The sequence below is a fragment of the Megalobrama amblycephala genome, linkage group LG23 (genome assembly GCF_018812025.1).
Source record: "Megalobrama amblycephala isolate DHTTF-2021 linkage group LG23, ASM1881202v1, whole genome shotgun sequence".
NCBI classification, from domain to species: Eukaryota; Metazoa; Chordata; class Actinopteri; order Cypriniformes; family Xenocyprididae; genus Megalobrama; species Megalobrama amblycephala.
The window spans coordinates 17,753,426-17,875,321 of NC_063066.1; the positions used below are offsets into that span (position 1 = coordinate 17,753,426).

General features: G+C 36.6%; 15 protein-coding genes and 2 long non-coding RNA genes across 22 annotated transcripts in view; 8 read left to right on the forward strand and 9 right to left on the reverse strand.

The window, feature by feature from the left end:
- The window catches only part of naa15a (N-alpha-acetyltransferase 15, NatA auxiliary subunit a), an 18,773-nt gene extending 16,586 nt beyond the window's left edge, over positions 1 to 2,187 (forward strand). The window contains exons 19-20 of the mRNA XM_048175908.1: positions 812 to 909; positions 1,005 to 2,187. Coding sequence (XP_048031865.1) covers positions 812 to 909; positions 1,005 to 1,211 — 305 coding nt within the window. The 3' untranslated portion in view covers positions 1,212 to 2,187. The remainder of the gene's footprint in view (positions 1 to 811; positions 910 to 1,004) is intronic.
- Positions 2,188 to 3,138: 951 nt separating this feature from the next.
- Positions 3,139 to 11,169, reverse strand: mlsl (malate synthase-like). Its single transcript, XM_048175596.1, has 15 exons — positions 10,890 to 11,169; positions 10,543 to 10,671; positions 10,133 to 10,351; positions 9,826 to 9,916; positions 9,644 to 9,720; positions 8,737 to 8,847; positions 8,587 to 8,646; positions 8,336 to 8,492; positions 8,056 to 8,254; positions 5,538 to 5,616; positions 5,329 to 5,421; positions 4,965 to 5,037; positions 4,800 to 4,867; positions 4,593 to 4,723; positions 3,139 to 4,248 (listed from the first exon to the last, which is right to left on the reverse strand). The coding sequence occupies exons 1-15, from the start codon at positions 10,893 to 10,895 to the stop codon at positions 4,080 to 4,082; spliced, it is 1,662 nt and encodes a 553-aa protein (XP_048031553.1). The 5' UTR covers positions 10,896 to 11,169; the 3' UTR covers positions 3,139 to 4,079.
- A 176-nt stretch (positions 11,170 to 11,345) lies between these two features.
- rab33ba (RAB33B, member RAS oncogene family a) lies at positions 11,346 to 15,133 on the forward strand. The gene is made up of 2 exons (XM_048175599.1): positions 11,346 to 11,789; positions 12,551 to 15,133. The coding sequence occupies exons 1-2, from the start codon at positions 11,562 to 11,564 to the stop codon at positions 13,040 to 13,042; spliced, it is 720 nt and encodes a 239-aa protein (XP_048031556.1). The 5' UTR covers positions 11,346 to 11,561; the 3' UTR covers positions 13,043 to 15,133.
- A 244-nt stretch (positions 15,134 to 15,377) lies between these two features.
- Positions 15,378 to 17,844, reverse strand: zgc:113425 (uncharacterized protein LOC541425 homolog). Its single transcript, XM_048175600.1, has 7 exons — positions 17,717 to 17,844; positions 17,242 to 17,413; positions 16,591 to 16,650; positions 16,357 to 16,488; positions 16,119 to 16,265; positions 15,948 to 16,008; positions 15,378 to 15,790 (listed from the first exon to the last, which is right to left on the reverse strand). Exons 2-7 carry the CDS (start codon positions 17,404 to 17,406, stop codon positions 15,684 to 15,686), a joined length of 672 nt encoding a protein of 223 aa, XP_048031557.1. The 5' UTR covers positions 17,407 to 17,413; positions 17,717 to 17,844; the 3' UTR covers positions 15,378 to 15,683.
- Positions 17,845 to 17,974: 130 nt separating this feature from the next.
- Positions 17,975 to 23,436, reverse strand: setd7 (SET domain containing 7, histone lysine methyltransferase). 2 transcript variants are annotated; one of them, XM_048175598.1, is made up of 8 exons: positions 23,257 to 23,433; positions 22,408 to 22,537; positions 20,423 to 20,624; positions 20,098 to 20,287; positions 19,815 to 19,896; positions 19,482 to 19,599; positions 19,199 to 19,356; positions 17,975 to 19,048 (listed from the first exon to the last, which is right to left on the reverse strand). In XM_048175598.1, exons 1-8 carry the CDS (start codon positions 23,294 to 23,296, stop codon positions 18,847 to 18,849), a joined length of 1,122 nt encoding a protein of 373 aa, XP_048031555.1. In that variant the 5' UTR covers positions 23,297 to 23,433; the 3' UTR covers positions 17,975 to 18,846. The 2 variants fall into 2 exon arrangements, 1 of the variants encoding a protein (XP_048031555.1); XR_007182660.1 differs by lacking the exon at positions 17,975 to 19,048 and having other exon boundaries at positions 19,215 to 19,356; positions 19,790 to 19,896; positions 23,257 to 23,436.
- Positions 23,437 to 23,905: 469 nt separating this feature from the next.
- Positions 23,906 to 26,069, forward strand: mgst2 (microsomal glutathione S-transferase 2). Its single transcript, XM_048175601.1, has 5 exons — positions 23,906 to 24,163; positions 24,855 to 24,954; positions 25,148 to 25,218; positions 25,333 to 25,414; positions 25,537 to 26,069. Exons 1-5 carry the CDS (start codon positions 24,103 to 24,105, stop codon positions 25,646 to 25,648), a joined length of 426 nt encoding a protein of 141 aa, XP_048031558.1. The 5' UTR covers positions 23,906 to 24,102; the 3' UTR covers positions 25,649 to 26,069.
- Positions 26,070 to 26,324: 255 nt separating this feature from the next.
- LOC125258658 lies at positions 26,325 to 28,227 on the reverse strand. Its single transcript, XR_007182661.1, has 3 exons — positions 28,074 to 28,227; positions 27,066 to 27,221; positions 26,325 to 26,912 (listed from the first exon to the last, which is right to left on the reverse strand). It is a non-coding gene; the product is annotated as an uncharacterized LOC125258658 (long non-coding RNA).
- Positions 28,228 to 33,524: 5,297 nt separating this feature from the next.
- si:ch211-113d11.6 lies at positions 33,525 to 37,393 on the reverse strand. 2 transcript variants are annotated; one of them, XM_048177018.1, is made up of 3 exons: positions 37,239 to 37,393; positions 34,233 to 34,385; positions 33,525 to 34,094 (listed from the first exon to the last, which is right to left on the reverse strand). In XM_048177018.1, exons 2-3 carry the CDS (start codon positions 34,374 to 34,376, stop codon positions 33,657 to 33,659), a joined length of 582 nt encoding a protein of 193 aa, XP_048032975.1. In that variant the 5' UTR covers positions 34,377 to 34,385; positions 37,239 to 37,393; the 3' UTR covers positions 33,525 to 33,656. The 2 variants fall into 2 exon arrangements, with proteins under 2 accessions (XP_048032975.1, XP_048032976.1); XM_048177019.1 differs by lacking the exon at positions 37,239 to 37,393 and adding an exon at positions 35,647 to 36,096.
- A 9,797-nt stretch (positions 37,394 to 47,190) lies between these two features.
- On the forward strand, positions 47,191 to 63,499 carry cabp2b (calcium binding protein 2b). Its single transcript, XM_048176041.1, has 7 exons — positions 47,191 to 47,377; positions 50,260 to 50,502; positions 61,376 to 61,406; positions 61,502 to 61,633; positions 62,709 to 62,818; positions 62,951 to 63,098; positions 63,204 to 63,499. Exons 1-7 carry the CDS (start codon positions 47,291 to 47,293, stop codon positions 63,227 to 63,229), a joined length of 777 nt encoding a protein of 258 aa, XP_048031998.1. The 5' UTR covers positions 47,191 to 47,290; the 3' UTR covers positions 63,230 to 63,499.
- Positions 63,500 to 64,530: 1,031 nt separating this feature from the next.
- On the forward strand, positions 64,531 to 68,576 carry LOC125258869. Its single transcript, XR_007182697.1, has 4 exons — positions 64,531 to 64,613; positions 64,855 to 65,029; positions 66,928 to 66,996; positions 68,441 to 68,576. It is a non-coding gene; the product is annotated as an uncharacterized LOC125258869 (long non-coding RNA).
- Positions 66,288 to 70,678, reverse strand: crybb1l1 (crystallin, beta B1, like 1). Of its 2 annotated transcripts, none has more exons than XM_048176045.1 (7): positions 70,541 to 70,678; positions 69,554 to 69,660; positions 69,099 to 69,196; positions 68,887 to 69,005; positions 68,663 to 68,795; positions 68,432 to 68,574; positions 66,288 to 66,973 (listed from the first exon to the last, which is right to left on the reverse strand). In XM_048176045.1, the coding sequence occupies exons 3-7, from the start codon at positions 69,189 to 69,191 to the stop codon at positions 66,802 to 66,804; spliced, it is 660 nt and encodes a 219-aa protein (XP_048032002.1). In that variant the 5' UTR covers positions 69,192 to 69,196; positions 69,554 to 69,660; positions 70,541 to 70,678; the 3' UTR covers positions 66,288 to 66,801. The 2 variants fall into 2 exon arrangements, with proteins under 2 accessions (XP_048032002.1, XP_048032001.1); XM_048176044.1 differs by having other exon boundaries at positions 69,554 to 69,646; positions 70,541 to 70,672.
- On the forward strand, positions 68,693 to 73,269 carry cryba1l1 (crystallin, beta A1, like 1). 2 transcript variants are annotated; one of them, XM_048176047.1, is made up of 6 exons: positions 68,693 to 68,816; positions 71,188 to 71,275; positions 71,499 to 71,617; positions 71,707 to 71,848; positions 72,542 to 72,684; positions 72,769 to 73,269. In XM_048176047.1, exons 2-6 carry the CDS (start codon positions 71,201 to 71,203, stop codon positions 72,914 to 72,916), a joined length of 627 nt encoding a protein of 208 aa, XP_048032004.1. In that variant the 5' UTR covers positions 68,693 to 68,816; positions 71,188 to 71,200; the 3' UTR covers positions 72,917 to 73,269. The 2 variants fall into 2 exon arrangements, with proteins under 2 accessions (XP_048032004.1, XP_048032003.1); XM_048176046.1 differs by lacking the exon at positions 68,693 to 68,816 and adding an exon at positions 70,727 to 70,845.
- A 445-nt stretch (positions 73,270 to 73,714) lies between these two features.
- On the reverse strand, positions 73,715 to 80,884 carry LOC125258863. 2 transcript variants are annotated; one of them, XM_048176040.1, is made up of 5 exons: positions 80,536 to 80,884; positions 80,126 to 80,213; positions 79,500 to 80,032; positions 75,090 to 76,569; positions 73,715 to 74,396 (listed from the first exon to the last, which is right to left on the reverse strand). In XM_048176040.1, the coding sequence occupies exons 2-5, from the start codon at positions 80,211 to 80,213 to the stop codon at positions 74,026 to 74,028; spliced, it is 2,472 nt and encodes an 823-aa protein (XP_048031997.1). In that variant the 5' UTR covers positions 80,536 to 80,884; the 3' UTR covers positions 73,715 to 74,025. The 2 variants fall into 2 exon arrangements, with proteins under 2 accessions (XP_048031997.1, XP_048031996.1); XM_048176039.1 differs by having other exon boundaries at positions 78,879 to 80,032; positions 80,536 to 80,866.
- Positions 80,885 to 81,166: 282 nt separating this feature from the next.
- Positions 81,167 to 91,317, forward strand: tmem33 (transmembrane protein 33). The gene is made up of 8 exons (XM_048176042.1): positions 81,167 to 81,324; positions 82,004 to 82,083; positions 82,190 to 82,284; positions 87,899 to 88,086; positions 88,199 to 88,266; positions 88,362 to 88,495; positions 90,029 to 90,112; positions 90,358 to 91,317. Exons 2-8 carry the CDS (start codon positions 82,030 to 82,032, stop codon positions 90,485 to 90,487), a joined length of 753 nt encoding a protein of 250 aa, XP_048031999.1. The 5' UTR covers positions 81,167 to 81,324; positions 82,004 to 82,029; the 3' UTR covers positions 90,488 to 91,317.
- Positions 91,318 to 94,951: 3,634 nt separating this feature from the next.
- On the reverse strand, positions 94,952 to 98,857 carry ccna2 (cyclin A2). Its single transcript, XM_048176372.1, has 9 exons — positions 98,644 to 98,857; positions 98,295 to 98,537; positions 96,864 to 97,104; positions 96,636 to 96,742; positions 96,298 to 96,521; positions 95,997 to 96,201; positions 95,795 to 95,908; positions 95,450 to 95,583; positions 94,952 to 95,347 (listed from the first exon to the last, which is right to left on the reverse strand). The coding sequence occupies exons 2-9, from the start codon at positions 98,505 to 98,507 to the stop codon at positions 95,296 to 95,298; spliced, it is 1,290 nt and encodes a 429-aa protein (XP_048032329.1). The 5' UTR covers positions 98,508 to 98,537; positions 98,644 to 98,857; the 3' UTR covers positions 94,952 to 95,295.
- A 673-nt stretch (positions 98,858 to 99,530) lies between these two features.
- On the reverse strand, positions 99,531 to 109,141 carry bbs7 (Bardet-Biedl syndrome 7). The gene is made up of 19 exons (XM_048176371.1): positions 108,592 to 109,141; positions 107,943 to 108,008; positions 107,483 to 107,545; positions 106,770 to 106,945; positions 106,475 to 106,661; positions 105,873 to 105,945; positions 105,663 to 105,779; positions 105,328 to 105,458; positions 105,164 to 105,248; positions 104,223 to 104,325; positions 103,911 to 104,103; positions 102,302 to 102,376; positions 102,145 to 102,210; positions 101,886 to 102,025; positions 101,641 to 101,805; positions 100,685 to 100,794; positions 100,299 to 100,402; positions 100,072 to 100,195; positions 99,531 to 99,902 (listed from the first exon to the last, which is right to left on the reverse strand). The coding sequence occupies exons 1-19, from the start codon at positions 108,625 to 108,627 to the stop codon at positions 99,769 to 99,771; spliced, it is 2,148 nt and encodes a 715-aa protein (XP_048032328.1). The 5' UTR covers positions 108,628 to 109,141; the 3' UTR covers positions 99,531 to 99,768.
- A 4,247-nt stretch (positions 109,142 to 113,388) lies between these two features.
- anxa5a (annexin A5a) lies at positions 113,389 to 121,682 on the forward strand. The gene is made up of 13 exons (XM_048177126.1): positions 113,389 to 113,867; positions 114,062 to 114,096; positions 116,515 to 116,599; positions 116,861 to 116,955; positions 117,348 to 117,461; positions 117,595 to 117,685; positions 118,098 to 118,177; positions 118,774 to 118,824; positions 119,720 to 119,813; positions 119,906 to 120,001; positions 120,643 to 120,701; positions 120,905 to 121,027; positions 121,357 to 121,682. Exons 2-13 carry the CDS (start codon positions 114,094 to 114,096, stop codon positions 121,414 to 121,416), a joined length of 951 nt encoding a protein of 316 aa, XP_048033083.1. The 5' UTR covers positions 113,389 to 113,867; positions 114,062 to 114,093; the 3' UTR covers positions 121,417 to 121,682.
- Positions 121,683 to 121,896: the final 214 nt, after the last annotated feature.

The following is a 121,896-nucleotide window of genomic DNA, read 5'->3' on the forward strand; positions in this document are numbered from 1 at the left end:
GTACAATTGTAAGTATGAACTATCGTTCTAAAGTTTGGGGTCTGTTTTAATTTTCAGTCTTTTGAAAGAAATTCATAGTATTCAGTAAGAATGCATTAAAATGATCAAAAGTGACCGTAAAGGCATTTAAAATGTTTCAAAAGATTACTATTTTGAATAAATACTGCTCTTTTGAACTTTCTATTCATCAAATAATCTTTAAAAAAATAATATAAAGCAGCACAACAGTTTTCAACATTGATTTTTCAGCACTTAATCAGTATTTTAGAATGATTCTGAAGGATCATTTGCCATTGAAGACTGGAGAAATGCTGAAAATTCAGCTTTGCCATCATGGAAATTACATATTAAAAAATAGAAACCAGTTACAGTAGTCAACATTTGAAGTGGATCAAAAAACTTCATCAAAGTTGTCCTAGGAAGAAGGTTTTAGCACAACTTTGAAAGGTTTTGATCCACTTCAAATGTTGACTGCTGTATTTTAAATTGTAATAATGTTTCAGAATATTACGTTTTTACTTTTTATCAAACAAATTGCAGTCTTGAAGAGGCTGCTTTCAAATCATACCAAACCCAGACTATTGAACGGTATTGCACGTCATTAAATGTATGCTTGATTTGAGTAAAATAATAAAAATGAAATAATAGAGTGATGAAACGAAACGCATACAATCACATTACTGTCCGTTTGCATAACCTTTTTGCTCATGAATGACTACTTTATTGCTTTGTTGCTGTGAAACTTCTTAGCATTAGCATGCCACTAAATTCTTTTAGCTGTGCATTTAGAATCTGCCTATTTTGTGTGCAGCTGCTAAGATGATGGTCTTTCTGGACCCCTCCTCTGAGGCCATGGCTGCTGAGCTGGCTACTTCTTTGAATGAGTCCCTAACAGGCAGAACCATTCAGGTACAACAGCTATACACAGAACATTATAAATATGGTGATATTTCACAAGAAACGAATGAGGCTACATCTCTCATGTTTGTATGTGTGACTATTAGACATGCACCGATGTGCTCCAGGCCTTGAGGGATGGCAGTCTGGGCTCACAGCAGGAGAAAATTGTGGAATCGTACCGGGTGGCTTGCCATGGTATCTATCCTTACGCCGTAGCCTTCATGCCCCCCGGTTACCAGGACAACTCTGCGGTGACCACCAACGGAGACCTGTCCCCCTGTGACCATGAGGACATGCCTAATGAGATGTGAGCATTTCAGGAAGTGAGCAAGGTGGCCGTTTTATGGCCGTCAGCATTTGAGACCAGACGCCCCACAGAGGTTGAGACTCCACTGCACTAATGAGACCACAGTTACCTTCTGCCTTTGCATCTACTCACGGGAGCGAGCAAGCAATAGGGGAAAAACCCGTTTTACTCCTTTTTTTTCCTTTCTTTCTATCTTGTTTTTTTAATATGGCCAATGGCGTCTCTTATGCTAGAACAGAATAAACGGTATTACAGAGAAATATTGATCAAGACGGTCACAGTGAACTCATTGGACCTAATTCCTGTTTATCAGACACATGCATCTTGCTTCTCATGTTTTTAAGAGTAATTTATATGAAATAATATTAAAGAGAACCGAATAATATGAGGAGGAACAATACTTTTGGTCCTGGTTTGACTTGCGTGGTCGTGTGCCAAACCTGTGGGGCGGACCTTTAGATGCAGATGACGGCACCTGGGGAGGGGGGTGGGGGTCGGGGGAGTGTGTGTCAGTGAATTAATGTGGCATTGTTGCTGGGCACAAAGCAGTTCCAGGATCAGCCACCAGGGGGAGCCAGCGGTCGAAGCCTACCATGTCAATTGGGAGGAGACTTATGATGTTTGGCCAATAGGTTGATAACAGAGTCGATTTGAAGGTCACCCGGAGTGCCGAGGAGAGGCAGACGTGCATCTCTTTATTTTTTTCTCTTTCATCCTCTGCTGCGTTTCGGTTATTCAGTGAACGTCTTAGAGGCGGCAGTGGCTTCTGTTGGACCTTTTACTGTGACTGTGTTTCTTTTGGGTTTGTTTGGCTTATTTTATTTTTCTCCCACTCATTGTTTGGGTTCTCTTATGCTGGTTTCAACCTTTGTTTATGGTTTTTTTCCCCCCTCTCTATCAAACATACCACTGTCTGAATTTGGAGAAAATGTCCCGTCATTTGACACTCACACAGTTACAAATAAAACAAAATAACATTACTGTGATGCACTTCTGTTTTTGTTTTTAATTTCCACATTTGGTTGTACACTTTAAGATGTAACAGTTTCAAATCTTAGAAAATACAGACCACAAGAATTTGAAGGGGCTGCTAAAGTTAAATTTGTGCTTTCAAGTATGTTTTTACTTTACTCGTTTAGGCATTACTTTTACTTGATATTTGGAAATAAGATGACCTTTTTGAATATATTAAAATGAATTATAGCCTTGATTTATGTTCTATAGCAATTGTTCTCAGCCATTTTGACTCCAGGCCCCGTTATCCACCACAATACTCAAAGACCCCATGGTTTTTCCCATTGTTTGATTTATCTATAAAAATCATCATTTTTATCCAGTAAAAAGTTTTAATTTTTATAAATATTTTGCAGTCATTTTACCTGTAAAATAGAACTTGGCCTAACTAGAAAAATCTAAATGTTCACCATAGTTTTATGACTTTATTAAAGGTGCTACAGAGGATGTTTTGTTTTATACATTTTTGCAATATTAATTGAAACTGTCTTTACTAACTGATAAAAGACTATTTATTAGGTGCACTGAAAGGAATAATATTAATATACATCATCTGTGTATGAGGTAGGGCCTTAAAAACATCAGCCAATCGCGTAAACGATTGGCCCTCTGGCTTGTCAATCACTGCCATTACGTTCCTTGTGAAAGACGTGCGCGGATTGGCCCTCTGGCTTGTCAATCACTGCCATGACGATCCATGTGAGAGACGAGCGCGGCTGCGCTCTCCAGTAACTTTCCACACTCCACAGGCGCTGCATGCAATGTTTTTGTCAGGAGACAGGAGTAACAACAGCAGATTGAGTTACCTGCGGTGAGTCCGACATAATGAATCCACTAACATGACACAGCGAATGCCGGTGGTAAACACTCGTGTACCGAGTTTTGGGAGGCGTTCCCTCGAAATGAGCTGTGAAGGAGGGGGGGTTGTTCTTACGTATGCGCTCATTTCAAAAACTCACTAACAGTCTTTGGTTTCTCAGTCGACGAAAAGATCCTCTGTAGCACCTTTAACTTCCATGGTCTAAAATTCACACTTTTAAAATTAGGCTTCGTCATATATTCCAGTAGTTGTTGATGGGCTGAATTACAATTAGACACATCTTGATTTTTAATTGATTTGTTTTGTTTTATATAATTAAAGGTGCAATGTGTAAAATTTGGGAGGATCTATTGACAGAAATGCAATATAATATACATAACTAAGTTTTCAGTGGTGTATAAAGACCTTACATAATGAACCATTATGTTTTTATTACCATAGAATGAGCCATTTCTATCTACATACACTGCTGGTCCCCATACATGTTAAGTCGCCATTTTGCGCTGACGTGTTTCTACAGCAGCTCTAAACAGACAAACACTCTATAGAGCGCGTTTAGTCACTATGTTGTTCTTCTAAATCGTTTGTGTTTTAGAGGCAGCTTGCACCGTCACTATGTTGAATACGCACGTAGTAGTAGTAGTATTTGTCTGGTTTATTAGAACAGAGACTGTTTTTTGTTTCACACCTCATTGCTTCACACAAGCTACTCTCTGCTGTCTCAGACGATGACATCTTCGTCTTGGCCACCGTAACTTCTGGGTGAGGTGAGTGTCGTTGGTTGCAGTTCACAACCTCACCGCTAGATACTGCTAAAATTTACACATTGCACCACAAAAACTGGTTGAGAACTACTGTGCTATTGGTATATGAAAATAATTTGTTCACACCCTTTTTTTTTTTAACACACCATTTTGACCCATCTAAATAAATGTCTAAAAATTCTTGGTATGAAGAGTTAGTGGTTTACAAATGTTACAACAGCATATTCATGGATGTATTATTATGCTTGTGATATGGAAGTAATCTTAGACTCGTTTAGAGTCTGGCTTTGGGCACCGCGTCTGTCGGTCCATTCTCATGTTGGCTCTGAGAGCTGAGGAAAGTGTGGTCCAGGTTAAGGTATGTAGTGATGAACTCTGGGAAATCATTCTTCTGCACTATCTCTAGAAACATGGACACAGCAGTCATCAACCTCTCTTGGTCTCTAAAGAGGGTGGAAAGAGAAAAGGTCAGTATTTCTCAATATGAGCTCTTGGGCAATCAGGTGGCATAGCTCTTTAACAGATTTATAATGTTAATTTAGACAAACTCTAAATCTTTAATCTTCCCATGGGGGAGATTAAATAAAATCCAATATACCACTCCTTTTTTATAAACCAAAAACAGTCAGTTTATTGAAGTGTTTTTTTTTTTTTTTTTCATATTGTCCCCAAGAACATCCTGTAACCATGATAAAATCACTGCAACACATTGTCTCTTGTTGCTTTAATCCCACTTCATTTTGTGTACATTCCAACAAATGTATTTCATCTGTACAGCATTCTCTACCTGTTTGTTTGGCAATGTATGGCTGCCTTCAGATCTCCAATCAGTTCTTCAGCCAAGCTGCTGACTAGACCTCGTGTCACTACCATCCCATCATCCTCTAGTCTCACCTGGTGCCGGATCCACTGCCAAACCTGATAAAAGCAGCCTCTTAGAATAAGATATGGTGTTAAATTGTACCATGTGAGCTGAGCAGTGTTGTAAACTGACCTGAGATCTGGATATTTCTGCAGTTGCTGAATCCTCAACCTTCCCCAGATAGAAGAAATGACCTCTGCCTGTCATTCAATGTTAATATCCATAAAAACTTTTTTTTTTTTTTTCTGAGCACAGAGTATGTATTGTTTAAAAAACAGTTAAAATCAAGTTTTGTACCTGAAAGCCAGGCTTCAATGAAGAGGACACCTACAGCGATGTTATACCTCAGTCCATACAATGTTACTCCTCCCTATAGAAATGTAAAGCACTTGAAAGTTACATATTATAAATCAATACAATGACAACCGCATTTTAAACTATAATAAAACTTTGGGTAGCACTTTATTTTACAGTCCTATTCTGCATGTAAATACTATGTACTTATTATAGCAATTACAATAACTGGGTTATACCAGTACTTTCATGGGTAAGTACACATACTGTAAAATAAAGCAACTTTGCAAGACCTCACCACACCAAAGACCTTGAAAGGGACTTTGGCCACCCATTTATTAATAAGTTGACATGTAATTCAACTAACTGCAGGCATGATGAGCAAGTCCTCAGGGGTCACACTGATGTCTTCACGCAGCTGCAGGAGTTGGTTCTGACCGTGAGAGTGAAGCTGGAACAGCTGTGTTTGAGAGAGAGTTTTATATTTTTTATATGTAAACATTTGTTATATGTATATATGCTGATGTTATAATGGGGAAGTCATGAACAACCTGTTATAGTATGTGGGACACTTACTTTTTGCATGGGCTCAATCAGGTCCATGTCATAAACCATGAACCCATCAACTCCTGCTTTGATCTCCAGTAACTTAAGTCTAAAGCAACACAAGAAAGACCATTTGTATGGAGAACAAATACAGAAGTAAAACTGCATGAGCTTTTTTGATAAGTCTTTTTTGATCAGCACACTCTACAGATTGATACATTATATTGTTATGTAAGCTTTAACATAACTTGGGGTAAATTTGCAAATTAATATGACTGATCAGGCATTTCAAATATGGATCACAGCACTCTAACGACATAAGTAGAGTCTCTGATGAATTTGAGTAGAGCACATCTGTCCAAAACAGGCCCTTGCAATGTTAGGGTATTGTGGGTGGTTTCCAGGGCATTCCTGTGTAATCGCTAAGGTATTCTGAATGACCGTATAGGACTGCTATGCAGTTGCCAAGGTTGTGATTTCATACAGTTCTAAAGAGTCTAAAGAGCCCACAGCCAAGTCTATATTATATTCTGGTCCTTAGAGGCTTCTGCTGCTCCTTCAATGTGAATAGGCCTATGTGTTTTTCCCCCCAGTTTTATCATCTGCAAGGCAACAATTGTCAGCCTGATCACATTGGTTAATTGGTTAATGACTCACTCTCATGTCATTCCAAACCTGTAAGACCTCCGTTCATCTTCGGAACACGGTTTAAGATATTTTAGATTTAGTCCGAGAGCTTTCTGTCCATCCATTGAAAATGTTTGTACGGTAGACTGTCCATGTCCAGAAAGGTAATAAAAACATCATCAAAGTAGTCCATGTGACATCAGTGGGTTAGTTAGAAGTTTTTGAAGCATCGGAAATACATTTTGGTCCAAAAATAACAAAAACTACGACTTTATTCAGCACTGTCTTCTCTTCCGGAATCCTTTTCATTGAATTGATTCCATTGAATCCTTTCATCTGTCGCCGTTGGTAATGCACTTTTACGTGGCTGTTTTTCGCGATTAGGACATCCGCGACATGCACACTTATGCACCATTTTAAAAAATATAGCAACACCAAAATACAAACAATGTAGAATAGCTTGAATACAGCGTGCGTCTCCCTCAGACTGTAAACGAAGCTCGGGCACACCAGATAACACGTCAGCAGCATCTTACATCAGCAGCGTCACTGCGGAGTCGTGAACCTGGATTGACAACAGACCCGGAAGAGAAGACAATGCTGAATAAAGTCGTAGTTTTTGTTATTTTTGGACCAAAATGTATTTTCGATGCTTCAAGAACTTCTAACTAACCCACTGATGTCACATGGACTACTTTGATGATGTTTTTATTACCTTTCTGGACAGTCTACCGTACATACATTTTCAATGAAGGGACAGAAAGCTCTCGGACTAAATCTAAAATATTTTAAACTGTGTTCCGAAGATGAACAAAAATCTTATGGGTTTGGAACGACATGAGGGTGAGTCATTAATTACTTAATTTTTGGGTGAACTAACCCTTTAATGTTGGTGCATGGCACTGATGTTATCTCGTCTACGTCAGTGCTGTTTCTAATGCCGAATCTGTCCAACTGTTTCTCCTTCTAATCTCTTTCATATCACTTTAAAATATAGCATTCTGAGTAGAATTCAAATGGGTCTGATACATTTTGTTGTGCACTATGTGCCATTCACCATATAGAGTAATTGTGTGAACAAGTGACAGATTTTAGACGCAGCTTTAGCGTCTATAGTGTAGGGGGCGGGACGCTTCAGATTCTAGGGAGCATTTGATTGGACAGAAAATCTGATGAGAAGCTGAAGTGCAGAGTGATGACGTCAAAATCGTTGATCCATATTGGCGGAAGTGAGAGACTCTAAAGATTTGAATGCTTATATCTTCTAAATGTGAATTTTGTCATTGTTTTGGAGCATACTAGCTTATAGATAACCTTAAGGCGAACATATTCATACTAAAAGCCAATAAACGTACATTTGGATTTAATGGGGACTTTAAGGTATATTGTGTGTCCATAGTAACTATGGTGCAGAATTACAGGCCAAACTTTAATACTCAAGGTGAGGTCACCTTTATCATTGATCAGCGCCATTTTGCAGTCGAAATCCAGTCATTCCAATAGGAATAGGAATTCACGCAATCAGGAGTTTCGGCGTGAGGGCGAAAAATTTCCCCAACACAGATTTAGTTCAAATTCAAGTTGGTCACGCAAATTCGCCACACGGACCAACAGAAAGCTGCTTATGAAACTGTGAGAGCAGTGCTTCATAAATCTCTGTGCTATTGACAATGGGCCTGTTTTTGTCTGCGAAATTTCGCTAATGTGACCTGAAATCGCTAATGTGATAGTTTAAATAGAACCCTGATCAATAGTAATAGAGCCGCCTTAATATAGCATAATGAAAATATGATATCTAAAATAACACAAAAAATTAAGGCTATTTCATGTTTCATGCCATATTAGGATTTATGTGCCACTGCACTTTATTGTGATTATGGATTGGATTCAAATCACCATAGAGCTGTTATTTGCATCTTGCCTGGTAACAGTAGTGAGTACAGTCTTGTAGAGGTCACTCTCTTTGTCTCTAGGCAACAGCAATGCTGCCATGCCACCTGTTGCTAGGGCACCCCTGCGGTGACACGTCTGCACTAGAAGGTCCATGTAGCTGTGCAGGAAACGCTTCTCCATATCTACATACTTACTGCGGTCAGGGAGGAGGAAATCAGCTCGATGACCTAGAAAGTTAACCATCGTCACTAACTAGAGATGTGATTGGGTTTAAACTAGTCAAACTTCCAGAATGCATATGAGCTGACCGAATTTGTTGACAAATGAAGCTGAGTAATCCCAGATGCCACAGTTGAGACCAGCAGAGTGCTCCTTGAGCTCGTACAAAATCTCCTCCATCTCGAACGATGCCAGGACACACTCAATCAGCACGGTAGCCTTTATACAGCCCGCTGGCAGGCCAAGCTACAAAATAATTCAATCAATATCAGAATATGTTAGGAAATAAACTGCATGGTAGTTAAAAGTGCAATGGAACATATGTAATCTCGATCTGCACCTTCTTCTCAGTCCAGAAAAAAATCTGACTCCACAATCTGGCCTCCATGTAGCTCTCAACCTATACAACAAAACATGTAGATTATCTAGGATATGTTTGATACTACACTGAAGTTCTGTCCTCGTAAACGAAGTAACATCTGACACTGACCTTGGACAAGTAGAAAAAAGGGCCACTCTGGTTTTGAAGAAGGAGTTTAGCATTATGAAACATCAGCAGACCAAAATCAAACAATGGACCAGGAACCTCTCGACCATTCACCTACAGAGAAACAGACGCTCATAGTCTTCTCACTACCAAGAAGGATATTTTATTATTCAGAGTCACCTCATTTACAGCTAAAGAGATTTCTCAGTTATTTTTCATTTTAGCATCAAAGTGCACTGTGTAAATTTTAGCGGAATCTAGTGGTGAGGTTGCGAATTGCAATATAGAGAAGCTACGGTGGCCAATTCAGAACAAAGATGTCGTTGTCTGAGACAGCAGAGAGTAGTCAGTCAAGCAAACAAGCTCTGTAGAGCAGTTTGTCCATTTAGGGCTACTGTAGAAACATGCCGGCACAAAATGGCGACTTCACATGTAGCGGACCCGCGGGGTATGTAGATAGAAATGGCTCATTCTAAGGTAATAAATACATAATGGTTCATTATGTAAGATCTTTATACACCACTGAAAACATAGTTATGTATATTATATTGCATTTTTGTCAATAGATCCTCCTAAAATGTACACATTGCACCTTTAAAACTTTCATTTTAATCTGAATCAGATGTTTCTCCAAAAACCCATTTGGAGCAATAAAAACACACAAATGAGCCATTTATTGACATAAAGTAAGAGCACAGAGCTATAATATGAATATGAAAAGTATTATGATGAAAGACTTTCATTGATTGTGGTAGTCTGTGGCCTCTAAAAGATTGAAAACCCCTGGTCTAGGAGATACTCTGAAATTTTAAATAGATCTCATTTGTGGTTGTAAAGTGGTTATAATTTGGACAGTCTATCACAGGTATCCTGATCTGTGCCATTACACCATCTCATTACAGATCCATACCATCATGTTGTGCTCCACCATGTTCCATGCTCGAGGACGGAGCATCAGCACTGGAGCCTGAGAAATGGGTGGTACATCTATTTAAAACAAATGTGACACATTGTTAACACATGTTTTCCAGACATTCGGATGGGATGAGAATGTTTCATAATAAATGTAGCAAGAGATGACATGAGACTCACCTTGAAACTGGTTGTGCACAGCCAGGTAAACATTATAAATGCCCTTTATTTGATTGCGATATGTTGGGCAGTTGCCATCATCAAAATCAATCTACAACAGAACAGAACAATAGTACAATTACAAATTAGATGGTGCCAAACCAATTATGAATGCAAATAAACTAAAATCACTGATACATACAAATTGTGCATACATACAAATAGTCAATACATCTTTTTTTGTATTCAGTGCACTGTAGAATACAATATATTTTTGCATCTTTAGTTTATTGTATGTCACCATCATATTGGCACAACCAAGTACTACCTGTAACCCTTGGGCAGTAGATTTGAGTCCCATAATAAGGCGTTGTGTATTACATGGTGAAAGGTCACCAATGTCCACATGTCTGCAGTGTAATCTGTCTGGAACTGGGTTAACTCTCCAGCTAGGATCTTTTCGAATGTGAGCTGTGTCCTGCAGAAAACCTGGTAACTCTCCAGTAAGATCCAATTGAACTTTCCTTTGGACTCTCAAGTTCAAAACCTTGTAAAAGTGTGAGAATATGTCTAATGATTAAAAATTTGTATTTTGGGTTTCCTCGCTTTTAGACTTTCTGTGCAGATGATCCACAACAAATCAAATAATTGCCCATTATACAGTATTTTGTTCGTTTAAAACAAGCTGTAAAAACTATTAGAAATGATTTATATGAGTAAATAGTGGGTAACCAATACCTTGTCAACCTCTGGTTGGAAGGTAGAAATGAGTTCAGACAGAAATTGCAGAGCATCAGAGTTAAATAAAGTGTGAAACTCTTTCTCCAGTCCTGAGGGAGGCGTTTCCAGCTCAACACCTTGATATACCTATTTATCAGCACATTAAATCTGCATGATCTCCAGACACTGACATCAAACAGCAGTTTCATCATATAGTGCTGCACATTACCATTCAGTGACACTCTTAAACATATAAATTCAAACAAATATACGAACATAATGAACACATTTTATCGAATACACTTTAAACATTTTATTGAGTGTTTTATTACTGTTTTAAATAGTAACAAATTGTAAAAACTTACCAACATTTTCTGCAGTGGTTCAGTAAATCTAGAGTTGGACTTTGGTAAGTGTCACTGTTTACTTGAAGCCACACATGACTATAGTATAGTGAGGTTCATTCGTGAACGAATCGGTGTTTTGAAGCTTTTAAGCGAATGAATCAGTGAACGAACTCAACTGAATCTTTTTAGTCCGTTCTCCTGCAATGTAACAAACAACAAGTCATCCCTGGAAAGAAGTAAAATCCCACCCCATTGTTTTAATATAATTTAAAACAAATATATGTCAATAATTCAATTTAATTACTTCTATATTTATTTAGTTTGTGGGTGTGTGTTTTGTGTGCTCCGTTTACAGTGGTCAGTTTTGTTGTTTTTTCTGTGTATTGTTTGGAAGTACCAAACAAACGCTCTCAGTATGTTCTCGCGAGATTACAGTTATGCCAACGTCGTACGTGGCTACAGACCCAAACAGTGTAAGAGGACTCCGCCAGGAATGCATCAGCAAAATGCGGAGGCAACCGGTCAACATGTAAAATACACTCACCGACGTTTGAATCTCTAAGTTTTGCACATGAAGCTTGAGGTGAAGGGCTGAAGGTTAAGCTAAGCCTGCGTTTGAATCGCTTATCTCACCCGTTAGTACATTAGCACTGTGTCCGTCTGTCACTTGTTTCTCTATAGGAAGACAGCATGGCAGATATCGAATCTTCTTTTGAATTTAGCTCATCTTTGACCAGCTCTTCGCTGCCTCCTCCACGGACTCGAATCTTTAAGATTATCGTGATCGGAGACTCTGGAGTTGGCAAGACTTGCCTCACCTATAGATTCTGTGCGGGCAAGTTTCCAGACAAGACTGAGGCCACTATAGGTGTGGATTTTCGGGAGAAGGTTATTGAAATAGACGGCGAGAAAATCAAGGTGAGGATGCTCATAATTTTAGAAGGTTATTGTGTTAAATTATTCCATTGTGTGTTGTTTTAGCCCAGTAAAGCATGACATGTGAAATAATAGTCAGACAAATAATTTTTAATGGAGCAGAACTGTATATATTTTTAAAAAAAGATCTTTTAAAAATGTTTGCACATGTGTTTTATGTTTTGTATCATATTCGATACACTTGGGGAGGAAAATTTACCTCAATTTTATTCAGAGGCCTTAAACTGAGCAAAAATATGCAATTTGGTGCAGATGATATTTATATGGCCAAAAAGTAAGATGAAATTCTGATAGCATTTATTGTAAATCAATTAAATTGTTGTAACAATATAGCAGAATACGTAAATAAAACGCATATAAATATCAGTTGTCACTCTATATATCCCAATAATTAGTAAGATATTAAGTAATTGTAAAATCTTAGTAAGATATTTAAATGTGTATTTTATTATAAAATTTAGATTTGCTGTATGGATAATTAAGTAAACCAATGTTGCTCCACGAAGTGTTCATTAAAAGTTACTCTTTGTTTACTTTATGAAATAATATTATATTATTCAAATTTATTAAGTGTAAATTTTGACAACCTCTCACGCTCAAGACTTTTTTCATGCACATTATACCTGCCTGTGTTGTTTATTTATGCATGAACACACCCTGAATTCTCCTGTTTAAAGAACAGATATGTATGGTATGAAGACATAATTTGACAGCTAATTGCTTTCCCTTTTTCCCTCTACCAGGTCCAGTTGTGGGACACCGCAGGTCAGGAACGCTTCCGTAAGAGTATGGTGCAGCACTACTACCGCAACGTCCACGCTGTGGTGTTTGTCTATGACGTCACCAATGCTGCTAGTTTCCGTAGCCTTCCGGCATGGATTGAGGAGTGCCGTCAGCATGCCCTGGGCCAGGAGGTGCCCAGAATCCTGGTCGGCAACAAATGCGACCTGCGCCACGCCGCACAAGTGAGCACTGACGTAGCACAGCAGTTTGCAGATGCACACTCAATGCCTCTGTTCGAGACCTCTGCCAAAAACCCCTACGGAAACGATGACGGCAGTCGGAATAATAGTGACCACGTAGAGGCCATTTTTATGACGGTGGCGCACAAGCTGAAATCTCAGAAACCGCTGGTGTTAAGCCAGCCACCGTGCGGATCAGGAGATACTGTCACTCTCAGGAGGCAGGACGAGGAGGACAGGGAAAGTTGGGGCTGTGGTTGTTGGAGGAGCTAATGAAGTACATGTTTAAGGGAGGTGGCACCTCTTCACAGGACAGAGATGACAAAGGTGAAGCACTTTTTAGAGAAGCAGATGTAGAGGTGCTTTTGTGTTATCTGTGAAGCAGAAGTCCAGGATTAAGGACACAGGAAGATTTATTCTCAAGTTATCTGACGTTCAGAATCTGGCCATTACTTAAAGGGGAAACTACCTTAGGAAAACGTTTATCCAGGCTTTGACAAGTTGCATGTAGGCCAACGTACCTTACATATACAAGTTTCATATGCAACTGTCAAACATTTTCAGTTTTGTCAGTTCTGCAGGGGAATTGAAGGGTGAAATTGTCATACACAAGATGTTGCCTTTTTAATCATATCTTTGAAACAATTTTCTCGCCAAAATTAGATGAAACTGTTCCGTTAAATCACTTCAGCCTCCCAAGTGAGATGCCGAGTCTGGTTTAGTCTGTGTTTGTTGTTTGTTCTCTCACCCACACACATGCAGGCGCTCCCTGTGAAAGTTGTGAGTTCTCTCAAAGGGAAAAGACAAACCAGCAAACAGTCACTAAACTCAGATTATTTATTAGAGCTGCTAATAGGTCTTAGAGAAGTGAGGGAAGAATTTGAAATAAAAAAAAAAGGAAAATAAAGTAAAGAAAGTATCCTTGCCTTTCCGAAAAAGTCTTAAAGCCAGTCCTTGTCCACTGCCAGTGTTGTATTTATTGCCAGTTTATTTTCTTCTAGCAGTCGTTCACCTAAATAAAATCTACTGTAACGAGCATGTTATCCAATCCTTTCTGTGAATCAGTTCGAAATTTAAATGTGGTTTAAAAAGGGACAAGAATTCACAGACGATATTTACATCAGTGTCTACAGTCATGTTTGAAATGTAGTACTGCTTTGTTAGGCAAAATGAAAATGATCTGTACTGTATAATCACAGATTAGTATGAGTAACTCATATTATTCATGGCTCTGCGCATGGCATTGATCTGAACAAAAGGTCTGATATCAATCTATATTTTAATGTGTAATCTGTTAGTACAAATATACAGACTTGCTAATGGCTAAATTATTGGCTAAATTGTCTTTCCCTTTGGCTATTTTATTTCCCACACTATTCCATATCCCATTACAGAATATTCATTTATGTCTTTAATGTAACAGCACAGCAGGTCCTGTGAAGTGCATGAAAGAAACTCAGGCATGATGGTTTATTTTTATTTTATTTTTTTTAATGGGGAATTGCCAAAAAGTGATTTTACATATGATTTCCAATTAGTTATTTGAAGTGGGCGTTAAGGGCCTGATTAGCTGATGCGTTTCATTGTTTGTTTGGGGTACAGTAGCGGAGCATGTGATTGGCTGAGGAATTGTGCATGGTTAATGATGGCCCTGAAATATTGAATGCATAGTAAAGATTTGTCTGTTTGTGCTTAACATTTTGACCCGGTGCCTACAGAAGGGTTATCTCATTTATCTGCCAGAAACCTCATGAGCGTTCATACGTCTTTTAGGTTCATGCTAAATTGATCTAGGTAAACGCTCTTGGTCTCGTTTGTTGTCTATACTGATTTGTACTATTTCAAGTGTCACTCAGACTTGAATTCTGTATTTTTTTATCTGTCTGCATTAACACATTAATAACAGATAACAATGTAAAATAGAAGCAGATCTCTAAAGTCCACAGAATGTTAAAAATTTGTGGAAAACTACAAATGCAGCAAATATATGAAAGATTATTTAAGCTTGTTACACTTTTATTGTTATATTTAATTGCTTATTCTTTCAGTGGAAGTTATGCATCTTTGCAACCAGTGTATGAGCCAATACATGATATCAGGGGTCAACAGTTGATAAAATAGCACCTTGCAATGCCAGAACACAAGCATGCACAACATATCTTTACTAGTCATTTGTCTGATACAATTCATGTCTTCAGTGTTGGTCATTGAGTTGAGTGAAAGTAATAGTTTTGAGGAAATCAACAATATAAACCATCAATCTACTATATTCAAAGGAGTGCAAAAGAAATTATGCTTGTTGAGGTTTTGATTTTAACAGTTAATGTTTTACTAAGAAATAAAGTACCACATCTTTGAACTTCAGAAGACTTGTTGTGCCTTATTTGTCTAAATAAAGTACATATTGGAAATCAGTTCTTGTCAGACTATAAACTTCTTTTAAAGTAACGAACTGAAACGCATCTCAAAAACTATACTGTTTTGCATTTGATATGGGTGCCACCATCAAGTGCATAGTCCAAATGAAATTTCTGGAACTGACTAGTTTTTAGTCTGAACATCCATTTAAAAGCAATAGGTTGACATTTTACATCCATAAAGAGCCAGATTTTTAAATTTGTAATAATTGTTTATTGTAAAATATATACAGGTTGATGTATACAAAAATATCAGTTTGTAAAATCATGTAAAATGTATAAAGCAAAGGCACATGCTTTTAGAAAAAAAAAAAAAAAACATAAAATTGACATGGCACTGATAATAACAAACATCAAGAAACACATTTAAGTAGAACTGAAACAAGCAAGCTTGATGAAATTTGGACATTTTACACATTCTGGGGCAAATTAATAAATTAAATCTCTCATTATTTGATATTTTGCCCAGTCAGATACATTTAAAAAAGCATTAATTACTAAGCAAGTCTGCTATACGGTGGAAGCGTGGCGAGGTCTTGCTGCTCCTGCTCAGGACAGTGTTCCATGAATGACACAGGGGAGTTAAAGATTCGCTCTTCTCCATCTGCATGAGAAAAAATAAAATCACATTACAGTCAGCCACATCCTCACTAACATCATCATAATTGCATATATTGTGGCTCATGTGGCAGATGACTCTTATAAAATATGATTTTGTTATCTCAGTGTAGAAACCCACTTCAGCAACATCTCTTGCATACCTTGCCAAGTGCATACGAGTTCAGTGGGAGTAACAGGATCATTCTGAGGAACTAGAAACTCCTGTAAAATACCCAACAATGCAGTGTTTAACAGCTCAATCTTGTGTACTGTGTATTAACATTTAGATATTGCAATTTTCTTATGAACTAAAAGACTCAGATTTCACCCACCATGCCATTTGCAGAATCATAGCAGCCACAAAGCGGCAGACTGCGACAGCCAACGTATGCAATCAGAGAAGAAAAGAGCAGAGACCCCATGCAGGCCACCAGAAGGGTGCCGTTTGCGCCTTTTACCATCCGGCTGAGGACAAATCTCTACACAGGAGACAGCTTTATCAACTATTTTTATATTTTAAGCTGAGGGTATAATAGATAGCAAATTATACATGATCTGGTGTGACTGTACCACTTCAGGGATAGGATGGGCATGGAAGATCTCATCATCCTCCTCTCCATAGCTGAGAGTGACGCAAGCATAAACAAAGACGATCACATCAGCAAAAAGCGACATCACAGAGGAGATGATCATGGTGTTTACCTTAAAGTAATAATGAGAGCATGTTAATATCAACAAATAGAGACAACTGTCAGGAAAAATGATTGTGGATTAGATGAATAAATTCACAAGAGACATTTTTACCAGAATTGGGTTTTTCTTCTGGGATGCAAAAAGGGCAAGTACACCCGGTGCAGCCATAATCTAAAAGAGGAGGAAAAAGTGAAATGAGCTTTACAGAATCACCATCTCTCAGTGTCAATAGGGTAAATGCGTTTCAAGTGGGATAGCCAAGCCTAATCTTCTTTATCATTATGTTCATAATCTTCCATTACTAAAAATCAGCATTAAATTCATTCAAGTTGATATGCAGTATAGGTGAACTGGAGATGCTAAATTGTCCATAGGTGTGAATGCGTGTGTGAGTCCCAAGCCATGTAATGGGGATGGTTAGGGAAAGACCTGAAAATCATTTATAGACAGTCTCTCATGTATGGCAAGAGACAGAGGTATAGAATCACCAAGAGTTGGATACTACAGTGGAATGGTTAATGAATGAATAAAACCACATTCAGCAGCAGTGAGAAAAAGAAAATCATGTTAAGGTTATAAAATAGTGAAATGTGATATATTTTGATAGGGATACAACAAAACTGTCATATTAATCTATTTTATGTGACCTTGACCCTGTCCCAGTTTTCCACTGGCAAACTGGGATGGTGCATTATTGGTTAACTGGGGAGGCCATTTAAGTCTTTTTAAAATAAACAAATTGTAAGTTTTAAGCTTTCTCACCAGTCCAGCCCAGAGTGGAGCTCTAGTTTCACTCAGAGTAGTGCTTTTGCGAAAGACTGCATCTATAAAACCGCAAACCACGCAAAGCCCCGCGCACGCCACCTGAAGGATGCCGAGGACCACCACACTCTTCTGATTGAAGATGAAATACCTGTAACGGTCCATCTCAGGCCTTCAGCGGGGAGAGAAGAATTAAACAGAAGGTAGCTATGTATTTTTATGATCATAAATATGATTTAAAAGAGAAAACTCTTTCACTATTATGTCTTTAACTGAGTTGGATCCTTTATCAAACGTATATTGGCTTGAAACAGCAAGTCACTATCGCTTTCCACGTTTGTGTGTTGATTCTGGAACTACAAAACCACTTTACTAACGTAATTTTACTACACGATATTCTGAAGCTGTGCTACACTCGATTTAATAAGTACAAAGTTATTTATGCCCTCTGAATTAGAACAAATTTCGTATTTACCTATGCCGTTTTCCCTTTATCACTTCCGGACCGCTTTTGTTTAGAAGAAAGCGTTGAAGCCCAGCGTGTCACTCATTTACCTGGCGCGCGCGCAGGTGCAGCACGATGACCACGCCCCCATCGTGTGGATATTTACAGCGACAGCGAGTGCTTTGGCATTAAATATTCCTGCATTATGCCGGAAACAACATCCAATTCATATTCTCTAAGTTTTATCCTTACATAACTGAGAACTTTGAAAAGATGAGTCAAATGAACTTGTGTTCTATGCTGGAGTTTTATTGATAAATCTTTGTTGATAGCTTTCGCCTATCAAAAGCTGAAGTACATTTCAGTAGAAAGATTTGTCTTAACCTTGTGCCTTAGTCTCAGATACACTCTCTGTTCAGTCTTTTTCCAACACATAAAGTACACTTTACATAAACCTTCTGTTTGCGGTGTAGATTTTTCATTGTACACTTGGTGTGTAAAAAAAAAAAACACACAAAAATATCACAAATAAATAAATAAATGACCTTGCCGGTATAATACTGTACTTCAAGACAACTAGAGACTATTTAAACTTAACTGTAGCTGGTCGTACAAGCTAATGAAGATACAACAAATCTGTTTACAAGAATAGTACATATGGTAATAACAACACATTTATATTTTCTTTGGGGGAAACATAAGCAGAGCAGCAAAAGACACTATACTAGTTTAATACTGCATGGTTAACAAGTTCTGGTAAAGAGGCTGAATATCTCAAGGAATAGATACAATAGTCTTTAAAACTTTCCAATTCCACTCCGCTTCATGGGTTTCAGTCAAAATGCCTTTTAAATCACTTACTCTTATTCAATCTTAGTATTCTTGTAACCAACCAACCCAGTCACAAACTGACACACATACTAGATCCTTCCACATTGTAGAACCATAGAATTTTGTAGCTTGCTCAGTGATCTGAGCAAGGATTTCACAGTTAAAATACTTGTAAATGGATGAGGATGCCAGAAATCAGTTCAGAAGTGTGATTATTTGTAATTGTTAGCTGCAAGATAGTCAAAGGACAGAGTTAGAGTTTCTGGTGGTAGTTAAAGGCTGGGATAGGAGATAATGTTTTTCTCAGCACAGCGATGGTGAGAAGGGTCTTAGAAGGTCTCGTCAGCCCCTTTTCCTGACACCCTCTGCTGAAACTCCAGCAATTGCTTTGTATACCATTCTGGTGCCTCTGGACCAGACTTCCCTGATGGCTCATGGTCATAACCATAAGCAACAGTGAGTTCTTCATCCTTCTCCACAGCACGGATTGTTCGGATGCATTTTATTTGTCCAAAACGAGGATGGACATACCTGGACAGGTAAAAACAGCTGTTAGTACAACAGTAACATTACTAACCCAATATTGTCCAATAATATGATTTATTTATTTTGAAATATCCAACAAAAAAAGTTAATATAGGAAACAAAAGCACAATTTCTAAAATATACATTCACACTCACGGGTCATATTTGCAATTTGGAGTGAAGGAGTGATTGGCCTTGTGGCCTAGAGATGCACAATAATTCTCAGTCAGATTGAAAGGTTCCGGAACATCAATCACAGTGTCTTCATCCAATGAAATAGTGTTCCCATTCAGGGACCAGTCACGACTGTCCACCTGTTAATTTAAACATTTACAGATTTTAAAATACTTTAATTCAGCAACACATTCATCTTAAAAAAAAGAAAGGAAAAGTATTACATTCTGCCACTGCCAATAATGTAAAATGGAAACAAACAAACCTCTGTATGTGTAATGCGGACACCATTATAAAAAGCCATCACTGTGTTAGCCTCAGCCCCCGTTTTTGCAAATAGCCCTTCTCCAGCTCCGGAAATAAGTGAATGTCCCACATACACACTGTTAAACCAAAAGAAAACCACCTTTCAGCTTGAATCAACAAGATGATGACATGAGAAATATTGTATTAAGACTAGGGAACCAACTGAATCTCCCCCATTGAAATGACAAGACCACCAGACAATCCATCACTGGAACAAATAAGTACATGTTTTCTGTTCAAAACAAAATTTGATAGATTGAGGTTTACATGGTTGATCACAGCTTGCACCAACCGTTGACTTTCGTAGGGGTCAGGCAACAGTTTATGACTGCCGATGCATGACGAGGTGGATTTATCGTAGCAGTAAACAGGACCTAAGAGAGTCGGAAAAGAAAGATTAACATACAACGCCTTTTTATACCAGGATTAACTTTACCAAGACTAACCAGATTTAGAACTTTTAATTTGCTTTATATGATTAAAATCTTGCATTTTAAATTGCTTGACAACCAATACAAAGTCAACCGGTAAACAGACATGTGACATATGAGAGTGTAAATAAAAGTACTACTAACTGTCTGGATCAACTGTGAAGTGTGGTCTGCCATTCTCTTGGGTGGTAAGAGTGGCAAGTCGGGCCTCAATCAGTTCTCCATCAACAAAGGAACCATACAGAGCTGTACGCCCATCAGGGTAAACATAAGACACTGCCTTTCCTGTCATCTCTCCGTCTTCATTCACTTCTCCCACCACGCAGGCGCCATCCTTTAGACAACAGAAAAGAAATGAAAACTTGTATACACATAAACCTGGAACTTTTCATGTCCCGAGTTCAATATGTTATGGCATAATAACAAATGATCAATACAGTTTAGTGCTTTATGTTAGAGCAAAACTAACCGGGTAGTAGACCCAGCACATGCCACAGCGAATGTTGTCCTTGTACTGGCCCCTAAAGACCGGTTGACCATCTTGATTGAACTCTTGAGCAGGTCCATTGAGCTCGCCGTCTACATAAGTCCCATGTAATGCTCCTCCATCCTCGTAAGTATAAATGCCCTGGCCATGCAAAGCATCGTCCACATAGAAACCCTCCAGCGTACTATAGAGGGGGGAAAAATGTAATATGCAGGTAAAAAATAATTACAGTTATCTGCTATAATTAAATTGATCCAAATAAGCTTTTTACTATGTAGGTTTACATAAATAGGACATCAAAGAGAAGCAACTAGAATGGGCAAAAGGAAATTCTGCATGTTAATTACATCTATGACTGCTGGTTATGATGCATATGCATTTGAATGATTCTGACTCAAAGTGATATGATTCTAAACTATATACATAATTCAACCATGAATCTCTTCAAGGAAGTTGACTGGTTCGCCCAAGCCAGCAGTGCAGCTAATCAATCGCTCTAGTCCTCCTCCATGCCAAGCACCATGTCTAGATTTGCAACAGCGGTTCTCTTCATAGTTTACAGGCAGCAGCAGCGTAGCAGATCTAGCAGACCAATCTTACTTACAATCCATTCCCAGGTGAAAAAAACAAACAAAATACACTTCCATAATGAACTTAAAATGCTCTATTTTCATAGACTGGGTAAACCCAGCCTGATCTGCCGGCGATTTGATTTCGCCCGGCAACTCAGTCTGGAAACCCATACATTCATTTCTGCTGCATCTGTTACACTTTTGCGGGAACCAATCACAGACTGGCTTATCCACCTTGCTCGCTATTGGCGGGTACAGAGCTCTTTCTATGGCTCTGGGCGGGTATAACACGATGACGTCTCTCGCACGACCGTCAATCCAATTCCTTTTAACCTCTCAATGATGCTAAATGACTTCTTTAGTTTAGCAAACAAATCGCTCAACTGGGTGTAAATACCTCTCACTTTCATGTTTTTTTGCACAACCTGCAAAAATCGCTCGATGCCACTGCTGCTTCTGCAAACCGCTGATCAATGCTACAAACCAATACAAACTAAACCTGTCTGGAGTTTTCGCATTGCTCTGCAAAAGTACATCACCCGGATCGTTGATCTGATTGGTTGAAGGACTATCCAATTGCGTGAATAATGCTTGTTGATCACGCCTCTTGTGCAGCAGAAAATACATAGCAAACTCCCCAGACCAATGTTCAGTTTTAAATTGAGCTTGGTCTGGTGATAGCCAGACAACTATTTTCACGCACTAATTTTACACTAAAAATCTTCTTTAGTACTTCTTAAGATAATTTTAAGAACATCTAATTGTACTCAACTGTGCTATTTTGAGACCCCATGAATATGAACTAAAATCTGCTTTTAACATACTACCTCTGTATTAAAAAAAATTTATTTAGTTACCACTTGTTGTACACTTTGTAAAAGATGGGTTCAAGTGTACTACAAGTGGTAACTAAATACATTTTTTTAATACAGAGATAGTATGTTAAAAATACATTTTAGTTCATATTCATGGGGTCTCAAAATAGTACAGTTGAGTACAATCTAGCATTGAGAAATGTGATTTTTGAATTGTTTGACAATTCTCTCATGAAATTTGGTACAAAGTGGTGAGCCATGACCCATCTTTGCTTGCAAAGAGTCTTTGGTGGATGCTCCTTTTATACCCAAACATGATACCCGTCACCTATTACCAATTCACCTGCTAATTGTGCTAAACAGTTTAACTTATTCTGAAATCTTTTTACTATTATTTTGCCCCTGTCCCAATTTTTTGGGAGTGTTGCAGCCATCAACTTTGTTTTATTATTATTTTATCATTGAAATAATTAAATCTGAGAGTCTTATCAACAGTGATTAATATTCCATTATTAAATCAAACAGTGAAAATCAATAATAAAATTAACAATGGTGCAAACATACACCACAAGCTTCAAACCTGCCATCAAAGAAGAAGAATTTTCCTTTTCCATTTTTCTCCCCATGAACAAAATGTCCCTCAAATCGGTCACTGGAGGAGTAGGTCACAGTACAGAAACCATGAGGCTGGTCATCCTCATCCAGTGGTCCTAAAGAGTCATGACATTGTAATCAGAGATAAGGCAAATAAAAGACTGATAAATAACTACTGCACTCCATACATAAAAAAACACACTCATTTTAATGGCCCAGGTTAATAACATCAGTTCAGCTCGATACTTGACATGGCAAAAATATCCTAAGTGATTGTACACTAATTGATGGAAGCCCTGGGTTTAATGATGACAGCAAAGAACTGACGCTGTACGCGACTCTGCATTTCTGGATCAAGCTGAACTTGCAACTATTGTGTCAAAACCTTACTTTCTTAACCACGTGGCTTCAACAACAATATTATGTCCATGCAATTATAAATCCAACCAATATATGCATTTACAGGCTACTTAAAAAGAATATATATTGTACAAAGTGTCAGAGAATGTAATAAAATGAAAGATATTTCAAAAGAAAAAAAATTAGTCTAACTACTTTTATACTTTGTGTTTATACTGTAGTATCTCAGTTCATGGGATTTAAGAAGGAATCTTTCTAAAGTCTAAAGCCGAAACAGGTCTCGCTGTCATCTGGGGTTTTTAAAAAGTCCAAAGCTTACGGGCCTCGTGTGTTTGGCAGCTTGAGTAAAGAGGAAAGCTGTCGGTAGGCTAATCTTCGGCGGAATGAGACTGCATAAAAGTTCAGCCTGACAGCCGGGAAGACGACATAAACAAACTTGCGCAAACCGCATCGTTTGTGAATACGCTTGCCGTACCTTCCACCACTTCTTCCATATTGTCATCATCGCTGTCCATGTTTGCGCTTCCTCTGTTGTTTATTAGAGGTATAACGGGCTGCTGTTATATATTCCTGTCGCGGAAGCTTCAGCAGCGCAGAGCTGACAGTTCCCGGCGCACAGTGTCTGACATCATCAGCGCCGAAAGGCCAGCACTGATTTCGTACGCAAGTGCGCCGTTCTGTTCTTAGCGTGGGGAAGTCGGAATCATTTGAGCGAATCGGTTCACTCGGACGATTCGGTTCAATTAACCGGTTAACCGTTCTAAAACCTACATTTGTCAGCCAATGCGGACGAAACCGTACTAAAATAGCCTACTCTGACATTGTCAACAGCTTTTGTGCTTTTTGTTGTGAAATAAATATTTTTTATTTATGACTTCAATATGTCACGGTCGGCCAAAATAAATACCGTTTTAGGCTTCTCTCAAATCCCAAGTTATTTGAAAGAATCATTTAAAAGCAGCTGGTCAATAGATTGGTACAGGATCTCTAAAAAATAAAACACAGTTTATTGTTTGGGCTTTGTAAATTTAGTCGAATCCAAGTGCTAAAGTCCAAGTTTAAAAGAATCGCCCACACGACATAATGCAATCCGTTCTTCTTATTCCCAACTCATACTGCTTTTTGACTGGAGAGGCGTGGTGCATAATCTGACTGACATGAATCATGATGCAACTCCCTTTGCAAACTTTAGACCGGTAGTTCCTGATCTTAAAAACAGGAGGTAATCTGCAGTAGGCGGACATACTGACATCATTTCACATATTTGTGGTGGCGAGACTTTATCAAAAAAGGAACTGTTTCGAACAATAACACCACAAATATGACTTCGGATCTGCCAGTTCTCCTCGCAGCAGTGTCAATACTGTCTGCTCTCCACATGGGTAAGCTGATCTTCTGCACCATCAAAAATACAAACGTGCACTGCAAGTGGACTATTGAATCATGATAGCAGGCCTATTAACACCCTTAAAACTCATAAAGGTTGTTCTTAGGTTCAGTAAAAGAGCCTCTTTTTATTCATACAATTTTTTCTGTATAATGTTTTGCAGTAAAATAGGTCTTTGGAGATTAAAAATCAATTCTTGATGTTAAAATTACAGGTTATTCCGATCAATTTCTAGGTTTCTTCAATACATTGATCCTTTTACTATTTGATGTATGTAGCAGAATTAAATAACTACTGTGGAACTTAAAAAGACTTATTTATAAGCATTATTTATAGGAGTTAACATCATGTGTTACACTTCAAATGGATTGATACATTTAAAGTTGTTGAAAAGGCCAAAAGTAAAAAAGAAAAAAAAGTTCTGTGGCTAAAACCAGACAAATGTGTGAATAAGATCAGGTAAAGGTTTACTTGCTAATTAAAATCATGTTTGATATTAGTGAGCTATTTCAAGATAACTCAGTTAATGATTCATCAATCAGATAGGTTCTGTTTGTATGATTATCAGGCTAATACTATATAGGCCCACTTTAAATCATATGTCAGATAAGTATCATTAATTTTTTTATTTGCAATAATTTCGTGGTAAAATAGTGTGGCTGAATAACAGTGGTTGAATTTCTTAGCATTTCAGGCAAGACGTGTGGGGTGGTCGAGGATGAAGCATAAAATTATGCCACCCATTGTTACTGGACCACCTGAGTTTGAAAGGACATTTCGTGCACAGTAAGATCAAAGATCTTTACAGCTAAACTGCTTCACTGATGCCTCTCATACTTCACACACATTTTGCACTCACATTTAATTTATTAACAATCATATATGAAATCTATTTTGATTGGCAAGTTTTTACAGGTAATCCAACATATACAAACAAGTCATAAAATGTTAAAAATATGTCTTTCCACCATCTCTTTAGCCAGAATAGTGTAGAGTTTTATTCCGTTTTCTTGGTGGTATTGTGGATCTCTGGCATCTTTTTCAATGAAGGTATGTTACATTATATATTTCTATACAACAATCTACAGTGAAATAGTTAAACAGAATTTATGGTGGATAAATGAAAATGAGAAAATGTTATAACTTAGTTTCCCCTTTTCACAGTGCTTGCTGCTCTTGGAGGAATTTTGTATATTGTGGGCAGAGAGATGTACTTTACTGGCTATATCAGTGAATCCAAAAAAAGGTGACAGTCAAAACATATATATTAATATAATATTATATACATATATATTAATGTTTATTTATATTCTTCAAAGTTGTTTCAAGTCGCAACATATCACAGCCCATTCTTGCTTTTGTTTCTAGGTTGCCAGGGTTTTTCATGGTGTTGTTTGTCCTGTTATTCCTATGTGTGACGGCTACCGTTGGAATCATTCAATCATTTTTGGACAAATATCTCAACACCAGACTTCTCTAAAGAATTGAATTCTGGAGTTTGGAAGTTTATAAACAGAAAACAGTTTGCATCAATTTATCAAACAAAATGCATGTAAAATGTGTGTTATGTTTCAGGTATACTTGATTTTTTGTGTCAGTTGTCCTTCTAAGATTTACATTACAGTATTAATTTAGAGGATCTAATAATAATAATAATAAACTTTATTTTAAATAGCGCCTTTAAAAGCTGCATCTCAAAGTGCTGCACAGAAACATATAGATAGAGCGACACAAGACAATAATCAGAACAATAATCCAATGACAAGACCAGAAACACTAGGAAGGGGAAACAGAAAGTTAGACAAGATTAGAAATCTAAGAAAACAATAAACTTCATTGATTTTATTGAAATGAGTGTTGTTGCTTGTACAATTTACTTAATTAAAATAAGTTGAAAACAATTGTGTTTGTACTTAGTTGTTGTTGTTGTTGTTGTTGTTTTTTCGCTTTGGTACTATTTTCACAAGGTGTACATTTTCAAAACTCCAAAACTGATCACGCTTGTAACACAGCTAGTGTTTGTTCTTTCAAAATCTGATCTCAGGCTTTCATTCTAGTTGTACTTATTTTCATTCTACATAATCATTGTTTCAAAACACAAGATCATTGGGATATATAATGAGAACATTTGGTTTAACCACCAAAACACAACAGTATGATCTTCTTTCAGTTTAGTACTTTAAACAATCAGTTCATTCAGTTACAAACAATGAAGATACATGTCTGCTATAAATTACAAAATATTGGCAAGCAATCACATTTTCATGTATTATACCATTACTCAAGCATTGACTTAATATTGACATCAAGTACTTTTACTGTACTAAATTATTGAACGTACATTTTTCATGTACATCTTATAATTATCATCAGTATTGACCTTTGAGATTGTTGTGTTGGAGCTACGGGAGAATTAAAGTCTCTGGATTGACACGTTTTACAACAACAGGACACTTTCCTGTGTTTCCTGCTTTGTCCACCACAGAAACATTCACATCTTCAAGACAGCAGATGCCAGAATAATGCAAAAAGACAGCTTTGTAGCCATCTTCATCTAGACCATCATATTGAGTAAAGTTGCTATAAGCCCCAGCTAAAACAGAATAAAGACTGGTGTAACTGATTCCTGAACCAGCTCCGTCTGTCATCATATAAGTCACTTCCATAATTGTATTTCCACATGATAAAAGACAGTCTGAAGTCTCATTTACCACACTGCACACTGGTGGAGTAAAATCAGTGACCTAAACAGAAATTAAATGTTATATCTTTCAGTTATATACCATAGTAACTGCTAACATGGAGCAGTATAATCAATTAGCAGGAAAATGGACTAGAAAAACTATATATTTGCAGAAGTTTACAATACACCTACAACAAACAGATGTTGTACTTACATTCAGTATAGCATCTTGTATTTCTCCCTTTACCCTGTCTGCATCTTTATTTGCTTCATTTTCATTGATGATATCACTGTGCGGAAAAGCCTGTGACCATCCAATCAGCATGCAGAGAAAGACCAGTGTCTTTGGAATCTGAACCATTCTGAACAACTGTGGTGTGCAAGAGAGAAGAGAGAGCAGAAAGAAGGTGTCATCTTCCTCAGGTACGCTGAACGGTCCCTTTGATTTTGTATTTTAAAGGAACAATATGTACATTTTCGCCGCTAGAGGTCGCTTATTCAAAACAAAGGCATAGCTTGATGACGCCTTGATTTCGCAGAATCATTGTAAGTGTTGTCTTCACGTCTACAGCTGGTGGAAAAGAATTGGGACAGTACTCGAAATCATGTTCATGGATGAGATTATTAACGTTACTGTAGCATGAAGCAGAGCAAGGCGGAGTGCTGCGATTGCTAATGAGAGACGAGCGCGACGCACGTCTAGAGAGCAGCGGACTTTTATTATGCCGCAGTCGCTGCTTCTGCTTCTTCTGGTCATGTGTATGTGGGGTAAAGCAGTGCTGTTTTATCATATTAGATATATTTGTGTCTTGAAAGTTGTTATAGTGCTACTCTGTGTTTGCTCTGCGGCTAGACACTTAATGCACACTGCAGATTGATATTAGGCATAAGCTAGATTGACATTCTGAATTACGTAGTCTGTATTGCGTATTTACTCGAATACTATTTCCAGCTTCACCATATTAGGAATAGGGTGTAAGGTAAATTACGTTCGTCTGCAATAACATATTTCTATTTAATTCATCACTTTAGGCCTTAATCTTAGTCAGGTTATCAAATACAAAAAACATTATTGCACACTATTCCAGTAATCTCTTAAAAAGACATCAGTGGGCCTATAATATGTTCATTAATATTTACATGCCATCCAGTTGCATTGTAGTAATTAAATAAATACTTAATGCAATCAACAAAGAGCACCTGGCTGTTATTTTTTACTTACTGTTATAAATAATGAAACCTAGCAGTGAAATCTCAGGTAGCAGATCCAAGTCCTTTCTGAATGATTTTGTTGAGATGTTTCAGTCTTGTTCGGACACACTCAAGCACTCTCACACAAATGTACAGTATTATATCTGGTCAGTGGAACATAACTTGCACAACACAGAAACTTCAGATCAATACTAAACTTGTTGTCAATGTTTAACCCTTTCAGATTCTGTGTTCATTCCAACAAATAACACTTTCTCTGGTGTTTTTGTCATTTAATGCCTCTCAGACTGCATGGTAGCCTAAGCCTATTATTAGAGTTGGTGGATACTGCTAAGTAAATGAGTTGCTCCTAGAAATAAATATTAAAGGTGCCCAAGAATGCTTTTTCACAAGATGTAATATAAGTCTAAGGTGTCTCCTGAATGTGTCTGTGAAGTTTCAGCTCAAAATACCCCACAGATTTTTTTAAATAAATTTTTTTAACTGCCTATTTTGGGGCATCATTAACAATGCACTGATTTACACTCGGCGCCGCCCCCTTAAATCGCGTGCTCCCTGCCACATGAGCTGTCGACTATATTACAGCGCATTTACAAAGTTCACACAGCTAATATAACCCTCAAATGGATCTTTACAAGATGTTCGTCATGCATGCTGTATGCATGCTTCGAATTATGTGAGTAAAGAATTTATTTGGATGTTAACGTTTTATTCTGAGTGAATTTGAGGCTGTCCTCCGTGGCTAACGGCTATTGCTACACTGTTGGAGAGATTTATAAAGAATGAAGTTGTGTTTATGCATTATACAGACTGCAAGTGTTTAAAAAATGAAAATAGCGACGGCTCTTGTCTCCGTGAATACAGTAAGAAACGATGGTAACTTTAACCTCATTTAACAGTACATTAGCAACATGCTAACGAAACATTTAGAAAGACAATTTACAAATATCAGTAAAAATATCATGCTATCATGGATTATGTCAGTTATTATTACTCCATCTGCCATTTTTTGTTATTGTTCTTGCTTGCTTACCTAGTCTGATGATTCGGCTGTGTGCAGCTCCAGACGTTAACTGGCTGCCTTTGTCTAATGCCTTTTATAATGTTGGGAACATGGGCTGGCATTATGCAAATATTGGGGCATACACCCCGACTGTTACGTAACAGTCGGTGTTATGTTGAGATTCGCCTGTTCTTCGGAGGTCGTTTAAACAAATGAGATTTATATAAGAAGGAGGAAACAATGGGGTTTGAGACTCACTGTATGTCTTTTCCATGTACTGAACTCTTGTTATTTAACTATGCCAAGGTAAATTCAATTTTTGAATCTAGGGCACCTTTAAAGAAATAATTAAAAGGTACACTATGTAATTTTTTTGTAAAAAAAAAAAAAATTAAATAATGTGTCATCATCATCTCGCCTGTGTGGGTTTTGTCACTTCCAGACAATGAGGTGTCACAACTTATTAACATACAGACCACAGCTGGTAAAACATGAGAAACTACATTTACATGAAGAGTGGTAAACTGTAAACAGGATAAAAGGCTTGAGATTTGGAAGTTCTGGGTTCATTCTGACTCCGATGAACCCAAGGTGCTACGTGTACTTTGTCACTGCTACACTGCAATAAACTTCTTCATCAAGATTTTCAACGTCCTCATCATTTTTCTTACACAGTCATGCAGAGCAGCACAACCAAAACAATGTTTTCCACAAAATGCATGCAGTTTGGTTTTTAACCGCTAGAGGGCCAAAAGTTACATAGCTAGTGTATCTTAAACATCAAAGTAAGTAATGCATTAGGACCTACATTTTTTTGTAAATCAACATATAGGTCAAACATTGTCCTAATCCTTATCACAAAAAAATCTTTAAATAAACTAAGTGACCATGCACTTGCTTAGATAAACCGTGCTAGGACCAGATAAATGCATAAATCATTAACAACCTTTTGGGATCAGGTCAAAGTTGCTAAATGAAATATGTATGACTCGATTCTGATATTTCAAAATAACTTAAGTTGCTTTTATTATTATTATTTTTTGAAAACTTGATTCATAATTAAATTTTAACTGGTCAATCAAACTGGTTCTTTGAAAGTTTTTGTTTATATGATTATGCAGGTAATGAAATCACTTACCAGATAGATAACTATTATCCATTATTTTTTTGATGTATGTGGAAAATGTGGCTGATTAAGAGTGGTTGAATTTTTTTAGTATTAGAATTTCCGTCGAGACTGGGTGGTCGAGGATGAAGCATAAAATTATAGCACGACCTGGTCCACCTGAGTTTTGTGCACAGTAAGATCCCATTATTTTAAAGCCAAACTGCTTCATTTATGTTTTTCATTTATTAGCAAATTTCATTTTGTTCTTGAATTTACTTTATTTATGTGAAACTCGTCAATCAATGTGAGGACACAGAAAAAAATAGCAGGGCTTGGCTAATTCGTGGCGCTATGACACAATAAAATTGATTGATTTGATTTGAAAGTGTCTCCAAAGTGCCATGATTGTCTACGAAGACAGTCATCTTGAAAAACATTATTAATTTATGTTTGGACAAATATCTCAACATCACTCTTAAAATGACAGAATTAAACTCTTAATCTGAAACAAACGTTTTTCTAGGTTAAGGGCTTTGTTGTAACCTATAGGCTACACACACACATAATCAAGTCATAACACTTTACAACCCAACCATGCTGTTGTTTTTAGGTTGCTGGGTTTTACTGTACTGTTTTTCCTAACTGTGATGGCTATCATTCAGTCATTTTGGACAAATATCTCTGACTTCCAATATCTCATTACACTTCAACATGCATCTAAGCAGAAAATGTCTCCTAGGGTGAAGGAAAAAAGACAAGGATATGCTGAACTGGAAGATAAATAGCCTAAATGCCTCTCTCACAATAAAATATTAAGAATAAGCTGGCCCTATGAAGCAATATAACATTTTATCATCTGTTAAGTAACTATGTATTCAATAGCATGAATCTATTGACTAATTTTTATTGTTAATTCATTAAAATAATTTTTATTCGTGAAATAACATTTACGTGGAAAAACTTAGCCAGGCTTGGCCACTTGGAGGCGCTATAACACATCAAATCATGAAACGAAAACACGAAAAGTTGTATGCAGTATTTTAATCCTAGGTGCCATCATTGTCTAATCTACAAGGACAGTCATTTATCTTAACATCATTCAGACTATGTTTGCACAAATATCTCAATATCAGACTTGGAATGATAACTGAATTCTTATTTTCTTAAGTTAAGAGCTTTGCTGCAACCAGACCTAGGCCTGCTCTATATAACGTAAAATATAGTTGTGGTTGTTTAGCACTTTATGAAATATATTACAATTTGGAATTAATAGAAATACATGCTACTTCCACAAGTTTGACTTTAGTTTGACAGTTAAATATTATTTAAATGACATGTGTACAAAAATAAAGTGAGTGTACGTAAATTGCACATCTATCTTAGAGCAGTGTAGATTTAAGTTTCCTGCCTTGTCCACCACAGAAACTTCCACATCAATATAGCAGCAGATGCCAAAATAATGCAAAAGGGTTACATTGTAGCCATCTTCATCTAGACCGTTATATTGAGTAATGTTAACCCGAACCAACAACTTGGACATGATCGATTCCTGAACTTGCTCCACCTGTCATGATATAAATCCTTTAAACTCCAGACACACCTAAGTTTAAAAAGCTGTTTTTTATGATTTAATGAGAAATCATAAAACCATGTGTAAAAATGGGTGTGTGATCCTGGTTTGAGAACTATAGGGCTCCTTATAAAGTCACTAAAGAATATTACACATTACAGCCTAACCTTGCTGTTGTTTCTAGGTTGCTATGGGTTTTACATAAAGGTCCTATTATTCCTAACTGTGATGATGGCTATCATTCAGTCACATGCCTCTCTCTCACACACAAGCTGGGATGGTCTTTTGAATAAATTCCCCACAGTCAGCACTGTAATATATGACTTTAATTGATTGAAATAAAGGACTGAATATGAGACCCTACTGAACATGTGCTTTAAAGCTGCAGTCTGTAATATTTGCCTCTTTGTCGCCATCTCTGTTTGAAACCTGAAATTGCAGTTATATGCGGAATTATTGGCTGCGTCCGAAAACCTAGGTAGCTGTCTTGCTGCCTCGCTATCTTATAAGAGAATGACTTGTACGGCAGCATTTGTGCATGAAGGTACCTCACGAAATTGATTTCGGACAGACTTCTGAGGCAGTGTAACAGTTTAATGATCTACAGCAATATAGCGCGAGCTTTGGGGAGAACTAAACAAATATTTAATTACTACAGTAGTAATTTCTCGATAGAAATGATATCAAAATTGAAATATGTTGGTCAAAATGGTCTTTATTTTTCTAGCTCAACTGTCACAGAATGGAAAGCACAGGATTGTGGGATATCAAAGGCAGCTAAGGATACATCTATGCTTCCTTCAAAAATCGATCTGAGGAAGGTATCTCATGAGAGAGGAAGTGAAGCTAACATTGGATTCGGACGTGCCTTGATGCCTTACTACCTTGAAATGTGTCCTCGGAAGGCAGCATTTTTCAGTTTTCGGACGCAGCCATTATCTTTACGTGGGTTGTGCATCGGCATGGCTCCTCAGTCACTGCACCGGTTTGGATAGCGTACTTCGGAATCACAGATTCTACATCTATGTGTGACCAAAGTATGACCAAAATAAGAATTTTTTTCAGAAAATGTCATCTGAACAAATAAGTAACATGTCTGCCACTTTTGTTCTGACCAACTGAGAAACAAAAGCATTACAATAAAGCGCGCTGCCAATGCTGATTAAATCACATCAAACCGTGCAAATTATTATTATTGTTATACTTTGTTCTCAAAATGTTAATGTTAACAACATCAGCATTGCATGACTGTGTATTCAGTGTGTATCGGCATTACCTGTAGATTTCAATTTCTGTAGCCACTCCGCAGTCTGAAGTCTTTTGCTTTTGACTACGAGTGAATCTCCAGTTGTCACTGATGATTGTCATTTGGACCTTTCTGGATTACAATCCACAATCAAAATGATACATTTAATTATTCCAGCTTTTGTGAGAAAACGCTATAAATTATCCGTCACAGCATCCTCCGCAAAGACGGATGGCTGCATGCTTGAATTTCCCGTGGAAACCCACCAGAGCCACTCTTATTAGAAAACATTTTTACAAGCTTACCGTTGTGAATCGAGCTAAGGTAAGGAGATAGTTTTGAACACTGGCTGGTTATGTACTTGCTCAAAAATTGATTTTTTTATCATTTTTTACCCAAAAAAGTTATGGACAGCAGCTTTAAGTAAAAAAAAAAATTATATATATATATATATATATATATATATATAGTTTATGTTATTTAGCATTTTATAAAGTAGAACAAAATTTTGAATAAATAGAAATACTGTACCACTACTTTCACAAGTTTGATTTTATGAAGTATACAGCGATATAAAGTGAGTGAACATGATTGCAGTAAAATTAGGAATAAATAAAAATTATTAAAAATCATTAAGTGCATATTTACATACAGTTAACATCCATGTTAAAACAGTATAGATTTCAGTGCCATCACTATAAAACTTGACAAAAGAGAGATGGTTGTGGTGGAGCTACTGGATGTGGGTTTGACAGTCATTGGGCTGATTGTGGTCACTACTGGTCGTTTTATATTAAAAGGGCACTTTGCCTTGTTTCCTGCCTTGTCTGTCACAGTAATCTCCACATCGTGGAAGCAGCAGGAACCAATATATTCCACAATGGTTGCATTGTAGCCATTTTCATCTACAGTTGTATCAATGGAGATGGAAAATGTATTGTTGAATTCAGTAGAGTCAGTGACAGAAAGAGAGGGGTGATCAATTCCTGAACCAGCACCATCTGACATGATGTAAGTCACTTCCCAGCTTGCATTTTCACATGACAAAGGACAGTCCAAACTCTCATTTACCACACGGCACACTGGTGGAGTAAAATCAGTGACCTGAAGGGAAAATACAGCTGCATGATATTTCTTTCAGTTAAATGCCACAGTAACTTTAAATGTGTTTAACTTAGCAAATACAACTAATCTAGAGTAGGGAATCAGCATACATCAGTACAGATAAAATGAGGCACTTACACTCTGCATAGCATCTTGTCTTTCTCTCTCTACCTCGAACATTTTTATTGCTTTATCCTCAGTGGTGACATCATGGTATGGAAAAGCCTGTGAGCATCCAATCAGCATGCAGAGAAAGACCAGTTTCTTTGCAATATGAACCATTTTGTTAATCTGTGAATAGATTTTAAGAATAGATTTAGATGAAAGTTTTCAGGTTTCACTCAAAATCGTATGGTCTAAAACTGTCAGCATATTTTGCTGCAGGACAGTGACTGTCATCTTTGCAGGAATGCAATATGAAGATTATACAAAGGAATATTTCTCTTTAGCAACATGCATATAGCAGGCACAACAATGATGCTATATCAATGACTAAACATGCATCGTCATTTTTGAATACCTCTGTTTTCACAGTCCACACTACAACGCAAAAACAAATTTATCCACTTGGGAGAGCATTTTCAAAAAGCTTTGTCTTCATTGACAAAAAAACAAAGAGAAAAAGATGCATTTTCAAAGAAAAACGTATTAGTGTGGACAAGGCCTTAATTTACTGTTTACATACACTACTCTGTTTTATTTCAGAGTGAAACAGCTTCTTAACAAGAAAAATTGTTGAGTAGGACTTGATTTTGTCAATCGAAAACTGATTGGATTGTTGTGATTTGCAATTGTTGTGATGTCATGTGAGTGACAGGTTGTCCCGCCCTCATGCCAGTGAACACGTCATCAGAGAAGAGATGTCACTGCAAGAGGGAGGGGAAGTTATTTTGACTGTGATTATGATAGTACTGATTAAGATTTTTATTGCAGCAGGTCATACTCTGAACAAGCTGTGCTCACATCGCCTGCACATTTGCCAGCAGTTATAGAGTTGGGAATCGAATTCCAATTCTGGAATCGCATACTTAATACTTAGAATCAGGAATTGGATACTTGTTAAAATTAAAATTTCTATTCCGCTGATCGATTCCTGTGTGTGCAATTAATGTGATTTTCAACTATTCATACGCAAGAAGATGCACTCGACTCCGAATGGACAAATGCACACAAAATTGTATAATATATCACTGATTTTGAGTGAATAACTTTAATAAGATTACTCTATATTTTATTTATAAAAAGACTATATGCGGTGTTATTTAACATATTATTATATTTGATTTCTTGCACTTTGTTTAGTTGCATTTATTTGTGCTACTGTAAATTTATTTTTCTTTCTTATTTTATAACTGTTTGAAATGTATATTAGTAAGTTAATGCTGATATTTTTTGTTTAATCCTAAAGTTCCTCATAGTGCTCTTGAGGCTGCTGATTTTTGTTCGTGGAATTCAGCTGTAGGAAAATGTTTTGCAAAAAGACACAGTAGCTAAAGATGTTTGATATATAAATGTTTGACTTTTTTTATTTAATTATTTGTTTATTTTTTACCTTATAGGAATCGAAACTGGGAATCGGAAATCAGAATTCGCCATAACGTGTGTTTGCTTAGGGCTCCCAAAATGGTAACCCCGCACCTGTTTGCAGCTTTACAACACTTGTAAAACAATCGCACAAATCCCACAGCAAGGGCAAGAACTTTGAGATATATTGCAGATGGATAGGCCTACTATTGAGAAATTTCATCATCCTGGATTTTCCATGGTCTTTCTGGTAATAAACGAATCACTTCCTGAAAGCACGCATCTTGTTTGGGTAATTTTGGGTATCACGTAATAACTACGTCTCACACGGAAGAATCGGTATGGCAAGCCGTTTTAGCATTAAATACCCCTGGCTGCACTATAGTCATAATTTAGTTTTGACTATTCAAAATTCCAATTCCGGATATCTATTCTGCAATTTTGACTCGTCGTAATTGGAATTAAGATGTTTTCAATGTTATTTTGACTAGTCATAATATACATTCGAGATATCTACAATGCTATTTTGACTGTCATATTTTTCCATTGGAAAATATTTTCTGATATCTACAAATGAGTTTTGATTAGTAGAAATTGTAATTAAAGGTATCTATAATTGATTTGTTACCATGCATAATTCTAATTAGAGATATCTCAAATTACAATTTTACTGGTGATAATTACATTAGATATATCTCTAACTGAATTATAACTAGTAAAAATTATAATTCGATATATATATATATATATATATATATATATATATATATATATATTGGCGTTTGACTATAATCAAATTTATTACTAGTCAAATTATAATTGTAGATATCTTGAATTAGATTTTTGACTAGGCAAAACCTATTAAGAGATATCTTAAATTGGAATTCTTCCTAGTCAAATCTCTTTTAAAGACATCTGCAATTATGGAAGACTTTTTCTTTGGAGATATCTACATTTAGCTTTGTGACTAGGAAGAATTTCATAGATATCTGGAAGTAAAGGGTTAATTCACCCAAAAATAATTTTTTTTGTCATCAATTACTCACGGTCATGACATTCCACACCCTTAAGACCTTCCTTCATCTTTGGAAAACAAATAACAGATATTTTTGATGAAATCCGAGAGGTTTCTGGCCCCCATAGAAAGCAATGAAATTACCGCATTCAAGGTCCAGAAAGACATAGTTAAAATAGTCCACGTGACCACAATGGTTCAACCCTAATGTTACAAAGCAACCAGAATACTTTTTTGTGGCAAAAACAAAACAAAAATAACGGCTTTATTCAATGCAGTTTGTGTTGTACGCAGTGCAGCGCTTCCGAGTTCTTCGTCAGAACGCCGACTCCGTATTGGCCGGCGTTCTGCAATAACAGATAGGCTAATAAATGACTGTGAAAAGAGATTTGTAACTTTATTATAGTTTATTAAATGTACTTTCTATTACCTGTTTTTTTTTATCAAGCGAGATTATCAGTTAAAATAAAATATGCCTATAAGTTTAAAAATAACATATTAAAAATATGCACATTAATATAGAAAATAATAGGCCTAATAACATACATGTTGGTCCAGCAATAAAAAGGCACCAGTACAATTTTGCTTAATATGGTAATACTTACCTTTATAAGCGACAAAATCTCAGTAATGATAAGTAGTGAAATCTCGGGTAAGATTCTGCACCTCAGTTCCGGTCCTTGTCTGCTCCAAATGATTTTGAAGACATGTATTAGTTAGATTTCCTACACTCTCAGACACACCCAGGCATGTCAACACCACCCATTCCAACGTCATCAGAGCTGGTCAGTGGAACATATTATGGGCTTGCACAATATGAAGTGAATGTTTAGCCTGCTGGGTCAAACTGTAAAGTAGGTACTCTTTAAGTGGATATTGCTAAATTTTAATTGAAGCAAGGCAGCCTGTGACAGGAAGTGTGGCATAACTAACCACATCAAAAAATGTTTACTTTATCACTTTCTTTTTCTTATGTCTGCTTTTTATTGCATTTGTAAAGTGGCCTAACTGAGTCATTGTACAACACATTGGTCAACGGATATTGTTTTTAATTGTGCTTCATAAATAAACTGAGATTGTTAAATCCCGTCATATGCGTCGTGGTGCTTACGTGTACAGCGTCAGCCAATACTGAACCGGCGTTCAGACGTAAACGGAAGCCTGCACTGCGTTCACTACGTCACAACAGTTCAAATTGTTAAATAAAGTTGTTGTTTTTATTTTGTTTTTTTGCGCACAAAAAGTATTTGTCGCTTCATAACATTAAGTTTGAACCACTGTAGTCACCTTTAACGATGTCTTTAATACCTTTCTGGACCTTGAAAGGTGACGTTGCTGCCTATATGTGTGCTTCAGAAACCCTCGGATTTCATCAAAAATATCTTAATTTGTGTTCCGAAGATGGACAAAGCTCTTACGGATCTTACAACGACATGAGGGTGAGTACTTAATGACAGAAATTTCATTTTTGGGTGAACTAATGCTTTAAACAAGGAAGGAATTCTCATGTGCAAACATATTTGCTTATGGTATTTTATTTTAAACATGTCAAATAACTGGACTTTCTGTGATTTCCTGATTTTCATGAAACTGTTGTTTGTTTGCATCACTGTTTCTCCACACTTTGTCACTGCCTCATCCAGTAAATGTTTCAAAATGTTTTATTCTTCGCTATTACATTTACTAATTAAGCAAGAGATACAGCCAACTTATCACACAATAAATTCAGACAAGGTGAATCAGGTCCCAGGTGTGATGTGGACTCATATATAGGTTTGATAATACAAGGACATTATGGACTCTAACTTTTTATTTGTTTTGTTAATAAAGGGAAGAATGAAAATATAGAGAAGGCTATTTGATTAAGTTAATGATCACAGAGGAATCAAGATTACAGTCAAAGCCTCTGCATGGCAACTTAACGAAAGACTTATCACATCTGTATAATAAAAGTACGCCTTGCATTTATTGCTTCCTTTGGCTTTTCTTCATATTATATAAAATCAAGGAAATTGCTCAATCCTCAGGAGAACTTCATCCCCCACGTGGACGGTCTTGGTATTGTAATCCGGGAGTGCATGTAACCAAATTAATTTGGTCCTCCAATAGGGGGAGATAAAAGACAAAAGAACACACATTGATCAGGTTTTGCTCAAACTTGTTGAGCTCAAGTGCTGCTTCCTATAAAACAAACTGATATTAAGAAATTCTAAAATTCATGTAAATTAATGTTTGCAACTCAAACAACTTTTTGGTTATTCTGATAAAACAACTTGTAATTAAACATTTTGTTTTAAATAAAAAATATAAGCATTTTTGTATTAGGCCTACGGTACTTTTATGCCATGCTTAGTTGGCCATCAATCTTTTGCATCTGAAAGACTAAAATATGACAGCCAAAGTCTCTGCATCAGAGATTCAGTCTCAGTGTGTCACATTTTAAACCCCCTTGCACAATATATTTTTGCTCTATTTACTGATGTCTAGCTGTGTTGAGTAAAATCTCTTTTTGTGTTTTAGTGCTATGTGTGGGATTATCTGAACTGAACAAAAGAGATTATTAATTCAAAAAACAAGAAAGCATCTGAGCACATTCACTGCTCTCATAGTGGTGAATCCGCAGGACAAGTGATCTTGAGAGAGTCAGACTGCCCTCTGCCCTCTGATGTTTAATTCATCTAAACGAGACAGTTCACCTGTCAAGCATGTCTGGGTCATGATATAATCTCTGGCCCTGAACATGACACACACAAAAATAATCCAATCAGTTGTTATTATTTTTTTTCCCCCCAATATCTTTAAGAAACTATGTATGGTGTTTTCCACAAATGGACCCCTAAGTCTTTTTTATTTTTGGTTACACTTTATTTTAAGGTGTCTTTGTTACACTGTATACATTTAAAGGTCCCGTTTTTCGTTGTTTTTTGAAGCTTTGATTGTGTTTATAGTGTGCAATATAACATGTGTTCATGTTTCGCGTGTAAAAAAACACAGTATTTTTCACATAATTTACTTATCTGTATACCGCTGTTTCCACTGTCATAAAAACGGGCTGATGACTTCCTTGTTCTATGAAGTCCCTCCTTCAGAAATACGTAACGAGTTCTGATTGTGCCAGCGGTTCCTGTGTTGTGATTCGACAGCAGCTTAGCGAACCTTGCCCGGAAAAGTCACGCCTTTTACCATAACGTGGAGATGCACGCGCTCAGTGTTATTGTAAACATGTCTTTAATTTTACCCTATCAATTTGAGCCGGAATCAGACCCGGTGATTGGACTGCGGGATGAAAATAACAGCGTTTCGACGACATGGCGACAAACACACTCTACAAACGCAACTCTTGTGTATTCCTGTGGGCGGAGGTTAGTCAAAAAACTGTTTTAGTGACGTCATTAAAGAATTAAGTAGAGGGATGTAGTCCAAACTGGCCGTTCGATGTAGGCGACTTCTGTTAAATAAAGTATCTCGCTTGGCATTGAACTTTGAGCTTTAAAATTTTACAGATTTTATTTATACTCTAACAACAACATTACACACTAACTAAAGTTTGAAACATGGGATCACGAAGAACGGGACCTTTAAGTACTGAGTAAAATTACATGTACAATAGGGTTAGGATTATGGTTTGGTTCGGTTTAAGGTTAGTTGCATGTAATTATACATAATTTATAGTTACATGTGCCATATGTAACAATGACACGTAACAAAAATAAAGTGTTACCTTTTTTTTTTTTTTTTTTTTTTTTTGGAGATGCTTAATCTTAGTATGTCAAACTGAATATTACCAGTATAAGCTTTATAAATTAAAGTATATTTAATTTACAGAAATAAAATTTAATCAAACATCAGATTAATCTTTTTCATTAAACACATATTTATAAATATAAAGAAATACATTTATATCACAATAAAAAATGCTAGGTTGTTTCAACCTATGTTTGGGTCAAATAATCTATATTTGCTTGTCCATATTTGACTCAAACATGGGTTGAAACAACCCAGCATCTTTAGAGTGAAAATAAAGAAATAAACTTTCCATAAACTATAGAAAAATATTTGTTTGAGTGTCTTAATGTCACGGTTTGGTTGTCTATATGAATCGCACGACGAAGGTGAATCAAATAAACAGTCTTTAATTACAAAAGGCTCAGGAGAACAGAGAGATACAACCAAACAAGAGAACAGACAGAGAATGGAGTTACATACATGAAACAAAAAAGGGAACTAATGAGATAATTAACGAGATGCCAGGTGAACATAATGACTAATCAATCAAACTGAGAAACAAGGAAGACAGAACCAAAAATACAATGCAACAAAGCCAAAACAGAACATAACATTAACTTACCAAAAAGTAACACTTAACTTATTTTTACTTTGTTTTTCTTTCTATGCAATCTATCAGACACTGCTGTAAATTATTTTTAGGAATTAAAATGAATTAATAATTAAAAAATGTTAATGATACAATATCATTGCTTCAGATTATTTTAAAGTTAAAATGAAGCCAAAAAACACAGATTTGAAATCTTTGTACACTATTTGTGAAAAGTGCACAGCTGTTTTCTAAAAGATAAATGGTAAGTGGAAAAGGAATTAGATGATGATACTTAATGGTGTATGTGATCTAAACCTGATCAAACAGGTATTATAGAAGGCTGAGATGGCTGTTCATGCGTTTATTACTTCTTGCTTAGATTACTGCAACTCTCTATACTGTGGTATTTCTAAATCTCAAATTGCTCGCCTCCAACTGGTCCAAAATGCTGCTACCAGATTTCTACAGAAAAGTTGTAAAAGCAATCGCATCATTACAATTCTGAGGGCTCTTATTGGCTGCCTATTCAATTCAGAATCGATTTTAAAATTCTCTTATTTATTCTTGCATAAACAAGCTCCCATAGTTGAACTGCTGCATCTTTATACCCCCTCTAGAAGTCTAGGATTAAAGGTGCCCTAGAATCAAAAATTGAATTTACCTTGGCATAGTTGAATAACAAGAGTACATGGAAATGACATGCAGTGAGTCTCAAACACCATTGTTTCCTCCTTCTTGTGTAAATCTCATTTGTTTAAAAGACCTCCGACGAACAGGCGAATCTCAACATAACACCGACTGTTACGTAACAGTCGGGATCATTAATATGTACGCCCCCAATATTTGCATATGCCAGCCCATGTTCAAAGCATTACACAAGGGCAGCCAGTATTAACGTCTGGATCTGTGCACAGCTGAATCATCAGACTAGGTAAGCAAGCAAGGACAATAGCGAAAAATGGCAGATGGAGCAATAATAACTGACATGATCCATGATTACATGATATTTTTAGTAATATTTGTAAATTGTCTTTCTAAATGTTTTGTTAGCATGTTGCTAATGCACTGTTAAATGTGGTTAAAGTTACCATCGTTTCTTACTGTTTTCATGGAGACAAGAGCCGTCGCTATTTTCATTTTTAAACAATTGCACTCTGTATAATGCATAAACACAACTTCATTCTTTATAAATCTCTCCAACAGTGTGTAATGTTAGCTTTAGCCACGGAGCACTATCAAACTCATTCAGAATCAAATGTAAACATCCAAATAAATACTATACTCACATGACCCGACGCATGCATGCAGTATGCATGACGAACATCTTGTAAAGATCCATTTGAGGGTTATATTAGCTGTGTGAACTTTATAAATGCACTGTATTATAGTCGAGAGCTCGCGGGGCAAGGAGAGCGCGATTTAAAGGGGCCGCAGCCTGAATCGGTGCATAATTAATGATGCCCCAAAATAGGCAGTTAAAAAAATGAATTTAAAAAAATCTATGGGGTATTTTGAGCTGAAACTTCACAGACACATTCAGGGGACACCTTAGACTTATATTGCATCTTGTAAAAACTGGTTCTAGAGCACTTTTAAGTGACCAGAACCTTCTTTTAGTCCCACACTCCAGACTGAAACATAGAGGGATCGAGCTTTCTCTGTGGTTGGGCCATGGCTATGGAATAACTTGCCTTTAGAGATTATTGGCATCTCCCCTGATGATTTTAAGTCTCTTTTAAAAACGTGTCTGTTCTCCCTGGCTTACTAATTTTTTATTTTTTTTTAAATGTTTATATTTGGATTTTTAATGTGATTTTTTTTGTACTGCACTTTGTTCAGTCTTGTGGCTGTTTTTAAATATGTTTTATAAATAAAATGAACTTGAACTTAATATTTACCAATTACACCACAATAAGACGTGCACATGGCATTTAATATATATGACTGATCAATAAGCAATAGATCCTTCTACTTTACAAGATCTAATTTCTCTCTTTTCTTATTTATACTCAATTGCCCCTTTCCTTACCCTTTCAGTCTCTCTTTGTCCCTTAACATCCCTACATCCCTCTCTCCTCCTACGTTTTCCCTAACATTTGATAGACTGTAATTAGATATCCTTGTAAAATCAGCAGAAAGAGTCGTTACTCAATCCTGCAGTTTACATTTCGGTTTTGTCGTCAGTCAATTGCATCCCCTCTTCTCCCCTCACCCTGAGTTCACTCTGTCTGACGCACAAATACTCCCCTATTTTATCTCCTCTTTCATTTTCCGTTACTGAGCTTTCTCTTCTTCTCCGGCTGAGTGTAGCTCTTTATCCATAAATTATACATCAGGTGAGAGAAGATTTCATGCTATAATCATTAAATCTGCTTAAATATGAAGGGTTAGATCAACTGAGCAGAGTAGAGGTGTTGGGAAATACATTTAAATGCACTGATCAAATCTGGAAAGATTGACAATGTTAAAATGAGGCAGGGACCACAAATGTGGGCATTTAAGCTGTCTTCAATGAGGTCACCATTGTTTAATTTAAAAAAGTGTGTGTGTGTGTGTGTGTGTGTGTGTGTGTGTGTGTGTGTGTGTGTGTGTATCTATTATTGACACAGCTCATAACATAACTTGACATAATCCCAAATAATCTGCATTTCAGGAAACAAATTTGCAGCGAACATCCCAACGCCATTCATGCTGCTGAGAGCAACGTTTAGATGAATATGTAATTCTGTGATTCACCAGCATTCAGTATCTGCTGTCAGAAGAAATTTTGTCTGGTGATATTTTAGTTTTATTCATTTTTTTCGGGTATTTTCAAAAACTGTTACACATTTTTGTAAAATGTCTCTCACCTCAGAAAAACACACTTTCTTGACCTGCCAGATGTTGTGCTGTTGATATTTAAAAACCATATTATCCATATGCTATATCCTTTGAGTTGGTGAAAATCATAAAGGAAATTTAAATTTTGTGACTTATGTTTTAATTACATATTTTAAATAGCAAATTCTGGTCATAAGAACATTAAAAGAATTATTATTCGATGGTAATGAAATTACAGACATATGACGTTGCAGTTATGTTGCCAATAAGTCATGAAATTACCAAAGCATTATGAATATTTTACTTAAATGGAAGGTTCTCTCTTGGTTATTTTATAACCAGACCGTACTGATGTTGTGAGCTGGTAATTTGATGAAATTACGGGCCCATGACATTGCAGTTACATTGGTAGTCATGAAATGACCAAAGTATTACAAATATAATAACTGGAATGTTCTTGGTTATCTTATAACCTTAGGAGACCGTACTGACAACATTGTGAGTTGAAGGTAATGAAATGATGGGCATGTGATGTCGTTGTTTCATTGTCAATTAGTAAGTCATTAAATTACCAAAAAGTATAGCAATAAATTACATAACTGGTATGTCGTGTGTTAGCTGGGATGTCGACAGATGAGGTAATTTAAGTTACACTTATGATAGTTTGATTATAAAGTATATTTGACACTATAATAGACAAGTTGGGAAGGTCTTGTTTTTATAGTTTCCTACAAGCTGTTCATACATTGACAATAAACAAAGCGATCAATACATGAAAATTCTTACATATAAAATTCACCGGCTAATAGATAAGAGCTATAGGGTGTTTTGTTTTTTGTTTTTTTTACAGCATTCAAAGTGAACATGATTAGTGTTGAATTCAACCAAGTAATTAGTGATTAAAGTGTCAAGTGTTTAAAATCATGTGACTTTGTGGAAGTGATGTCATAAATGTGGGTGGAAAAATTGTCAAACAAGAAGCAATCCATGTGAAGTCCTCTTAAAGGATAGTGACATAGGATTTAGACAAAATTAATGTTAAGGATATAAATGAATGACACAATGTTCTAAAATGTTTTTGATTTATGTTTGAGATGTATTTGTACAACAAATATTGCAAAAATATAGTGAAAATGTGTTAAATTATTTTCTATTTGAAGCTATTTTTGTCTCCCCACTTAAGAAAAGGTTGTTTTCGAAAGTGGGACAGCATGTTATACATGTATTTTTGCTAAACTTTTGGGCTTATAATGGAACATTATTATTTGTTTAAAGGGTTAGTTTACCCAAAAATGAAAATTCAGTCATTAATTACCATGTCGTTCCACACCCGTTCATCTTCAGAACACAAATCAAGATATTTTTGATAAAATCCGATGGCTCAGTGAGGCCTCGAGTGATAGCAAGTTAATTTCTACTTTCAATGCCTAGAATGGTACCAAAGACATGTTCATGTTTAAAACAGTTCATGTGACTACAGTGGTTCAACCTTAATGTTATGAAGCAACGAGAATACTTTTTTGTGCACCAAAAAAACAAAATAACGAATTTATTCAACTATATCTAGTGATGGGCAATTTTAGAACTCTGACTCATGAATCTTCAAAGCTTTACGAATCTTTTGTTTCGAATCAGTAGTTTGGAGCACCAAAGTCACATGATTTCAGTAAACGATTCTTTGTTCCGTCATAAGTGTTTCGAAATTTCAATGATACACGTGACTTTGGCAGTTTAATATGTGCTCAAAACCACTGATTTGAAACAAAAGATTCGTAAAGCTTCAAAGCTTCATGAAGCAGTGTTTTGAAATCACCCATCACTAGATATTGCTGTACTAAAATATTTTTTTAGTACCTTTCTAGGCATTGAAAAAGAAAATTAATTTGCTGTCAATGGAGGCTTCACTGAGCCATCGGATTTTATCAAAAATACCTTAATTTGTGTTCTGAAAATGAACAAAGGTATTAGGGGTGTGGAACGACATGAGGGTTAGTAATTAATGACAGAATTTTCATTTTTGGGTGAACTATCCCTGTAAGATCAGGATTCAAATATTCTCATGATTAGCCAATTAGCTTAGAATTAGAATTACTAGCTATTCAGCAGTATTATTGATTTCACTGCACTGACACTATTGGATGAGAAGTAAACTTAAACTGAATTGAGTTAAATAATGACCACCGTTTTCTACAGTGCTACTTTATAGCTGAACTGAATTTTAGAAAGTTATTGAATTGAACTGAATCAACACTGAACTGACTTCAGCTGAACAATGACACTTCTTTTTAGAGCTGCTTTACAGCAGAAATTGAATTCTGTTGTAAAAATATTTCACATTTCAGTCTCACCTAATGTAAGTCACATTTTCATCCACAATACTTGTCTGCTTAAACGTGTTCAATTTAGATTTCCTGGAAGCTTACTTAAAAGTCCTTTTCACATGACTCCAGTAACAGATCCAGTAAGAGAATAATAAGAAATAGAGGTTGATTGCTGTGGCATCAGATACGAACAGATCTAGGTTTAGATAACAGGACAGAGATCACTGCACAAAAGCTTGTGGTTTATTGTTGATGTTTGTTGTACAATAATAATATTTAATCATGTAAAATAAATTAAACAATTAATATTGTAATAAAATTGAGGCAGCAGAAAACAAAAAATTGCCTGAAAGTGCTGTAAAATACAGAAGCAAATTTCAAATAACTAAATAAAAAAACAAAAAGAACAAGCAGAAAATAGCTGACAAAACAGAATTAGCATTGAATTTAAATAAATAAATTAGATAGCATTGCCAATTTCAGTTTAAATTCTGCACCTTATTCCAAATCAGTTAAAGCCTTCATTTTCTGAAATAAATGATTTCTTGATATAAAAAAGTTGATCTTCCATTTCCATAGGGACAGCAAAAACGGTGTGTACAGGTTATGTGTGTGAGATTTCATATAAAAACTTTGTTGTTTTTTTAACTACTAACACAGAAACCCCTTATCTTACCAATCCAATGCACTTTAGAATACAGCCTAGACAGAAAAGGGCAAACGAAAGATAAGGAGAGAGAGGTATCGGATGGATAGAGTGTCACCTTCTGAATGTTAGAAGGGCAAAAAACAGACATGGTATCCTTCTGTCTTTCTTTGCCCTGCCGGATAAAACAGCCCATGGGCAGAGAGACGGATGACAAACTGTGGACTTCTACAGAGGAGCAGACGTCTGAGTCAGATGGGGAGAAACATATGCATCAATATAGAATGAAATATGTGGCAAAGCAGAAAGAGGTTTAAACTGATTTCTTTTGAATTTTGAAGAAACATTACCACATTTATCAGGTCTTCCTAATTCAGCTTGAGTTACTGAATACAGTTCTGAGAAATTCACAGGAGAGTAGCAATTGTAGTTGCACGGAGGAAACCTCTGACAGGCCCATACTGGGAGGGGTAAAACAGGTGTTGTCTTACTGCAAGAGAGAGAGAGAGAAAGAAGAGGAAGAGAAAGAGAGAGCGTGCCATTGTTGCAGGGATGTTCATGATTATTCGAGAGGGATCAGCAGGAGGGGCAGGTAGTACCGGCGGCATGAGCGCTCCACCGGAGAGAACAGCGAAACAGGTAGAGTCATGCATGTGTGTGCTTTTTTTTGGATTTCTAGACATTGATTTTTGTCTTTAAGTCCAGCTCTGAATATAATCTGCTTAAAGGTAAATTGGGATTTTTGCAATGTTAAAATGTTTCTTTTATCCCGACTTAGTATGCACAGACAACTACTATACGTAAACCATTGGTAGATTGATTTCCATAAAAAGCGTAAACTCTTTGGCACTATAAAAACATTGCTCTGTTTGTTTGATCACTCTGACCAGTCTGGCGTAGCAACATTGGCACAATCAATGACATAAGTTTTGGGGCGGGCATATCTTTTTGACCGACCAATGGGAGACGGAGGGATTGTTCTGTAAACCTGTTTAAAAATAATCTTTTTTTTTGGCCTATTCTGTTTACTGCAGATTTAGATTGAACTTACTTCACTGTTAACATTAAAGTTTAATATGTACACAGCCACTTTAATTATGCTGGATAAATAGTTAAAAAGTAAAATTATGTGTTTACATTAGATGTGTTCAACTTGAAGCGGCGCTGCACAGACCATCATTGTATGACATCCTTATGCTTTCGAAATTGCTTTCGTGGTACAATGATGTCATACACCAATCGGTCTGCACAGCACCACTTCAAGTCGAACACACCTATTGTCTACATTACAGTACAAACAGTATAGTCAACTTTGATTGGCTCATTTAAATTAGAAGCTATGAGTCAAATCTTGATGAGTTTTAGCTCCACCCACAATTACCAGCCAGTGATCTGATCACTCCCTTTACAAATCTTAGTAAGGGTAGCGCCATATTTAACTTTACACTGAAAATTGCGCTGTGTGGGATAGACTTACAGTCTTTACTTTGGCATGTGCTGTATAAGGTTCTAAATCACATTCATATTCAAAACTCACAAGTTTCAAAATGGTTTCATTGAGTTTTTGTCTGCTGAAAGTCTTCTGGAAAAATAGTTGGTAAACTACGGAAGAGGATTAGGGCCAAGCAATAATAAAAAAATAAAACCATCTCGACATTAAAGTTGTTCAATTTCGAGAAAAAACTCGTTAAATTTCGAGAAAAAAGTTGAGATAAAATGTTGAGAATAAAGTCATTAAATTACGAGAAAAAAATCATTAAATTTCAAGAAAAAAGTCGAGATAAAATGTTGAGAATAAACTTGTTAAATTACGAGAAAAAACTCGTTAAATTTCAAGAAAAAAGTCGAGATAAAATGTTGAGAATAAAGTCATTAAATTACGAGAAAAAAGTCATTACATTTCAAGAAAAAAGTCGAGATAAAATGTTGAGAATAAACTTGTTAAATTATGAGAAAAAACTCATTAAATTTCAAGAAAAAAGTCGAGATAAAATGTTGAGAATAAACTTGTTAAATTACGAGAAAAAACTCGTTAAATTTCAAGAAAAAAGTCGAGATAAAATGTTGAGAATAAACTCGTTAAATTACGAGAAAAAACTCGTTAAATTTCGAGAAAAAGGTCGAGATAAAATGTTGAGAATAAACTCGTTAAATTACGAGAAAAAAGTCATTAAATTTCAAGAAAATGTCGAGATAAAATGTTGAGAATAAACTCGTTAAATTACGAGAAAAAAGTCGAGATAAAATGTTGAGAATAAACTTGTTAAATTATGAGAAAAAACTCGTTAAATTTCAAGAAAAAAGTCGAGATAAAATGTTGAGAATAAAGTCATTAAATTACGAGAAAAAAGTCGTTAGATTATGAGAACAAATTTGTTAAATTATGAGAAAAAAAGTCGTTAAATTTCGAGAAAAAAAGTCGAGATAAAATGTTGAGAATAAACTCGTTAAATTACGAGAAAAAACTCGTTAAATTTCGAAAAAAAGGTCGAGATAAAATGTTGAGAATAAAGTCATTAAATTACGAGAAAAAAGTCATTAAATTTCAAGAAAAATGTCGAGATAAAATGTTGAGAATAAACTCGTTAAATTACGAGAAAAAAGTCATTAAATTTCAAGAAAAATGTCGAGATAAAATGTTGAGAATAAACTTGTTAAATTATGAGAAAAAACTCGTTAAATTTCAAGAAAAAAGTCGAGATAAAATGTTGAGAATAAAGTCATTAAATTACGAGAAAAAAGTCGTTAGATTATGAGAACAAATTTGTTAAATTATGAGAAAAAAAGTCGTTAAATTTCGAGAAAAAAAGTCGAGATAAAATGTTGAGAATAAAGTCATTAAATTACGAGAAAAAAGTCATTAAATTTCAAGAAAAAAGTCGAGATAAAATGTTGAGAATAAAGTCATTAAATTACGAGAAAAAAGTCATTAAATTTCAAGAAAAATGTCGAGATAAAATGTTGAGAATAAACTCGTTAAATTGCGAGAAAAAAGTCGAGATAAAATGTTGAGAATAAACTTGTTAAATTATGAGAAAAAACTCGTTAAATTTCAAGAAAAAAGTCGAGATAAAATGTTGAGAATAAAGTCATTAAATTACGAGAAAAAAGTCGTTAGATTATGAGAACAAATTTGTTAAATTATGAGAAAAAAAGTTGTTAAATTTCGAGAAAAAAAGTCGAGATAAAATGTTGAGAATAGTCATTAAATTATGAGAAAAAAGTTGTTAAATTATGAGAACAAATTCGTAATTTAACGAATTTGTTCTCGCAATTTAACGACTTTTTTGGCCCTAATCCTCTTCCGTAGTAAACAACATGATGATGTTGGTAAACAACACAAGTAGTGAAAACACTTCACAGCCTTGTTTTCATTCCTGTCAAAAATTAAATATGGCGCTACCCTGACTAAGGTCTATGTAACTTATAATTGCAATTATCATTATAATTAGTCACCAGTTGCTGATTAGCCTAATCATCAGCTTGGTTTAGGATGTCTAACCTTCTGTGCCTTCTTACAGGTTCAGGCCGCAATCAAGAAGAAGGTGGAGAAACAGAGGAAGCAAGGTGAAATGGGTGTGGTGGATGTCTTCAACGGTAATGTAAGACCTAAAATGGGACAGCGAAAGAATCAGCCCATCCATCCTCCCAGCAGAGATGAAGATGGCGCAGAGGAAATTGAAGAGGAGCCTCTTGAGACTGAGGAATCTAAGGAGAAGGTGGAACTCGACCTCGTACCTATCGTTGAGTCTGTTTTTGGCCAAGTAAGACTACACAAGAGCACCCCCTGCAGGTCACCATTCATATCTCATTCACACGTCGCCATTTCATACCTACAGCAGTCTTTTAGTGGTCTACTACCTTCAGTTCTGCAAAATAAATGAAAGTAAATTTTATATGTTTGATAGGACTAGAGTGACTAAAACTATGAGTGATCAAACTATTACAACACTGCACCAAAGACCCCATTACACTGTTAAAGGGCCCTAGCCGATCTTTAGTCTGATGGGTATTCCTTGACCTTGCTGTTATGTAACATTGTTGATACATGATACAGTAGGTGCCTTGCCGAGCTCTGCCAACTCATTTCTCTTCTATTCTAATTGACTCTTCCTGTAACATTAACAGTTGAACACAAACTTGAAAATCTTCAAATCTTGAAAGTTCAGACCCAACATTTAGTTTGATTAAATGGTATAATGGTATATATAGTGATTCATCCCCATAAGAAATAAAACATGTCAAAACATCAGTTTAATGGTAGTTAGTGGTTGGTACTAATGGTAGTAGCAGTGTTGGGGTAGTTACTCAAAAAATGTAATTAGTTACTAGTTACTAGTTACTTCTGTAAATTGTAATGAGATTACTTTACTAGTTACTGCATTTGAAAAGTAACTTCACTACTTATTACTTTACTTGACTTTTTCTTAATTTACCGTGTAGATACATGGACAAACATCATAGCCCTATCATCACTTAATCTTTCTGCATAGAGTTTATTGTATAAATATTGAACCATATGAAAGAACAATAACCCCGTCTGCACAAAGAAATATGCCTCACCGTAAACAACAGAAATAAAGAAGGCTATGGTGGGGTCATTTTAAAATGGTGTCAACACACAAGTTTCAAAACACAGGCTTTGAATCGCTAATTCAAAAGTGAAAGTATAATGCTCACGGCCGCACGGGCATTCATAACGGCACCGCGCCAGTGGACACGCACGGTTATGAACGACCGTGAATGCATTTTAATGATGGGTTCATTAATGATGAGTTTATTATTATTCTTAATTAAAAAAAACCCAACAACAAAACAATACAATCAATGACAAACTCGCTTAAATAGGCGCTCAGTCAAAGGTGAGGCGAAATGGGCAAAGTTAGGTGCGACTCTCGTTCAGCCCTCTTTGAATTGAGCAGACGCGTTCAGTTCTGTAACTGAATGGTCACATGCAAAATAAAGAAATAAAATATTAAGTTTTGTTAACCAAATTTAGATTTTTTTATTTGAATATTATTTAGTCTATTTAGTCTATTTTAGAACATTATTTACATTCATTCTGGCGACGCGTCATGCAGCCAAGTGACAGGTATCGCGTTTATTTTGTTTTTCCTTTTAAAAATATTCACACTTGTTAACTAGGCTATATCATGAATTATATGATATTTTCCGATTGTCATATATGTGGAAGTGAATGCGTTTTGTTTAAACACCTATAATGATCATGTTAGTTGATAAAACAGAGTATCTGTCGGTATCTGTATCTGTTTACATTACATAAATTCATCAATTTTTCCTGAAATAAACGTAAGTGGCTGGTGAACTGGGATGAGAGAGTAAACTTTGTTTCATACGCATTGTATCTGATATGAATAAACAACTTCGTCAAATTATAATTTAAAGGATTATCGCAGCTTCCATATGAGTGTATGGAATCTGCATTTAACAAACTATCAATGTCTTTTTTTATATATAGCTTAGTCCTCATTCAAACATCTGAAACCTCAAATAAACATGTGGTTGAAAACTTAGTTGTGAAATATGAAAAGCACAGAGCGCGTCAATCTCTGGCTCAGCGCCAGCAGCGGGAAAGCAGGTTTGAATTTAGCGTATTGAACGTTCTTATCACACCGGTGTTATCGTACACGTTAAAAAAGTTGAAATCGATCGGGTGAAAGGAGACAAATTGAAACTGAGGGGGCACAAATCAGATCTGAGGGGGCAATATGCCCCCTTTTGCCCCCTCGTGGCGCCGGGCCTGCTGAAACCCCCTGTCTCCATCTCCATTTCCAGCTCCAGCAGCTAAGTCAAATCGATCTCTATGGCAACGGCACACATACAGGCACACGCATGCACGCACCACTTAAACAGACAGAACTTTACACACAGGCAAACACGGCTTGGGTAACGAAGGAAAGCGCGTTCCTATAGTCTAGTAAAGTAGTGTAGTTACCAATATTATTAATGTAATGCGTTACTTTACTTCGTTACCCAAAAAAGTAATATCGTTACTGTAATCCGTTACTTTGTAACTCGTTACCCCCAACACTGGGTAGTAGTTATTTCAGCTTTTAATTTTAGTTCATGATAATGACCAGAGATGGGAGTAATGCATTACAATAACTTGAGTTATGTAATCAGATTACTTTTTCAAGTAACTAGTAAAGTAACATATTACTTTTTCAATTTACAAAATATCTAAAAGTTAGTCTTGAAAAGTTACTTTTTCAAATAAGTAACATACTTTTCACATTTATTGACTGAGAGCTCCCCTGACTCCATGTTGAGAGAAATAAAGTGCAGAGGTGTTGTGTGCGCTTGTGAACATGATGGTTATTGTAGTTCTAGACTAAATGTGAACATGCATTTACTCATCTCACTTGCATGAAAACATTCAAAATGAATAAAAACAGTGAAATGCAATCTCAGAATTTTATGCAAACCTGTAATATTTAACTATATTGAATTACACAAATACACTTTATGTATTTAATCTCACTTATTTAACCAGTGTCTTTGCAGCTGACCTTCAGTGATCTAATTCAACCATACTAATAAGCAAAAATGACTTTAGATTAGATTTAGAAATAAGAGTGTTGAACTTCCTTCTCCTGTATCCTATTCTTCTTTAATCCAGAATGGCAGCACAGCTGAAAGGTTTGTTTGAGCAGCGCCCTCTACTGTAAAGGCATAAATATGCATTTCCTTCAGCCTGAGGCTTATTCATTTCACTTTTGGTGTGAAAGGGCCATTACATTTGCCAAATATATATATATATATATATATATATATATATAATTTTTTTTTTTTTTTTTTTGTTAAAAACAAACAAGCAAGCCCAGCCCAGGTGAGAAAAAGTAACACAAAAGTATTGTAACACATTACTTTTCATAAAAAGTAACTAAGTATCGCAATTAGTTACTTTTTTAGGGAGTAATGCAATACTGTAATGCATTACTTTTAATAGTAACTTTCCCCAACACTGATAATAACCTGTTCAATCATAAACTGTATTTTTTTACTTGACTAAAACCAGTTAATTTAGATGCTACCACATGAAACATGTTGGCCCATTTTCAGATGTATGATGTTTATGTTCTGGGAAGGTACTTGTATCCCAAACTTCATTAGCAGATAGGTGGTTAGGTTGAACCAGGCACAAGACGACAGGTCAAGGAGCTGTCCTAACAAGCGCATCTGTCCCCTCATGGTTCATCTGCTCACGACCTGGTCTTAGCCTTGTGGTGTTGCATTCCCACACTAGGATAACCTTGCATCCAGTGGTAATCATTGGATATTGAGCTTGAATCACCAGTGGTGAGCATACTAGAAACCCAATCTTGCCCACTCACCTTTCTGGAAGAGGGATCGTTGTTTGTTATTCTCATAATTATTTAATTGACTTGGAGACATGGATAGCTACAAACTCATTTAGGATCATGCATTTACTGAGTCATTGCCTAAGCTGAATTTAATTAACATCTTTTCTTGCTTGTGCTTAGTCAAAAGTACTGAAAAAAGAATGAACTATTACAGGTTACGTTGGTATTTTTAGCTTACATTTGCACAGTAATTTTCATTAGAGCATTCACTGAAACTCTATCCATTAGTTTAAGTCACCTGAGAATGGGTATTGTTAGATAAAAGGGTTAACATAGTTTAGGTTGACTAATCTGACATCTGATTATCTTTAAGTCAATAAATAAAGCAGAGGATCTGAACTGGATACGTGAGTTACTCTCCACTTAAATGGGAGGGTAAGCAAAAGAGAGTGTTTTATTTCAAAATCGATTTAATAATCTCTGCTACACATATGGCATTCTTCAAAAACAAAGGGACTCAAACTACCGAGAGGTTGATAGCTAGGTTTTGTTTTCCAACTCAGCCTATTGAACCATTGCAACATATAAAAGCATTTTTATAACCATGGATTTTCACAAGCTTGCGATTCGATTCTGATTTCAATTCGATATTGATTATTTTGGATGTAGTATATCAGAAACCGTACATGGCAAATTTTCTAGAGGAAAAAATCTCTCAACTAATGCTGTAAACTACACATGGGAGTCAGTTGGTACTACATTACTATAATATTAAAGGAAAATAACTTATTTATATACAAACACTTAAATTACACTCAATTATGTTTTTTTTTATAATAAATAAAGATTAGAATTACATAATCATATTTCTACTCCAATTCGTTTTTTTTTAAATATAAACATTTAAATCGTCGCTGTCATAACTGATTTATTTAAACATGCATATTGAAGAATGTTAAAAATTATGAGTATGTAACATAATTAATTTTTCTAGCTGACTAATGAGTTTATGGTCACTGAATATGGAATTTTCACGTTCTGAAAACAGACTAATCGATTCTTGGGATTTAAGAATCGATATCGGTTCGTAAAAATGAGAGTCGATATTTTTTACCCAGCTCTATTCTATATAGCTATTAATGCAGTTTTAAAGATCGCATAGTTTAAAAAGGGGGCTTTCAAACCTTTTTGAGGCCAAGGACCCCCAAATAAGATGATTTTGAGGGACCCAGTTTCTAAAACATAAAAGTATCTTTAGATTTTCATGCACATGTAAAGATCCATTTGTAATAAGTGAGAAAAAAAGTGTTATTAGAAAGACAACAAACTTTTTTGCTAATATTTGTTACTGTATTGAAGCAAATTATTAAAATATTTATTTATTTGAATTAAGTTGACTGTCTTTTTCTACTTTTTATTAGATTTACACTACCGTTCAAAAGTTTGGGGTCAGTATAAGATTTTTTAATGTTTTAAAAGAAGAATCTTCTGCTCACCAAGGCTGCATTTATTTGATTAAAAATACAAACAAAAACAGTAATATTGTGAAATATTATTCCAATTTAAAGCAGCTGTTTTCTATGTCAATATACAGTAAAGTGTAATTTATTCCTGTGATCAAAGCTGAATTTTCAGCATCATTACTCCAGTCTTCAGTATCACATGATCCTTCAGAAATCAATCTAATGTGATGATTTGATGCTCAAGAAACATTTATGATTATTATCAATGTTGAAAACAGTTATTTACATTTTTATTTCATGATGCTATGATGAATAGAAAGTTCAAAAGAACAGCATTTGTCTGAAATCTAAATCTTTTGTGACATTAAACACTACCGTTCAAAAGTTTGGGGTCAGTAAGGATTTTAATTTTATTTTTGGGGGGATAGAAATAAAATGAATAAATACTTTTATTCATCAAGGATGAGTTAAACTGATCAAAAGTTACAGTAAAGTACAATTATAATGTTAGAAAATATTCTATTTTAAATAAATGCTGTTCTTTTGAACTTTCTATTCATCAAAGAATTTTGAAAAAAATTTGTACACAACTGTTTTCAACATTGATAATAATAATGAATGTTACTTGAGCATCAAATCATCATATTAGATTGATTTCTGAAGGATCATGTGACACTGAAGACTGAAGTAATGATGCTGAAAATTCAGCTTTGATCACAGGAATAAATTACACTTTACTGTATATTGACATAGAAAACAGCTGTTTTAAATTGGAATAATATTTCACAATATTACTGTTTTTGTTTGTATTTTTAATCAAATAAATGCAGCCTTGGTGAGCAGAAGATACTTCTTTTAAAACATTAAAAAATCTTACTGACCCCAGATGTAGAAAAACATTTTCAGTTTAATTCAGATTATTTAAAAACATTTTTTTACAATACATATTGTTCCAGAGTACTGTTTTTTTAATTATTGCATTAAACATATTTGATAATTATTTTAAGTTAACAGACCTCAAAAACATTTTGTAAAATCTTTCCTTTCTAATTTTTCGCAGACCTCCAGCCCCTCCTAGTGGCCACTTTAAGATCCTTGTTCTTGAACAACAATTTTTGTATATTATGTGCACATGTGTGTATTGCTTTTTGCCAACTCTGATAGCTAAGAAAAAAAACACTGATTATAGCAGCATAACCTGAATGGATTATTTTTCTTCTGTCCTCTCTGTCAATACACACGCAGAACTCTATATGATTGCTATTACACATGCAGCAGCTTGTGAACTCACATCTGGGACTCCACAGTCCCACAGTGCTCAGCTGCTCATAGAGTGACCTCATCTGACTCGACTGTAATCTTTTGGCCCAAACATGCAGACTCAAACAAATTCTTCCTCATACACACCACAAATGCATCACATTGTTATTATACACAATGTTATACAATAAAGAGAGTAGCATTTATCTATTTGCTGATGGTTTTTTTTTAAACAACAAACCCCAATGTTGGCACAGAAACACAGTTTAATACTCAAGCGTGCATGTGTGTGTGGATTAGAGTAGATTATCATTCTGGCAGGCTGGTAACACAGGGCAATGTCACAGGGTTTTACTAAAATATGAGTGCGGATTAAAGAGTGGTTCTCTGTTCGTCTGCCCAAAGGTGTGTTTTGATTAGTCTGGGATTATCACACACACACAACTTTCACCCCATGTTGAAAAGACAATCAGTCTCGCTTTTAACCTCCTGTATTCTTCATTTGTCTCTTAGTAACGTTACAAGCTAAGCACTTTTTTAGTGGTCTACTAGTATGTTTTGTTTTATATGGCTGATACTGATAGTATCCATTTGGCTGATGGCAGCTATAATGACCATGAAATGCAGCAATTTTTAATTAAAAATTATATTTTGAGTACAAAAAATGTTAGTGAATAGTTGAAGTAAAAAACATGAATTTCAGAATGTCTTAGTATTTGATTTGTCTTTTTTTTTCTTTTGCTTTTAATAACAGCTGCACTCGTGATGCATGAACTCTTATGCAAAACCGAATGATTATGTTTTCTAGCATGATTTGAAATTATCTAAACAGAATAGTCTGTACATGATCAATGCCACACATTTTGTCTAGAAATGGCACAGAATATAGTTGTTGTTTTTTTTCTTAATTTTATATAACGTTTCTTTGTCCTCAAACTTTGTTTTAATGAAATTTTGAATCTCAGATTTTCGAAGTGGTCTCAGACATCAAAGCATATTCAAAATAAAATGTTTACATTTAATCATTTAATGATAATTTAATGTTGAGCAATACGGATTTTGAGTGAATTAAATGCACACTTATTTTGCACAATAAGGAAACCTAGTCATTGGGAAAAAGCAAACTAGCTGAATATCGCCCGATTAATCGACCACTGCTCTTTCTTGCACTTAATATTTGTTTCTCCTCTGTTCCTCAAATCTCCATGTGCTCTCAGTCTGTACATCATCCCATGTCTCTCCGTCTTTAATCTGAAATGGGGGAGAGATTAAAAAAGCTTCTCGTTTTCTCGTCTAATTCTCACCCTCCCCATACCTCCCCTCCCGCTCCGCATCTCTCTCTTTCAGCTCGCAAATGAAATCATTTGCATGGGACCGCAATCTGTGAGGAAAGTGAGTGGATAGGGAAGAGAGGAAAGAAGCATGGAGATTTTTTTAAACGAGATGTGAAGATGGCAAGAATTGGGAGAAGTATGCTTGTTCTATGAAACATTAGTGTTGATTGAGTTTTGCTTTGATTGATAGTTAGGAGAGGGTCTGAGATTAGAAAGAATGCAAGGGTTAAAGAGACATTTGTTAGGTTGGGTTTTAGCTTTTAGTAACTAAACAACGTGGACTTTAAGTAGCTTAATATGGAAGCAGGTGAGTGTTGTATTGTCACCCACTCTATAAATTAATTATATAAAAAGGACGTAAGAGAGGAGGTGGGAAACATCTTCACTGAGGATTAAGGCATGGGAAACTGCACAAAACCTTCAATGAAAAACAAAATGAAGAAGGTAAGAGAAACCTATTTAAAGGTCAGGACCTGTGTGTCTGTGTTAACTGTGTTTCTGTGTTAAATATAATATTGAAATGAGACTTTAAAGGGTTAGTTCACTTAAAAATGAAATTTCTGTCATTAATTATTCACCCTCATGTCGTTCCACACCCGTAAGACCTTCATTCATCTTCGGAACACAAATTAAGATATTTTTGAGGAAATCCCAGAGGTTTTTTATCCCCCATAGAAAGCAATGTAATTACCACATTCAAGGTCCAGAAAAGTAGTAAAAACATTGTTAAAATAGTCAAAGTGACTACAGTGGTTCAACCTTAATGTTATGAAGTGACGAGAATCTTTTTGTGTGCAAAAACAAAACAAAAATAACTTTTATTCAACAATTTCTTCTCAACCCTGTCATTCTCTTATGCTGTTTACGTTCAGCGCTTCCATGTTCTACTTCAGAACGTCTAATCAGTATTGGCCGACGCTGATCACGTGAGCAGCACAATGCATGCATATGATGTTGACACAGGAGTCGGCCAATACTGATTCGGCATTCTGACATAAAAGTATTCTCATTGCTTCATAAAATTAATGTTGAACCACTAGTCACATAGGCTATTTTAACAATGTCTTTAACTTTCTGGACCTTCGATGTGGTACTTAAGTTGCTTTCTGTGGGGATAAAAAAAACTCTTGGATTTCATCAAAAATATCTTAATTTGTGTTTCAAAGATGAACGAAAGTCTTACAGGTGTGGAACGACATGAAGGTGAGTAATTAATGACAGAATTTTCATTTTTGGTGAATTAACCCTTTAAGATTTTAATAATCTAGATATTTTGAAAAGAAAGTAATCAGTATTTGAACACTATCATAATACTTGAGTAGTTTAAGGACGAATTGTCAAACAAATTGACTGAACTGTGCTTAATTAGATTATGTCTCAAGTAAAATTTGGCCCCACCCTAAGGGTGTGGCTGAGGGTAAAGTGGCTGGGCCAGTGGCGCCAGGGCCCCGCCCACCCGGAGAAGCAGACGGAGAAAATGAAGTAACTTCTGAGTTTAAGGAGCCTCTGAATGCACTCGTTCAAAACTGCACCATGCTACATAATATCGTCGGACCAGCATGCATCTTCCTAAGACAGGGCTTCGCAAAGTCACAGCTCGTATGTACTATGAAAAACTAAAACATCTACATTCTCCACTTGCATTAATAGAAAAGATCACATCATCTGAACCATTTCAGCAGTTTTCTCATCATTGTTGTGAATCATTTTACTACATTTGTTCACTCCCTCCACTGGTTTGTTGTTAAAGATCATGAAGAGAATCGAAAGATATTTCATCCTAAAGTGGGAAATAAAGTGATATTTGCAGGTTTGTTTCATTTTCCTGCTAAAGCTTATTTGTTCAGCAGACATCAAACGTTGTCCAAAACTACTGCTCAATTGTTTGGGATAGTTTTTGAAATAAAACTTTTATGCTTGCACTGTAAAACCTAACGGTGAAAATTGCTAAATGAATTAAGTTCATTTTACTTAAAAAGGGTAATTAATCTTATTAAGCAGAACTCATATGAATAATTTGCTATTTTAACTCGAATGATTTAAGTTACAGAAATTCATTTAATTTAAATCTATGGCTGTCCACAACATATTTAAAAGAAACTTATTCCATGGTTTAAAAAAATGTTTTCCGAGAAATTACGTTTGTATATAGCTCTATAGGTTGTTTTTATAGTTTTTATAATAATGAACTAAAAGCTAAATACATGAATCTATTTCATATAAGACTACATTAAACCTTTTTAAAGTAATTTCACTCATGGCAAAATATTATCCTGGTGTGTTTTATAAGAGGCAACAAAAACCATGTGCATTTTCCCTCTTGTCAGTCACGTCCGCCCATCCATCCACCGCACCATGCAAGGCTGCATTTATTTGATCATTTATTTTGATTCAGTAATACTGTGAAATATTATTACAATTTAAAATATCTGTTTCATTTGAATATATTTTAAAATATATGTGATGGAAAAGCTGTATCTTCAGCAGCCATTTTAGTCTTCAGTTTCAACAGTTGTGCTGAAACTGATACATTTTTTCAGGATTCTTTGATGAATAGAAAGTTCAAAAGAACAGCATTTATTAGAAATAGAATTCTTGTATTTACTGTCACGTTTGATCAGTTAATGCATGCTGAATGAAAGTATATATTGTTTGACTTTAAATTTAACAATGATTTAAAAAATATTGTCTCTGGTTAAGATGAATGACAATGGATTTTTAACAAAGCTTTTTCCTGGTCACTGTGAAGATATGATATAATCAGTTAAATGAGAAAGGATTCTGTACTGGATTTGTGGCATATGTAATCCACTAGTTTATGCGTACATGTGTGTACTATGGTAATGGGTATTATAGATGGAGCTGTAAATGGAAAAGAGAATCATCTATGGGATTTTCTCATATGGCACTCTGTCTAACCTCATCCACTCTCTATGTTTTGCGTGTTTCCCTGGGCCCTCCTCAAGTTAAACCCCCCCAAATCTCCTTATCTTTTAGCTGTTGCCAGGCAACTTTCACTGTGTAATCTAGTGACTACCCATGTCACTACATTATTACACATTGGAACCAGTTCTCAAACTCGCATTTTGCCCCATTTTCTCATTTCCACATACCTACCCATGTGTTTTGTCTAAGTCGTTTTGATGATTCAGAGAGAGAGAGAGAGAGAGAGAGAGAGAGAGCTCATGTCAAACAGAGACATGTCTTCAAGTGCATCAGTGTTTAACATCTTTCTTATGTCTCTTGATTTAACAGGACAGGAAACTGCGGCCAGAAGAGATAGAAGGTATTCACATCACAAAATACACACCTCACCCAAGAGTCAGACTGGAAAACATCCTGTTCATGCATTTCAACATCTCTTTCCTTGTGTTTATGCAGAACTAAGAGAAGCATTTAAAGAGTTTGATAGGAACAAAGGATACATCAACTGCAGGGACCTGGGCGAATGCATGCGGACGATGGGATACATGCCGACAGAGATGGAACTCATTGAACTGAGTCAACAAATAGGTGATATCACTGAGAGAGCGTTTATGATCTGTGGCAAAATGTGCATATTGCAGATATTATTGCACTGTATTCAAAAGTCTGAGACCATAATATGGGAACTGATACCATAAATCTTAAATTAAACTTTTCAATCTTCTGATTTAAGTTGTTTTGTTGATAAAAAAAATTATAAAATGTAATAGCCTAAAATTTAAACATTTTGTAATAATTTAGAGAAAAATAAAAAATAGAACAAAAAACTGGTGTTTAAAGGTCCCGTTCTTCATGATCCCATGTTTCAAACTTTAGTTAGTGTGTAATGTTGTTGTTAGAGTATAAATAAAATCTGTAAAATTTTAAAGCTCAAAGTTCAATGCCAAGCGAGATATTTTATGTAACAGAAGTCGCCTACATCGAACGGCCAGTTTGGACTACATCCCTCTACTTCCTTCTTTAATGACGTCACTAAAACAGTTCTTTGACTAACCTCCGCCCACAGGAATACACAAGAGTTGCGTTTGTAGAGTGTGTTTGTCGCCATGTCGTCGAAACGCTGTTATTTTCATCCCGCAGTCCAATCACCGGGTCTGATTCCGGCTCAAATTGACAGGGTAAAATTAAAGACATGTTTACAATAACACTGAGCGCGTGCATCTCCACGTTATGGTAAGAGGCGTGACCTTTCCGGGCAAGATGCGCTAAACTGCTGTCGAATCACAACACAGGAACCGCTGGCACAATCAGAACTCGTTACGTATTTCTGAAGGAGGGACTTCATAGAACAAGGAAGTCATCAGCCCGTTTTTATGACAGTGGAAACAGCGGTATACAGATAAGTAAATTATGTGAAAAATACTGTGTTTTTTTTACACGCGAAACATGAACACATGTTATATTGCACACTATAAACACAATCAAAGCTTCAAAAAACCACGAAAAACGGGACCTTTAAGAAACATACTCTGTATTTTTAAAGAAAAAATAATAAAATGTGTTTATAAAATTTTATCATTTTGTATTAATTTAGAGAATGATAAAAAATAGATTTTTAAAAAAACTGGCGTTAAAAGTCACATATACTCTGTATTTTTTTAAGGTGGGGGTAAAATTGACTTTGAGGACTTTGTAGAGCTCATGGGCCCCAAAATGCTGGCAGAGACAGCGGACATGATCGGAGTCAAGGAGCTGAGAGATGCCTTTAAAGAGGTACACACACTCACTTACACACACACACACACACACACACACACACACACACACACACACACACACACACACACACACCACTGTGTTGACTGCAGCCATCAGTGGCCTTATCAGCATTTTACCGGTGTGCAGTTCGACTCCAATGGTGATGGGCAAATCAGCGTCACAGAACTGAGAGAGGCCATGAAAAAGCTGATGGGAGAACAGTTGAATCCCAAGGATATTGACGATATACTTCGTGACGCTGACCTCAATGGGGACGGACTGGTTGATTTTGAAGGTGAGAGAATGATCGATTAATAAGGACAACTAATATTTGCATTTCAGTTTACCTTATATACTCTACTTCTGTTTTCTTTTTATTCTTCCTTACTCAACCTTCCAGAATTTGTGAGGATGATGTCACGTTGACGGAAGCCACATCATCATCATCACTACGAGGGACACATGCTGCAGCTATCTGAATGTTTTTGATAGGTTTTAAGAGATACAATTTGTAAAAATTATTTTTAATTTTAAGTAAGCATTATTACGCAGTGTCTCATTTCAATATAGTAATGTTGTAATTGTACTGTTTAATTGATATTTTCAAAGATATATTTGTCTGATTATGAGTGTATTGAATTTGTATAGTGTGCTTAATTTTTTTAATAAACTAATTTGATTACAGTGGTTTGATAATTACCTGTTAGTGTCTCTCTTTGTCTTAGCAGACTGTGATTTTTTTTTTTTTTTTTTTTTTAAAGATCCCCTGTGGTGAATAATATTGTTTATATGTCTATGTGGTGTTTTTAATATGCTAAGATAAACCATATTATCAGCAGGCTATAGCATAACATTAACTATACTGTGAAGCAGGGGAGTCTCACGAGAAGAGAATTTTCCTGTTGATATGAAAAATTGGGAACATTTAGCAATATCACGGGTGAATTATGTTATGTATATTACAATGCTATGGTGCCTGTGCCTTTCTCCGCTGATGTTAAGTTGTTCAAAGTGTTTCTAAGGATGCTGATTTTTAGAAGGTAGCTGTCTGACTCCGAGATGGCGAACAGTTACAACATTAGCAACACATTATTAGCTGTTTGATAATGTAAGCAAAAGGCTAATCATACGGTTATGTGGCAGACGTTGTAGAGAGCAATACATAAAATGTATTACCATTCTGATTGACTTGTAGATGAGCCAGTAATTCACTCTTCCACTTCTTCTGAATCAGTTTTTGGTCCAAACATATACAGCATGGCTTAATTAAACCAGTGCTGCTAAATGAAGCAAGGGTGTAGAGTTACATTCAAGCTTTTTTACGGCATGGATAATTTTTTTTCACAGGATTTAAAAAAAAAAAAAAATGTAATTTTGGTGATCCAAGATGAGTTTTAAGAGAGATAATTATTGACTACAGAGGGGCTATAACACATTCACCCAGAATGAACCACTAGAGGGCAGTATGTCCTTCCCCGAAACATTCCACTCCAAACACAGCAGTAGGCCTACTTCGGTCCCTTGATAGTACTATGATGAAATGTAATTTAAAGCTGCAGTCCGTGACTTTTTTTGGTTAAAAATTATCCGAAATCAATTTTTGAGCAAGTACATAACCATCCAGTGTTCAAAACTATCTCATTACCTTAGCCCGATTCACAACAGCAAGATTGTAATTATGTTTTATAATAAAATTGGGTATATGTCGAACGTCACATGACCAAACCGGAAAACTGGTCTCATTGCATCCGCTTGTCAGAGAAAGTGTTAAAAGCAGTATGAACTGACGGCATATCTATGGACTTTTACGGTAATTAGCAAAACTACCTAGTTCACATTGTTATAGGTGTTTTATTCTATTAAATATCTAAACGTTAATGTGAAGAATTAAAATGAAAAAGCTTTTAAATATCAATCAGCATATGCAGGGGACATCAGTTATGCTCATCTTTGCTCACTCCTTTTAAATTATCTTGAATAAAACAGCTTTTTTTTTTTTCATTAAGCACATACAAAAGACCTTAACCGGAAGGATCTGATCTGTTTTACAGAATATGGAAGTTAGATTGCGCATAACCCCTATGGGTACTGGTAGGTTTCCGCGGGAAATTCTTTGCGTCATTATGTCACGCCTGTAAACAGAAAGGAATGAGTCCCTGCTCAACCCCGTAGTCAAACGCAAAAGACTTCGGACTGTGGATTGGCTACAGAAATTGAAATCTACAGGTAATGCTAATACACACTAAATACACATAGTCACACAATGCTGATGTTGTTAACATTAACATTTTGAGAACAAAGTATAACAGTAATAATAATTTGCACGGTTTGACGTGATCCAAGCTAAGCGATCGTTAGATTTAATCACCATTGGAAGCGCGATTTATTGTAGGCATAATGCTTTTTCCACAGTTAGTCAGAACAAAAGTGGCAGACATGATAGGCTACTTACTTGTTCAGACGACATTTTTTGGTGAAAATTCCTATTTTGGTCATACTTCCAAGACGTAGAATCTGCGATTCTGAAGTACAGTATCCACAGCGATGTGGTGACTGACAGAAAACATTAGATTCATCTGCACTGAGGAGCCGTGCCGATACACAAGACACGTAAAGATAATAATTCCACATATAACTGCAATTGCAGGTTTCAAACAGAGATGGTGACAAAGAGGCAAAACATGGACAGCAGCTCTAACTATCCTCAAAGACAAAGGCCTTTTTTTCTTAACTTTTAGTCATTTGCATTTTCACTTTTCCAGTCATTCATGAATAAGGATTTGACTGCACGTCTACCCATAAGATCAGTTAAAACTGAGCAATATATGTGTAACTTCATATTTGACAAAATGTTTATGACTTCAGACTTTTCCATGATTTAGAAACATGGCTACTACCTACTCCCACACAGGTAGAGCAAAACAGTCTGGATTGTATTTTTTGTAGAAACAGAAGAGGTAATGTGATGTGTCCTTACGTCATTTGTATTGTCTGTCTGAGGCCTGAAGCCTGTTAAGGGAATTTTAATAGGCTATCAGAGAAAGGCTTTTCCTTGACTGGCCCCGTGGACGTTTGACGGTCTGGCGTCTTTCTTTACGGTAATGTGATGCGTACCGTTTGCGTCACAGGTAGGTCTATGTCCTCTGACTCGGACAGAACGGTAGATGACAGTATTGCACTTGCTCTTCTTAGTAGCCTACATCTCACTAAATCTTAATTTTGTAATATTTTATTCGTGTTTGTAGTTGAACCAAATCCTCCAAAGCGCAATGGACAGTGGACGATATCAGCCACTTAATTAAACTTAATTAAAAAATCAAGATGTAAGCCCACATGTAAACTGACATTACTTTTCACACTCCTGTGAAAATACACCACTGCTGTCCTTCCTACTAGTGCAAATTTCATTCTGGGCCTCATGATTATTATTAACAGCTATTTTATGATTATGCATGACATGAACAGATTGACAAAGACAAAAAAATTGTTATCAAGCTTTTAGGTTTTTATTGAAAAGGTGACCAGGATTCTGTACAGCAAGCAAAGAGAGATTTCTAGGGCACAAGAGCTTCACTCTCCTCATCCCTTCATCTCTCCCTCTCTCTTTCCATCCTCTTGGGGAAAGGGGGATGCGGGCAGGGGAAAGAACGGATGACAAAAAAATGTAAATAAATTATGGAAGGAAAGAAAAGAAGCCATGATGCAGGAGAGAAAGAGAGGAGAGGAACTAGGGAGGAAGAGGGAAGTGTGTTTATCGGTGCCTCCACCCTACACAGAGACACTAAGAGGCCTGGGAGAATCACTGCCCTGCTGGGCTTTAACAGCTCGACAGACACAGACTGCAATGTGAGTCAGGGAGTCTGTCACCTCGAAAACATCCGCCCCTCATAACAGCGACATGGGGAAGATGCAGCCTCTCAGACGTCTCTCCTCCTCTCCTTTCTCTTGCGCCCTTCTCCCTCTACTTCACCTCTCCTCTTCCTCTCCGGGTCTGGCCCTCACTTGCTGGCCATGGTGTAGCAGCCGTGCGGGTGCCACTGCATGTCACGGATACGCCTCACAGACTGAAACTGAGGGCAACGGGCGCCGTACTCGTTAAAGTGTCTGTATTCACCCTTCTCCAGCAGGTACTGGCTGCCACGGTATCCGGGGTACTGATAGCCCACCCAGCTGAGAAAAAAAAGAGTCTGCAGGTTAGTTTGTGCACCCTTGATATTGAACCAGCTTAAAGGGATAGTTCACCCAAAAATGAAAATTTTGTAATCATTTACTCACCGTCATGTTGTTCCAAACCTGTGAGTTTCTTTTTTATTGAATACAAAAGAAGATATTTTAAAAAAATGTTTTGTAATCAAACAGTTAACGGTAGCCATTGACTTCCATCAGCTACAAGTCAACTCTATGGTTACCAAAATTTTTTTAAATATCTTGTTTTGTGGGAAAAAGAAACTCATAAAAGTTTCGAACAACATGAGGAGGGTGAGTAAATGATGGGTGAACTGTCCCTTTAAACTCATTTATATATTTAAACCAGGGTTGTTATAGTTAACTAGGGCTGGGTAAAAAATATAGATTTCTTGATTTTAATCGATTCTCATTTTTACGAACCGATATGGATTCTTAAATCCCAAGAATCGATTAGTCTGTTTTCAGTTGATGAATGAACAGAACATGTAGTGCGCCTCTTACTAATAAATCGCAATAATCTTTGTGCTTTGTTACTTTTGATATGAAGCAAAGTCTCAAATTTCAAATGACATCCATCTTATTATGAGATTCAAAAAAATAAATACCGTTTTGGCGCTGTTTAATGTGGCGTGACATCACTGTAGCGCCTCAGTTAAAGAGAGGCGGCAGCACGGACCGCATGTGAACATCCTCTCCAATACCAGTTACAGCGCGAAATAAACATGAATAAACATCTGAAGGTATGTTAAAAGATACAGTACAATTTACCGAAATCTGTATCATGTCTCGTGTAATAGCTCAATCAGTGTTTCAACCGCAAAAAGACGTCAATAAAAGCTTGTAAACAATGTCACGTAACGTCACATTTACCTCAGAAAAACCATATTCAGTGGCCGTAAACTCGTTAGTCAGCTAGAAAAATTAACTCTAGAGAGCAGCATTCTAATAAATATATACACTGTTACATATTCATTATAATGTTTAATGTTCTTCAATATGCATGTTTGAATAAATCAGTTATGACAGCCACGATTTAAATGTTTATATTTCAAAAAAACGAATTGGAGTAGAAATATGATTATGTAATTCTAAACTTTATTTATTATAAAAAACAACATTGAGTGAAATTTAAGTGTTTTTAGTTAATTTTAACCTTCAAATATTATAGTAAAGTAGTAACAACTGACTCCCATGTGTAGTTTACAGCATTAGTTAAAAGTTTTTTTTTCCTCTAGAAAATTTGCCATGTACTGTATCTGATATATTACATACAAAATAATCGATATCTTATCGAATCCGGAATCGAATCGAATTGCAAGCATGTGAATAGAAATGGAATCGAATTGTGAAAATTGTGTCAATACCCAGCCCTATAGTTAACTAAAATTAAAACCATATCTTTTTTGGTTACTTGAATTAAAACAGGTACTTTGCACTTACGTTCCACAGCTGACCATGATGCTGCCAACTCTGTCGGTGAATCCGTATGAGAACATGCTGGGAACGTCATCATCCATGATCTCCATCTTGCGGCCCTTGTACTCACCAACCTCATACAGGCAGATCTTGTGCTTCTCAGGGTCCTGAAGGAGAAAAAGTGATCAGTGCATTTGGAATGCATTCAAATAACAGGCCTGAAGGTGTGAGAGCATTGTGTGCGCATCTACACACCATTCTGACAGGTCTGAAGGAAAGCAGGTAATCGTTCTTCTGACAGTTGCTCCAAGAATCCCAACGAGGATACTCGCCCTTCTCCAGGATGTACATCTCACCGCAGAAGTTCATCTGCTCAAAGCCCACAAAACTGCAGAGGCCACACAAAGAGGTGAGTGAGATATGTTATTCTTTCTAAAACGTGCGTTTTACATAGCTGCAGATTTTACGGTGATGCTTACGGTCCACACTCCACACGTAGTGAGCGAACTCTGTCCATGCCCATATCACAAACGTTCATGCACTCGGCGTTAATCTCAATCATGCGTCCCTGGAAGTTCTCCTGGTCAAACACATACATCTAATAGAGAGAGAGAAACCTGTTAGCGTAACGTTAAATCAACGACCTAGCGTAGGAGACATGCACATGTGAATGTTTATTTGAAAGATTTACCCTGTAGGACATCATGCCCATCTCGGACTTCTTGCTCTGGGCTGCCTTGCCGTCGGTCTGGGAGGCAGTCTTTTTTTCTCCACTGGAAGACATGATGCCTGAGGTAAAATTAAAAATTGTGAATTAATAAAAAGGAAATGTAATATAGCTCAGAATTGAGAAACTGAGAGAAAGGAATAAAGAAATGGGAGGGGCAACCTCTAGTGTACATAATATTTGATCTTATCTATGCTGGAAGAGAGGGATAAAGTGTTTTAGGAGATGAAAAAGTCAAAAATATATGTTTGGAATGGATGTAGTGGGTCTTTGAGGGAAACAAAGTGGTAGGGACAAAGGGGAAGTGTGGGGTGGTGGTGTTCATTATGGTGATGCAAATCAAAACCAACCCTCTTATACTCTCCAAGCTGTTAGGTTAAAGTTTTATGTGTATGTGAGTGGATATTCTGCTGTCTTACCTGTGTTCAGAGAGTGTGTGTCCGTACCCAGGGTTCACTCTGAGAGTGTTTGCGTCTGGCCGTGCCCACAGCTCTTATACCCTGGCGCTGAGTCTGTAAGGATTACACTGACACAATGAAACATGCCGTGTTCAGCAGACTCACAGAAAAGAAGCCCCACATCATCAGCACAGAGTGAGAAAGAGAGTATATGTGTGCAAGAGACATAGAGAATCAAATAGTCCTAACAAATCAATACACAATCTTCAACTTTTAAGCCTAAAACATATAAGCAATATCGGGGCAAAAGTTTATTTTTAGAGACTGAAATTGAATTTTGAAGATTTTTTCCTAATTCACCAATGATTTAATAGTGGTTTACACAATTTTGCATTTCAGTCACATATTCAGCATTGGGGGAATAAAATAAATAAGTAAATAAATAAAAGTAATGCTGTATATTCATGCACAAAACATGGCTGTTCTCCTACAAATAATTATATAAATAAATAAAAGTAAATAACAACATGTACAAATCTAAAATAAATAAATATCAACAATACACATGTATAAACACATTGTGTCACAGAAAATATTATTCAACATTCAACCGTTAATCAAATATGAATATTGGGTGGACATGCACGCCCACCTTAATGCTAGTTATGGATTGTCCTGATAAAGTAAAATCACTTTGCTACTAATCTTTTAACATTTGGAGCTTTCATGGTGTGTTTATATATACATTTCTTTATATAATGTCTTTATATATTGATCCAAACATGGATGTCCCAGGTGGAAAAAAAAACAAAAAAAACATTTTAACCAGACATTGTAACTTTTACATTTGGTCCCCCAAGTCTTTGAGTAAAAATGGTAACTTGCATGAAAATCAGCATCAACTTTCCTCAGCAGCTCAAATACATCATTTCAAACCCACACTCAGTTGGAGCAAGTTCACTTAGATAATCCCAGCATTTTGGGCTCATTGTAACCAGGAGTGCTGACCTGCGCGAACGTACTGGGGCCAAACCCTTTGTGTCTCCTGCTTTCACCCAAAACGCACTGCACTTGTCAGTGAATGGGCTCACAACACCCATATGGCACTTCTATAGTATGTGCTGAGCTGGCGACCCTGTCCCGCGAGCCCATCAGAAGGCATTCCACGCGCACCGCGCGCACAATGGCGGGTGCGCGCATAGGCGTGCGCGCACGCGGTGGTCGATATAAAACTGAAGCGCCAGGTTCTCTCAAAGCTCCACGCGAAACCGGCGTTAAGGCGCGTGCCACTCTCTAGCTCAGTGACTAAAACGGTAAGATCTCACGGAGCGAGCTCATGGCACAACTATAAACTTATTATGGTCTACTTTACAAACATCATCTCAGTATGGCCACATTATGTAAATGGTTTTGATTTAAATCTAACAGTTCTATTAACGCTTTATTAATACATTTTTATTATGAATAAAATGCGTATTTCATCTAATACATCGATTATTGGATGTTTTAAGTAACTCTTTTTATGTAATAATGACATAGAACACAGTTTACTTCTAATACTAACAATTATTTATTTGAGTTCATTTCACAATTTGTATCTAATTATTTTAATTGATATTTACTATGTTTTCTGTTTTTTTTTTCTCTGTTTTTAGATATAAAAAAAAGATGTATAGGTTCTCTAGATACGGCATGATGCAGCCCATGTTCAGCTCTGGCATGGGAATGGCTCCTTTCTTCAAGGTAAACTGTCATTAAACACACATATGTTCAATCTCTTTTGAAATTACCCATATTTATTCTAAAAAAATATTTGTTATGCATCTGGATCAATACAATATGCTGTCACTTTAATTTCACATGCCAAACAAACCCATTTAAGTCATTTATTTGAGTACCTTTTGCATATATATTATTAGAAAACAACATTTTCACACACTTTACATTTGTGCTTCTGCTGTCCCAGGTGACTGTGTTTGAGCAGGAACACTTCCAGGGAAAATGTCAGGAATTCACCTCAGAATGCTGCAACATCCAGGAGTGTGGCTTCGACAACATCCGTTCTATTCGTGTGGAGAGTGGCGCGTAAGTCATAGTGTTTGTTGAATGTACACTTAAGGACCTTTCAACCAATAGTATGTGCCTATGTATGACTGGATGTTCTTTTTCAATAGCTGGGTGGGTTATGAGCACCATGACTTCCAGGGACAGCAGTTCATCCTGGAGAGAGGAGAGTATCCTCACTGGGATGCCTACTGTGGAAACCTGTCCTACCACGTGGAGAGACTCATGTCTTTTAGACCTGTCTACTGCGCTGTGAGTTATTTCCTTTCTCAAACTAGAAATCTTAAAAGTACACACAGTATTTTGCGCTGGCCTATATTTAATAATTATTCATCAAGTGAAACTGTCCATACCAGGATTTATTTAAAGCCAGTAGCATTCGACTGGTCATGCTACCTCAACATGGCAGCTCCAATGAGGCGACCCACTCCATGTAAAAAAAAAAATCAAGAATCAAAAAGTCAAATCAAATTTATTTGTATAGCCCTTTTCAAAGTACAATGTTAATGTTTATACTATCATAATATCTTAAAGCCTTAATGATACAAGCAATCAGGCATTAGAGATTTGCTAAACGATCACACAGCCAAGATTTGCTATATAGTATATTGCTTTATGTGAGTGTACAGTATGCAAAATTGGATGTACTATATATCCAACTTTTAATATATCGTTGGCCGAAAATATAGTTTTCATTCTGTGACAATATAATCAATCAAGCAGTTGAGATTTGCTGTAAATATTTTTTTTTAATCATATTTATAGCTTTTATTTGACTACTGGAGTCTCTCATGTGATATTAAACATATTTATTCAAAACAACTACTTAATTCACTATTTATTATCTTTTTAACTTTAATAAGTTAAAAATATATTGTTATGTGATATATAATCACTTAAGTATGTGGATCTATGGATTCAAACTCTCTCTCGCTCTCCCCTCAGTCTCACCAGAGCAGTCGCATGATCATCTTCGAGAGGGAGAACTTCTTGGGCCGCAATGCGGAGCTGTGTGACGACTACCCCTCTCTGCAGGGCATGGGATGGTGTGGCCCTGAAGTGGGCTCCATGCATGTGCAGTGTGGCGCGTGAGTCTTCATTTTATTTTCTCTGTACTTATTTCATTTCAGCACAGAAATACCTGACCCTCATTTCTCCATCTATGTGTGTAGTTTTGTGTGTTACGAGTTCCCAGGATACAGGGGAAGGCAGTACATCATGGAGTGTGAGAGGCACAGCGGAGACTATCAGCACTGGAGAAACTGGGGTTCCCACAGCCAGACCCCTCAGATCCAGTCCATCCGCAGAATCCAGCACTAAGAGCTCAGACTCACCGGGGGACACTACACCAATCACCCTGCCGCCCGACAAACACGCTTTACACATACACACACTCACACTGTTTTTCCTAATGAGTGTCTTTTTATTGCTATTCCACACCGCACACATACCATCGTGTCTTACACGAGGGTGCCGATCACATTTATCGACAATGACTAATGTCAGGTGCTAAACAACACCTTCTCGAGGTGCTCAACACAACCAATGCAAACCAAGCTAAGTTAGGCCATATCCCTGGAGGGGGACTGGCTGAGAGCAGCTCAGGTGTAATGTGTAGGAACATCAAAAACATCACAAATAAATGCTTAACAAATAAACCTGTGTTCACTTCAGTGACTCAGTTCTGTGCAGTTATTGTGTGTGAGGATGTGAGTAACAAAGTATATTCATTTCATTATAATCAATCCATAATCCAGTTTATTAAACAATAAGTTTTCAAATGAACACTAATTAATGGTATTTAAACACAAAATTATTATGCTATTTGGAAGGTTTTGGGAATATATTACACATTCGATTCATAATGATAAATCACTGCTGATGCTTCTAATTAAAGCAGATTTGATGAGTTTCTCATATTTTCATATAAAAATCTTTGCACTTTTTGAGTGGTTGTGATAAGACAGTCAGTAATAATGGAGAAGTTGTGAATCTTGATTCATCACACATATGATGTAAACTCAGAAATCAGATTTGCTGGAAGTTTGTTAAGTATATACATGATTTAGTATTATAAAACATGCAGAAACTTGTATTTGAACACAAGAACAACTAAGGTCAGATCCATGTCTATTTATTCTGAACATTCTGACATGAAAACTGGACATTAATAGCAGTCTCATTATTTACAAGAAGGCACGATTGTCACACAAATAAACAACTTTAACATTCAGAACTTAAAACTATAAAATTTTCTGATGCCTGAAACTGAAGCCACCAAAGTCAAAATAGCAAATACTGCCAACTGTTAGATTTGTGTGAACTGTTGAATTATATACAGGGAAAAGGGTACCATGTTCCACAAATATGCATCGATACACATTTATTCAGAACTCTGATGCTAAACAGTAACAGAAATTTGTACATGTTTAATTAGATCCTGAACTTATCACATCAATTTCGTAGTCTTCGTCCTCCTCCTCCTCCTCTGTGCTGGGCACAATGTCCACAGTGACTGGCAGGACAGAGAAGGACTCGGACAAAGAACTAGAGACCTCCACGACATCGACTTCCTCGTCCTCTGAACCGTCTGTGGACTCTTGTGTGTTTCGGAAAATCTCAAGTGGCATCGTGGGGTCCAATGCATGTGAGGCAAAAGGCACGTCTGACCTGTTTTTAAGCATGATGCCTTCTGTGCTGCATCTTTGAAAAGGAGAATCATTGGGAGAGTCAGCAGTCTCAAGCGTTGCTTTGTTGTAGCTGTTCTCCATCAGTCTCTCTCCGTTTGATATGCTACAGTCTGTGAATAAATAATAATTACCAGAGAAAAGTTATAATAAAAAACTGACTAATAACCAATAAACAAATAATAATAGATTATCGTTCTAATAAATCTGAAAAAAAAAAAAAAAAAAAAACGTTTAAACTGCTACAAGTCTGGATTGTTGTTAAACTAAAACTATTAAAAATGTTTTTGCTAACTGGAATAAAGCTGAAATAAAATAAATATTAAATAAAAAACTTGAACAAAAATTAAAAATGCTGTATTGGCAACTAACAAAAATACAAAAATGACTAAAACCAAAATAAAAAATAAATCGAAGATAAATAGAAATTAAAAAACAAAAAAAATGATGAAAGGACAAAAAAAATTACTAAAAGTTAAAATTAAAAACTGAAAATATAAAAATAAAAGCCAATTAAAAATAAATTAATAAATAATAAAATAATATAAATAATAACACTGTGATACGTTCATTTAAGCATCAAAACAATATACAGCAAAAAAAAAAAAAAAAAAAAAAATCATTTTGAGATTTGCTACATACTACGTTTAATTAAATAAATTAATTTTAAGTGAGTACTATAGCAACAAAGTTAAAATAAATGTAAAATAGGGGAAATGACCATGACCCTAACACATCCAATATCGCCCAAATCATTACAAAAATCTTTAATATTGTCAAATAACTGAATTGTTTCGAGCAGTTACCTTTAACTGAAGGCAGCGTATTCTGAAGGCATATGGTCATCTGGTTACCAGCGTCCTTCAATCTCTCTTTTGTCTTGTCATCTTTTTGATTTATTCTGCTATTATTGTGCTCTTCGACCCTAATTCTACCATCTTTCTCTCTGATGTCAGTCATTTTTACCTCAGCTCCATGTACTTGTATGTTTGTCAGCTGCTCCTCTCCTTTCTGTTTCATCACAGTCCACACTGTGTGATCTTCTCCCTTTTGCTCTTCCTCTCTGTTCTGCTGATTTTCCAAGATCTTTTTCATTAATTCAAAAGCAGAAAGAGCTGGATGGGACACAGAGGTTTTATTATTTGTGATGGGCCATCTGGGTTGTGAAGTCTCTGTACTGCACTGCACCTTTAACGTACTTCCTTCTAGAAGAGTTTTGGTTGTGTTTCTTTTAGCATGACCCATTTGTTTCTTTATTATAAGACTGGACTCTTTGCGATCATGCAACTCTGAGGATTCTGACCCATCTAAAGTCTTCTGTGATGTTGTTTTTGTGGCACACTTCAGGTTGCGAGCATCGGCTGTGTTTATTACTCTCCTCAATGCGCTCTCAACACTGCAGCTTGAGCCAACTGTGCTGCTGGTGCCTTTTTGCTCACCGTGCCGCTTTCTATTACGTCCTTTTTTCTCCCTCGGTAGAGAAAAGTCCACCTTTGGCTTCTCTAGTCCTTCTTTTTTCCTTTCTCTCTTCCGTTTTGCTGGGAGCTCGTTTCTCCTAGGCAGTTCTTCGAAAATTTCCAGCTGCCTCTTCCTACTTTGGCTTCTGGTAATCCTGCCACTTTTAGGCTTTTCTTCACCCTGCTGTGCTAGTGATTTCTCCATTGTCACACCTGACACCTGCCAATACCCCAATGGTTTCTGCGAAACTTGGTTATGAACAGATGAGACTTGTGGTCTGTTCTTGGATAATGATGCTTTTGACCCCTGTGTTGTTGTGTTCATAGAAATGGAATGTGCATTTGATGTGTTTGTATGTCCACAGGTCTGGCTACCATCTATTATGTTGGGCAACATCCCATCTTGAACATCTGAATCGCTTATACCAACGTGTTGCTCAAACGTTCTCAGAAAACTATCAAGTATATCAGTGAGCTCACCTTCAGATTGCGGTTGGACTATACCAAGATCTGTGAGCTTAACCGAAGACTGCACTCTTGCATTATCCACACTGGAATCTACAGTGACAGTATCTGTTATTCCGTGCTGATTGTTGGGCATGAAAGGGAGCTGTGCAATGACGTCATCTATTAGCCAGTCTATTGGCTGAGCGAGGCCGGTCTGATTGGTTGCTGGGAGAGACGCGGTATGCATCAGGGATGGAGCTGGAAGGTTAATGATTTTCTGCTTAGGTGCTGATGTTCCACTGAAATTTTGGGAAACATTTTGTTGGGGCAAGGGACGTGTGCGGGGGCGACCTCTTCTTCTTCTTGGAGGTGGAGCGGTATCCTACAGAAAAAGTGACAAGTGTTTTATTTCAGAGAATATTAGAGTAACTGCTTTGTTGCACTTTGAAGTGGTCATATCATACATTTTTTTTTATATTTAATCTATTTTCGTTTTTTGAATATACACTACTGTTTAAAAGTTTGGGGTTGGAAAGATTTTTTTTTTTTTTTAAATGTTTCTTAAAGAAGTCTCTTATGCTCACCAAGGCTGTATTTATTTGATCAAACATACTGGAATATTATGAAATAATATTACAATGTAAAATAACTGTTTTCTATTGGAATATACTATAAAATGTAATTTATTCCTGTGATGGAAAAACTGAATTTTCAGCATCATTAGTCCAGTCTTCAGTGTCATATGATCCTTCAGAAATCATTCTAATATGCTTATTTGCTGCTTAAGAAACATTTCTTATTATTATCAATGTTGAAAACAGCTGCTGAATATCATATTTTTTCAGGATTCTTTGATGAATAAAAAGTTCAAATGAACAGCGTTTATCTGAATTAGAAACTTTTGTAACATTATAAGCTTTTGAAGAAATTTTTGTAAAATTATAAATGTCTTATTTAAAAAAAAAATGTTGACATGCAAGCATCATGTGTCAATATTTTCCAGATTGTGGAAATTCGGAACAAGACATTTTAGTCTTACCAGATCTGGGATATTGGAGACTTGCGTTCACACCATATCGTAACTACCACAATTACGTGATTTCAACAAGGTAAAAAGCGTTCATGTCCTCGTAGAGCTCAAAATTACACCTTGTAAGATGGGAATTTTCTGAGAGCTCCTACTTGTACCACGTGACTGCTGTACCATGCTGCAGATTCATTTAGGAGTTGATTGTGGTGCCACAGAAACGCATGATTCCCAGTCCGAGGACGTTACCAGCTCTGAATATAACGTCACGTGCTGTCATCTTGAGACGATGGTAATTATGACATGGTGTGAATGCAGCACATGTTTCCATGTATTCATTAAAGGGATAGTTGACCCAAAAATGAAAATTCTGTCATTATTTAGAAACCTGTATGAGTTTCTTTCTTCTGCTGAACACAAAAGAAGATATTTTAAAGAATGTTGGTAATGAAACAGTTGACGGTAGCCATTGACTTCCATAGTAGGAAAAAAAAAAAATACTGTCTGGTACAGTTGTCAAAAGTACCGACTTCGGTACCAAGTCGGTACTGAAATTTTAAAAATGTGACGCTTTGAGCGCTGTTGAGCGGATTCGTAAACACCTCTGATTGGCCGTTGTGTTCACATGCTCATCAGATATGTCTGAGATTAGCTTCAAAGATCAAGGCTTCAAAAACGTTGTAAATAGTCTTATACTACAGGGCTGTTGAATGCTCGAATCTGATTGGTTGACCAAAGGTCTAAGGTGTGCAATTATTTTCAGGGAAATGCACAGCTAAAGTAGTTCTAGCAGGTCTTGACTGCATTGCAGTTCCGTATCACTTTGCCAAATGTTTTCAGTTATTTCAATAGGTCCTTACAGCCTACAACCGCAAAAGAACCAAAACCTACAATGACACTAATAACTGTATCAACGGTATTACTCTGCTATCAAGGCTCAAGCTTCTGTTAATTGTTCTGAAATGACGTTTTGAAATTAGCAACGGAGGCTTGGGATGAGATGCGCTTCACGTCGTGGCCACATTACCGCCTCGAGTATGCATTATTTTCTAAGAATTCAATGGCCCGTCATCAATTATTCCTTACATCAATGACGCTCTTCACCGAGTGCTTACACGGATTCACATGGGAGCATTTGACAGCAGGCATCTTATCGCGGACCAGTCCGCTGATAAGACGCCTGCTTTCAAACGCTCCCACTTTCAAATTCAAACACTTCCGTGTGCTTTCAAGCGCTCCCGTGCGATGATCGTTGTAGCCAATCACAGACATATTGATGAGCGTGTGAACACAATGGTCAATCAGAGGTGTTTACGAATCCGCTCAACAGTGCTCAAAGCATCACATTTTTAAAATTTCAGTACTGACGTCGGTACTTTTGACAACACTACTGTCTGGTTAACATTCTTTAAAATATCTTGTTTTGTTATCTTCAGGTTTAAATTTTTGGGTAAACTATCTCTTTAAGCAGATGCTCTTATCCAAAGTAACACTTTTTAAGCTCTTTTTTTCTCAAACGATCAAGAAAATTGATTAATCATGATATGATTCATTTAAATCATTTATTCAAACCATTAAGTGAATAAAAATTGAGGATTTTTGTTATTTTTATGTCATACCACCTTATAATACCTCCTCATCTGAAGATGTCGTGAGACACCTACCTGACACACTGGTTCTACCAATCTGCTTCTGCTCCCTGTCTGTCTCTGTCTGGGTCTGGCCCTTGATGAAGATCTGCCTTTCTCTCCTTCCCCTTTCATCGCTCCTCTGCCTTGTCGTCTCCGTTTAAGCCTTTCTTGATTCTTGAACACTTGCCTTGTGTCTAGCACCCTGCCAACCCTACCCCCACCTTGCCCCATCCAGGCTGACCTCACCACCCTTCCGCACCTATTCATATTTTGCTCTCTTTTACAAATATTCAATACTTCTCCCTTTAGAGCAAATCCTTCACTTAACCCAACCCTTTGCCTCCTTCTTGCCCTTCCCACAGTTTTAATGTCCCCTCTCGTCCCTCTCTGGCTCTGCTCCCTTTGCCCCGTGCCCTGCGAGATGTTAGTGTCAAGGAAGTAGTTGATAAACCCTGGGATATTGTTCTCAAACTCTGCAAATGCTTCTAAAACACACTCCTCGCCCCCTAATCTTGCCTGGTCCTGATTAGCCAATGGCTCAACATATGTACTATGAGAAGGGAGAGGGAGAGTCGGCAGTGGGGTTGGAGGCTGCTGGTATGAAGCTGCAGGGGGACATACGTAGACTTGGGGCAAACAGGCAGGTCCACTCACTGTGGGAAACATAGCGGTTTTAGGGACCACATCCATGACTTGAAAGGAAGGCATGTTCCCTGGATTACCCTGGACGTTCTGAAGTGTTGCCAGGGTGATATCAGAGCCATCGGTGTACGTGCAGAGGCCCTGATCGCTCCTCCATGACGATGGGCCAATTACAGTTTCAACTGTTTCTTTGGGGTTTTGACATTCAGAGGGGAGTGTCTGAACACTCTCGGTTTGGCACTCTCTCTCCGCCACCTCTTTCGTACACTCCGTCTGTGTGTTTTGCTCAGTTGCCGACCTCTTTGCTTCTCGTTGAGGTATGCCGATCCCTAGTTTGCAGGCTGCTAATAGGACTTCCTCTTTGTCCTCATTGAACTGACCTGAGTACAGAAGACTGACCAGACTGAGCAACGTGCAGGCCTCCACAGCTTGGACTTCAATCAGTCGTCTCTGTCCATTCCTGGGCGATGGCATGGCTGACAGAGTTTCACAGAGCCAAGGGCTGAAGGCAGACAACACACAGCTGTGCACCGGCACTGAAACACCTGGACAGGGGTGGAGAGAGTACAGTAACCTTAATGGAAGATGGAAAAAGATCGACTAATGAACAGAGGATGGACTTCTATGAGATGCCAAACCTTGAGTCTGCAGCACAATGTCACAGAACTCTGCCCTGCTCTGCTGTTTTTGCAGCTCTTTCACGAGAAGCGCCTCGAACGTCAACATCTGTGACAAACGCAGAGATACACAAACACAAATGCAGAGCATTATAAATACGCAATGCCGTTTTTCTTGCATCTTTGCAGGAGTAAAGACACCTGTGTTAGGGTCGGAACTGTGCACGCTGATCACATGGGATGTCGCGAGATGTGCAAAAAGTTGTTAACATGATGTACTTTTCATGCACTCCAATGGAAATTACAAATAGGTAAATATTTAATTGTGTTTTATCGATGTATGCAATTAAATTAGTTCCATGCTTGATATAGAAACGAACCCAGTCGTCAACAGTAAAACAAATCTCAGCGAATAAAAACGAAATACTCACCTTCTGCCGTTATGACATGAGATACTGCAACAACGGCTGTCTTTTATCCAAATTTGTCTCTCCTGTGTGTGTCGAGGTCACTGGACTTTAAGAAAGGTCGCGCGTGCATCGCTACAAACTCGTGGAGCTCTGCAGGCTCGCGCTGAACTGACTCGCACATTTCCAGAGTGGGTCTGACTGTCTGAGGATGTGGCTTTCCAGTTAATCGCTTTTTTTGTTTTTAATGTTTTAATTGTATTTATTTATTTTTATTATAGCTGTAATAGTGATGACTGCATAAAGAAAGGCACATTTTATGCGTCCCCATCAGATTGAAAAAAAAAATATATATATTTTTTACGTTATCCGAAGAAAATGTTAATGGATAACATGCAGAACTGGACACGTTATTTTTAAGGACACGGTCATTTATAGTTGTTCATAGCAATTGGTCGTTTATATTATTTGTGGTCACGAACAGATATGTTATCATCATTATTATTACGTAAAATATTTAATATTTATGTATTATTTCATTATGGATTATATGTCAAATATTTTTAGGCAGATATTTGAAATAAAAAAGCAAACAAAACAAAAATGACAGCTGTTGATTGACAACGGGGGCGCGCCAATAAAATTTAGCAAATTATCGCAACATCGCGAGATTTCGGTAGTCTACAGAGGTCGCGAGGTCGTCTCAGCTGACCAACCTCTCGTGCATTACTCCAGAGTGAAGCGCGTGCGCCCCGAGCGGTGAAAATAAAGGCGACTTTCTCTCAAAAACTGATAATCAACGATATATCACAGGTATTAATACATTTTATCTATGGTATTTTTGGTAGTATATATAAAAATAAGCGCAAGTTGCGGGCTGTCAGTGGTTGAAGGCAGGGGCTGTGTGAAGAGTTAGCTTCTCGGCTACATGTTAGCTCCTTAGGGTAATGTGTTCTAGATTTTTCCAACATATTTCAGCTGAAATTAATTGGCTGCTTTATAACTACATAATAGACCATACTTCAAATGTATTTATGTATTTTAAAAATAGGCGATGTTTGACAGTGCACAGTAATATTCACAAATCTGTAATTTGTTAGTTATGACTGTCAGTTTCATTGACAGTGTAGTTCTGCTTTGGATCGACATTATGAAAGTATTTCTTATTGTTTTGTGGTAGTGCCTCGGTGTTAAACAATACAAGTTATTTTTTCAACAGTTTGTTCTTATAAAGTTTCATGTTTAAATAAGCAAAATTAATAAACATCGAGCTTGTAAGAGCTAATGTGCTTGTGTCTTTGCCCACCCCCACACCTGGCAAACTACACAAAGAGTAACTGCTTAAGAACTGTTTCAGGGTTTAGAAAGATTAACTTAAGTCATTTTGTCTCTTCATTCATTCCAAGAGTTAATAAGCAACCTGGGTGCGTGATTGTGTAAAGTGTATTATTTAAACTTTTGCATGCAAGCTTATTATGTTATTTCTCTCAAGAAATCAAACCTTCAGATATTTGAAAGATGGCAGACACAGAGCAAAGGAGTCCACCTCCTCCCCCTCAGGCTGGTCCTGTGGTAAGTTCTACCTTTTTTTTTTTTTTTTAAATGATTCAGTGCCTTTTTATTGCTTTATTTGAGAATTAAATTTATGATCTTGACTGATCACATTAATGTGTTACAGCAATTTCTCTTGAGTAATAAGCTGGAAACGGCTATGTGGCTGTCACGGCTGTTCACTGTCTACTGCTCCATCATGTTCATTCTGCCCTTGCTTGGGTGAGTCATGTTCTTTTACAAGGCAATTTCACAAGCTTCAAGGACTCACACAAAGCTGCTCAATTATGGCAAAAATCATAATCACGATTACTTTTGGTCAATATTGAAATTCCGATCATTTAACATGATTATTGGTAGGCGATAAGATCAAAGTCTTATTTCACAGTATGAGTAATTTTAAATATCTGTGAAATTTCACAATTATCGGTACTTCAGTAAAAACTAATACTAGGCTAACTAATGTAAGTCAATTACATAAAACAAGTAAACAGTCAGCATTACAATAAGAACAAAGAAACTAATTTCAAACAAAGTGGACAAATGGCTACAACAGAATGAAAATACATATTAAATAAACTGTGCTTTAAGTTTTTAAGGAAGATGTACTAACAGTGGTATTCAGATAAGTAATAGCCTACAACTGAAAATTGAATAATCGAATGTAAGATAACACTGCATATACCACTGCATAGTCTTACTATACACATTAAATGTAGATTAATTATTATTTAAGCTAAGTTATTCAGTCAAGATCAGTGAGTGATTTTCCTTTAGGGCTGCATGATTAATCGTAGGGCTGGGCGATATATTGCATGCGATTCTCACGCGCATTTCGTCAGTAAAGCCGGTTCCCTGATTACCGCTAAATCGCCATCACCTGCTTTAAAATGGAGCGCCTTTTAATAGACAGAGCCGTAGTTCACGGACAAGCCACGCAAAATCGCGTTCAGTATCGAAGATGAATCGACTTCGATAATGAACCCGATTTTGCGTGGCTTGTCCGTGAACTACGGCTCTGTCTATTAAATGCCGCTCCATTTTAAAGCAGGTGATGGCGATTTAGCGGTAATCAGGGAACTGGCTTTACTGACGAAATGCGCGTGAGAATCGCATGCGATATATCGCCCAGCCCTAATTAATCGCACGATAAGAAAAATAACATTGAAATCACGCTTAAACGCGATTCTTTGTGCGATTATGAAATCGCAAAGGCTGCCTTTTTTTTTTATTTTTTTTTTATTTATTTTTTATTTTTTTATGCGCAGCTTGTCAATGAAGTATGGCTCCAAATGCTGATCCATCTGAGAGCACTGTGAGATTGAGTCGCTTATAATGTACATTTGAAAAAGCAACACGCGCCCAACATCTTTCCAGACATGAGAAGCATTTATTAACATCTTGTCCAACAAAAGACAACATTTAATAACATGTTTTTAGTCCAAACTCACTTCATAACGACAGTTGAGCATCCTTCTGTGAGATGATGGCTTCTTAGACAGAATAAGGCAGTCGTGTGTTTATTAGTCATGTTTAATCAATCAAAGCATTTCAGTCTTCTGTATAGAGGGTATGCATGTGACGTCACAGTCTGAGTGGCATAAAGACTGAGTGGCAGCATTGGTTTTCAGCGTGAACGCCGCGAAAAACACACAAAACACATCCAAAATGGGAAAGAGCTTTGCGATTGACTGTACAAATAGCTTTGACACAAAATCTGAGGTATATATTTAAAGTCTGCCGAAAGCTACAGAAAAGAGAAGCAAACAGATCACTGCAATTCACAGAAACAACTGGACTCCAGGCAGAGAAATATGGATTTGCAGTTATCATTTTGTCAAAATGTTGGATTTTGAGGTAAAATTATACAGTATATTTTGTATTGTTTGTATTGACAACTCATCAATTAAATATTTACCATCTTATATTCTGCATAATTGGGTGTTTTTAAATAAACACTGACAAAAACTATTCAAGTTTTAGGGCTGGACGATATGACAATATACATAACATTGATATAAGTGATTACTCGGATTTAAACCTACCTATATTGTAATTATATAAAATTTTCTCTATGTATTTCCCCGACGTCGAAATCAGGCACATATAAATGTCAGGAAACACGATTCCTGGCTGCATGTCAGTATCCATAGTTTAGGTTTATTTGACAAGTTGCAAGGAACACTTTCGAGCCCAATCTTTAGTGTAATTGTTTGTTTTACTCGCGTTTTCGCAGTTTCCCCTATTAAATCCAGTCATGCAGCAGCTCTTTTGCCACTCAGTCCAGCTGAAGGAGCGCGTTCCGGTGGGAAGTGATGTGTATGCATACCCTCTATATTCTGCTACAGCAATGGTATGATGCCCATAGGGATTTCCTGGAATGACAGTGTTATCTACTTCTAAGCAATGTTCCCTCTAAGCTGCCCGCGTGCGCGGCCGCGCAGAGAACAGACATGAAAATGATGGTAGTAGTTTAAATGAGAAATAATTGCAGTGCTCTGGACAACCGCTATAGAGTTATTGTCGCTATAGAGTTGGAACCGGTGAATGCAGTTTACAGGTTCCATAGAAAGAGAACGACTGAGCGCGTGAGAGCTGGCTGGCCCTGAGCCAAATCAGTCGCGGAAAGAATACTGTAATGTTTGCGGACTAAATACATCAATACGAGAGGCAACGCGAAACGAAAAGAAATGTGAAATAAAACGTCATGTTTTAATGAAAAATGGCGGAAATAACGGATGATGGACACAGAATGCTAACAAAACTCTGAGACATTTACAATTACATTCCCACCACAGGTGTAGCTTGCAAACTCAAAATACATTAGTGATATACCTCAGTTTAAATAGATTTTTGTGTGTGGTGGTGTGGATTTCAGGGATGTTTAGATAACTATAAAAGAGTTAACGTTCACTTTTCTTAAAAATATTTAGTTATATATAATATATAATATAATATATAATATATTAAAACAAATGGAAGCATTTAAACTGATATAATACTGTATATCAGTTTAAATACTTAAATATTTTATTATATTATAATGTAAGCCTTATAAAAAATTTATCTCACAAGGGGATTGTTTAGGGCTCCTTGCCACGAAAAATCTTAACCTCCTGGCATATAAAATCTGGGGAATTCATAAGCAATAAACATGTAATTTTGATGGTTTAACACGGTCTGTTGCTAATAATTGACTGTACAAAAATACATTATGGTTGTTCCAAACCATCATTGTAACTGCTCATATTATATTATTATAAAGAATTGAACTGTCTGCAGGAGGACAGAAAGTATTTTTTAATAGAATTTCTTGGTAAAGACTGGTTCAGTTAATACAGCAATGTGAACAAATCTCAAGTAACCTAAAATGTGCTTAATTTAGTGACTGAACTGCTTAATTTCAAACATATTATTTAATAAATCACTAAGTTACATCAAGGGTCAAATAAAAGAGAAACGGCACATTAAAGTTAAATGTTACAGTTGCATGATAAAACCATTTTTTTGGATGTGTGTGTTACGTTCATTGTACAGGTTTAATATAAAGTATGTTTTTGCTCAGGTGGCCAAAATGTGCGCTCAACAGAGAAAAGTTTTGCTCAGCGAGGAAAAAAAATTAGAGGGAACATTGCTTCTAAGGCAGGGCATATTTGAAGTTTTTGCGCAAGAGCACCCTCTGGCTTTCAGATGGAGAAGCATTTGCTACTGATCACAGAGCCATACAGCTCTGACAAGCTGCGCATAAAATAATCGCAGCCTTTGTCAAAATGTGTGCGGTTTAAGTGCGATAAATCGTGCAGCCCTATTTTCCTTTGTCATTTGTGTTTACTTATTAATTAATGACACAGATGGCAGTAGGAATATATTAAGCTGCCGTCACTTTAAGAGCTACTGCTCGGATCCAATATACTGTTACACACGTGTTTTCTTTCTCAACTGTGTACGTTTACTTAAATACATAACCCACTGTCATTATGTGAATACTCTCCAAAATGACATTTTGAGATTTTTGTGTGTACACGTTTAGCTGCGTATCCGAAGCCCATTTGCTTATCCACGTTCGACTCCAATTCGGAGCGCGCACACAGAAAGCCGCCTGGGGAACAGAATGTTAAAGGATTAGTTCATTTCAGAATTAAAATTTCCTGATAATTTACTCACTCCCATGTCATCCAAGATGTTCATGTCTTTCTTTCTTCAGTCGAAAAGAAATTAAGGTTTTTGATGAAAACATTCCAGGACTTTTCTCTATATAGTGGACTTCAGTGGGGTTCAATGGGTTGAAGGTCCAAATTGCAGTTTCAGTGCAGCTTCAAAGAGCTCCACGATGTAGGCAGTAGGGTGAAAAACTCCATCTAATTTTCTCCTCCAACTTCAAAATCATCCAACATTGTTGTTTTACCTTTTTTTTGTAAAGGGTATTTGACTTAAAGGGTTAGTTCACCCAAAGATGAAAATTATGTCATTAATGACTCACCCTCATGTCGTTCCAAACCCGTAAGACCTCCGTTCATCTTCGGAACACAGTTTAAGATATTTTAGATTTAGTCCGAGAGCTTTCTGTCCCTCCATTGAAAGTGTTTGTACGTTATACTGTCCATGTCCAGAAAGGTAAAAAAACATCATCAAAGTAGTCCATGTGACATCAGTTTTTGAAGCATCGAAAATACATTTTGGTCCAAAAAGAACAAAAACTACGACTTTATTCAGCATTGTCTTCTCTTCCGGAATCCTTTCCATTGAATTGATTCCATTGAATTGATTCCATCAGCATTCCACAGCGTGCGTCTCCCTCAGACTGTAAACGAAGCTCGGCCCACCGGATAACACGTCAGCAGCGTCTTACGTCAGCAGCGTCACTGCGGAGTCGTGAACCCAGATTGACAACAGACCCGGAAGAGAATACAATGCTGAATAAAGTCGTAGTTTTTGTTCTTTTTGGACCAAAAAGTATTTTCGATGCTTCAAAAACTGATGTCACATGGACTACTTTGATGATGTTTTTTTACCTTTCTGGATATGAACAGTCTACCGTACATACATTTTCAATGGAGGGACAGAAAGCTCTCGGACTAAATCTAAAATATCTTAAACTGTGTTCCGAAGATCAACGGAGGTCTTACGGGTTTGGAACGACATGAGGGTGAGTCATTAATGACATCATTTTCATTTTTGGGTGAACTAACCCTTTAATCTTTGCACATTCGCTTTGTAGACACTGGATCTGTACATTAACCTGTCACGCATGACCTTTCCAATGTGATTACGTTGTGTTGCGTGGTGCATTGAAGAGCTAGTGCAAGACGAGCATTTGTAGTTTTTAGAAAATGACCGATCATTTTGCTAGACAAGACCTTTATCGCTTGTCTGGGATCGTGTAGAGCCCTTTTTGAAGCTGCACTGAAACTGCAATTTGTACCTTCAACCTGTTGAACCCCATTGAAGTCCACTATATGGAGAAAAATCCTGGAATGTTTTCATCAAAAACCTTATTTTCTTTTTGACTAAAGAAAGACATCTTGGATGACATGGGGGTGAGTAAATGATCAGGAAATTTCAATTCTGAAGTGAACTAATGCTTTAAGTTTTGGCCTTTTAGGAAGGAACGGAAGTTCGATGGAACGTGGCAATGGCACAATACCTCAATTATCTTGTTTTCATAATTGTTGGAAGCCAAAATCAAATTCGAAAATCAATTACGATTAATTGCGCAGCCCTAGAATCATATTATTATGATGAGGACTATTTAGGGTAATAAGGACACATCCACGCTCACTCATTTAAAAACAAAGTAAATGATTGGGAGAAGAATAATTGCTTTTTCTCTGTCTAGGCCCCAAGCAGCTGCTAACTTCTATCAGAGGGCATTGCTGGCAAACGCCTTGACCAGCGCTCTGCGTCTCCACCAGAGACTTCCTCACTTTCAGCTGAGCAGAGCCTTCCTGGCACAGGCCTTACAGGAGGACAGCTGCCACTATCTCCTCTACTCCCTCATCTTAGTCAACTCCTACCCTATCACAAGTATCCTTTCTCGAAGACCCCTTCCTCCAGAAATATTTTAAGGGAAAATATCTACTTTTCTTTGTGTTATGGCATCATTTTGACTTCATGCAGCCTTGACTTGTGTTGTCAGTGAGCATATTTCCTGTGTTCCTCTTCTCGCTTCTCCACGCCACCACCTACAGTAAAAAAGTCCTCGATGTAAGTTTCTGCCTTTCTCATTAGCGTAGCTGTCTGAGATGCATTTTTGTCATAGTTCCATCATGAATTTTATTTTGTCTGTCATCTGTCCTCAGTCTGTGGGTCCAAACAGCCTTATGTTTGTGAGGAACTTTCTGAACAAGCTCACAGCCAATCAGCAGAACATCCTAAAGTTTATCGCTTGCAATGAGATCTTCTTGATGCCAGCCACAGTCTTCATGCTCTTCAGGTGAGGATTCTTAACCATGTAAAGCCTGACATAAAACAATAGTCAGGAAATCTTATTTTTCTTTTAAATGGTAGTTTATTTTTTTGCGTAATTTTGTTGAGTATCACATTTGATACATCAGGCTTTTATGACTCAGACAGTATGATATACTGAGAATATAAAGCTCATACTAGAGATGGAGGGGGAAAAACGCCTGTTTTATTCTGAGGCCCAAACTGAGCAAAAATATGTAATCTGGTGCATTTATATGGACAAAAAGTAAGCTGAAATTCTGATAGCCTATACTGTAAACCAATGATATCTAAAACGGTATATAACAAGTCCGTGAAATGCATATAAATATCAGTTGTCACTCTTGTATCTCTCAATTATATGTCTTTGTAAGATGATATATAAATTAGTTTTATGATCAAAGCTCTGTAGTTTTTATTGTGGGGGCAAAACATGTAATGCAATGCAGTGCAATACAATAATGATGTTGATTTAAAGAATGTAAAATAAATGTTACTCAAAAGCCTGATAATCATATTTGATACTCACTTTTAAACATGATTTTTCTAAAATGTTGTATGTATAATCAAATAAACCTAAGTTGCTTCAGTCCAATAAGTGTTCATCTTGAAATGTTACTAACAATATAAGAGTTATTCTTATATTTACTTTATAAAAACCAGTAAAGATTTTAAGCCGTGTGTCCACCAAAGCGTTTTTAGCCAGCTGAAAACGCTAGGCGCTCTGCTTAAAACACCCATCTGAGAGCGCTTCTGCAGCGCAGCGTTCTTTTTCCGTTGAGACGCTTTGTTGCGGATGCGTCACTGTTACTTATAACTGATTTTGCAGGTAATTTGTTTCAGGCTAAAAATGTTGACACAATGTGGAATTACTTGCTATGTATGTTCGGAGACCAGCAAAATTTATTTCTCATTCATTTTGTTCCGTTCTCTGCTTGTTAATGTTGTTGTACAGCAAGAATGTTGTGACGGTTGGCCGGTGTAGTATTTGTCCCGCCCTTCCTCCAATCTGATTGGACGGCTGGCTAAAAAGTGACAGTGATGAGCGCATCGTTTTACTCAAAGTTGAACGTTCTTCAACTCGAGGCGACCAGTAAAAAAACGCCCAGCTCTCAGCGCTTGAGCGCGAAAAAGACGCTCAGCGCCTCGTTACGCTCCTGGCGTTTAAAAAACGCGGCGCTCCCATTGAAAACAATTGAAAAAGTACGCTAGTCGCTGGAAAAAATGCTTTGGTGGACACACGGCCTTACAGCAAAAAGTGTACCACAACCTCAAGGTCAGATTAGAATTATACTAAAAGGACATTTACCTGATTAAAAAAAACGGTATAAACTACAAATCAGACAACAGAAGGCATGTAGTAGATGCTATTAGTAGTATTTGTGTTTCAAATATGATACAGTAGGCTTTATTAGGTAACAAAAAAAAATTGTGGTTTGGTACAGGTAAAAAGCTTGATTAAATCCAAGCTCCGTTTCTTTATAAAAAGAATTTTGAATGATTTTTGGTTTGTTGTTCACAGTGGCCAGGGCAGTTTGCTTCAGCCCTTCATCTACTATCGGTTTCTCACTCTGCGCTATACCTCAAGGCGCAACCCGTACTGCCGGTAAGAATCTTGCATCTTATTTACACGCTGAAGTGTTACTTGTACAGATGCACACTATACCCAAAATAAGGGTTAATTAAATTGTTCTCATTTCCATGATAAATTTAATATGTAAAGCCAGTTAGAAGTTAATCTAAGCTATTTAATCAGATCAGTGATTTTTAAATGTATAATAAAATTTAAATATATTTTAAAAATTAAAATAAATACTGTATCAGTGTTTGATTTGTGTTTTGTCCTGTCAGGACTCTGTTCACCGAGCTGAGGATCTTACTGGAGCATTTTGTGATGAAGCCCAGCTGCCCTGCCTTCTTCAGGAGGATGTGCCTCAACAGCATTGCTTTCATTAGCCGCCTTGCTCCCACCGGTGTTTAACTGCTCTCTTTGAACATTCACTCACCACTACACACAGTTCACAGATTGGGACAGTTTTAAGATTGACTTACAAGCAAGATGGCCAAGTCTGATCGCTCAGAGATTGTCCTCCTTTGCACTGAGGCGTTTGCTATGTTTGGAGAGACTCTCAATCTGACAGACTGAATCCAAAAAAAACAAAAAACAAATCAGCCAGAAGATGCATCTCTGTGCACAGTTGTCTGTTAAGGGGGTACAACTGTTTTCAGTTCATTAGAGCTTTTATATTGATATTGATTTTGGGGGGGGTAGAGAGGAGCTATTGAGTCTTAAATGCTAGGGTACATAGATATAGCTCTTAATAGATAGTCTTTCTAATGAGTTCACACGACACTGGGAAATCGAATTTCAGCTGTTATTATCGTCTTTACTTCAGTTTGATTCCATTTTTATATGTTCTTGCTAAGATTTTTTTTTTTAATTGTAATGGATTACTTTGAAAATCTTAGTGTACCTTGCCCCCAAGCATTTCCCAAATGTTGACAATGATCTAAATGCCATTTTTAAGTTCCTTAACTTTCAGATGTTACTTCAGGATGCCTTTTTCATGTGAACAGGTGACTAAGGTGTCATCAGATGTCCTGTGTTTCTCATCTATCACATAGAGAGCCCTATACTTAACTGTTCTTTGCCTTCAATGCTATTTATTGTCAGGGCAAGTTGTAACTGCATTTGAGAATTTGTCGATTATTTGCTTGTTCAAGGCATGTTGTCTCTATATTTATTGCCTCTGTTTATAACTATGGTCTGTGCAGATAAATAAAATCTATGATCTAATATTAAATTGTAAATAACATTTATGATGGTTTAATTTCAGGCTTTAAAACAATTGTAAGCACAAGCTTGCTTGAGACTAGTGCTGTCACGATACCAAAATTTTGACTTCGATACAATACCCAACTTAAATATCACGATACTTAAACGATAATATGGCAAAAACCTAAAACAGCAGGAAACGTAAATAAATAACATATGACAGAACTTCTTTCTTCACCAGTGTGCAGGCTGATACTTCTGGATTTGAGCTTCATTGCCATGAAGTTAGATTTAATATAATTTTTAATGTTTATTATTTTCACGCTCAATAAAATTCTAAATTATTTGCTGTTATGCTTTTTTTTTATACATTTAAGTGTTTTTGACAGTAAGATTATTGTAAAAATTATATTACTGTAAATAAGGCAATATTAAAGCATAAATTGGTTTAAAATAACTGTATATACTCTTCACATATTTATGTATTTTTAAATTAATTTTATTTTTGCAACCACTTATTAAACTTAGACTCAATAATACACCTCTTTGCGGAGGTCTGCTTGCACTAGTAAAATAAATAACGCTCATTTAATGTTTGAGAGCATAAACATAATGCTGGTATCACACTAACCTGTCGCTCTTTAAATTCTTTGTACAAATCGGGATATTTGACGGCAAGATGCTTCGCTTGCGTTATTTTGTAACATCTTTTGCAGTCGGGCTTTGTGGTGTCCGTGGGCTTGCCCTGGCTGTCGGCAATGTAAGTAAAATAATATTTCGCTTCGTGCATCTGCTTTCTCAACAATTTGTGGACGGTCTGCAAGAGCACCTGTATTTGCAACCATACCTCTCGTTTCGTCACCATAAAAGCCGTTACGCAGTTGAGAGGAGTAAACGCACTCAATGTGCCTTAGAAGCAGCGTGCTGCACGCACACTGCCCCCTGCTGTCGCACTTTAGGAAATACAGCTGTCACTCAAAGTACCGGTACTAATAAAATGAAGAACCTGACCCTTGAAAGCAGGGTATCGCGATACCTTTCTAGTACCGGTATATCGTGCAACACTACTTGAGACTTAAGGTGATAATACACGGGGCAACTTTTTGAGCAATGTTGCTGAGTGATCATGCTTGGGCACTTTCCCATTTAGTATGGGCAACAAATTTATATCCGGATACTTTGGCTCGAAATCCGTTGCCTATTCTCAATGGGAAAGTGACCAGGCAACATTGCTCAAAAAGTTTTACCTGTGTATCATCAACTTTAGAGCTGATGTGTAACTAATCATTTAAAATACCAAGAGTAGTAGAAAAACCATTAGATCATTCAAGGATAATTGTTGGTGATTTCTGTTGTACCCTAATTTTGTTCAGACAATATGGTTACAATAATACTGAACATATTGCGATCTATATTTTAACATTAAGATTTAATGTAGTTCATAATTAGGATTACAAATGCTGGAAAGGTTTGTAGGTTGAAATGTTTCCTCAGGGATAAAGGATTTTAAGTAGGTCTGCAGAACTATTTGAGGTTTTTGCCTCATTCATGATATTCAAAAACTTAGTTCTGGTTTGGGATGCTGATAGCTGTTGTATTCCAAGATAAAGTTGAGTAATGTTCAAATTACAGCAACACACGGTCAAGGACTATACATTTGTGGAATTTTGCCATGTAACGAATTAAAGAAATTGAGTGGTAACTAAAGGCAACAAAACACTTAAGGTCATGCTGTAGCCTATTGAGGGACCAAAGCCTAATTTCTGCATTCCCATTCCCAGCAAAAAGGCATAACCATGACTTTTCAAAAGATATCAGAAGTGAGCTATGAAGGTCAGAACAAATGTCAAATTAGGCAATCGCAGATCATTCACCCATTTTTATAATGCATTACCAGGATGAAGTACCATTTTAATGTTTACATTTTAAACTGTCTATTGTAACTAACACTGAGCTTTAGTCATGACAATGCAGCACAACCTCTATGTAGTACTCTCAACATTCAGATCTCTTCAGCACTTTACAGTAAGGTTCTGTTAACATTAACTTTCTTTAATAGCATTTCATTCTATGCAATATTTAAGCTTAAGGCTAATTTCAATACTTAGTAATATTAGAATTAGTTGCATCTCTTCATATTTAAATGGACATGAGCTAACATTAACAAAGAGCTGTATTTTTACCTCATGTGAACAGATACTCCAATAAATGTATTAACCCATTTTAGCCCACCGGCAACTATAGTTGCCGCAGTGTATGGTTGTAATTTTTTTTTTGTAAGTATTTTTCTAGATGTTTTCCATGTTTAATGTCTCAATGACATGCAAGAAAACATCCAAATAAAGGATTTCAAGAACAAAAAAAAGGTATTCACTTCCTTCCTGTGACATGAGGCTGTCAATTTCCAACCCCTACTTCCAGGACGCATACCGAAGGCAAACCCTCCCAAAGAAAAGTAATTTTCATGTTAATATTAAGAATTCTTTGTTGACATATCTACGCAATCATGAGGGTCTCTAGAATCATCCAAACAAAACAAATCTTACAAGAGATCTATAGTTTTTTGTATACTTAGTCAAAAGTACGAGCGGCAACTATAGTTGCCGGTGGGCAAATTACTTGTAAGTACATATATCATTGGGAAATGGGGTACACTGTGTTTAATGGGTTAATAAATCAAGGTTAATGGTCTTGTTTAGTGCTTTTTGCTTTCATAATATTTTATATTGTTATATATTATTTAAATAAATAAAAAAAAAATAAATGAATTATTTTTAGTTTATGTGACCCTGGACTACAAAACCAGTCATAAGGGTCGATTTTTTAAAATTAAGATTTATACATCATCTGAAAGCAGAATATATATATATATATATATATATATAAGCTTTCCATTGATGTACGGTTTGTTAGGATAGGACATTTGGCCGAGATACAACTATTTGAAAATCTGGAATCTGAAGGTGCAAAAAAAAATTTAAATATTGAGAAAAGCACCTTAAATTTGACCAAATGAAGTCCTTAAATGTATATCCACTCACAAAAAGAATGTTATTTATGGTAGAAAGTTTACAAAATATCCTCATGGAACATGATCTTTACTTGATTTTTGGCATTAAAAAAAAATAAAATAATTTTGACCCAAACAACATGTTGGCTATAGCTACAAATATATCTGTGTGAATTATGACTGGGTTTGTGGTCCAGGGTCACATATAGATGTATTTTTTTCTAATGAACAATGTAATTTAACATTGATTCACAACACTCTGTTGGAGCAACTTAATGGCTGCACTTTGTTCTGCACCATGTTCCACCACTAAATGGATTTGTTATTCGTTTTCATATTCAAGAGATAAGCTAGATGCAACTTTGTGTTCGCATTGAATGTTCTTCAACTTTGATCTGTTGAAAGCAGCTAATTTGAGTTAGATACATAAATGTTATGCTCCTATTCAAATTTTACATTGAGAGGTTCATACAACATGTTTATCCACCGGCAACTATAGTTGCTGCACATTCACACGTTTAAGAAAAAAAAAAAAAAAAAACCTGGGGAAAATAAATGCAGAACGTGTTCACATAGGACACCATTAACAGGACTATATGCATGAAGCCATTCAGAAAAGTTTGGGCACAAATGGGTAAAGTGATTAACAAGACAAAGCATAAAGACCAGCAGCACTTTTATTAAGATGTAAAAGGGGAAGGTCACTTTAACAGTGTAAAAAGGATAAAGTGCACTGCTGGAGTCTTTCATAAAAATAGAATACAAACACTGAAATATTAGAAAAATGCTTGATTACCTAATGTACAAATAACTGGTCGTATCAAGCATAAAAAAGGCACAATCCTTAAGGACTGCTAATAAAAATGTACATATCACTAAAATCTCACCATTCCTCCAAAATTGAGGCTATGGCTTCAGTTATTGGAGATACGGAAATAAAGCATCAAAAGTGTGCACAATTCCCAAGGAGGTATGGAACCAATGAACAATATTGATGGGATGGTTAGTTCAGCATCAGCTTCTCTGGAGGGTCAATGAGAGAGACTTCATGGTACCTGAAGAAAGAGAGACAAGTTTTAATATATATATAAAAAAAGCAATCTTCCCAGACTTCATCTAACACACAGCCACTGGGCATGTAGGTCAAGTAAACTTACTTTGAGCCCTTGTATTTCTCCCTAACAGCTTGCTGTGAGTGCTGAGCAGCACCGAGGTAGGTCTGATGTAGATCCTGAATGCACGGCATAAGATCCTCCAAAGTGTAACCAGTCATCTCAACAAGTGCCCTCGACTGAAAGAGAAAGTTGAGGGAAGGCAGGAGAAATTATAATGCAGATTGGTCTAGTCTGACACCAAAAGACGGACTACACTTGGCTACCTACTAGCTGGTCATACTAGCTCTAAAAACAGTCTTAACATAATGGCTGTTTATACAACTGGCTCCAGCAGTCTAGTTTAAGAATATTCATACTTTATGAACATTCAGAAATGTGCAACCTTACCCATGATCCACCTGCAAGCGTGTGATTGGCCAAAATGAAAGCTGCAGCAGCCGTTTGAGATGGGAGGTACTTCAGGAAGGGGTCACAATCTATCAAACTCAGCTCACCGAGAAACTGGAGGAAAAAAAAAGAAAGGCGTTAAAACAATTTTAGGTGATAATTGGGAAACTCCACACAATGAAATTCCAGGAAGCGGTCTCACCATTGATAAGCTTTCCACTTTGCTGCTCACAGGCTGGTGCAAGAAATACTGGGTGAGGAACTGATTGATTGTTGGAGCAGCAAGATCAAACGAGAGAACGGTCAACACCAGATGCTCCATTCTCAACACTTGTTTCTTTGTGTAGGTGTCATCAGTGATGTAAACAAATTCTGCCACCTCTGGGGGGTAGATCTCCTCAAACTTCCTACAGTCAAACAGGGAGAAGTGAGCAAGGAGAAGGGTGTGTGTGTGTGTGTGTGTGTGTGTGTGGAGTCTGAGGCTTTAAGGCAAAGATACTTACGAAGCCAAAAGCATAGCAGCTGTGCCCACCAGCTGTAGTTTCCCTCTCAGGACAGACATGGAAGACAGAAAGCGATCAATGTAGTTTACAGCCAGGTAGAGGGTCTCGTTCTGCAGCTTGTACTCCTCTCCCACCTCCACCAACCAGTCCACTAGGATGGCACGCATGCTGTTTGTGATGTCAGGCTGTTTCTTCATGTAACCTGCTTTTGGTTTTGACTTGACCTACATGACAGGAAGCACAAGCAAACACTTTAATGATGCATATTCTCTAATGCATTGCCCAGAAGAGCTCAATTCAGAAAGTAATAGTCGCATTCAGTCTATTCATTTCCTCACCTCCATTTCCCGCAAATGCGTGTGTATTTCTGTGGCGTAATCAGAGACTTCATTGACATTTGTGGGCCTCTCCTCACCATCAATTACTGACATATCCATAGGGGAATCTTTATTAAATAAAAAAAAAAAAAAAAAAAAAAAAAAAAAAAAAAAGTTTTATTTTTATTACAGGTTTTATATAGAGCAATGAGACAAGATGGGCACTGAAAGAGAAATTGTATATCTTACCAAAACTGGCTTCCATTGGCAGATCGATAGTGGCGAGGGGCTGCCTTAGGCGGGTTACGGTGGGATTTAGTGTGAGTGGGGAGCAATCCATGGTTGCTCTTTGGGTAGACAGTTTGTTAGAGCACGCACCATCAGGCTCATCTACATGAATCTGAAAAGCAGGTGGCCTGGCGGACGGCTTCTCTCCAAAGCTCCTGCCATGTTCTTCAGATTTGCATGCAATTATTTGGGGCCCAGAGACCTGAAAAGAGAAAATTTTATTAGATTGCTGGTAAAAACAGTGTTATAAACTACGCAGGCAATTATATGCCCTGTTTGCAGTAGCCTTCCATATTATGTAGTGCGTCAATTTGACCCATTTCAATTTGTGTTGTCGGAAATAGTGGTTATTTATATTAAACTTATTCAGGGTCATGAAAAGGACAGCAAAATATTGTAGTCACGTGTGCGTACAACATTTCTATTTTGATTATGATATTTAAATCACTAAAGGCAGCTGCACAGAGAACCAAACAAAAGCCTTTGTTATATTCTCAACTCTTCAGAGGGCACTTACATTTATGCATTTGGCACACAATTTATCTGAAGAAGCTTACTGCACTGAAAACATGTTATTGACTCATGAATTTTAATTTCACTGGGAGTTGATGAGTTACAATTAAACGCTACCAAAAATAAACATGAGAACTGTTCAACTCTTTTTACCTTTTCACTTTGTTTTCATAGTATGATTTGAATATACACACACACACACACACACACACACACACACACACACACACACACACACTTGACCCCAGTCCATAAAAACCTTTACAGAATGAAAATTAATGGGTTGGACATGCACCTGTTGCAGTACTTTAGAAACAGCTGAAATGTGCCAAAACAACAATCCTTGTGGAAACACAAGAGATGTTAGGCAGAATGACAGCCTAAGTAACAAACATTCAGCAGAACACCTTTTGTGGTTCAGAGAACATGTATAGTCATACAACTTTAGAATATCAGAGTACGTAAAAGGTCATTTTTGGTGAACGGTGCCTTTAAGAAACCCGGTTTACTATGGAAGCAGAGAATGGGTTTATAAAATGGCGGTCTGCGCATTGGGAGGGAATGAGCTGGGGCATTTAACTGCATTTCATTTCAACTTGTGGCGCCATAAATGCCGTTTGACCCAAAAGGGAAAACAAAAAGGAACGAGATTTTATATATTATAGCCTACATACATATATACACACACACGATGCAATGGGACAAAGCATTGCGAGCAGTATTACTGGTTAATCTAATCTTTATGCACTTATCTACTATGCAGTTAGCAAATCTCTTTAAAGTATAACACTGATTATAAACTATATATCTTCATGCATGCTACACTAAGACAGACTTAAGAGAGCACACTTTATAGTCATGTGCCATGCATGCTCTAACCTGTTTAGCGCCGCGCAGAACGGGTTGTCTGCGCTGATTGTTCTCCAGGGCGCCCAGAACAGTCCTGTTGCCTGGCTTAGGATTGACATTTTCCCGGTTTTCAATCCGATTCTTTGATGCGCCGCGTAGCCTTGAAAGCATGTTTTCCTGGTTATGAATATCTGCCCCTGAATCATGAACCGCGCTTCCTTGTGTTTGGCCGACAGATGACATCCTTCCAGCAGTAGATCAACTTAAGACGCCCTGTAAGATGAATCGAGGGTTGAAAACACTTAAAAACAGATCCTGACTTTTTAATCAAACAACACACGCGCGTGAACATCGAATAAACATGGATAAGCACACTAACCAGCGGAAGTGGCAGAAGCGAGCTGTTGAAATCCGGACAAAAACACAGTACTAACAGTTGCCAGGCGCGTTTTACAAAACCGAGATTCAAAAGTAAATCATGCAACAATCCTATCCTACAGAAACCGCGCCATGCCGGTGTGCAAAACCCCGCTACGCGCCTCGGACAGCTCACAAAAGATGCTTCTATGAAATCAACCAGCGCCTTGTTAGTTTTTGCAGCTGCCTGGTTTGATATTGTGGCTGTCTCAGTTCAAGTAGCCCGCGACTATTGAAACGGGCCAATCAGAACGCAGCAAGCCCAAACGTCATTGATTATACGGGAGCCCGTAAAGTTCAAACTGCAATTCCGCTTTTATTACGCGAGCCGTTAAGAGTCGCTGTCATTGGCTCAAAGGAATTTTGAAACTGTTTGAGGACAATAATGATAATAATCATAATGATGATCACGATGGCACGTTTATACAATAGTCATTGGCTCTGGTTTATACATAATATACAAACTCAGGAATTACAGAGTATTAGTATAATATAAGACAATAATATAGGGGTAATTCTTCAATTATAACATAAGTTTATGTTATTATATATTATATATAAGGTGCCTTACTTAAGGTAACTTTGTTTTGAGCAATTTCGCATTATCAAATCGGCTAGTATTTGAGAATTATAATTAATTTAGAAACTTTCTGTTCAAAGTGAACTGACTTCTTGCTTGGTAAATCCAAGACTTGATCCAAAGTTTTTTCCAAATTATTTCATTACCATTGAACACAACAAAAATCTCCACATCATACATTATATATCAGGATTCACTAAAAGCTCATACCTTAAAAAAATAGATCAAACACATAAGACAGACACTACTGAACAAGAAAAAGACATGAATTTTTCATACATTTTTTTTAATTTTATTTCTGTAGAAATGAATCTAGACAATGAATGAGTATTCTAAAAATATATGAAATATCTGCAGTCACATAGTTTTTATGGTTATTACATTAAACATTTTAATTTGAATCTGTACTGGTACAATCTGCTTTATCCATGTAGTATACCAAATGTTTATTGTAAAAACTAAATTCACAAAACACATTCCTTAAAAGTGACTGAATTTTACATTCCATTAAGCTTCACTGAAAAATTCCATCAACGGCTCGAGTTCATAGTTGTTCAAAATCGCAAGCAGCTGTGAAACCTTTGTTTTGACATTCTGTCCTTTAAATTTGAACTTGTCAATGAAAAGATCAGTGATCATACCTGTAAAAAACACACAAAATAGTTTGTTACCCATAGATGTGTCATTATTTCATTTGCAAAGACTGCATCGGAATATACAGGGCTTGAAAAAACGTGAATAATCCAAAATACAGATTTAAAATGATATTTTGTAAAATACAGTCTTCCGTGCTCATCTGAGTTTACTTACCATACAATCTTTCTAAGTGAGCAGGCTGTTTCTTATATTCTTCTAAGAGCTGGGCAGATTCATCCAGTATACTGCGATACTCTGGAATCAGAAAATCTGCATTCCCCTCATGCACCTGCAGCTCCTGCATACAACACACACACACACACACACACACATACACACACACACACTTAGTAGGCTTGGTTTTTTGGCAGATTTTTTAGTTTGTCTTTGTAATGTTTTACCTTTAAAGCATCAATAAGCTGAACTTTTTTGGCCAAAATCAGCTGATACTCTAGCTTGGGATGAATCATTCGAAGAGTATGGCTCACAGAGTCTTCATTCACTTCTGAAACCAACATAACAACCAACACAGCAAGCACTTATTATTACTCATATTTGTTGCATTAAGAATTGGGATTATAGTAATTTAAATAAATAAAAAAATCTATGGGCCTGGTATTAACATCCATCTCAGGTAAACCAATCACAAGTGGTCAGCCAAGACAGATGGTATTATTATGAAACACAAATGCATCTCCACTGACCACTTGTGATCGGATTTTGCCAAAGGGAGGGTCTCATTTAACAGACTACATCCATCAGTTAATGGATCAGTTTGTGAACTCACCGTAGGATATATTCAGATTGATTTTTCGCTTAGTGGCCTCTTTGGACAAAACATCCTTCAGTATTGATATGGTAGAAATGTTGTCTGATTTGAAGTTTCCTTCACCTTTACTGGAATCCATTGAAATAAGGAACCAAAAACTATTATAATGTTTGATCACAACACTTCCATCAAGTAGATGTCCAACTGTATTTGGCAAAAATAGATATAGTTGAAATTGACAATAGCTATGTTTCCATCCACCTATTTTAATGCGAATTTGGGGATACTGCATAACAAAATAATGCTGGATAGAACTGCCAACATGCGCATAAATTTGCATTAATAAAAATGCACATAAAAAGCATATGCGCTCAATTTTTTTTTTTAATCCGATAAGATTTTACCACTTAAATTCCTTGATGCGCAACAAAAAACGCATATGACTTTGCCTCAACAGAGGATAACTGGACTAACCAGTGGGCTAATTTCATTGCACAGCATATCAAATGTTGGTTTGGTTGTTCTGAAATGGCTGAGCCAAAGTCTGTCATCAAAACGGTTGGGTATAATTACCTCCCAGAACTGTCTCACATGATTGCGTTCACAAACATCAGGCATTCACCTTCGAATGCAAGATAACATAACAACGTTTATTGTGCTTCATCTGTGCACTTGTAATTTATGATGTATGAAAAAAGAGCCACAGTGCTTTTATTTTTATTACAGATATTTTTCACTAGTTTCCTGGAAAAGTGGCAATTTTGTTCTTTTGAATGAATGGGATGAAAACAGTGTTATGCAATATTCCAATTTTGCGCACAGGTTAAATTTGCAGCTTTGGATGGAAACATAGCTAATGACAAAGCATAATCAGCCCTTTTTAAAAGCAAACATATGCAAACAAAGAGAGATAATATTTATTGGTGGATACATTTCTTAAAGATGTATTTGAATATTGAATTGGTTGGCCTCACCAATAGGTGGCTTCTAGCTGTGTTCCCAAGAAAGTGTTCTGAAAATAGAAGGTGATGCTGTCTCCTGCCGGGGTTTTCTCTGGGACCTCAGGCAGACAGAACACAACCCACGAATGGATCTCTGCAAAACTGAACTGTCCTGTCAGTCTCAAGGTGTTCACAGGCCTGGCGATAAAGAGAGAATCATGTTAAAGGTCATTTGGCAGGATAAATGCAAGGAAACAGGAGTGCGTCTCTAATCTTACCGCTCATGGTCGATTGAGTGTGTCCTCTGGTGGAGGGAAAGAGGTTTGATCTGGTACTGTCGCACTTGGCAGGTTTTGGGCTGAAGCCTTGGCGTCACATAAGCCTGAAGGGTGCCATACTGACCCTCTATAGACCTCACCTTAGAGAAAAATCAGGACAAATGCTCAAACGCTTCCTACCTTGCAAATTAAACAAAATATAATATATGTTATTATATTGGGAAACAATCCAAACAGAAAGACACAATGACATAAACACCTTCAATTCCAGCCTAGTGGTATTTGCTTGGCACCTGTAGGTGGCGAGGAGGAAGTTCCCGTTTGACTGTGGGGTTTGATGAACAAACAAAGACAGTTTAGCAAACACATGTGATGTGATCATTAAGTAAGCTTAATGATGTGGTGCTTTGGATTACCTCTGAATCACATTCACTGAAACTGACCACTGCTGAATTCTTATCAACATCCAGCAGGTCAATTGGAACATCACTCTGTCAGAGTACAAAAACACATGTAAGTGAATGTAAGGAAACATCAGTCTCACAATGGTGAAATTACAACATATGTAAAAAATGATGCTGAATTAGTGAAGATCAGAAGAACTCTGATTAAAGAGTTAGTTCACCCAAAAATTAATTTCTGTCATTAATTACTCACCCTCATGTCGTTCCAAACCCACAAGACCTTTGTTCATCTTCAGAACACAAATTAAGATATTTTTGATGAAATATGAGAGGTTTTTAATCTCGCATAAAAAGCAACGAAATTACCACATTCAAGGTCCTGAAAAGTAGTAAAGACATTGTTATAATAGACCATGTGACTACAGTGGTTCAACCTTAATGTTATGAAGCAACGAGAATACTTTTGTGCCCAAAAACAAAGCAAAAATAATGACTTCATTCAACCATTTTTCCTCTTCCCGGTCAGTCTGCTACGCAGCTGACGTAGTGAACGCAGTGCAGAGCTTCTGTGTTCTACGCCAGAACGCCGACTCGATATTGGCGGGCTCCTGCATCAGCATCACACTATGCGTCCTGGTGCTCACGTGAACAGCGTCGGGCAATATTGAGCCGGCGTTTGCACATAAACACGGAAAGCGCTGCTTTCTTGTTCTGTTTTTGTGCACAAAAATTATTCTCGATGCTTCATAACACTAAGGTTGATCCGCTGTAGTCACGTTGACTATTATAACAACGTTTTTACTACTTCTCTGGACCTTGAACGTTGTAATTTCTTTGCTTTTTATGGGAGATAAAAAAAAACTCTCAGATTTCATCAAAATGTCTTAATTTATGTTCTGAAGATGTGCGAAGGTCTTACGAGTTTGGAACAACATGAGGGTGAGTAATTGATGACAGAATTTTCATTTCTGGGTAAACTAACCTTTTAAAATACATCTTTAATTAAAAATGGATAATGCTGGTTCTGAATGCTGATGCAGTAATCCAAGCATGCTAAAATATACTATATAGCAGGACCCATAGACTAACATTCTGTTTATGTTTACATGCCATAGACTATATTTTCTAGTAAATCAATCAAGTGCACCTTTAAGCAAATGTTAGATTTTATTTAGATTAGATTTTTTTTCCCTGAAAGAAATTAATACTTTTATTCAGCAAGGATGCATTAAATTGATCAAAAGTGACAACAAAAAAAACTTTGAAAATTTAAAATTAAAAAATGTAAAAAAAATGCTATTCTTTAAGATTCCTGAATAACTGATAAAAATAAAGGTTTCTTAAACACCAAATAAGCATATAAGAACAATTTATGAAGGATCATGTGACACTGAAGACTGGAGAAATGGCTGCTGAAAATTTCGACTCTGTTATCCCAGGAATAAATTACATTTTAAAATGTATTAAAATTGCAGGTGTTTTAGCATTATAATATTTCACAATATCACTGCTTTTTGTTTTTGATCAAATAAATGCAGCCTTGGTGAACATTAGAGACTTCTTATGTTTTTACCAACCCCAAACTTTAGAAAAGCAGGATTAATCAGTGTATTGCTCTAACCTGTAGCAGCAGGTTGTCAATGGCAGTCTGCACCTCTAGTGTGAGACTGTAGCTGGCATCATCCTGGCACAATGTGAACTTGTCATTGATGCTAAAGACTGGCACAGCGGACACAGCCGTGCTTGAATGAGAGCTCTGCTGGTATTTTTCTCTCCCCTGCAATACTTTCAACTGCAATTGCTCCAACTCAGCCCTAAAGCATGCACAAGAAAACTAGGCAAGTCAGAAAGCGTTTTAAAATCTATACCAGTTTAATAAGCAGATTTGTATTGTTGTAAACTAATCATCATGATGAGAAACAGCTGGATGTACCGGAGCGTGGCCACCTTGCCCTGAGTCTCCCGGCTCATCTTGATCTCATCCCCCGGGCCTGCTACCATCTGCTGAGGCTCTGTGGTGAGACCTGACACCCACCCTGGAAACCAGCCACATGACCGCTTATGAGGTCTCAGACAGCACAAGTGAATGATAAACTATACAATTTTAAAGTGCCCCTCTTATGCTTTTTCAGATATTACCTTTCATGTAGTGTGTAGCTGTTTGTGCATGTAAAATGCAAAGTTTTAAAGATCAAAGTGCACGATATATTGAGTTATTGTCTCCCAAAAGAAAGAACCGAGTTAATTCCAATCTTATTTCCAGCACAAAATGCATAGGTTTGTAACAAATTTGCATAATGCCAGCCTATGGCCTTCATTGGCTGCCTGTGAACAATGTCTACTCAAATACTGCAGTTGGAAGAGATTGGTTTGTATTATCAACATGTCGAGATGCAAAGTGGATTTGCTTTCACAGCACAGAAAACAGAGTTGTTTTCTGCATTGCGAAAGCAAATTCACTTTGCATGCATATCCAAAGCATGAGCACTTGGGCTCAAATTGATAGAGTACAACCGATGCCATCCATCTGTTTGTATAACTGTGTACACAAGTTCTGAGATAGCCTCCGGAGCTGAAATGCAGATATGGTAATGTGCATTTTGTTTCCTTTTGGAAAGGAGAGATTTAGAGAGACTGAATCCTTTATCGAATCCTTTACCGTTTAGACACTGTGAGAAAAGAGGACATACTGCAATGTAAGAAAATTAATTATGACCTTGGATGCATATAAAACTATTGTAGGCGACATCCAAAATAAATTTAGGAACCTTTACAATAGCATAATAGGGACACTTTAAGCACTGACATCATCCACACAGTATTGTTCTCATAAAAGACATGGTAAGATGCTTTTATCTAACAGTCAAAGCTAACCTGTGTAAGTTGTTGTAAGAACTTCATCATACATTTCCTTTCCAACACAACCCCCCTGGATTGATGTGACACTCTCAGACAAAACCTTGTAAACACAGAAAGACAATTGTCACAGCTGTAGAGTGGGAGAATTTAATTTGAGACAAGGTCTCACAAGGACTCACATTCTCAAATCGCAGTGTTGGTTCGTTTGAACCATCCAAAGCATAGACCTCCACAGTCCCGTCATCCCTTCCCACCAGGATGTCCTTTACACCATCACCAGTAATGTCAAAGGTATCGATGCAAAGCACACCTTGAAATGACAAACACAGATTAGCATGAGTGCAATTAGTTCGGCTTTTATTTTGAATAAAACAGACATTATAGTTCAGCCAAAATAATAACAGCATACAGGTTTGATAATGCACAGCAAATAGCTAAAATGTCTCAAATAATAGTGCAGCTAAAGTAAATATTTAAATAAGCAATCAGTTTTCTACACTTTTTAATTTCCTACCTCCTTTTTTCTTCTCATTATCCAGTTCCCAACTAGTAATTGGTCCAGATTTGGTTATTCGCACAAGACCCAGTTTCCCATCAGCTGTTCCATAAAGAACCTCTTCACCACTTTTTCCTGAGGACCAAGAGTTTATACATTATCGAATTCTCGGACTCAACCAATACACGCTTTCACACTAAAATGAATGAAGATATTTTTAACACATACCTCCATCTCTGTTAAGAAGTTCTAGAACAGTTGGAGGTCCGGGAACTTCTACATCGTACTGAAGGTCAGATCCCTGTTTGGAGCACAAAGTGTAGAATGACTACGGACCTGAGTATTGAGTAGGGCTGGGCGATATATCGCATGCGATTCTCACGCGCATTTCGTCAGTAAAGCCGGTTCCTTGATTAGCGGTAATCAAGGAACCGGCTTTACTGACGAAATGCGCGTGTATTTTGATGAAATGCGCTCCATTTTAAAGCGCCTTTTAATAGACAGAGCCGTAGTTCACGGACAAGCCACGCAAAATTGGGTTCATTATCGAAGTCGATTCATCTTCGATACTGAACGCGATTTTGCGTGGCTTGTCCGTGAACTACGGCTCTGTCTATTAAAAGGCGCTCCATTTTAAAGCAGGTGATGGCGATTTAGCGGTAATCAGGGAACCGGCTTTACTGACAAAATGCGCGTGAGAATCGCATGCAATATATCGCCCAGCCCTAGTATTGAGTATTATATTATGGCCACCAGCCATTGCAAAATTATAACAAAGTACAGATAAAGGGTGGCAAATATGGACAGGACTGGAGGTTGTGTCTGACTACCTGCAATACTCTAAGTACTCTGTCCTGGCAGGCCAAGATGGGCACAATGCGGCCCACTGTCTCCACAGGTAAACACAAGACGTCATTGATCTTGTCCCCTGACAGGTAGTAGTCCTGATCCTTGCAGTCACAGTAATGGTTATAAATGTAACTGGCACACACAAACAGATCTGCCCCTGAAACATGCCTGTGGGAAAACAAGGCAAAACAAGAAGAGATGCGGTCAAAAAAAGACAATGTCAAATCTGCCAATCATTAACACAGAAATAGACACGGTCGAGACGCAAGATCTCACATGGCATTGATGCTCTCTGTTAGGTTGGCTTCAAATGTAAGGAACTGTTTGCCCTTTTTTGTATATCCCCTCACTTCAGAGCCAGAGCTCACAAAGATCTTTTCCTGTGGGGTACCTAACGCTCCTCCAAGCTCAAGTCTGGAGATCTTCTGTCCTGGGAGTGATTTGAACACAGGCTGACAAAAAAGACAGACATTTATTCTTCCATTAAAAAAGTATTTTTTTGTGTTTACATCAATATATATTTATTGGTAACAATTTAAATAAGGTTCCATTCCATATATTTTCAAATGTAATTTATTCCTGTGATGCAAAGCTGAATTTTCAGCATCATTACATATTAGAATGATTTCATGAAGGATCATGTGACACTGAATACTGACAGTGTCACATGATCCTTCATGAAATCCTTCTAATATGTTGAGTTGGTGCTCAAGAAACATTTATTATCAATTTTGAAAACAGTTGTGTTGCTTAATATTGTTGTGGAAACCATGATACATTATTTTTCAGGATTCTTTTAAATAGAAAGTTCAAAAGAACATTTATTTGAAATAGAAATCTCTTGAATAATCTTTTCTTTACTGTCACTTTTGATCACTTTGATGCATCCTTGCTGAAATAAAGTATTAATTTCTTTAAAAAAAATCTTTCTGACTCCAAACTTTCGATAGCTACGGTACATTGAAACAGGAAACACTTCTGATACATACCACAGCCTCCCCTTTTTTCATTCCAAAACAGGTCACGACACCATCATGATCTGCAACAGCCACCTGAAATGAGAAAATGACACACTAGAACGACGAGATAACAGCACAAACAGCTTTGTTTGTAAAGCCATCAGGATGCTCATAGACAAATGTTTAATCCTTGTTTGTGTAGAGGAGAAATGTCATGCACATGCTCAAATAAATAGGACATGGCATGCTCTCTCACAAGTGGAGTCTAATCTCCAGCTACCTTGTTCTAATTTTTCAGCCAGTTTTAAGATGGAATTTTCTATTAAAAGAATATTCTGTTCAATGCAATTACTGATTACTGACAATGTAATTTATTGTACGTAAAGTGAGGTATGATCAATATTATTTGTGTTATATGAGGTATGCTAGTACTGAGAACAGATAACGCTGATGATTTTGATTTACACTTTCAAAAGGGATGCAGATATACCTTCTGAGTTGCTTTTCGCCCCACAGTAGGGAGGAGTTTCATGGTTTTTTGAGATGTCACTCCAACCTGAGAAAACAAAGATGGCATAACCATTTATACATTTTCATTCTTATAATTAAACTAACAATTACACCCATATATCAACTTTGTAAATGTCAATAATCTACTCATCCACATGCCTCACAAGTGTGTATTCTACATAAACCAATAAAAGTCCAAGTGCATATTTGTCATCACTGCAGATGTACAGTAGATGCCAAAAGTGATGTCCAGCCAAGAACAATTGCAATCTTCACCATTTATTCAAATATTACAAAATTTGTTAAAGATTTTGTAAGCATATTGCATAGTTGTGCTTGGAGTCAATTGTTTTATTTGTGTTAATGCAATGAAACATTACACATTTTTTTTTTTTTTTTTTGCATAGTAAAATGAAACCTGTAGCTGTAGTTTGCCCTTAGATAAACAACTTAGCCAAGTTTAATGTTTTGTTCTTCCCTCATATTTAAAAAATAGATACAAACATTTTACTCATATTTTGATGGTTTAATCGAACTTGTAGTGTCATTAAAACTATATAATACCCTCCGGACATCACTTTTGGCCACTACTATACAACTGTTTGCATATAGAAATGTTGACATCTTACCTGGAGATAATCAACGTGGTTTAAATTTAACTCCATCTCGTTTATCAGAAGAATCACTCCACCGATACTATTGTATTATGACAGGTTAACTGTGTTTTCTGTTTAGCGTTGATAACTGAAGATGTTCCAGTGTAGTTCTCTGTAATTCATTCCCAAAGATGCTACTTTGAAAACGAAATATATATTTCGAGCTTTTCGAATAGACATATAACACAGTGGTCCTAGTCGTCACGACTGACTGGATTATCCTGCGGATTAGTTAGTTAGTGGCTGATTCTGCTGCAGATGAACTGGCTAATGTTAGCTGTGTTAGTTTGTTCGCTTCACAAGATGATTCACGTCGCGTTAATGTGTTAATATGTAGCAACCCCCATTCCGCCTATTCGTAGACATTTATCCAAACAATATGCTTCGATTCGCGGACAAAAATAATAATCTAACTAAGTACAACAGCAGCAAAATTGTTTTTGTTTGCAGCTAACACGTTTCCTTTGCAGCGCCGCCATGTTTGTCAGTCACCCAAACCATCTCTGGTTACCATGGTAACAGCAACGAGATTTGTTCACAACACAGAAAATATTTTTTATATATTTTATATATTATTATTATTCATTTTTTATATATGTTATTTTTATTCAAGTCAAAAATTATCTGAACACAATTTATTCTGAACATTATTTTTTTTCCTGATAACCTAAAAACCTGATAAAACAGTCTTGAAATGTGGATAAAAGAAAATGGATTTCACGAAAATCTTATTAAAGAGATAGTTCACCCAAAAATGAAAATTTTGTAATCCTTTACTCACCCTCAAGTTGGTTCAAACCTGTATGAATTTCTTTCTTCTGCTGCACACAAAAGAAGATATTTTGAAGAATGTCATAACCAAACAGTACAGTTGGTAACCAGCTATTTGGTTACCCATATTCTTCAAAATGTCTTGTTTTCTGCTCAACAGAAAAAAAAAAAAAACAACAACAATTTTTCATACAACAACAATTCATTCAACTTGAGGGTATTAAATGATGATAGAATTTCATTTTTGGGTGAACTATCCCTTTAAGAAAGAAGTTAGCATAGCCTACTTACTATGAAAAAAACTAAAAATAGAACTAAAAAGCTGAGTTGTTTTATTTCTGAGGAACATTCATTCATTCATTTGTTCCAACACAGGTTTTTAGTTTTAATTATTTGTTAGTTTGTTATTTTGTTGATACAGCCCTATAAAACTACTTCGGTTTGCCTTGTCAAGCTGGTTTAAGGTGGTCTCTCCCAACACCAGTCTGACTGGGTCAGGACTGACCAATGAAGACCAACAAACCATTTTAGGCTGGTTTAATCACACTGATCCATTGTGGGTGCTTATTCAAAAGCAAAACACATACATTTGTTTTTCTACCACGATGGGGATTTTCCATTGTCTTGTGTTGTTTTTATACCGGGCTATTGATATTTTCTATATTTTATTTACAATCTCTAAACTCAAACAAATCTTTCTGCATTTGTACATTTTCACCTGTTGTTTCTCACCATACGGTGTAGGTGATTTTAGGAACATTTGATCATCACACACAGAGGAGCAGATGAAGGGGAGTGAATGTGACTCAATAACAGCAGGAGGGAGTGCAGCTGCAGAGAGGACTTCAAGCATCATTCCCATTTTGCACAACACCAAAGAGACAGCACGCTTCCTTGTGGATTATAAATAAAAATTTAATGACAGGAGGGAGGGACATCAAGGACACCTGTCATGGATAAATCTAGCACATCAGCCGGCTGCATCAGCGGATTCCCTAAAGAGCTGCAGTAGTTTTATGTGATTTCATTGCAACTGATGCCTTCCCCAAGGAGGTTCCTGGTGGCGTCCACATCCTTGCCTCTTACAGCGGGATGGGGCTGGAACCTAAGTGTGTATGTGGGGCTCTTCTCAGTCCTGCTGCTTCTGATGGGACTTCTCCTGTGGATGCTGCTGAAACAGCTCAGGAACTCTGTAGGCAATAGCACCCTTCAGCCACATCTGGGTTCGAGCAGAAGTCATGTGATCTGAGGGAGAAACGTCGGATAAAAGACACTTAGATGGATTCACATACAGCTCTGATTTCTGAAACAGTTGGACAATTAAATATGTGACTGAAAATACAGTGCCTGGGAGTGATGAAAGAAGGCAAAACAGTATTAAGGACTTTTAAAGCTCTGCAAAGGAAATGTGAGATATTTACAGAATTTCATCTATAGCATGGCAAATGCTTCTTCATCTGTTCCAGCACACACAATTGTGTTTAGTAGTAAGTTTGTGTTTTCTTTAAGGATTTTAGATCCAAAATATCAAAATGTTTTTCATAATTTACTACGCAGAGTTTTAATAACATTAATTCAACTTATATTAGTATGTAGAAAGCCAATATTCACTCACAAAATTACACACACAAATTCCTATAAAAGATTAATTAAAAGTCAGTCAATATCTCTGATAACAGTTTCAGGGTAAAACAGATTTTTCTACTGTTTGTCCTTGGTATGAAGAGGGTTATTTATGAACCAAAGAATGAAATCAATTATGTTGAATATTAAGAAAATGTCTTGAATGAAAAACGATTTTCCATAACGCAACCCTGAATTCCTTTTGGAATTGCTAACTAACAATGGGGACCTATTGCACTCAATACTGTTTAATGTTCAAACATAATGTTTGTTTTGCAAAATATTCTGATAGCTTTGTGAAAGAAAGCAGAACATTTTTACATCATTTCCCCCTGTGTCCTTGCATTTCTTTCAGTGGTCGTTTATTGTTGTTTCTTTGGCAGACTGAGGTGAATAAAGTTAATTAAACCTATATGATGGAGAAGGAGAAATGATTATGTCTTTTAAAATGTTAAGAGTTACATAAATGTAGAAACAAAATGAAATCTAACTAGTTTAACTAACTGACAATGTTCACACACCTTGATTTGCACATACATTTATTAAGAACTGTCTGAACATGCATTTGCATATGTGTTTAATTAGCATAAGATCCCACCCAGAGTTCTAATCAGTGGTCTAGTAAAAAATCTTCATTCATTAATCTCAATGAAGTCAACTCTGTTGCTTTTATTCCACCATTCACAGGGCAAGACACATGTGTTTATGTGCATGAGTCAAGTGAGAAAATTAAAATTCACCCATCACTGCATACGTACTTGAGCAGTTTAGCCAAACAAACAGCAGAGTTCTTTTATTTGATGAGGGATATCGACACACGGTATGAGTGAACTCAAGTGCACTTCAGACACTGACGCATTAGTAATTGTCTAATATTAATATTCCTGGCTCTCTGTTTGCTTGGGAAGTCCACCACCCCAATCTATTCTGCAGCAAGGAGTGTGTTTTATTTACATACCCCAACACAGCGAAATAAGGATTATTTTGCTATGTTGAAATTATGTATAAATACTACAAGCATCTCATTAAAAGTCACTGGCAAAAGCATAATTCTTTAAGGAAGGCACAGGCAATAATTCTACTATATTGCCTATCATTCACTGTTTGGAGCGGGCTGCTCGGTGCTCTGGTTATTACTTCTGTCACAGCCTGAAGCTGCTATAGTGAATAATGTTCAAACTATTGATTATGTTCAAAGCAAAAAAAAAAAAAAGAAAGAAGAAAAGACAAACATCAGCTGAACTTCATCTAACGTAAACAATGATAATATATTTATTATACACACAAACAGCAGTTTCAGCTTATAAAGTTATCAAAAGTTACAAATTTTGTCAAAGTAGCCTATGCAAAAAGCTGAAAATAGTACTTATATTATTACATATTACTATTTTGATAACTATTTTATTACATAACCATTTTGAGTGCTTTTATCCAAGACAAAGGACTCATTTAATTTGAAAAATGTTTTAAATGTCATTTCCACTCTAGAATTATATGAATTGTAATACATAATTCAATAATTACATCGTTGTGGAAAACTCCATGACTTTCAGGGGAAATAAAGGCCTACATAGGCTAATTGTTCGGTGATGCATATATTTTGTTTAAATGCAATAACGAGAGTGTAAAAACTACATTTTAAAGTGTTAGTTCACCCAAAAATTAAAATAATGTCATTACTCACCCTCATGTCGTTTCACAGCCGTAAGACCTTAATTCATCTTCAGAACATAAATGACAATATTGTTGATGAAATCCAATGGCTCAGTGAGGCTCCATCGAGAGATCCATAAAGGTACTAAAACATATTTGAAACAGTACATGTGAGTTTATTGTTTCAATCTTAATACTATAAAGCGACAATAATACTTTTTGTGCGCCAAAAAAAAATAAAAAATAAAAATATTTAAAAAAAATAAATAAAATAATGACTTTTAAACAATATCTAGTGATGGGACGATTTCAAATCACTGCTTCATGAAGTTTCTGAGCTTTATGAATCTTTTATTTCAAATCAGTGATTCAGATCTTCTATCAAACGGCTAAACTGCTGAAATCACGTGACTTTGGCGCTCCGATCATAGACTGGCTCCGATCCACTAATTCGATTCGTAAAGCTCTGAAGCAGTGTTTTGAAACTAGATATTGTTAAAAAGTCGTTATTTATTTTTATTTTTTTGGCGCACAAAAGCTATTCTTGTCGCTTTATAATATTAAGATAGAACCACTGAACTCATATGAACTGATTTAAATATGTTTTTAATACCTTTATGAACCTTGAGAGTTTGAACGGCTTTGCTCTCAATGGAGGCCTCACTGAGCCATCGGATTTCATCAACAGTAGCCTATCTAAATTTGTGTTCCGAAGATAAACGAAGGTCTTACGGGTGTGGAACGAAATTAATGACATTGTTTTAATTTTTGGGTGAACTAACCCTTTAAGCGTATATTTTCTTAAAACCAAAGATAAGAAGTGCAAGTGCCTAAATTTGGGTCCATACTGGCCACATGCGGACGTTTGGAGTTTCGGTGTAAAACAAAACTGTCCCCTTCTTCATTTTTTATGACTATTTAGCCTACTTATTTTCATCAGTAATAATTTAAACCGTTGTATCTAGGATCCTAAATGCTAAAAAATATATAGTTAGGCTACATAAAAATATAGCCTAAAGACACGTATAAGAATATAAAGCCCACAGTGACAACTATCCTGTCTTAACTGTTCTCCAAGTCAGTCAATAAGATTGACAGCTGGATTTGAGGGCGTGTCCAACATCCAACTACAACTACTTCGCCAACTGTTGACGCGTCAGAAGTCTGACCTCTCGCGCACAGGTGACAGAATACATCAACAGGTACGTTCGCTCGCTGTCCTGAATAGATAACGTACTGTAACAGCGTAACTTAAATGTGTAAACGGGAATTATTTATATAGCGTCTTAGAGTCCTGTCGATTCTAGGAGCTTTAATTTCAGAGTAACGAGTTTCTGTAATCTGTAATCGCTGAATTGGTCTGATAAAAATACCTTTCTCTACTCTTTCTTTTCAGAGCTCCAAATAGCGCTTCCTGGACCTGTATAAATGGTAAGAGTTGCATTTGTATCATTTTGCGTTTGTATTAAAATTGGCATTTTAAATTATTTAGATAAATGAGTTTAATCAAGCTCGTTTAGGACTTTGTCTTGTGTTATTTTGCGGGTTTAACTCTGGACTTGTATGTTTGTTAAAGTTTTTTTTTTTTTATCGGTTTAACTTCAAATATACAAAAACGAGTAGTAGGCCTATTATGATAATCATTAGCATCATCATCATCATCATCATCATCATCATCAAAAAAAGGTGATTGTTTTTCACTTACATTAATCCCCATATATAAGGATCCATGCCTTAAGTTATCAGATCCACGTTGGCATGGATGGTGATGGATAATAGGATTACAGCAGATGAGTCCTGTTTGAGGAAACCCACCGAATAGGTCACTGTGGCTTTATCATCCCACTCCTGCCAGAACCAAGTAAACCCCCATATACTGTAGTACATAGAAAGGGATTAGTAACGCTTGGGCTGGCATATCATGTGTTGTTTCTTAAAAGTTTAATGCTATGACACAGACAGTTTTACAAGGTGACATGATTCTGTGTGCTTTCTTGCACATTATTATAGAAAGCATCGGAGCAATGAAAGTTTAAAGCTATTTGGTATTGAATTGGACTGAAGGATTTAGGGTTAACTGATCTGTAACCTTCAACCTGAACTTGAACCCTAAACCCAATCCCTATACCTTATCACATCATTCACCACAGCACTTATCATTAACCCGAGCCATAGTCCTTGTCTATCTTTAATCAGTTGTGTATGGATTACAGGCACTCTGTGTGTATATATGGTGTTTACAGAGCTTTTAAATGGTTACTAGAAAGATTACAATCACACTGCTAAAAAGAATTGTGGATTTGGTTGCTTCCAGCCTTTGAAAGGTCATCTTGAGACTGAGAGCACATTTATTGCATACACTTTATAGAATTATTGGTTCATATCACCTGTCTGCTGTATGGTTGATATTCAGTATTTTCATAAGATAATGATGAAAGACATGAGGCATTGCATGCAGGTTTAATAATGAGGTTTTCTCATATTCTCAAACACCTGCGCTGGCTAATCCATTTAGAACTCACCCGCTCCATATGTCATCAGATGTTTTTTATTGTCTTGAATAATGTACAGTAGCTTAATTATTTTAGTTTGACATTTTTATATTTAGCCATGGAAATAATAATATAACCCTGCAAATACCAAACCTGAATTTCTGCTTTTGTTTCAATATAAAAATATTTTGCTCTGCAAACTTTAAAAAGTTGCCCAAAGCTCATATTTGACAATCAGCAAGGGCTCCGAGTCATTTAAAATACTCAGAATATTGTTAAAAATTCAAATGATATTTGTATTTAACCTGAGACCTTTTAGTTGTGAAGAACAGAATGACGTCAATCTCCATTAAAGGTGCACTAGAATTAAAAATTAAATTTATCTTGGCATAGTTAAATAACAAGAGTTCATGGAAATGACATACAGTGAGTCTAAAACACCATTGTTTCCTCCTTCTTATATAAATCTCATTTGTTTAAAAGACCTCCGAAGAACAGGCGAATCTCAACACAACACCGACTGTTACGTAACATTCGGGATCATTAATATGTACGCCCCCAATATTTGCATATGCCAGCCCATGTTCAAGCATTAGACAAGGGCAGGCAGTATTAACGTCTGGATCTGTGCACAGCTGAATCATCAGACTAGGTAAGCAAGCAAGAACAATAGCGAAAAATGGCAGATGGAGCAATAATAACTGACATGATCCATGATATCATGATATTTTTAGTGATATTTGTGAATTGTCTTTCTAAATGTTTCGTTAGCATGTTGCTAATGTACTGTTAAATGTGGTTAAAGTTACCATCGTTTCTTACTGTATTCACGGAGACAAGACTGTCGTTATTTTCATTTTTTAAACACTTGCAGTCTGTATAATTCATAAACACAACTTAATTCTTTATAAATCTCTCCAACAGTGTGTAATGTTAGCTTTAGCCACGGAGCACTATCAAACTCATTCAGAATCAAATGTAAACATCCAAATAAATACCATACTTACGCGATTAGACATGTTGCATGATGAACACTTTGTAAAGAACAATTTTGAGGGTTATATTAGCTGTGTGAACTTTGTTTATGCTGTTAAAGGCAAGCGCGAGCTCCGTGGGCGGGGAGCGTGAGGAATTAAAGGGGTCGCAGCCTAAATCGGCTCATATTTAATGATGCCCCAAAATAGGCAGTTAAAAAAATTAATAAAAAAAAATGTATGGGGTATTTTGAGCTGAAACTTCACAGACACATTTAGGGGACACCTTAGACTTATATTACATCTTTTAAAAAGACGTTCTACGGCACCTTTAATATTAGTTTTTTTGCAATACATTCATTTTGATTTTGTATTTTCTGCAGGCATTCCGAGGCAGTGTGAAACCCTTTGTGCACTTCAATGCAAAGCATGATGCAGACGTTTTGCGCAAAGCCATGAAAGGGATTGGTAAGTTAAACAAATCAGACCTTTAAAAGTTAATACACTAGAGAGTTCACCATTTTTTTTTTGATCTAGGACTAGGTGATTTTTCCTGCTGATTTTGAATGGTCAGTTAGATGGGACTTTCTTACTTTTTCATAATTAGCAAGCATGATGTTAGCAAATTATACTGATCAGTGGACCAAAGTAAACCATCTTAAGCTCACACTTACACAATATCTCACTTTTGTCCTCTTGTCTAAGCTGGTGTGGATGTTTTGTTTTCAGGCACTGATGAAGATGCCATCCTCATGTTACTGGCAGCTCGCAGTAATGACCAGCGACAGGAAATAAAAGCAGCCTATAAGAAAGCTCATGGCAAGGTGAGTGATTGTATTAAATTATTATCTTCTGAATCTAAATTATGTCTTTTAACTCTAAGTATATCTGCAGAAATAGGTTTAGAATGATAACACGATAGAAATGTTGTTCAAAATTAAGACAAACAAACATGACTGTTGTTCCATTCAATTATTTAGAAACACTGCTGTGCATCAATAGCGGTACATCTAGATTACTTGTTTTATTTATTTGGACCGTCGTTTTGCACACACCCACTTATTGATGTTAATATAATTCAGTGCAGACATGAACGTCTAAAGCGATGTTAAAATGCTAATGAGCTTCACATCTCCTGTTTAATGGGCATTCAATTTTCTTCAGTTTTATGGTTTATGTTCTCTCATTATTTCTCCCATGTTGTCCCTTTCTACAGGATCTTGTGAAAGACTTACGGTCTGAGCTTGGAGGGAAGCTAGAGGATCTCATTGTGGCCCTCATGGCTCCACCTGCAATATATGATGCAAATGAACTCCATAAGGCCATCAAGGTAATGCATGGTATATAATTAAAATGAGAAAAAATAACATATATTGTAATGAAAAAGCCATTATATGAAATTCCATTATAATACACTTGAGCTGATCTAATCTTAGACTGGTTATCTTTTTATTTTCTTACAGGGAGTGGGTACTGAAGACCAAGTTTTAATTGAGATTCTGGCATCCAGGACATGTGATGAGATAAAAGATATCATCAAAGCTTACAAGAAAGGTAATATTCATTTGTGCAGGTACAGGTTTAGGTTAAATTTAAAATATCTCACCGTTGCAAGTTTGATGCTTGACCACGTCCATTTATATTTACGTTGGACACTCCAAATAATTCATTTAAGTTGGTAAGGATCAATCTTTTGGTAAATGTCCATTGTAAGCTGTGGGTTTCCCTTCCCCAAAGATGCCTTAATGTCTGTACTGCAAACAAACAGGCCATATGGAGCACAGGTGAGGGAATGCATGAAAGCCATCTGATCAAGATATTTGAGAAGACTCGATCATAAAGATACTGCAGGGCATCATTGTTACAACTGATCTCTTCCAATTAGACTCAGTTCAGACCAATAAGCAGCAATTGTCGAGATAAGTGTGAACTGTCAATAGACCCTGTCTCATGTGTCTTGACCTAGAACATGGAGGCAAGCTGGAAAAAGACATAATGGGTGATACGTCAGGACATTACCAGAGGTTGCTGGTGATCCTTGTACAGGTAAAAAAAAAAAAAAGCCAACAGGTTCTCAGTTTAAAATGGAAATGGAAAAGAAAGCCTAATGCAGTAGGATGGTACGTCTATAGATGGACTTGTTTTGCTTTGTATCCGATACATTTGAAATTAAAAGAAAAAGAAAGCAATCAAATAAGGATTTAAACAGCAAAAATGTACATGATTACCATTTCTGGTATCATTTCTAGCAAAAATAACTATTGTCATGATATATATCATTATCAATAGCCTATATAAAATTACTCATACTGTGATATATGATTTTGGTCATAGTCTTGAGTAGGATCAGAGATAAGAAAGGAAGATACTAAAAAAGGTAATGCGATTAAACAGAGCAGCTTCCTCTTGGAATGATAACATGAGCACCAGTGAAGTCATCCTTAAGTAATTAAAACAGCTCTTGAGTTAATGTTGTGGAGAAGATTAAATGGTACTCAGGGGTAAAGTGAAGGTAATTCAATATCGGAGTTTGCCAGGTTAGGGAAAATTCCACGCACCGTCTCAGCAAATGTGGTTGTGGAGAGGGCTGATGTTTCTCTGACGTTCTCTCACCTTGGTTATGTTTCTGTTCCTATAAACAGGCAAACAGGGAAGAGGGAGTGGATGAGAGCAGAGTGGAGAAAGATGCCAAGGTAAAGTTCAAAACAGTCACACTTTTGGATGATTAAACGCCCTCATATGAGAAGGGTCTGGCTGCAGACCATGGACGAGTGGAGCTCCACTCTCGAACAGGAAATACGTCACCTCCACTTGCGTTTTACTTACATCTACACCTAACCCAACCCTAAACCTACCCTTTACAGTAATGCAAATACTTGTTTTACTAACGTCTACACCTACCCCAACCCTAAACCTACCCTTACAAATAATGCAAATACAGTAATTAAACTATTGGAGGTGACGTATTTCCTGTTCGAGAGTGGAGCTCCACTCGCCCCCTCAGGCTGCAGCTAGACCCTATTGCCTCATATAGGCCTTTGGATTTCTTAAAGGGACAGTTCACCCAAAAAATGAAATTTCTGACATTTACTATCCCTCGTGTCGTTCTGAACCTGTATGACTTTCTTGATTCTGTGGAACAAAAGAAAGAAAATAAACTTTCATTTTTAGTTGGCATAATTTTGTGATTTACTCACCCTCATATTGTTTTAGCCCTGCAATATTTATTTTCATTTTCAAGCACCATAAAAGTATCATAAAAGTAGTCCATATGACTTATTCACTATATTTCAAGTCTTCCGAAACCATACAATAGCTTTGTTTGAGCTTGTATGGTGCTTTCTTGTCCTGTCTAGGAGTATAAATCACTATCCACTTCTATTATACTGAATGCATGCTTGAACATTGTACCTAACAGCTCCTTTTGTGTTTCACAAAATTAGAGTTTTGAATCTATTGTTATAAATTGTGTCCAATGGTATTTGATTAATCATTAAAGTTGCCTATGTTGATGTTAAAAAGACGTAAACAGATCCTCAGGTTTAAGTTGCAAACCTTAGAAGTGTTTGTTCGTTGATCGTGTTTCAGGAGCTGTTTGCTGCCGGAGAGGAGAAATTTGGCACGGACGAGGATAAGTTCATCAACATACTTGGCAACAGGAGTGCAGAACACCTGAGAAAAGGTGCGTGTTTGTATATGTGTGTTCAAAGCTTTTTGATGCATTCAGAATGGCCTTGAAGGGCCATCCTAATGGCTTTGGTGTTCCTGTTTCAGTGTTTGATGCCTACAAAAAGATTGCCGGCTGTGACATTGAAGAGAGCATAAAAGATGAGTGCACTGGGAACCTGGAAGCACTGCTGCTGGCTGTGGGTATGAAAATCCCTGCAGTGTGGCTATACATACACGATTAAGATAACCTTAATTTGCAATTTGGATGGACTGAACATCACTCTATATTGAAAATTAAAAAAGAATAGTCCACCCCCTCCCAAAAAAAATTCTATCTGGTAAAACAGATTTAATTTCTTGAAGAAAAGGCAAACTAAGATGATCAGAAGATGCAAGAAAAGTATTTACTTACCATGTAATTCCAGGTCTGTATGGTGTTATTTTTTTCTGTGGAAGACAAAGTAGTAATTTTTAGAGAATTTTCAGGTCAAGTTCAGTTTAATTTTCAACAACCAGGACGTGTCAAGCAACAAAAAAGTTTCAAGTCTCCTAAAGCCATAAAATAGTTTTATGTGAGGAACAGACTGACATTTTTTTTACTGATAATGTTGCTTTTTCTGAAGGGGATTAAATTTGGACACAGACTAGATGTGAGATTTGGTGGACGTGAAGATTATCAATGATAAACAACCGCAATTTTTAGTCTGTCCCTCACAAAAAGGTGCTTTTATGGTGTTTTTGTGTAACTATAATAGCAGTATACTGGTTAGGAACAACATGTGGGTGAATAAAACCCTTTTAACTGAAATTTAAAACTGATTTTTCTCTTTCTCTCATTTTAGTTAAGTGCGCAAAAAGCGTGCCTGCTTATTTTGCTGAAATCCTTCGAGAGTCAATGCGGGTATGAAGGCTTATTTCCATGAGATTCTCATCAATTTCCCCCACTGATAATTAGGAATTGGATCATTTGCTGTTCATTTTGGATCGCTGACACTTCAAGTGGAAAAATAAAATCAACTTGTGGCCTGCTTAGTAAATGAATGTGTTGGTTTGAATGATAATGAAACAACATATTTCACACATTATTGGTTTGTTTATTTACAGCGTGCTGGCACTGATGATGAGACTCTCATAAGGGCCATGGTGTCAAGGAGCGAGCGAGATATGCTGGACATCAGAGCGATATATAAGAAGAAGTATGGAGAATCACTCTACAGCACCATACAGGCAAGTTATGTACACACACACACGTTGATATTTTATTATAGGCACACATTACATAGACATAATGATTTTCAAGCTGCATATTCCCCTAACACTAAACCTACCATCACAGAAAACTTTCTGGGTTTTTCGATTTTCAAATTAGTATGATTTATAGGCTTATTTCCTCATGGGGACCAAAAAATGTCCCCACAAGGTCAAAATTTATTGGTATTACTATACTTGTGGGGACATTTGGTCCCCATAATGTAGGGAATGGAATACCAGGACCACACACACACACTCTCTCACACACAGATAAATCTTAGCGTGGCTTTTGTACCTATTTTTAGGAAGACACTGACGGAGATTACCAGAAGGCCCTGCTCTACCTGTGTGGTGGTAATGATTAGCAATACTGTAGTTAGTAATTATTCAGTCCTTATCTGATCTTCAGCTTTCTCATTTGTGTTTATTTTTACATCTTTTATGTTTATGGTTTGAGAAAAAGTAGTTTCAGTGTTGGAGAATAGGAGGGTATTCTTTGATGGTTTTTGATGTGTGATGTTTGGTGTATTGATTCTTTAACAGAATTTGGTGGTTTAGCTTGTGTTTAGCTTGAATCATTGTTTCAAAATTGCATGAAGACTTTGGAAATAAAATGTTATGGTTATGTTAATATATAGCATATTAATGTTTTTTTTTTTTTTTGTAAAGTCTTATAGTTTCTCATTTTGTTTCACTTGCTCAAAATAACACAATTGTCAGTAGATGGCAGTATTGTTCTAACATCTTTCAGGTTTACTCAGTTTATTTTGACCCATCAAGTGCAGTTTTTCTTGTGAATAAAAGTGTTTGAGATGATTTCCTCACACATACATATTAACATTTTA

Coding starts and splice junctions, on each gene's coding strand:
- mlsl (XM_048175596.1), bottom strand. Junction 5,422..5,537: donor TGATTGAGCCCATGCAAAAA/GTAAGTGTCCCA, acceptor TCTCAAACACAG/CTGTTCCAGCTTCACTCTCA. Junction 4,724..4,799: donor CAGAAATATCCAGATCTCAG/GTCAGTTTACAA, acceptor TGCTTTTATCAG/GTTTGGCAGTGGATCCGGCA.
- rab33ba (XM_048175599.1), top strand. CDS start 11,562: ATGGCAGATATCGAATCTTCTTTTGAATTTAGCTCATCTTTGACCAGC. Junction 11,790..12,550: donor TAGACGGCGAGAAAATCAAG/GTGAGGATGCTC, acceptor TCCCTCTACCAG/GTCCAGTTGTGGGACACCGC.
- zgc:113425 (XM_048175600.1), bottom strand. CDS start 17,406: ATGGACCGTTACAGGTATTTCATCTTCAATCAGAAGAGTGTGGTGGTC. Junction 16,651..17,241: donor CTCCACTCTGGGCTGGACTG/GTGAGAAAGCTT, acceptor CTCCTCTTTTAG/ATTATGGCTGCACCGGGTGT. Junction 15,791..15,947: donor ACTCGTATGCACTTGGCAAG/GTATGCAAGAGA, acceptor TTTCTCATGCAG/ATGGAGAAGAGCGAATCTTT.
- setd7 (XM_048175598.1), bottom strand. CDS start 23,296: ATGGACAGCGATGATGACAATATGGAAGAAGTGGTGGAAG. Junction 20,625..22,407: donor TTCTTCTTCTTTGATGGCAG/GTTTGAAGCTTG, acceptor CCCCCTCTATAG/TACGCTGGAGGGTTTCTATG. Junction 19,357..19,481: donor TCCGCATTACACATACAGAG/GTTTGTTTGTTT, acceptor TTAAATTAACAG/GTGGACAGTCGTGACTGGTC.
- mgst2 (XM_048175601.1), top strand. CDS start 24,103: ATGACTTCGGATCTGCCAGTTCTCCTCGCAGCAGTGTCAATACTGTCT. Junction 24,164..24,854: donor ACTGTCTGCTCTCCACATGG/GTAAGCTGATCT, acceptor TGAATTTCTTAG/CATTTCAGGCAAGACGTGTG. Junction 24,955..25,147: donor GAAAGGACATTTCGTGCACA/GTAAGATCAAAG, acceptor CCATCTCTTTAG/CCAGAATAGTGTAGAGTTTT.
- si:ch211-113d11.6 (XM_048177018.1), bottom strand. CDS start 34,376: ATGGTTCATATTGCAAAGAAACTGGTCTTTCTCTGCATGCTGATTGGA. Junction 34,095..34,232: donor GACAAGATGCTATGCAGAGT/GTAAGTGCCTCA, acceptor TTTTCCCTTCAG/GTCACTGATTTTACTCCACC.
- cabp2b (XM_048176041.1), top strand. CDS start 47,291: ATGTTCATGATTATTCGAGAGGGATCAGCAGGAGGGGCAGGTAGTACC. Junction 47,378..50,259: donor CGGAGAGAACAGCGAAACAG/GTAGAGTCATGC, acceptor GCCTTCTTACAG/GTTCAGGCCGCAATCAAGAA. Junction 50,503..61,375: donor TTGAGTCTGTTTTTGGCCAA/GTAAGACTACAC, acceptor TTGATTTAACAG/GACAGGAAACTGCGGCCAGA.
- crybb1l1 (XM_048176045.1), bottom strand. CDS start 69,191: ATGTCTTCCAGTGGAGAAAAAAAGACTGCCTCCCAGACCGACGGCAAG. Junction 68,796..68,886: donor CTACGTGTGGAGTGTGGACC/GTAAGCATCACC, acceptor TGGCCTCTGCAG/TTTTGTGGGCTTTGAGCAGA. Junction 66,974..68,431: donor ATCATGGTCAGCTGTGGAAC/GTAAGTGCAAAG, acceptor TTTTTTTCTCAG/CTGGGTGGGCTATCAGTACC.
- cryba1l1 (XM_048176047.1), top strand. CDS start 71,201: ATGTATAGGTTCTCTAGATACGGCATGATGCAGCCCATGTTCAGCTCT. Junction 71,276..71,498: donor GAATGGCTCCTTTCTTCAAG/GTAAACTGTCAT, acceptor CTGCTGTCCCAG/GTGACTGTGTTTGAGCAGGA. Junction 71,618..71,706: donor ATTCGTGTGGAGAGTGGCGC/GTAAGTCATAGT, acceptor CTTTTTCAATAG/CTGGGTGGGTTATGAGCACC.
- LOC125258863 (XM_048176039.1), bottom strand. CDS start 80,213: ATGTTGACGTTCGAGGCGCTTCTCGTGAAAGAGCTGCAAAAACAGCAG. Junction 80,033..80,125: donor CATTGTGCTGCAGACTCAAG/GTTTGGCATCTC, acceptor ACCCCTGTCCAG/GTGTTTCAGTGCCGGTGCAC. Junction 74,397..75,089: donor TACGCTGCCTTCAGTTAAAG/GTAACTGCTCGA, acceptor ATTTATTCACAG/ACTGTAGCATATCAAACGGA.
- tmem33 (XM_048176042.1), top strand. CDS start 82,030: ATGGCAGACACAGAGCAAAGGAGTCCACCTCCTCCCCCTCAGGCTGGT. Junction 82,285..87,898: donor TTCATTCTGCCCTTGCTTGG/GTGAGTCATGTT, acceptor TTCTCTGTCTAG/GCCCCAAGCAGCTGCTAACT. Junction 88,267..88,361: donor ACAGTAAAAAAGTCCTCGAT/GTAAGTTTCTGC, acceptor ATCTGTCCTCAG/TCTGTGGGTCCAAACAGCCT.
- ccna2 (XM_048176372.1), bottom strand. CDS start 98,507: ATGTCATCTGTCGGCCAAACACAAGGAAGCGCGGTTCATGATTCAGGG. Junction 95,909..95,996: donor AAGTGGAAAGCTTATCAATG/GTGAGACCGCTT, acceptor TTTTTCCTCCAG/TTTCTCGGTGAGCTGAGTTT. Junction 95,348..95,449: donor GAGAAATACAAGGGCTCAAA/GTAAGTTTACTT, acceptor CTCTTTCTTCAG/GTACCATGAAGTCTCTCTCA.
- bbs7 (XM_048176371.1), bottom strand. CDS start 108,627: ATGGAGTTAAATTTAAACCACGTTGATTATCTCCAG. Junction 105,946..106,474: donor GAGTACTTAGAGTATTGCAG/GTAGTCAGACAC, acceptor TGCTCCAAACAG/GGATCTGACCTTCAGTACGA. Junction 102,026..102,144: donor CCACTAGGCTGGAATTGAAG/GTGTTTATGTCA, acceptor TTTTTCTCTAAG/GTGAGGTCTATAGAGGGTCA.
- anxa5a (XM_048177126.1), top strand. Junction 116,600..116,860: donor CAAAGCCATGAAAGGGATTG/GTAAGTTAAACA, acceptor TTTTGTTTTCAG/GCACTGATGAAGATGCCATC. Junction 116,956..117,347: donor ATAAGAAAGCTCATGGCAAG/GTGAGTGATTGT, acceptor CCCTTTCTACAG/GATCTTGTGAAAGACTTACG.